At 27.5% G+C, this 110,417-nt stretch overlaps 1 protein-coding gene and 1 long non-coding RNA gene across 3 annotated transcripts; one reads left to right on the top strand and one right to left on the bottom strand.

The window, feature by feature from the left end:
• Positions 1-6,797: 6,797 nt before the first annotated feature.
• Positions 6,798-8,570, top strand: LOC136077658 (uncharacterized). Its single transcript, XR_010637158.1, has 5 exons — positions 6,798-6,875; positions 7,023-7,679; positions 7,853-7,896; positions 8,189-8,329; positions 8,473-8,570. It is a non-coding gene; the product is annotated as an uncharacterized LOC136077658 (long non-coding RNA).
• A 29,908-nt stretch (positions 8,571-38,478) lies between these two features.
• Positions 38,479-92,731, bottom strand: LOC136077659 (uncharacterized). 2 transcript variants are annotated; one of them, XM_065791903.1, is made up of 5 exons: positions 92,628-92,731; positions 87,751-87,794; positions 66,404-67,336; positions 66,190-66,263; positions 38,479-38,776 (listed from the first exon to the last, which is right to left on the bottom strand). In XM_065791903.1, exons 1-4 carry the CDS (start codon positions 92,719-92,721, stop codon positions 66,198-66,200), a joined length of 1,137 nt encoding a protein of 378 aa, XP_065647975.1. In that variant the 5' UTR covers positions 92,722-92,731; the 3' UTR covers positions 38,479-38,776; positions 66,190-66,197. The 2 variants fall into 2 exon arrangements, with proteins under 2 accessions (XP_065647975.1, XP_065647976.1); XM_065791904.1 differs by lacking the exon at positions 38,479-38,776 and adding an exon at positions 40,855-41,011.
• Between the last annotated feature and the right edge of the window lie 17,686 nt (positions 92,732-110,417).

Below are 110,417 nucleotides of genomic sequence, written 5' to 3' on the forward strand. Positions count from 1 at the left end.
TTATTTTTTAAATATTTATCATACAATTTTTGTTTTTTCCTTGATGATTTTAGTAGGTTTTTGGTCATCCATGGGGATACAACCGACTTTGAGTTTATTACTTTCACTTTTAAAGGAAATGCCTTATCATACATTTAAGAAAATTGGTTTAGAAATAAATCATAAGCATTATTTACATCGTGTGATTGCAGTACAAGATTCCAATCGACGTAATTATTTAATAAATTTTTTAAATTGGCATATGGAAATTTCATTGATTTGTCTCATGAATACTGTTGATTTGTGGGTAGCATTATTTAGAGTAACGCTCTCAGTAATAAGGAATAGGAAAAATGGAAAAATGGAATAGGAATAGGAAAATGATCGGTTAAATCAGTCTTGATTATACCAGTTTTAAAACGGCTATTATGAAAATTGTTAGTTATAACATTATCTAATAATGTCGATGATTTTTTAGTTACTCTTGTTGCTTTGTTTATAGTTGGGATAAGGTTGCATTCGAGAAGAATATCAATAAAAGTTTTTGCTTCACTATTTAAGGCATGGTTGAGTCAATGTTGATATCCCCAACTACGTAAACATGCTTTTGCAATATATTTTTTTTTAGGAATGTGCGCAGATAAGTTTTGAATGTTTTTAAACTACCAGCTGGTGTTCTATAAATAGCATTGATTATTAAACTATTAGCTAATTTATTTATTATCTTAACGCATAATGCCTCACAATCTGTATTGTTTACATTAAGAACTTTACGCTGAATAAAATCAATAGAATTGTAAACGTATATGCTTATACCACCACCAACGCAAATATCGCGCATTTGATGAACTGATGTATAGTTTCTTAACTCAAAATTAGAATTTGTTTCATCGCTTTTAAGCCAAGTTTCTGTGAAACAAATTATTTTAAAATCATGATTAAGTTCTCCCAATAAACACTTAAAGTTCTCGAAGTTTTTATTCATACTTCGAATATTAATATGCAATATTGAAAATTTATTCTTATTCTCACAGAGATATTGAGTAGATTCAGGTATAGAATAGTACTCACTTTCTAATAAGGTTTCAGTATGATTATCAGAGTTATTTTCGCTAAAAACAATATTTTTAGCAATAATATTAGAAGAGAGATTATTCTCCATTTCTAAAAGTTAAATTAAAATTTGAAAAACTAAAAAAAAAAAAAAAAAATAAAGTATCGTTAAAAGAAATATAAAATATTTACGTTGCTTTTCGAGACCATTCGCGAACCACCAACTTGTCGTATGAGATATACGCAAACATTCCAGCTTCTCGTGCTTTTTTCATGCCTGCCCGTAATTCTTTTCTAATTAGCATCGTCTCCGCGCAATAATCCTCATTGATATAAATATTTTCCCCTTTCCATTTCTGAGAGTTTTTTAGAATGTTTTCCTTGTATTTATAATTGAGCAATTTCAAAACTATGGATCTGACTTTTTTATTGTCTCTAGAACCAGTTCTATGTGCCCTTTCTATTTTTATATCTTTTAACCCAAGAGTTTCTTCAAATAATTTAACACTTTAGCCTCACTATCACTCCAACTTTCATTTTTGCTTTCCTTTAAACCATCGACTCTCAGATTGTTTCTTCTGGGTCTATCTTCTATTTCTCTAAGCTTACTTTTTTAGTTTTAATATCTCGCTGTTGTCTTTTATATATATATATATATATATATATATATATATATATATATATATATATATATATATATATATATATATATATATATATATATATATATATATACATATATATATATATATATATATATATATATATATATATATATATATATATATATATATATATATATATACATATATATATATATAAAATATCCGCGGTGCTCTGTGACAAGACCGTTAGGACTTCTTGGGGCACCTAAAATAATAACTAAAAAAAAAAAAAAATATGTATATATATATATATATATATATATATATATATATGATATATGATTTGTAAAAAAATTAATAAAATTTTTGAAGTCTACGCCACAATATTAGTTAATATGACATTTTACTTTGTTGTCATCAAATTTGATTTTATTTTTTTTTATTTACACTTTTGCCGATAAAAAAAAAATTTACAGTCGTAACTTATAAAAAAATAATTACATGACCGGGGCTAGAAGAAGACAAATTTAGTCTTATCATATATCGCATATTGTTTAAAATTTATAGTTTTTCAAAATATAAGATATAACAATTGCTTTGTAAAATAAAAGAAACAAAATTTATCAAAATATTAAATGACAAAAATAACATTTAAGAATTGGTTTGAAAAATAAGAAGATATGATTTTATATAAAAGCATTTTATTGGTAGAGCATTTTATAGTTTAACTTATTTTATTATATTTATAATAATTTTCATTGCCAATTAAGTAAAAGCAAATAAACAGTATAAAATAAAATTAAAAGAATAATAAATAACGCAAAAATAAAAAATAAATTTCTCAAAAAGAAGATTATCATTTAAAATGATAAAAATATATGTACAATTATTGATTAATTATGTATTAATAATCTAAAGTAATTAGTTAATTAACTATTAATTATTGATTTCTAATATAAAGAAGTTTTATTAGAAAAAATTTAATTCATTTTCAGTTAACAAAAGTAATTGCTTATGTTTTGTTTTGAATTGGTTTAGAGAATAATTAGTTTTCATTTCATTATTTAATATTATGTTCCACAACTTTGATCCTCGGTTTACAATAGAGAATTTAGTAGCGGAATAATAAGTTTTGGGTTGAATGTAGTTGTATTTTGAAAATCTAGTAGGGTATATGTGATTTATTTTTTCAAAAATTGAATAAAATAAGATTGGTAATATATTTTTATCAAGTTTGAACATGAAAAAAAGAACTTGATAGAGGTTTAGTTTATATATATTTAGGATATTGAGTTCATTAAATAGTGTTTGTGTGTGTGAGAAGCGATCTACGTTTGAAATTATCCTTATAGCCTGTTTTTGTTTGCTAAGCAAATTTTTTTATTTTCGTCGCGTTAGTGCTACACCAAGCAATGTTCGCATAACTTTAGTAGCAATGAATAAAAGAAAAGTAAATTTTTTTTAAACAAGATCGATGTAATAACTGCTTTGCTTTGTACATTATACCTAAATTTTTTGATATTTTATCCTCAACTACACCTATATGTTCCCTCCAGGTTACATTTTCGTCTAGAAACACGCCTAAAAACTTTATTGATTGCTCTCTCTTTATTAATTGATTGTCAATAAAAAGGTCCGGAAGTTCTAAGGGAATATCTGATTTTTTATGTAGGCGATGGAATAAAGTGTATTTTGTTTTAGTAATATTTAAAGATAACTTGTTTGATTTAATCCATTGGGTTAGTTTGTCTAGTTCTTTGTTTAATGTTTGGAATAATATATTGATATCTTTATTGGAATAAAACAAGCTGGTATCATCTGCAAATAAAATTGTATTTAAAATGTTAGAAAATTTATTTAAATTGTTTATATAAACAAGAAACAGAAGTGGCCCTAAAATTGATCCTTGAGGAACACCACATGTAATTGTCTCATAATTAGTTATTCCTTCATCATAAACTATATACTGCTTCCTATTAGTCAAATAACTCTCGAACCAGGACAAGTTAGTATTTTTTATACCATAACTTTTGAGTTTCGATAGAAGGATTTGATGATTGACTGTATCGAAAGCTTTACTTAAATCGATAAAAAGACCAAGGGTATACTTGCCTTCATCAAACGATTCAAATATGTCCTGAACAAGGTAAATGATTGCATGATCGGTGGAATGGCCAGATTTGAATCCAAATTGTTTATGGTAAAGAATATTATTTACATTTAAAAAAGAATAAAGCCTATTATACATAACTCGCTCTAATATTTTAGAAAAACAATTAAGAATTGAGATTGGACGATAATTTGCAACTTCAGAAGGATCGCCTGATTTTAAAATTGGAATGAGTTTTGCAATTTTTAGGTTTTCTGAAAAAACACCATGTTTTAAAGATAAATTAAAAATATGTAGTAATGGAATTTTTATGTATTTTATCGATTTAATAACGACATTACTACTTATAGAATCGAAACCTACACTTTTTTAGGGCTTTAACAAAGAGACTGCGTCTAATAATTCATTTTCCGTAAGTTTAGGATTAGACATAACACTAATGTTGTTTGAGGTTACGTAAGACTTAAAGTGTATTTTAGAAGTTGCTATATTTGATGATAAAATAGGACCTATATTTACAAAAAACTGATTAAGTGTTTCGGCCATTAAGGATTTATTTACAATACAATTGTTATTAACTTTAAGATTTTTCGGAAGTAAATTACCGTATAAACGTTTTTTACCGATTACCTCCTTTGTAATTTGCCATGTTTTTTTCGAATCATTTTTGTATTTAAATAATTTTTCCGAATAGTAATGTTTCTTTGAGCGTTTTAAAACTGATTCATATAGCCGTTTATAGGTTTTGTAATTAGTTTCATTTTTAAGAGTTTCTTTTTTAAGAAACTTGTTATATAAACGTTGTTTTTTTTTTGAGGATTTAAGAATGCCCCTCGTGATCGAGGGGTTTAAAAGTGTTTTTGTTTTGATAACTTTAGTAACTTCTGGGAATGCTTTATTATGAAGATTAAGAAATTCAGTTAAAAAGATATCATATGCTTTATCGGCATTTAGATTTAGTTGTAGGGTGTCCCAGTTGACGCCAGTAAGAAGTTTATGAAAATTTTTGATGGAAGCGTCGTTTACTAACCGTGTTGTAATTAATTTTTTTCTATCACTAAGAGCATCATAGTCGATGCAATTTTGCGATAGAATAAAAATTGTTGTTTTTTCTTTTTTTTTTCCTTTTTTTCTTTTTTCTTTCTGTAAGTATAGCCCGCCACATTCAATATAAACACTTTATTTAATTGGTTACTTATTAATTGAATAATTTATAACTCAAGTAATTTTTTTTAAACAAAAGATTAGAAATTAACTTATTGACTTTTATATATAATTTGCAAATGATTTTATCTTCTTTTTTATTGATAAGAAGACTTGAGAAAGCAAAAATCTTTTCCGAATGCAAGAAGTGAACTTGAAATTTCAAGTTATACTTCAAATCTGAAGTCTGACTAAAGTGTTATGCAAGAAACAAACTTGAAATGAATTCGCACTTGAAAAATCCGATTTCAAGTCGGAAAAAGTTAATAATTTTGCTTGGTAAGATAATATTGTTTAACAATATCAATTTATAATTATTAATAATTTGTTTATTATTTATTTATAAATAGTTATTTCAATCAAAATCTGTCATATCATTAAAGTCTTTAATGAATTTTTTTATATTTTAAAACAAATTACTGTTTACCTAGTATATTGATGTTATTATTTAATATTGTTTTTTTAACTTAAACCTTTAACCTAACTTGCAATTATAAAAATAATATCAATATACTGGGTAAACAGGGATTTGTTTTGATTACAATTAAACATTTAAATTGCGAGTTTGTGATTTTAGTTTGATTAAAAATGATTAAAAATAATAAATGTGTTATACTGTTTCTATCCCAATATTATATACATTGTATTCATATTTTTATTGATATATTAAATTTTTAATATTTTAATATACTTTTTTTAGACGCTGCACATAGTGAATTGTCAGTTCATAAAAAACGTTTGAAGTTCAACCTATCCAATTTATTTGATGATTTAAATGATTATGAATAATTTATGTAAAAAAAAGATATTATTTTATTTTATATTTACCTATGTTAAAGTCATTTTCAGGCCGAGCTCGGGCCAACATTGTTCTATCGGCTAGGTTATATTCAACGAGTATATATTGGTTGAACGCAGGCTAAATGTTGTTTGGCCGACAATAAATAATTTATTGGCAAATAGTCTATTTATTTACAAGTTAGCCCACATTCAGTTGATTCTCTATGTATATTTATGTAAATACATATATATATATATATATATATATATATATATATATATATATATATATATATATATATATATATATATATATATATATATATATATATATATATATATATATAATATTATTATAATAATGAGGGATATAAATATTGTAGACCATTTATTTACAAATTAGCCCACATTCAGCTGATTTCCTATATTTTATTATAGTATATAATAAGATATAGGAAATATATATATTATATATATATATATATATTTATATATTTCCTATATATAAATATATGTATATATATATATTTATATATAAATGTATGTATATATATTATATTATTTTATTATTATACTGAGTGATATAGATAAAAAATGCAATCTGTGCAAAATGCTGGTTGTGCAAAAAGTAGCTGATTAAGCTGATGCTGATTAATCACTACATCACTAATGTTAGCATATATAACTAACATAACTAGGAAACTACAGTTTGTGATTTGTATGCTGATTTGAATAAACTAACATAATTTTTATATATACAACAGCATACTAAGCGCAACAAAGCTTATATATTTATATATATATATATATATATATATATATATATATATATATATATACAAAAATTATATTTATATAATTTTTATAGGGTCTGTTGAATGCAGGGAGTTGAGCAATGCCAAGGATGCAAATGCTTTGTACAGTGCAAATTCTGATCCAAAATGCCAAAGTAACTTCATATATACTTAGTGATATATATATATATATATATATATATATATATATATATATATATATATATATATATATATATATATATATATATATATATATAATTTTTATAGGGGCTCTTGAATACAAGAAACTGAACAACGCCATAGATACAAATAATAGTGACAGTGCACATCCTGATCCAAAATGCCAGAGTAACTTTTTATTTAATTAGTAATAGTATAAAATGGTATACACTTGCCACTTGAAGTCTATATTGTCTTGAGCTTTATACGCTTCATTAATTCCACCATCAATAACAATTATTTCACCCTCAATAAAAATTGTATACTATTTTTTAGATGGTGCACAAAGTGAATTACAAAGACCAGTGCACAGAAAATATCGGATGTTTAGCCAATCCAATTTATTTGGTGATTCTACAGATTCAGATTAATTTATTTAAGAAATATATTTAGTTTTGATTTATATTTGTGTTTTATATATATTTTAGTTTTTTGTTTGCATTGATGTCGGCAACCAAGCTTGTAACATCGGCTACACTCTTATGATTAAAACAATCTTGGCTGAACGTCGGTTATATGTCTATTAACAGACATTTAAGTGACATTCATCCAATTTGGTTTGGTTTTTTATTTTAATGATGCATTGTAATAAAAAAAGGAATGTATTAGTTTTAATTAAAATACTAATTTTGATTTATCAACATTTTTTAATGCATAGGAAAGTTAATAATTTTGCTTGGTAAGATTCATTATGTTTCATTCATGTTTAGCAATATCAGTTTATATTTATTAATAATTTGTTTATTATTAATTTATATATATTTTTTCAGTTTAGTTTTCTCTGACATAAATGCCATTATGAAAGATTTGAAGCAATGTTTTACAACCAGATGCCTTTCCTGATGTTAACACAAAGCAGGTTGTACTGGATTACATGTTACCAGTAGCAGGATAACCTGACTTGACTTAAGGATAACCTGACCTGACTTTACAGTAATAATTTCTATTATGATAATAATGTTATGTTATAATATTTTTGCATGACTCTTTTTTTTTAAAATTATTATAATGAAGGTGTTATACTGTTTCTATGTCTATGTTATTATATATTTTATTCCTATTTTTTAATATTTTATACTATATTTTTATTGATATATAATTTTTAGGGCTGTTGATTTTGGTGATGCATATCTTGATTCTAAAAGCCTGGGTAAGTTTATTATTATGTGTGTGTGTGCGTGTGTTTATATATATATATATATATATATATATATATATATATATATATATATATATATATATATATGCATATATATATATTCGTTGCATTCAACAGCCCTAAAAAAATTATATAATTTTATATTAAAAATTATATTATGTATATATATATATATATATATATATATATATATATATATATATATATATATATATATATATATATATATATATATATATATACATAATATAATTTTTAATATAAAATTATATAATTTTTTTAGGGCTGTTGAATGCAACGAATTAAACAATTCTAAAGATACAAATGATTTCGACGGTGCACATTCTGATTTAAAAAGTTTATACACTTCCAGTCTGGTCAGCCAGTCAATTTTCAGTCTATAAATTTGTATACACCACATCAAGTAAGACAATGTATTTACATACTGCTTATAACATCAATTTCACCTTAAATAAAGTTATTAGTTTTCTTATTGCAATTATTCATTCATATCAGTTATATTGCTCTAATTCATATGTGAAAATTTAGTTTTATACTTTTTTTTAGATGCTGTACACAGTGAATTGTCAGTTAAAAAAAACGATGGAATTTCACCCGATCCAATTTATTTGATGTTTCAACTGATTCAGAAAAGTTTATTTAAAGAAATATATAACTTTATTTTATATTTGTGTTTTATATATACTTTAGTTGCTCAATCCTTTTTTTACGATTTAAATTTGTGTGTTAAGATTTGCATCGGCTAGCCGATGCAAATCTTAACACACAAAGTTAAATTTGTAAGTCATTTTAATCAGCGGGCCTATCTCGGCTGCCGATATTGGATCGCCATCGTTTTTGTCCATACGGAATCGCGTCGGGCCGAGATCGGCCAGCCGATGCATCGCGCTAGTTTGAGCGGCTTGCCGACGTTGGACCGACCTCGATCCGTACGGACAAAAACTCCGTCGGGCCGATATCGGCAGCCGAGCTCGGTCCCACATCGGCTTTAACACAGGGTATAATTGTATTATAATAACTATAACTATCTAAAATCAAATATATATATATATATATATATATATATATATATATATATATATATATATATATATATATATATATATATATATATATATATATATATATATATATACTGTTGTTAAAAATGTGCTTGTTTTTTGGACATCAAGTATATATCAAAGAAATGCTGGTTTTCTAGTATATTTCTCTCAACTTTAAAAACCTTTTTTCTTACTAACTGCCAAGTTTCATTGAAAAAAAAGCATACTCAGACACCTTAATACTATACTCCAATTAGGTAAAACTTTGTTGTTGTTTAGACATAAAGACACACACACACACCATGGCCTACTTTATTTATACGGCCGGATATTTTGCATTTTGAAGAAAAAAATAGAAGGCCAGTTTTCTCGAAAAGTGTTTTTAAAGAAGCAGCTTTGAAAGTTTAAAAAGATGGTTAACAAATGTTGCGTTGTAAATTGTCGTTCAAATTATCATAGTTATGGTGAAGTATCTACAGTAGTATTTTCGTTTCCAAAAAATGAAGAGTTAAAAAAAAGTTGGATTAAATTTGTAAATAGAAAAGATTGGACACCTACTAATTCTTCCGTTATATGCATTAAACACTTTGAAAAAAAATATTTTCAGAAAGGTAACACGAATCAACGATTTAGATTAATAAAAAAACTAAAGCTTATTCCAACTATTTTTGATTGCACAAATTTGACTGAAGAAGGTTCATCACAACTTATAAAATCTTCTAATTCGTTAAGAAAATCACCAACTAAAAGAATATTTCAGCCAGATCAATATAAACAGTTTTTATTGAATGATTTGATTAGTAGCTTTGACGATATTACTGAAAGTCTTGCTCCAGATGGTTTTTCATTCTTGAAGTAACATGATCATGTAATTTTTTATAAATTGAGTCATAGTACTTTATCTATTCCAGAAGTTACAGAGTGCATTCGTGTAAACAATGAGATGCATGTTAAATTATTTTACAAAGGTTCACCTCTACCATTGCCTCAGTGGTTTCGTCAAGGAAGAGATTGTCGTTTATCTTGTAAAAGTATGCTTCATAATTTTCCTACCTACATTAAATCACAAGCCGAACAATTTTCATCTGTATTGACTGAATTACAGCAAATTAAATATATGAAAAAACCTATTTATTCAGCCAATATTATAAAATATTCACTGATATTACGATATACTTCTATGCAGTCATACCAACTTTTGCGTGAAGGATTGCCTTTACCATCATTATCATTACTTAAAAAAATAACTAGTGGAAATATTGATGCTCTAAGTTGTGCAAAACGTTTAAAATTAGAAGGTAAGATATCTCAAGACATTTGCTTGATTTTTGATGAAATGTACTTGCAAAAATGTGAGGAGTATTTTGCTGGAGAGATGATTGGTAGTGATGAGTCTGGAGAAATGTATAAGGGAATAGTTTGTTTTATGATAGTTTGCCTGAAACAAAACATTCCATATGTGATTAAAATGTCTCCTGAAAAAAAAAGTCAATGCTGAATGGTTGAAAGAAGTAATTTTTGAATGTCTTCGTATTTTAACTGAATGTGAATTTAATGTTAGAGTTATTGTGTGTGACAACCAGACAACCATTCCTCTAATGTTTCTTGTTTTAAAAAAATTCTTTGTGCATCGAATCAACAAGCCGAAGATTTGTTTTTTATTTACAATCTAAAAAAAATTTACCTTTGTTTTGATGTTGTACATCTTATTAAAAACATCAGAAATAATTTGTTAAATTGCAAAAGATTTTTATTTCCAGATTTTAACTTTAATGGATTTAAAGATCCGATAATTGTATGTGGGGGAGAAATTAAATGGAGCACCTTCCATAATATTTATGAAAAAGACCTCGCTCTTGATGCTGGCTTGCGTAAAGCACCAAAAATAACAATGAAAGTATTACATCCTGGCAATTTTAAACAAAATGTTTCTTTAGCACTTGCAATTTTTGATGAAACTACATCTGCAGCGATTCACTCATATTTTCCTGATCTTAAAAGTAGTGCAGATTTTCTTACATTATTTAACAAGTGGTGGGTTTTATCAAATTCTAAATGTCAATATTCAACATGTAATATTTTAGGTAATGCAGTCGTTTCTGGTGATAAAAAACCTGAATTTCTTAGGGAAATGGCACATTGGATTGAAGCTTGGCAATCACAAAAGATACCAAACTGTGAGAAGTTTACTTTAAGTGTTCAGACAGCTGCAGCACTAATAAGAACACTTAATAGTCATGCCTTATTGATCGAGGACTTACTTAATGATGGATATCACTTTGTTTTAACTGCGAGATTTCAAAGTAACCCATTAGAAAGGAGATTTGGACAATATAGACAAATGAGCGGTGGAAGATTTTTGGTGGGTTTAAAAGATGTCACTATTTCTGAAAAAATATTAAAAATCAAAAGTATAGTTAAAGAAAGTATAAACTTTGATGATAGTTTGAAAATGCCTCTTGAGTCAGAAAATAATTTAACAGACTTGAAAAACCCAGAAAGTAGGGAAGTAGGTGCTCATATTGCTGGATATATAGCAAAGAAACTTAAAAAACGTTTTGGTACATGTTGTAAAGAATTTTTATGTTGTGTCAATATTGATGAAAGCAATCCTGATCATACTTATTTAACAATTATTTCTAGGGGTGGTCTCACTATTCCTTCACCATCACTTTTGGATTATGTTTGCACATCCTTTGCTATGATTGACTACTCTTATAACAAAATAAAGAAATTTAATTTACATGCACGACAAGCTTTAGAATATTTTTTAAACCACTTCTATGACTCTTTTCAGACTTTTTCTTGTCCCATGCATGAGAAAATTGGGATAAAACTTGCTGGAAGAATTGTTATCAACATTTTTCTTAATAATAAAAGAATTATCTCTACCAGCGAAGTAGCTGTTGATCATGTAAAATCTTTTAAAAAGAAAAAATTTGAGAATGTTTAATATATTATTTATAATATAATTATTTTATTTTTTAATGAAAAAAGAAAAATATTTTAATATTTTTATAACTGTTCTTGTTTCTTACATTGTTTTTACTAATTCTAAATTTTAAAATAAAGACTCTTTTTATTTATTTATTTCCTAATAAATGTTCGTTTAATATCAAAAATTATGAATATATACAACTTTAGTGGACTTTTTAAATTTAGAAAATAAAATAATTTTGAAAATGTTCAAAACGTATTAAGTTTTTGAAACATTACGATTTTAAAAACTGGCCTTCTATTTTTTTCTTCAAAATGCAAAATATCCGGCCGTATAAATAAAGTAGGCCATGCACACACACATAGGGTAGATTAGGGTAATATGAGCACCTTGGTAATATGAGCATACTTAAAGATTTCTTAGATGTAAGCAGTGAAGTTAAAGTTGCTATATTTTTTTTTTAATCGACTTTATGTGGTGATTACAGGAATCAGTACAATTAGCGTACATCTATATTCACTAATTAGCGGCTATCGTCTAATTAAAACTCTGTTAAATTTTTTGCGTTGTTAAAATAATATCATCACGCATGAATAAATATGTGGCGCAAAAATTTGGTGCTAAAATAATTAATTTTTTTATAAAGAAAGATGTGCTGGCTAAAAATCCGATCCATTTTTGTTTAAAAAGTAATGCATCGAACTATTTAGTTTTCACTTTATTGAAAGATGCCACTTTTGTGTAATATGAGCATGCTCAAATTACCCAGTGATTTAATATTTTAACAATAATAAACATTTTTCTGTAATTTAAATTCAAAAAAATTTATTTTTCATCGTTCCAAGGTTTGAGTTAATGAGATTGAAAAAATAAGGAAGTAATTTTTTTTTTTCTTGCGGAAAACATGGTAGTATTGTTTCGACAAAAAGTGGCTTAAAATTTGATCTTTTAATGATAAGTTTTGTTAATAACGAATCATAATATTTTAAAAATTAGTTCTAATTGTCAGGTTGGTATTTTTTTTCTAAAATAAATGTTTTTTTTTTGAGTTAGTTTAAAGTGCTCATATTACCAAGTGGTCTGGGTAATATGAGCGTTTTTGCTACTTTTTTAAAACCTCTGTTTTTATGAAAAAATTTTGATCATGAGTAGGGATCCCTAAATATTGTTTATTTGCAAAAATTTTGGATCCAGCTTAATTATTTTTGAAATTATTCCAATTTTTGCTTAAGGTGCTCATATTACCCTAATCTACCCTATATATTGTCAGTATATACAATATATATATACAAATATATTAGTGTGATTCAGATTGTAATAGAAAAAAAAAGTTCACAAAAAGCATTCTTCTCAAGGTTGCCTGTGTTCCTTTATCACCTAGGATCGTGTGTACCAAAAATTAGACTAAAAAAAGAAATTTTAGGGGTTGCCATGTTTTATAAGATGATATAACCAATGGTAAAATTTTGTGATTCTCCCAAATTTTGCAAATTTGTTTTTTTATTTAAGATATATCTATATATACATATAACAATATATTTTGAATAAAAATTAATATGGCAACCACTAGATCTTCTGCTGTGGTGTGGCTTGTTGGTAAAACTAAACAAACTCTGTCGACTGCCAGACTTCCTTCAAGAGGGAATGTTCTTCGGAGGTTGCTCTTTCATCATATAGAAGAGAAACAAGAAGTGAAAAAAATTATTCGGGCAAAAATCGAAGCAGTTCTTGTTAGAATTCTAACTCAAAGAATTGACAATGTAGAAAGGAAGTTAAAAAAAACTTTATGACGAATATCTGTTGCTGAAAAACACCGACGATCAATATTGGACAGCTGTCAAATGAAAGAAGGAATTTTCTATGCTGACCTTAAAGAACTTTTTGATATATCAACCAAAAATGCATCAGAAGTTATGAAAAACAATGAAGATAAAGCATTTTTACATCAGCAGCAAGAAGATCCATTAAGTTGTAGCATGGCAGGAATTGATCGGAATCTAACAGCTAGGGAGACACGGAAACGAGTCCAAGAAACTAAAATGGAATTGAGGCGTCAAAGCAGTAAAGCGGAACTGATGGAAAAAACAGAACTCATTTCTTTTTCATCAGCAGTTGACATTGTGAGTGAAAGTAGCTCAAGTTTCTCGGATGATGATGAATATCAGACTCCTTCCACTTCCAGCTCACTGAGCACAGGTGGTTCAACGAAAAAGAACATGAAAGTTCTAACAAATAATGTTGTATCGTCTCTTGATGGTGTTAATATTTCTGATCGCCGTGCACTCTTTGTGGTTGGAACAGTTGTTCAGGCTCTTGGTCACTCTCTAAAAGATTTATCATTGTCGTAGAGCACAATCCGCTGAGAAAGGCGATCTATTCGTGAAGTGCTGACTACAACTGACAAGGTTGATTTCTCTCCTGATGATCCACTTCTTCTGAATTATGATGGAAAGCTCTTAACTTATATCACTGGTGGTCAAAAAAAAGTGGATAGAATTGTCATCCTTGTGGTGGGGTGGAAAAATTGCTGGGCGTTCTAAAGATTAATCGAGGTACAGGTGAGCAACAGGCTAATGCTTGCATGAAGGCTCTTAAAGATTGGAAATTGGAAGAACTTGTTCAGGGACTGGTTTTTGACACTACTTCATCCAACACTGGGTTTAACATTGGTGCCTGCACAATAATAGAGCAGAATCTTGACCGTAATCTTATATGGATAGCATGCATACACCATGTCTTTGAAGTCATGCTTTCCACTATTTTCATGACTGCATTTGGAAGCAGTGGAGGACCTGAAGTTGGAATTTTTAACCGCTTCCAGAAGCAATGGCCAGCAATCAACAAGGAGGTGTTCACGATAGGGAATGAACATCGGAGTTGAATGTAAAGTTTCGGGCACCAGGTGCAACACACAATGCACGTTGGACGCTAAAAGCTATATATTGTATGAAGATATATTTGTTTCAGGATCAATTTGTTATTACTGCAAAGAGTAAGAAAGGAATAACAGACATAAGTCTTTTTGTGGCATTTATATACGGACAGTTTTGGAATGAAGCTCCATAAGCTAAACGAGCACCATTCAATGATGCCAAGCTTCTTCAACGAATTCAAGAGTATTCAAATCGTGCAATTGCAATTAATGCAGCAAAAAGCTTTTCATTGCGATCTGTCGCGATAAAACAACAGCCAAAACAGAAATCTCTCAAAAGACTTGATGCTGCCACATTCAATTGTCACAGTACATTGTCTTCCTTCGTTACACAACGCACCGCAGAACTTTTCGATTTAATTTTGAAAAATAGTAAAGAAAAAGCTGAATTATTTTTAATGAAAGAATCTTCAGAGTAAGAAATGGATTCAACATATCTTGAAATGAAGCACAAGGTTCGTCAAATGAAGGTCGTCGACGATTGCGCGGAACGAGGCATAACACTAATAACATCCTTCAACAAAAGCATTACGAAAGATGAAAACTAAAAGCAGTTTCTTCTTTGATTGGTTGATCTTCACCGGAAGGAATTTCCAGTTGCATCAAAGTCTACCCTGATGAAGATGACTGTTGAATGATGAAAATGATTGAATTACAACCCCCTCAAATTGAGGGGGTTTAAACTTTATATGGTCATAATTTTTGAACGCTTAGAGATAATACTATGAAACTTAAAAAATAACGATGAATTTAAGTCTAGTTGAGAATAAAATATTTTATTTACAAAAAATATTTTATTAACTTGTTGCTCTCAAGTTTGGGGCAGGTGTAGCAAAAATTTTGGGGCTTTTTTGTTCCCAGCCTCCAATCACCGCAATTTTTTGCAAAACCTCATTATTTGATATAAGTATAGACATAAAAATGTTTGGAGTTAGCTCCATGTCTGGAAATTATCTATCTCAAAAATAAAAAATGATGGATCCGCTACTGAAATATAAATATATATATATATATATACATAAATGTATATATATATATATATATATATATATATATATATATATATATATATATATATATATATATATATATATATATATATATATATATATATATATATATATATATATATATATATATAAAATATATATATATATATATATATATATATATATATATATATATATATATATATATATATATATATAAACCATTTTTTATGCCGTCTGCTTTTTTATGCGAAACTTCATTTGTGCGTTTTGTTTTATGCGATTTTTTTGTGCGATCTCAAATAATTTAATTTTTGAATGCGCAATAATTTCAATCTCAACGATTAAAATGTGTAATATGTATGTACATACTTCATTATATACACAGTTCATAAATACAGGTTTTAGGTATAAAATGATATGACCCCAGAAGTTTCAATGGATTTAGGTCTCTAATATCATACATTATGAGGATCTGACTTTAAAAAAATCCAATGTGTGGCCCTTTTTGAGAAACTTCAGTTTGAAAATTTGCAAAAATTTCATAATATTTTTATAAGATTTTTAATAGTTTAACTTCTTTAATTAATATTTAAATCAACAATATGGTTGAGGATACAATGTTTATTATTATTTGTCAAGTATAACAAGACAACGACATTTTAGTTAAAAACCCAAAAAATTAGATCTGATTCCCGTTCTATATCAATATTTGTAGCTATATTGCATAACTAGTCATATAAATATACTTATATATATATATATATATATATATATATATATATATATATATATATATATATATATATATATATATATATATATATATATATACATATATACATATATATATATATATATATATATATATATATATATATATATATATATATATATATATATATATATATACATATATACATATATATATATATATATATATATATATATATATATATATATATATATATATATATATATATATATATATATGTATATATATATATATATATATACATATATATATATATATACTTATATATATATAGATATATATTTATACATATATATATATATATACATATATATATACATATATATATATATATATATATATATATATATATACATATATATATACATATATATATATATATATATATATATATATATATATATATATATATATATATATATACATATATATATACATATATATATATATATATATATATATATATATATATATATTTATATATATATATATATATATATATATATATATAAATGTATATATGTTAACATAATGATTCTGCTATTGCAGTCGTAGTATTTTTTATGTATTCTCGTTTTTATTTTTTACATATATCTATATTTTAATGGATTACAATAAAATAGTATTTTTTATAAACACTTATTCAAGTTTTTACTGTCTTCTTATGCTCATTTTCGAAACTTAGATATGTAGCAAGATATATACTTATATGTCTTAAATAGATATTCTGCAAAAATAAAAAAACAAAATCTACAAAACTAGTTTAAAGAACCAAAAGGTTATTTTTTAAGATTTAAATTATATACCGATAAACCTTACACTGGAGAAATTGATCAAAGAACATATCAATCCCAACTATTCAAAACATGTGTTTGAGTATCCAACAGGTAAAACTTACATTAAAACTTTAAATATAATAGGTTAAGTACTGTAATCAATTTAATATTGTGCTTTGACAGTTTTTTTGACAATTTAATATGTATTGAACGAAATATTATTTTAAAAAAAAACTTGTCTTACAGCTCCCTCACAACAATGTTCTTTGTTAAAAACAGATGTTATTTTTGAATTCATAACTTTATTTTTGTTATAAGGAATTTGTTCATCATGCAAATCATACATGTACAAGCTGGCTTCCAATAATCCTATTCCAATAAATGTTACTGAAAACTGGACGCAAGCGGGCCTAATGCTTTTCAAATCTGGAAGAGACTGTGTCATACAGTGTACAGTCTGTTCTATGGATCATAGGGTACTAGAGAAAACTAAAGCTAGAATTGAAAAGTCAAAGTCAGAAAAACCTCTTATTTTATGTCCTAACTGCTTTTGTAACTTTGGTAAAGATTTACCCCACAAAAGTTCTCCTGGGCAGGAGAAGGTAAATATTTCAAGCCACCTAAGTAGCAGATCATCAAAGGTACAACAGCAAGTTACTTCAACTCTGCTTAAAAACATCTATAAATCTTCACTGACAAACCTTGGAGAAGAGATCATTATTTCAACAGGTTAGGTTTCCTATCTAATATACCATAAATAATATATGAAATAACAATTTTCATATTTTCAGCATCAGCTCTTTTTCAAATATGTAAGAGCAGTTATTAAATTTTATTACAGGAGGACCATTATTTCCTGTAAAAAAAAAGAAAGTAAAATTTGAAAAGATCCACCCTCTAATAAACAAACTAGGACTTAGTCAGTATATAAATAAGCAGATGTTGCAGGGGCTTCAAAAATGCGGTATTAAATTTGAATCATTCATGGAGGCAAAACTAGACGAGAGGAGCAAGATCCTTTCAGATTTTTATGCTGCTAAGACAATTCAATCTGAAGAGAAGATAAACGATAGACTTACAAAGGTAGTTTCAAGAGACCTTGCTTATATTAAAGACCTTACAGAGTTTCTCAGCTTTGTCATGGATTTCAGAGCGCAAAACTACTACTGTACCTTTGTCAGAGTTGGAATTAATTCAGGTAACCAAAGTTAAAAATTAGGGGTATGGAATAAAGTTTAGCATTTTTTTAATATAGTATTTAGTAAAATGTTCACTCAATTTCATGTTCAACTTAGGTGGAGGTTCATTGAAAGTAATCTGTAACATATTCGAGCCTGAAAAAGTGAGAGAGGACGACATGGGGGACAGAGGAACATTCTCTGGGATCAATGGTTCTGTCGCTCTTGCATATGCAGATAACTTACAAGAGACCCATGATAACTTATTGCAGATTGTCGAGAGCATAAATCTGCATGAATGCAAATATTCTCTGGCATCAGATATGAAACTCATCTGTATATTGTTGGGAATTTCGGTAATACATATATATTATAATTCAAATTTATATATTTTTTACATTACTTGAACACATATGTGTTCAAGTAGTTTACGGAACATTTGGAAACATTTTGGATCCCAATTACGAAGAAGACATTCACGTATTTACGCAATCTTACGTGGTTACCCAAGAATACCGTAAGGAGGTAGAATATAAAATATACTTTTTGCTTTTAATAATATTGCCTGCGCCAGTACATGGGTATTTCACTATAATTTATGTTATACTATAGTTTATACTTTTTTGATAAAGATATCATTACAATAAACAGCATTATTTTAAAAAAATTGATTGATGTTTTATTATAGTATCTTCAGAAAGATTTAACTGTTACTCGAAAAGTACATGTTACTACAGCACACTTAGAAGAATTTATCTCCAGATCCGGGCATTCTCTTGGAAGATATGCAGAGCAGGCTTCTGAATCAGCTCATGCTAAAATGAAGCCTGTCATCAACAGATTCAATGTTTCCCAAATGAACAAAAAACATCGGACAAGAAGCAAGAGAATTGCAGAGGTGTTTAGTAGTAATAACCTGTAATCAAAGAACCGGGTCAAATTTTTAATATATTATTAAAGGATATATTTTCATTGTTTTTTTAGCTAAAGTTTTTTAGTCTTGTTATATTTAACAAAAAATAATAATAAACATTGTATCATCAACCTAATTGTTGATTTAAATTCTAATTAAAGAAGTTAAACCATTAAAAATCTTATAAAAATATTATTAAATTTTTGCAAATTTTCAAACTGAATTTTCTCAAAAAGGGCCACACATTGGATTTTTTTAAAGTCAGATCCTCATAATGTATGATATTAGAAACCTAAATTCATTGAAACTTCTGGGGTCATATCATTTTATACCTAAAACCTATATTTGTGAACTGTGTATAGTTACTGTTATGAACATGCAACTACAAATTGCGTTACAACGTTAACTTTTAAATAGTTTTTATATAAGAGTTGAATTGAATTTTTGTGTAGCAATGCAAAGAGGTTTGAGTGTATCAGCTATTGCTTCTTTTTATGAATTTAAAGTTTTATTTGTATATAAACAGTATTCTTAAGTTTTTTAGATTTTACAAACTTTTAGGTTTTCCAGGATATCTTGGAACAATAGATGGAGCATATCCTATAACAAGTCCTGAGGGAAAAAATGCAGAATTGTATCAAAACAGAAAAGGATACTTTTCTTTGAACTGCCAAATACTTAAAGGTCCTTCAAAAGAAATTTTGTCTGCTGTATTAAATGGACTATATGTGTTCACGGATCACGAGATTATACCAACTCAGCCATTAAACAGGTTTTAGAAGTTCATCTGCACATCCATGTTATAGGGGACAACACCCCATATTATCAGCACTGGTGGTAAAGTGGAATCTTGCTTTACTCACAATATTGCCTTTTGACAAAATGATCTTAAGGTAAACATTTAAATGTAAAATTATAACGAGGAAAATGGTTCCAAAGCATCAACGAGAGGTTTTGTTGGAGAAATTAAAATAGTGACTCGATTTTTTTTATAAATACTTATCAAAGAATAAAAACAATAATTATCGAAAAGTATCAACAAAGAAAATCTTTTTTATTGATAAAGTAAATGAAGAACTCAATCTGAAAAAAAAGGTGTTATTTGGAAATAAAAATAACATTCAAAAACATAGCAATGCTCTAATAAAATAATCCTTATAATTGTGTTTATTAAAATTGGTGTGTTAATATGTAACATTGTCAATATTTTTTGTAAGTTTGTATTTTAATGTCATAATAGTTTTGTTATCCGTCTGGCTTTTCTGGTACCTAAAGTTTTCTGATAATACCAGAAGACCTTACTTCAAATATGAACTTCTGTGAATTGCTTGGTTGTTTTTTATATATTAATATTGATATTGTAAAATGCTATATGTAATAAGCGAGAAAGAAAATTTACCTATAACTTTTAAGTTTTTTGAAACTTAAATAATTTAAATTCTAAAATTGTATTATCCCCATTTTAACAACTTTAAAATAGAGTTAAATGAATTTGTGACAATATTTGCAAAGCGTTGTCTCTTGTTAGGATATTAGAGTTTATTTAGGCCAGTTTCACCAGTCTTCTTTTCATCTCTTTTACTAAAATTGAAAAAATAAATAGGTTTATTTAGCCGAAATTAATTGTTAATATAATAAACTTTATAAATGCAAAAACGTTTTTTCTAATTCATATATTGACTAAATGGCCACACTCTTCCTGTCACTTCAATGATTCAAGTCAGCTCAAAATAAACGGCAATTTTTTGCAAAGCATCCTTAAATGACATAATTTTAAGCATATAGTTGTTTGGAGCTTGCTCCGTGTCCAGAGGTTAGCTATCTCAAAGACCATAAAATGCTAGATCCGCTTTTGATCTATACAGATTTTGACGCTGTCGTTCTATTACCGTTGTAACAAAAATAGGTTCCGTCGTACATTAGATGAAATCTAACTTGTATTAACCATTTTCTTCTACTGATTTTGTTCTCTATCTCTATAAATATTATATTCGTCCTAACATTGAAAACTTTTGTCATATATTCAAAAACTAATTTTCTGTTAACTCCAAACGTAATTCGTGTTTGCTTGCAGCCTTGTAAGAGTTAAATTTTTCTTTTTTTAATTGTAGCAAGAAAATTGAATAATAAAAACCTTGTGTTCGACATATATGCTTTGCTGATAACCGCATAGCGTATATGCCAATAGAATGTTAATCAGCTGTGACGTCGTAGTTAGAGCCTCGGACTAAATAGATGGTAACACGAGCATGTTCATTTTAATCCAGTGTTTTTTAATAAATTACCAAGTTTTAATAAAAATACAAAAAATAATTTTATTATTTTTGTAACACTTTTTAATTTATTTTTGTGAGTTAATAATTTAAAGTTTAAAACTGAGAAATATTATTTAAAAATGTATAGTTAATTTTGCTTTTATTTAAATTTTTAAAATTGCACCTTCAAATCAACGCTTTTTAAGTTTTTCAAGTTTGACTTTCTTAAGCGCAATATTAAAATTTTCAAGTTTCGTTTACGCATTTGGTCAACTTTTTTTTTCGAAGTCTAACTTGACAAAGTCAGACTTCAAAGTTCAAGTCGAACTTCACTCAAGTTCGCTTCTTGCATTCTACCCTAAATCTTTTGACTTTGAAGTTCATAGTTTAAAATAGAGTATTTAAATTGGAGTGATTAAAAGACAAGTTAATATTATAAGCATTCATTATAAAAGATATTTTAAATAATGCTTTTATTTTAAATGATCATTGCTGTATCATGACATATCATTGGTGTATATTAATAATGATATGGCCTGGGTCCGCTGGGGAGTTTAAATTTAAATAACGAAAACGTTAACAAAATTCTTTTATTTTTTATTTAAATCAGATACATCGGAGTCCTTCAAAAAACTTAACATGCTAACATTTTTAGCGTCACTAAAGTATGAAAATCTTCTTTTTGTTTTTGAGTCCTTAAATAAAAACTTACCATTTTTATTCCTACATTACTAGAACTATTTAAAATGGAACACTAAATGTACCATTCTATAAAACCCAGAAGTATGGTAAACATTCTATTATCTATAAGTGCGTCTGTAAATGGAACAGAAGCCATGTATGTGCTTTAAAAGATTTCAATAGACTACATCTTGAAATACCTTTTCTTTAAAAATCAAACAAAAAAATTCTGAAAAATATTTTATTTTACCTTTTAGACATTCTTATGATCAAAATTCTCACTTAATTTTCTTTTGTCATTGCTGCATATCATCTGTACTTTATTGTTTGTTTATTTTTTCCTTATTTTCTTCTTCTATGTTTTAACTCTTTTTTTGCAGATAATTGTTTCTTCGTTAATATTTCTTTCTCTATTTTCGACTTTTATTGCTCTTTTGTCTTCTGGATCCCCTCAGTTAGCTTTAGCCCCCTCAGTTAGCTTTGGTCCCCTCAGTTAGCTTTAGCCCCCTCAGTTAGCTTTAGCCCCCTCAGTTAGCTTTGGTCCCCTCAGTTAGCTTTAGCCCCCTCAGTTAGCTTTGGTCCCCTCAGTTAGCTTTAGTCCCCTCAGTTAGCTTTAGTCCCCTCAGTTAGCTTTGGTCCCCTCAGTTAGCTTTGGTTGCGCCTCTATTTAAATATATTTTTAAACAGTTTTAAAAATTTATAAAAATTTCGTTTTGTAAATATCTATAGAAAAGTATTTCGTTTTTATAAATAAGTAGAACTCGCCGCATAGAAGTCATTAAATCATTGTATTGAACTAGTGTTTTGAAAGACTATTTTTTTTTTAAATTAATTTGTATTTTCTGTCATAGTTTCTTTGTTTTGTGGTTTATTTCGAGTTGCTTTAAAGCAACTCAGTTTACTTAAGAGAGCAATAGCGGGCTTGTTCTAAAAACGTTTGTATTCGCATTATCTGAAGCAACATAAATTTTATTTATGCATTACTTAGTTTCAAACTAGATTAAAAAGAAGTTTATTATATTCGTAGTAACATTACATATAATTTTTTTATGATTTACTTTGGTAATATGACTTCAAAACGGAAATTGTCTGGTGCGAATGGGAAGCGCCTTAAACCGCTAATAGAAAGATTGGAAAGAGAAGATAAAAATTGCAATTCTTTCAATGCAAGAATTGTTGTCTTAACAAATTCTTTTAGCACTGCTTCTACTGTTATGAATACATATCTTGTTAGTCATGCAACTACCGCTACTAATTCATTTTTATTAGATACTACTTCAACTTTAAGTGGTTTTGACTGTGCTTTTACTAGTGTACCTCTTGCTAATCTTGTCACTACCGCAAATAGTATATTTTCTGTTGGCTCTGAATATGCTGTTACTATGGAAATCTTGAGTATGTTATAATGTTTAACAAAAGTCTCATACAATACAAGACTTGTTTTTCAAAATAAACCTTGTTTGTCGTTCCTTATTTTCTTTAACTTTCCACATCACGTAGGCATTTGAAAACATTTGTACAACGTATCGATGCAGAGAGAAGATCTTTCATACAAACGTTTGAACCTCCGCATATTTAACTTTTTTTTAATTTGTTGTAGGTTGTAACTAGAGCAACACTACAAATATTTGACACTTAAAAGTTTACGAAACTTATAAAAACATGCTATATCGCTCTTTGCATGATGTAGGTATTAAAACAGAAAGTTAAAAAGTTTTATAGTTTAGAAACATATTGGTTGCGCCCCTCCTCTTTATTGCATACCCCTCCCCCTTCTTAATTTAAAAAAAGTTTGAAACATTTTCCATTTTCTTCTTATTTATGCAAACACATCTCTGCATGTAGGAAAATTTATAACTTATTTTTTTTTTAATTTATATATATGTCATATATAAACATTTTACAACGTTCTTATTTACAAGCTTCAAAATAAAATATAAAATAAAAGAATGACTGGAGCAAGTAGAAGGTAGTAGTCTTATTATCAAGCCCATATACTAAACTTAAAGTGTTTTTTTTTCTTTCAGAAGTTTACTTTATATAAATATATACTTTCTCATATTATAAAACAATGTAAATTCACTACAATAGAATAAATAGATTAAAAAAAAAAAAAGAACTTTAATAAAACAAGATTTTGTAGTATAATAAGAACTAATAAAAGAAAAGTTTTTTTTTTAATTTTTTTTTTTCTGTTAAAAATGCAAAAATATGTTTGTGTCTGGTAAGTCAAGCCAGAGCCTGATCTTCCACAAGGCACGTAAGGCCCGGGTCTAGGGCCCCCAAAATTTAGGGGTTCCCTATTTTTCAGCTTTTAATATTTTTTTTAGCCCATCAGAACTTTTCTGACGTAACAGTAGAATTTAAAAATATTTATTTCATTTAAAATTTTTTTAGGTAAAAAAGAACTAAAATGTTTTTAAATATACCTCTATGTTTTACTCAAAATCTCAAAAACCTTATGTTCTGTTGCATTTCGGAATTAAAATTATGAACACAAGTTCAAAATCATTTTTTTTAAAAAGTTATTTTGATAATTTTATACAACGTTTAAATTGTTTGACATTATAAGGAAAATAATATTAAATTATAATAAAAAAAATGTAATCAAGGTTGGTTTTTTATTCAACTTGCAACGTAAAAAATAAAAACTTACCAGGGTTAGCTTTTATATTTTACGTTGCAATTTGAAGAAAGCTAAACTTTCTTTATACTGAAACGTAATCAAAAAAAGATTATCTTACAATAATAAATATGTACCTCTTCTAAAATTAATGTTAAATCTAAGAATAAAATTGTTTACATTGTCACCATAATGAAAGCCAGCCAAAATAAAAATGTTCTAAAATCTCACTCATTTAAATGTATCATACCTAATATTCTCATTTTCAGCTGAAAATACACTGAGTATATTTTGGATAATTTAGAATTTGTGAATAACTTGGAAAATATTTATTTTATATTAAAGTATAAAATAGATATTATCCAAATTTTTTTTTAAAAACAATATTTTTAGAAACTAAATACAAGTGCTGTTGAACGGTATGAGCAAATGAATCAATGACTGATGTATTTATGAGGAAATATAATGAATAGTTAACTGGATAATATTCAAACCAGTTAAATCTAGTTATACGTTAACTCAATCATTATTTTGAAATAATGGATCTAAAGATGAAATATAAAATCAATTGAATAGATAGTTAGGCGTAACAAATCTATTTATTACATCGAATAAATGCAATATTATAATACATAATAATGAATTTCTATTTTTGTATTATTTAATTTCTTCGAATCAAAATGTAACGACGATAGTGGATTGACTGATATCGCAATTTGATCCAAAAAATTTTTAAATAAAACAAACTCTTTAATTTCAATAAAATTAAGTTATCTCTTTTCGGTATGTTATAAAGCTTACTAAAATCAGGTTTGGTTTTGCAATGTATTCTTTTCTTATAAGGAGGTAGGAAGACCATTATTTTAAAGGGATTGGCATAAATCTCTTAGTAATGATTGCAACAATAAAACTAATTTTATTATAATTATTGTTTTTTATTTTAGTAACATACGAATTACAAACTGATGAAGTAATAATTTAAAAAATGTAGATGAAAGTTAAAACATAGATAACGTTGGCTAATGGCAGTTGGTTGGTTGACAAAAATAATAATAAGATTGATTTTCTTTTAATTTGTTTGCTTCTACTTTTTTAAAAAGATACTGTTATTAATTTAAATGCGATTTCCTCGAGGATTTGTGTTTAGTCTTTGCATTGTTTGTTTTTTTTTATTTTAATTTTTAAAAATTACATGTGCATTGTAATTTAAAATGCATTTCGAAAAATGTATTTGAAGTGCTTAAAAATATTACATGTAGCTATATAAATATTAGACTGCAAAGTGTAAGTTTAAAGATGGGACCTTTGATGTGGCATTAAAGAGCGCATCAGCATCAGTTAAAACATATTGTCATTGACATTAGCCTTTGTCTAAATAAGGCATTTGTTCACACCTGATGTAAATATTATAATAATGTAATTTTACTTGTTTTAAAAAACTTAAGCACAAGTAAATTAAACGTTGAAGCACTTAAAAACAAATAAATTAATGTTATAAATTTAAAAAATTACTACTATTAAAAACAATATCCTATAGTAATTTACTGTAATAGTAAGATTAACACTAGGAACATAATAAATCTGTTTTTTGTTTTAGTAACATATTTAATGTTGTTTAATCAAATTTAGAAATGATTTAACTAATTCAAAAAGTAATTTTACTTGTTTTAAAAAACTTAAGCCCAATTTAATTAACGTTGAAGCACTTAAAAACAATTAAACTAATGTTATAAATTAATAAAAATACTAGGATTAAAAACAAAATAATTTAGTAGTTTACAGTAATAGTAAGATTAACTCAAGGAACATTTTCAATCTGTCTTTTATTATAAACAACAAATTTGATGTTTTTTAATCAAATTTTATAATGATTTAACTAATTAAAAATATAAAAACAAACCATGTGACTTGATAGAAAACAAATTATTAGAAATTTTCTAATATAATTTTTTTTAATAGTTAACCTGAAATTATAATTTTTTCAAAATTTTTTTTCTTTTTAATTTTATCTATACTATAATTTATCGATGTGTAAAACAAATGAGATAACTGACATATTCATTGATTTTACGCCAGAATCATAATCAAGAAAATGTATTTCTACCTTTACATTTATTTATTTTATACTTTTACATTTGATTTTTTTTATACTTTATATATTTTTAAAATATTATTGTTATTCAGTTTTTCAGTTTGATCAACTTTAATTTAACTATAACTTTGATCAACTTCAATTAAAAATAAGTCATTTTATAATTCATTGATTTTATAAGGTTGTTAATTCGCAAGGTCTTCGAAAATGGCAGACGCGGACATTAACTTTTTTTTTTTACCGTTAAAAAAAAGTTAGTGGTCTAAAACGGGCCCTGAAGGTGAGATGGGCCTCTATCAAATCTCTTGTTTGGACAATAATTGTTATAAATTTAACTGTAGAATATTGTGCAGCAGACTATAAACATTTAAGAAAACCATCCGTAAAATAGTTTTTTTCGTTGTTATCTTTTGGCAAAAGGAATATTTGAAAGCAGTACTTTTGAAATTTTTTTGAGCTAAATTTTTACTATAATCTTTTGAAATTTTTTTGAGCTAATTTTTTACTTAATCGTTAAATACACTTATGTTTATTGTGTTATTTTGATATTTTTTAAAGCTTTAACATGTTATCTTTTTATTGGCACAAGATTTTTATGAGAATAGTCTAACAATTTATGTTTTTCACTAAATATCAATAACACACTCCAAACCGGCTGAAATGGGCCCCGGGGCCCATTTCATTCGCGCAATTAGCAAGATTTTACGGCAAAATATTTCAACTTAGTGTCAGTTAAAAAAAGAATAAATTGGCAATATTATAAATGTAGTAACGGGTTTCATAAATATTTTTATTTGAAAAAGGTATTTGCAACAACTTCCTTTGCTATTTTTTATTGTAATTTAAAGCAACAGCTATGTGTTTGTATTTTTTAAAATTTTTCATTCATGTCATTTATTTACATATATATTTGAATATTGATTATAATTTGTAATTTTTGTGAAATATGTAAATCTTACTTAATTATAGATTTGGCAATATTTTGTATCAATCCTTATTAAATACAATGTATACATATTATTTAAATATATAATATTGAACTGAATCTAAATGTTATTTTATACTTTGTGTGTTTTTAATTATATTTTTAAAGAGTTTGTAATATATAATTACAAGATTATATATAGCTCTCTATATATTGTAATTATATTAAATATAATTACAATATATAGAGAGTTATATATAGTTACAAAAAAGTTTTAGTGTAAAATGTACATCCTAAGACGTTTTTTTTATAGTTTGATTGAATTGGACTGATTTTATAAGCTTTTTTTCTATCCATTCCTCTTGTTTTAGATATGGGGAAATATGTAAGAAAAACAAAAAAGCAGTGTTGGAGTGAGAGGTCTATGTCATCAGCTATTGAGGCTGTAAGAAAGAAAGAAATGGGATTAAAAAAAGCATGCAAGCGGTTCAATGTACCACGGAGTACTTTGCAAAGAAGGTGTAGACTTAATTTGAACTTTGTCCAAGCCTCGTTGAAACTTGGATCAGTAAAATGTGTGTTTTCTATTGAAATGGAAAATGAGCTGGTGACTCATATCAAGCAAATTGAAGCTATGCTTTTTGGTTTAACACCTCAAGTTTTGCGTAAAGTTGCCTACTAGTTTGCTAAACTTAACAATCTTCATAAAAGGTTCAGTTAAAAAAGTGAACAAGCTGGTGCTAATTGGTTTCATGGATTTTTGACTCGATACCCTCAATTATCTGTAAGAACACCAGAGCCAACTTCTGCAGCAAGAGCACAGGGCTTTAATCAAGCCAGTGTCGGAAAGTTTTTTGATTTATTGCAAGCATTGCAGGAAAAGCATCACTTTCTTCCAGATCGTGTTTATAATGTTGATGAAACAGGCATTACTACAGTTTCAAATAAGCCATCAAAAGTGGTTGCTATTCGTGGAAAGAAACAAGTTGGATGCCTAACTTCTGCTGAGCATGGGCAGTTGGTTACAGTGGAAATCTGCAGGAGTGCTTTAGGCAATTTTGTGCCACCTTTTTGTTTTTCCAAGAGTTCTCATGAAATCTGAACTAATGGATGCTACACCGCCCAGTTCAATTGCTGTTTGTCACCCATCAGGTTGGATGCAAAGTGATATATTTGTTTCTTGGTTCATGCACTTTGTAAAGCATGCTAACCCAACAGAGCATGAATCTGTTTTGCTAATATTAGACGGGCATTAAACTCATACTTCAAATCTAAAGGTAATTAATTTAGCTCGTCAAAATAACGTTATTTTATTGTGTCTTCCACCACATTGTAGTCATAAACTTCAACCTTTAGATGTAGCTTTTTTGAAGCCTTTAATGACTTATTATGCACAAGAGGTTGAAAATTGGCTGAGAAATAATCCTGGACGAGTTGAAACAACTTATCAAATAGCCGAACTGTTTGAAAATAGCTATTTTTAGCAGCATCTGCTATCACTGCTGTTAATGGTTTCATTAAGACTGGCATTTTCCCGATAAATCGAAATGTTTTTACAGACAATGATTTTGCCTCAGCACTTTCAACTGATGTTCCTCTGCAGTTGCTCAATAAAAAAAAAACGTTAGAAGATGTTCCTGGTCAAACATTAATCTCGCCACAGCAGATTCTAGACATTGCTCAAAATGAGGATCTTCTCATTGAGCTTCAGGCCTCAAAAGTTGTAACGCCAGTTGTTAATCAAGTTCTGACACAAAGTCTAAACTTTTCAGAGCCAGTTGTTCCACCAACAGTATCAAATAAAAACCAAAATTTTCCCTTGACAAAAGTTTCTCCTATTCCAAAGATTATTACTCTTCAAAAAAAATCATCACCACAAAGGGTTTACTGCTGTTTTGACAAGCAGTCCATACAAATATGATTTGGAAGAAAAGCAGAATATAAAGACAATAAAAATGTTATTAAAAGAAAACCGAAAGTTATTAACAGAAATCAAAAGAGCAAAAGAAAAAAAAAATTACGAAAGCCAAAAAAAGACCACACTTCATCAAAGAAACTGATAAAAATAAAAAACCCAATAAAAAAGCAGTGTTATGTGCTGAAGAATTGAACAATAAAAATAACTAATCTTTACCGCTATAAGTAATAAATAAAACTGAGGTTTCATTTTTTTAAATATATTTGAAAAGACCACTTTTAAATTTTGTTGAGCTAAATATTGTATTTATGTTTATTGTAATTATAAAAAGCACTTATATTTATTATGTTTTTTGATATTTTTTAAAATTAAACATATTATCTTTTAATTTGCACAAGATTAGTTCGAGAGTTGTCACTTCAATTTAGGCACATTGTACATTCTGCCTCAGTTGAGTTTACTCAGAGTCTCAAATTTTAATGTGAACAATGAACAGAAGATTATTTACCATCAATAAATTACAGTCAATTTTTGTTTAACAATTAGGTTTTATTCAGAAATTAAATAAGGGGCCCATTTTAGGCTACCTCAAGGGTGAAACGGGCCCCTAGCATCTCTTTGTTCAACGGTTATTTCCTAATGAAAGGCATAGCCACACCTTTCTTTTTTTGATGTTAAATTGTAGAGCATAGATTGAATTTCCTGAAAAATACTTTGTTTGTAATTTCCGGTTGGTTTCAGATAGCTGGTTCTATCCTTTTTTGAAAAGGACCCCGTTTTAGGTCACTCTCCCCTAATGAATTATGTAAAACACAAACTAAACGGTACATACCGTAAAATTGCTTCAATCAGGCTTTGGACATTTATATATTAAGTATAAATAGACGTTTCTTCATTTTTGTTATCTTAATTATACTGACAACTATACCGTTAAAGTATATTGTAAAAATAAAATAAGAACTAAGGTATATTGTTTTTGCATTTGCAGAGCTGGAAATAAAGGGGTGCGTGGTGCTGTGTTTCCCACTCTTTCCCTAAAAAATAAATGCTAGTCGGCAAAAAATGAGTTGAGTTGCCTTAGTGACCTTAATCGCCAATTCAAAATGAATACCCTTTTAGAAATGATATTTTATAGTATAAAAAAAACAACTATATAGAACAAAATGAAATTTTGTTGTATAAAATTGTTTTTATTGGTAGAGAAAACTAAAGTATCTCAAAATGATGTATGAATTATATATTTTATTTAGACTCTTAATAATAACAAATGGTTTGAAACCGTTTCAATAATAGAATGTTGGTACTAATCACTAATTATTCAAAGATTGAATAAAAGAACAGATAATTTAAATAAATTTCAATTTGCTTTTTGAAATAAAGTATAATCAGATATAAATGCGGCTACATTTTTTTTATTTATCGGTTCATACAGCTATTTTATCTGTTTTCTGATCAATTTTACTAAGGTGCAGACTTATTTTTTTTATTTAGATAGCAGAGAACATAAAAAAAAGAAAAAAGAAAGGGAACCAAATTGGTTATTTTTGTAAGTAATAGTATTCTTGACGATGGTTATAAAAGAAAACAAATATATGATATGTGTGTATGAATGTTATAAAATATATAATAGTATGTCTGGAAAAGTAAATGGTATAAAACAAAAATTATCTGATATTTTTATTCGCTTAATAGCATTTGTACCATGCCAAATCCAGAGGATTAATAGGTTTCTTGACAACCGCTGAGATGCTAGTAATATCATTAGATTAGATTTGTTTAAAAATAATTTTTTTTTAATCAGTACAAAAAGTTATAAACATTTACAAAAAAGTTTATCTTTAAGGTAATTATATATGTTTACTACAACTCTGTAATTTATTTAAAATAAGATAAACAGGTCGAGCTAAATCAATAAAATAAGTATAAGTAATAAAAACCGTTGTAGAAACGTCAACTGATCGATATTTAAATATAAAATATAAAGAACTCAAGCTTAGGGTTATCTAAAAATTTGCTATCATTTGAAGTTTTAGTATATTTGCATTTTTTGAAAAACTTCATCTACAAAATGAAAACGAACTTAAAGATCATAACATAATTGATGCTCTTATGTTGCTAAACAGTTCAAGTAAAATTTTTAACAGTAATAATGTCGACATCCTGGTCATGAATAATTTTGTGCAATAAGCTATCTGCTTTAATAAACCATTGATCTTAAATCTAACTTAAAAAAAAAAAACTTTGTAGGCGTTTTTTATCTACTCATATTCCATCTTCCCTCTCAAAAAAAATACGTGTGTGCGCAAGCCCTATTGCGTTCTCTTATTTTAATATATAATTACCAACTCTTGTTTTATTTGTTTAAGGATTTATTATAATAACATATATATATATATATATATATATATATATATATATATATATATATATATATATATATATATATATATATATATATATATATATATATATATATATTACAACGAATATTATATATACAATCATAACGCACGATATATTATTTCTTACTAACTCACGAGTTCTAATGCGGTCCCCATAAACGCGCTCTAACAAATCAAAATGCTATGTATTTCGTTACTATCTTTCAACAGTTTCCTCTGTTTGGGAAAACTTCTATTATTACTCGAATAGACAAATCAAGATGTTTAATAGTAAAATTTTATTGGTATAATAGTTCGCTTGGGATACGATTTTCTTTCAACTATTTTTCTTTCGTTGTCATTTATTGGTGTTTCACGTTGCACACTTTCAGCTTCAGGTTTTAGGAGTTTTTTTATAAATTTTTAATAAATGTTACGCGCCACCTCGTTTCCTTTTTTGATCAAATAAAATAATAATATTTTGTTTCCTTTCTTTAACTATATATTTCATGTTTAAATATTTTGAATCTAATTTTCCTCCGGGTTTATGGCGTTTTACAAGAACCTGATCTCCTACCCTAAGTCATCTCTCTTCTTTACATGATGTTTTATATCAAAATATTTTTTTACTTTTTTATACTTATTATCTTTATATATATATATATATATATATATATATATATATATATATATATATATATGTATATATATATATATATATATATATATATATATATATATATATATATATATATATATATATATATAATAAATAAATATATATATATATATATATATTTTGCCGTTTGACAATAATTACAATAACTAAGTAAATGAATAAAAATTTACATGACAGGAGCAAAAAGAAGACGATAGTTTTCTTATCACTAAGCCCCGTAATATATACCATACATAGCATAGCTTTTAAAAACCGTGTAAGATTAATAAAATTCCTTTAAATATAATTAAATTTCTTATTAATTTTCTTTGAATAAATAAATAAAGAAAGAAAAAAAATGAATAAATAAATAAAAAAAATAAAAAAATAAAAAATGTTTCGTTTTTGTATTTTATCCTACTATTTCTTTTTTTTTTTTTTTTTTATTTCTTTTGTTAGTTTGAGAATAATTAAAAAAGAAAAAAAAAAACAAAAAAAAATTATAGATAAACAAAAACAAAAAGATAAAAAGTGAATGTACACACTCACATATAAATACATGGCAAACAATTAGGGGTACTTTTTACATAAGATTTCAAGAATAAAGTATATAAAATTATAGTATAAACTTTTTTTACATCCTCGGTAATAAACATATGATAAAATTAAATCGTGTAAAAATTTACAATATATTTTTTATTTATATTTTTTTATAAGTGTATATATAAAATTAATAAATATATTCACAATTATATAAATCAAATCATGAGAGTACTCTTATCTAACGCCTTAGAAGAAATTTAATTCATTGTCGTTTAGTAGAAGAGTTTGCCTAAGTTTTATTTTAAATTGGTTAAGCGAAGAAAATGATCATCATTTAAAGGAATATTCCATAGAGATTAAGATCATCATTTAAAAGTGTATTCGATAATTTAGGTCTTCGATTTGTAATTGAGTATTCAGTGGCTGAATTATAGGTTTTGGATTGACTAAAGTTAATTTTGAGAATCTTGTGCTGTATATATGATTTATTTTTTTAAATATTGAGTAAAATAAAGGCGGTGCCGTTTTTTTATCAAGTTTAAACATAAATATAAGAATTTTATAAAGATTTATTTTGAAAACATTTAATAGAATTTATTAAAAAGCTTTTTGGTATGGGAGAGTTGAGCTTTATTTGTAAAAACTATAAAAAGATTCGGTAGTTCCATGATTTAACGCCAACCATTATCAAATTAATAGGCTAAAAACATAAATATTATTTTAATATAGACAAAATTAAGCTTTAAATAAAAGATAATTGCAGATCACCCGACGTAACACACTCTTCCATTACTCTATTTCTTTTTAAAACTGTATAACAAAATTGCAATCAATCTCAAAACTGCATTCACTTTAATTAACAATGAGAGAGATTACACTACTACGTTCAGCAGATTGCTTATGCTTACTGATTGCTTTATGAGCAACTTTTCAGTAGTAAAACAACCTTTTTTCCGAAAAAGAAGCAAGGTAAGCAGTAATCACTACCACTTTTAGCAGAATATGCTATTCGACCGTGTTTTTTTCTTTTTTTACTTTATAGTTTTCGAAAAGACACCTTTTTTAGGCGCATCGCAAAGTTACAGTATTGTTACTAGTCTGTCAAGGTCTGAAATCTTGAAAAATTGTGTTAATATTTCCTTTTTGTTGATTTACTTCGGCGTGCTAAGCTAATTCATAGTCGCTGCCTCTATCGCTTACCAATATATCCGGAGGATTGCTGCTACATGGTCGGGAATCAACCACCATTCATGATAAAGCATCACGTTGATTTTTGTAAAAAATGATGTCAAGTTTGGTATAATGAAACAATTTGTTTTGCAGTTCGTTTCAAAAAATTTCCTTATTATGTTTTCTCCGAACTTTCTCTTGCCATGCTCAATTATATTTAATCTTACAGTAAGAAGAATTTTTATTTTAAAAAGAATAGTTATTTTAATGTTGATAGAAACTTTTTATTAAGCTTACTTTTTAAGACGCAGTATAACTTTATTAATAACAAAATATACACGCTTATAACAAAGGTTTCGTCATTCCTTGTATAAACAATACAGCATACGAGTTTTCTTTTTCTAACATTCATAAAAAAAATTATTGTTTTAAGTATCTTGAATAGATTCGAGATTAAAAAAAGGAGAGTAAAAATATAATTTTTATTTAATTTTTATAGTTCATTTAAATATCATTACGCTGTAACATTGAACTATCAAACTTAACAACATTATGTGAAAAACATGCTACAAATTATTTGAAAATCCTATATGGCAGAAAGCATGCATCCATTCAAAAGATAAGCTATATACAACTATACATACAATTATACTATATACAAAATACATAAAGCTATATGCAATTATATATACAATTCAATTACTTTAAAAAAATCTTAGAGTAGTTACGATAAATGAGTCACAAGACATGATGAGAAGTAGCTTAAATATTGCTCCTGGGAAGAAACTTTGCAAACCCTTTAAGCAAAAGATTGCGAAAAAAGCAGATCTTAAAGAAGAGAAGCAAAGTCATGGTGAACAAGATGAAGATTTTCTAATATCATCATTCAAATCAAAAAGACAGGAGATCAATAAAGAACTTGAAAATTTTAATATATCTCCTCTAAAATCTCATTCAAAGTCATCAAAACATATACTCTCAGAAGGAAAGCGAAAAGTTGCGCGCATCAACGAAATGGTAAGTAACCTTACTAGAAAAACTGAAAGCCAATTCAATGTTCCCTCAAAACTGTGTTATGAACCAAATGACATTAAAAAGAAGGTTGAAAACTTTAATGAAATTATGAGCTTGATAAAAGAAAAAATTCTATGTTCTGACAAAAGAACTATTGTTTAACTTCTAACACTGGCACCCCCAAGTTGGTCAATATTAGAAGTACAAAATAACTTTGCAGTTACAGAATACCAAGCAAAAAAGGCTAGACAACTTTTTAATAAAAAAGGATTGTTGGCTATCTCACCTTTGTATAAAGGGAAAGTCTTACAAAAAGAAATAGAAGATTCTGTTAAACTTTTTTATGATTCAAGTGATTTATGTAGAACTATGCCTGGAAAAAAAGATTATGTTAGCATTCAAAAGAACGTCCATAAACAAAAAAAACTGCTTTTGTGTAATTTAAAGGAACTATATTTATTATACAAAGAAAACAATCCAGAAATACAAATAAGTTACTCAAAATTTGCTTCACTTAGACCAAAGTGGTGCATTTTGCCAGGTGCAAGTGATACACATTCTGTTTGTGTTTGTTCTTATCACCAAAATGCCATATTGCTATTAGATGCTTTAAATGTTGGACTAAAGTATAAGGACTTACTTTCAAAAACCGTTTGCTCAGTAGAAAACAAAGAATGCATGCTTGCACAGTGTGATGATTGTCCTGGTAAACAACCCCTCACCAAATATTTGTATGAGATTTTTGGAGAATACGAAGATGATTTTGAGATACACTACAAGCAATGGCAAACTACTGACCGTGCAACACTATTAAATTTAACAGCTGATGTTCCAACGTTTGTTGAACTATTAGCATCTTGTTTTGAAAAGATACAAGCTCATTCTTTTATTGCTCACTCTCAATCACAGTACCTTAACCAACTGAAACAATATATGGATCAATCAAACATTATCATTATTGGCGACTTTGCTGAAAATTATGCTTTTGTTGTCCAAGATGAAATACAGAGCTATCATTGGAACACCCGACAATGTTCTTTACATCCATTAGTCATATACTATAAAGATGATAAAGGTGAACTGAAACATATTTCTTACTGTTTTATATCAGATGACATTATACATGATGTAACTTATGTGTACAAAATATTCCAACTAATCATACCAATATTAAAAATGAAATTTTCCAATCTGTCCAAATTACATTTATTCACTGATGGTTGCGCAGGACAGTACAAAAATTGTAAAAGCTTTTACAATCTATGTCAACTAGAGAGCGAATTTTGCCTTAAAATTGAATGGAACTTTTTGCCACGTCCCACGGAAAGTCACCATGCGATGGGATTGGTGGTACTGTAAAAAGATTAACAGCACAAGAAAGTTTAAAACGACCGTACAGAAACCAAATTCTCACATCAGAAGCTATGTATGAATTTTGTATTGATAAAATCGAAGTTGTTAACTTCATTTACATAAAGGGATTGGACTTACAATTGCAACGTGAAGAGCAAAAAGAAAGGTACACTGGTGTAACAACTCTACCTGGTACTTGTAGCTTTCATCAATTTATACATCTTGGAGATAACAAGGTTGGGGCCAAGAGGTGTAGTACAGACACTAATTATACAATAATCCACAATCTTAAAAAGAAACAAGACATATCTCAACTTGATACTGTCACTTTAGGTTGTTATGTCGCTTTAGTCTGTGATGATAAGTGGTGGATCGGCATTTTAACTACCACCAACTTAAAAGAAATTGATGTTAAAGTTAAGTTTCTTCATCCAAATGGTCCATCAATCTGTTTTAACTGGCCTGAAAGAGACGACTACTGTTTTATTCCAAACACCAACATATTGAAAAAACTATCTGTTCCACAAGCTTGCTCTAGTTCTGGTAGAAACTATGTGTTTGAAAATGCTGAAATAGAGGAAGTACAAGTAAAATGGGAGCAATATTGTAAACTAGCAATATTGTAAACAGTCAAAATAACTTTCATCTTTGATACCTTTACAAATCTTGTATATTTAAGTAACTTATTAAATTACGATTAACTTTATTTTATTTACAAATATTTTTTGGGAATTTCTTGAAAAAGAAATACATCTTTGAAATTAAAGTTCCGTATGTTTTAGTTGTTTTTCCAGTTAGATTTTTTTGTGCCTAGTAAGATTATAAAATGAAAATATTAGCAGCAAAAAAAAAATTTTTTTGATGGGGGTGTTTTGAGATATTGGGTCCCAAAGTTGGTTTATAGAAACTAGTTGTTTTATTAATTTTTATGCATGTTCTTTTTATATTTGAGCATTTTAAGTACATTTATTGAATTCAGCATCAAAAAAACATTATATATGTTCATTTTCATATTTTTGCCATTTTTATTTCTTATTATTTTGAGGAAAATGTTTTTTCAGAGTGTTATGAAAACCGGGTCATTTTGGGAAACCAGGTCAGTATTAAAATTGCAATATCTTGTCAACCGCTAAACTTTTTTAGCTGAAATTTTGCATGCAATATTTTTTATAATTAGGAATAATGTGTCAAAATATAACACAAAAGGAAGACACATGGTTCAATGGACTGGGTGATTTGATGTGGAATTGCCCAATTATATTGTATATATAAAAAAACCTTCGGCAATTAATGAATAATATTTTACAGGAAATAATATTTTAATATTTTTAAATATAATATTGCTGAAGTGATCAATACTTCCATTAAGTTTTGAACTTTCTAATAGGTGCTGGTCTTTTTTAAAAGATAAAAAATATATTAAAAATGTCAACAATTAAACAAATATACTATACATTTTTATGTTATATCATTATAATAAAGTTCACGAAATTTAAAATATAAAATTGTATCAGTTAATGCGTCATCCGAAAAAAAAGTTTGCTAAAAAGTATTCATGTTTACGAAATTCACATTTTGCATCGTCGACAATTGTTTGAAAGTTGTAATTTTTAAAAAAAACTGAACTTTTGTGCGGTTTATATTTAAGACTTTTTATGCTTTCCAAAGTATGCAGAATGTATGTGTTTTTCACCTAAAAAAATAAAAAGTATTATATTTTAATCTTAAAACCCTTTTTTGACAAGCTGTTCAAATAAATATGAACGAAATTTAATTTATTAGACACTTGCAACGGGGAGGTCTGGTTATTTATTGCAAAAATGATTGCACATACATATTTTATATTATATACGTACCAGTTCTAATAATAAATTTTTTTTTTGAAAAATAAGTTAAAGGATTATACGACAATTAGAAGTAAATTACTTTGCATAAGTGACAATTCGCAGCGGCCAGCGGGCAAAGAACGATTGTTGGATATTTTTAGAATGTCGTACTGACTTGTGACGTCTATAAGACGTTGCAGACACGTATTACAGACGTCTGTGTTAGCTGGGTTTCTTATTTAAATTAGACCTAATTTTACTAATATACTAATAGTATAACAAAATATTTTTATACCATATGCGGGTAATATTTACCTAAATTTTATATATTTTATATATAACTTATTATATATTGTATCGTATTAATTTTTTTTCTTGTAGTAACAGTACGTCTATTTAAAACTAGAATAACTCAATACAAGTTATAAAGAAAATATGTTAACTAATTAGAACAAGAATATAAACTATCTACATAGCGTGAGATAATTTTACTCAATAAGTGAAAAATAATCTGAAACCTAAACTTTAGTATTAACTATTTTAGGATTAATAAGAAGTGTTGTCGAAATAATTAATTACTTTTTGTCACTGCTACTAAAGTTTAGCGAATATTTTAGCATAAATTAGAGAACAAGTCAACGAATATTTAAATATAATTAGGAGAACAAGGCAGCGAATATTTAGGCATATTTAGGGCAACAAGTCAGCGAATATTTAAGCAAAATTAGGAAAACAAGTCAGCGAATATTTAAGCATAATTAGGAGAAGAAGTCAGCGAATATTTAAGCATAATTAGGAGAACAAGTTAGGGTATATGTTAAAACTTGTAAGTAGATCATGTTTGAGAATTTTGAGAATCATTGTTTGACATTATTTATAAAATTGTCTACAAACAAAAAATGAAGGAATGGATAAAGTACAAAACTGGTTTTATTTTTTATCCAATAATCTCTTAGAATTAGAAAGATATGACTCTTAAAAGGTTGATGCTCTAACCCAGTGAAAAATAAATCCGCGTCCCACATGGGTCCCACATGGGTTCCGTGTGGGATTGATGGGATTTACGTGGGACGGATTTTCCCATGTGGTATCCGTGTGGAAATTTGTCACTGAAAACTCATGTGGGTAGTCCCACATGGGTTACATGTGGGAACTATACGGTATTTAGTCACATGGGAAATCCCACGTGGGTTTCTTGTGGGATTTACATGGGAATTTATTAGAAGGCTGGAAACTAATAAAAAACCTTAAATTTTAAAATCGACATTGAATTGCGGCGAGGCTAATATATAACAGAAGTCAAAAGTACGCATCGTTTTCAAATTTAAACGGTTGCCGTAATTATAGTCAGCGTAGCAGCGGAACGCTATATGAAATCGAAGTGGTAGGAGGATATTTTGTGGAAATGTTACAATATTGCTGTAATATCTATGTTATTATTGTACCATTACTATGAATATGAATTGTAGAATTTTGTTTCATAAACTGTGTTATTATCTATTCTTATTTGTATATATTATAAATTACAATGTGATTATTAATATGGGGAACCATGGAACCAATTTAACGTCTAGTTTATAAGTTTATAAACGGAATTATAAAAGAGGCTTATAAACTCCTATAAAAAATTGTAGTTGTATTATTTATTGTATATTATTTTTAGTAATTCATATTTTTTGATAATGCCGCTTTTTAAACTGCATTGAGTTTAGAAGAGGCACACAGTTTTATTAAAAACCATGAACTTGAGTATACAGTTCGGTTTAGTACATCTTTCTCTACCAAAGGCTTCTACGAAATACTGGTATATTACTTTTGTTTATACATATATATGTATATATATATATAAATATATATATATTTTAATTAATTACAAAATCAATTATAATTATAAAGAATTAAATAAAGTATTAAAAAAATAATTGTAAAATCAACTATTATTTAAAAGTATTAATAGCATATTGTTTATTTCTTAAGATCTAAAGGAAAAAAATCACAAAGTATATTGGTCAACCGATTCCATTGCATTGTCTGGTTTACCGTTTATGTTGATTGGCACCAAAATTCTTGATTGTCATCATGGACATGACAGAAACATAAATCTGAAAGAATTTAACAAGCAAAAGAAAAAAGCAATAGTAAGATTTACAATATATATCTGACAAATATATATATATATAAATATATATATATAAATATATATATATATATATATCTATATATATATATATATATATATATATATATATATATATATATATATATATATATATACATATATATGTGTATGTATATATATATATATATTTATATATATATATATATATATATATATATTTATATATATATATATATATATATATATATATATATATATATGTATGTATTAGAAACAATATTTTATAATTTTTTTACCAATATTATTTGTTTATAATATGTCGCCAAATAATTATTGATAAAATAGAACATTGATCATGACTACAAAAGAAAATATACTCGCATACAAGATTGCATAAAGTTTGATTGTCGAGCACAAATTAGTATTACAGAATACTTAGAATTTCAAGAATATAAAGTAGGATATTTTTATGTGTATAAGTGTTTATTGTAAACCATAATAAAAAAGTCCTTCTTATATATTTTGGCTCTTATCAAATGTAAAGTCAAATGCAATTAAAGAAGTACAAAGTTGGATTATATATATATATATATATATATATATATATATATATATATATATATATATATATATATATATATATATATATATATATATATATATATATATATATATATATATATATATATATCAGGGATGCGGAGTCCCAAAAAGCACTCCGGATTTGAAAGTCGCAAAAAGATTATTTTATCCTAGTTTTTGGTATCCAGGTGCTCAAAAAGTATAAATAAGTTTATGGACTACTTATAGAAAAAAAAATTAAGACTTATAGGTTAGAGGAACAATCGTTTTTTGAGCCCAGAGTCCTTAGGTATAATGGCGGCAAGGACTCCAGGACTTTAGGGCTCCAAGCTTACAAACAATAAGTTTCAAGTCATTAAATCTCATGAATTTTTTTATTATAGCACATAATAAGTCAACAAACATGTTTAGAGCTTCTGGACACTACAGACTTGGAAAAAGTAGAGATATAAAGCCGGAGTCCTTTTGGGACTCCGCATCCCTGATATATAAATATATATATATATATATATATATATATATATATATATATATATATATATATATATATATTATATATATATATATATTATATATATATAATATATATATATATATATTATACATAAATTTATGTGTTAACCTGTAATATTCAGCTCAAAGTGGATACTGTCAGAAATAGGAAAGTAAAATCAAAGGAACTTCGGCATGCATTATCGTTAGCCAACAAGGAAATCAATCAAATAAGAAAGTTTTGTATTGTTTTACCAGACATTTTGTCACACAACGGTCACATAATTGCCAAGGTATTTGTAATTTATTATTTTTTTATTCTGTTTTTCACATTTACATTACACCTTCTACTTATGTGTAAATCTTTTTTTGAATTAAATGATAATACATTTATACCTACAAATGTCTATCTATAAGGATTCTGGCATTTCACAGAGCATTGACCCTGAACTAGTAACTGCTATTGACTTTGATGTCAAAGAAGGTGTATTAAGCACAAAAGAAATGAAGCGTCTATTGAATATTCAAGTGAAAAACAATTTCAATAAAACTGGTTCCGTTCTCCCAGAAATCTCAAATAAAAGGTTTTCCATCGTAATTCAACCATTCACAATCACATTGCAATTTCAAGAAGAAAGTTATGTCAATCTCTTATTGATCAAGAAAGTCTCCAGTTGAAGATTAATGAATGGAGAGAAGCAGATCCTGCTATACATATATACTTTAGACCTAAAGGTTTATAATTAACTTTTTATGAAAAATCTTTAAACAAATCACTTTCTCTGTTGCTTTAACCAAAATTTTTGAATTTCAGGGCATTCCACGGAAAACATTAATATAGACAGTGACTATGAAGACAACACTGTTAGACTAACTGGAACAAAAGAAACTTCATTACTGTTTGTTTATCAAAATGCATGGCAGAAAAGGTTGTTAGCCAAATATGGGAATGAACTTGTGTTGTTGGATGCAACATATCGTACCACTTGTTATGCATTGCCACTTTTCTTTTTTGTGGTAAAAACAAATATAGATTATCAAGTGGTTGGCTTATTTGTATGTGAGAATGAAACTGAGGAATCAATAAGTGAGGCTCTATCATTTTTAAAGTCTTGGAATAATGATCTTAATCCTATATATGGAATGTCTGACTATTGTGTTGAAGAAATTAACAGTTTGGAGAAGGTTTTCAAAGGTCAAAATTTACTAATAAATTTTTCAAAATAATAAGAAAAAAATATAATTAAAAATTCATTCTTATTAAATATATTGTGTTTATGTTAACAGGAACAAGAAATGAGCAAGAAATTATTTTATTTTTACCCATATCCATTTCAGGCTGTGTTGTATTTATATGCGATTTTTATCGTGAGCAGGCGTGGGATCGATGGCTAAAAACTAAATGTAATGGCTTAATGGAAGATAGGCTAAAGATTATGGGCTTACTCAGAATAATAGCACATGCAAACGCATATGAGATATGTGAGTCTGCAATAGAAAATTTAAAAATTTCTTCATATTGGACAAACCATGAAGCTCTAAGAAATTATATATCAAGATATTGGTTAGCAATAAAACATGTAAGTTTGATTTCTTGGTAGTTTAAGATTTAAACATAACTTCCATTTTTTTAAACTATTTTACTTCTACAAGACTGATCATGTAAATGCAGTTAAGAAAACTACAATTTTTTAAAATTCTTTTTATAATCAACGTTATGCGTTATGCTGCTGATATTGATTTTTGGATGGTAGACCGCCCTCGACCTATGGTGAAACCTTGTCTTATTAAGAAATCACTAGCTGAGAGTATTGACATAACAGAAATTCAAGTTGAAGGGTGTGGAAAATTTTCTTTGTGATATTACAAAGACAACTCAGAGCGAAATTATTTTATAGATTTTAGTGATGAAAGCAAAATGCCTAGCTGCACTTGCATTGATTGGAAAAGGTCATGTTATCCCTGCAAGCATTTTTTTGTTGTTTTTAAAAAATATACGTGTTGGAACTGGGAATCAATCTCTCCTTTATATAGAATGTCTCCATATCTAAATTTGGATATTGATTTTGAATTTGATAAAGCAAACACCAAAGGACCTAATGATAAACTATGTACAACTACTTATGCAAGTGACATTTCCAACAATGAGCATAAAGAATCCAGTACTGACAGAAATGAAAATAGTGAAGTGTTAGTGAAAGCAGATGCTCAAAATGGAAGAAATACAGGAAAGCAATCAATTACTAGTAAATCAATAAGAAGCCTTTTGAGTGAATTACAAAGTCTCAGTTTTCTAATTGAACATGACGAAAATTTGCTTGGAAACACATATATGGAGTTAAGTAATGGATGGCTATCTGATAATGTTTTAAATATGTTTCAAAACATGATGAAAATCCAATTTAAAGATATTAATGGTCTGCAAGACACTATTCTTGGACAAACTCTTGCTTTCAAGACTTACAATAATATACCATTTGTTCAGGTTTTACACAATGGTCATAGTCACTGGGTTGCCATTTCATCATATAGATGTAAACCTGGTGAGGTTTTTTTGATGGACAGTCTGTTTCATGGTAAAGTTGCACATCATACAAAGCGACAGATATGTGCCATCTTAAAATGTATGCATAACAAGTTAACTATTCGTGTATTACCGGTTCAACAGCAGTCAAATGGGGCAGATTGTGGTGTCTTTGCTATTTCTTTTATTTATCATGTTATTAGCGCAAAAACAAACCCTGACAATATAACATTCTTTATACCAGAAATGAGAGCACATATGTTGCAATGCATTCAGGTCAACAAAGTTTCTTCTTTCCCTCAATTGTTAGCAGATTGCAAAAGATGCATTTAAAAGGATATCTGTATAGAACTTTTTTGCAATTGTAGAATGCCATGGAATCCTGCGGAAAATAAACTAAAAGAGAAACAAATGGCTCAGTGTAATCGCTGCCAACAGTGGTTCCACAGAATGTGTGAAAACATTCCAGATTTTGTCTTTTCTAAAAAGAATCGTAGAACACCATGGTATTGTTATTGCTGTGGACAAGCAGTTTGATAAATAATTAATTATATATTATAGTAAATATCTTAACAATGATAATTTAAAATCATAGCGTTTTTTCATATGGTTTTACATATCAGGCTAATATAAAGTGGGGTATGTTTTTCTTTTAATAATAATCATTCCCCATCCTGCATTTCGACTGAAATTTTGAGGTGTTTTTCTTTTTTATGTTTAAGAATAGAGTTTTGTAACATTTAATTTTTAACTAATTGTTTCAAAAGGTAAGATATTTTAATTTCAGTCAACAATAATAGTATTTCTAAGTATTGGTAATTAAATATTTATTAGCAATAAATTTGCTTTACTTTATTAACCATGCAGATAATCAGCTTTAAGTTTTTTATTTGTGTATGTTATATGCATAAATAATTCATTTTCTATTTGCATCAGTGAAAATATTTGGATATGTTAATTTTATAGGTATGTTAATTTTATAAGTATGTTATCATGCTCTTTAGCCTTCATCTTCAGTCTTGTTTAAAACAAACAAAAAAATCATTATTTATTACTATTATAGAAACTTTGATTAAAAACCTTTTAAATATTTATTAACCTAATTAAATATTTATAAATATTATAAATTATATAAAAAATTATAATATTTATAAATATTATAATATTAATCTAATTAAATATTTATTACTATTATAGTTAGAAACTTTGGTTAAAAAACCTTGGAAGATTTAGAGATGTTTATTGTTTTTACTGTTTGTTTTTTATAATTTTTCTATTAATTTATTTAGTTCTTCCATTCCACTGATTTGTTAAAGTTTTCTTACTGTGGAAACATGATTTTAATTTAGTAAATTTTGATGATTTCAAACTTACTTTGTTAATCATAAGCCAACAGTTTAGGAAAAGAACTTAAATTCGACACAAGGTAATACTTTTGTTTTTTTCAAACATTAAAAAACTAGTTAATGCTATTCGTCACATAATATGAATAGCTGATTCATATTAGGCTGGGTGAATAAAATCAGCAATTGCTCCTTTTACTCAGTAAAAAGAGCAATTGTACTCAGTACTCAGTTTTACTCAGCTTTACTAATAAAAACTTCAGCAGTTTTCTTTATATTTTTATTCACATAAAGTTAAGCAATTTATTTTAATAGCTGTACTTTTGTCTTCTATTATACGATTTGTACTTTTGATGACTGTACTTATGGCTTCCATTATATGATAGAAGCCATAGATTTAACTCACACTATACGTTTGATTGAACTGTTGATATACAAGAATTTCTGAATTTTTTCATTATTCTTCAACAATTTTGCTTTAGTTTTTATTCACGTAAAGCTGAGCAATAACTGAGTAAAACCAATTGCTCATTTTTATTCACCCAGCCTATTGAATATAAAAATTTTTGTTATACTCATAGTAAATGATTTGGTTTTTATGGCCTAATTTCCAGAGTAAGGTTACTAGTTTTTTTTTAACAAAGATTGAAAAAAAAATTCTCTCGTATATCAACAGTACAATCAAACGTATAAGTGTGAGTTAAATCTCTAACATGTTCTATTTTTCTAATGAAAGCTTTTTGCTATTTTATATGTTGCAATATAAAGCAGATATCTAAAGTACAAATCATGTAATAGATGTCAAAAGTACATCTATTAAAGTACAGCTACTGAAAATACAAATAATGTAATAAAAGCCAAAAGTACAGCCATCAAAAGTACAAATATTGTAATAGAAGTCAAAAGTACACCGATTAAAAATACAAACAATATAATAGAAGCCAAAAGTTCAGCTATTAAAGTAGAGATATCAAAGGAGCAAATCATACAATAGAAGTCAAAAATACAAGGCGAGTTGTATATCTGATATCTGTTATATCGTTATTGAAAGAAATAACTTGTCGCTATTTTTTATATTAGATAACTAACATATCAAAAGAACTAATCGTGCAATAGAAGTCAAAAGTACAGCGCGAGTTCATATGTAAGTTATATGGAAAAGAGTGGATCTTTTACATATGACTTGTCGCTGTTTTATATATAGTGATATCTAACAGATATCAACAATAAAAATCATGCGATAGAAATCGAGAATACAACACGAGTTATATCCATGTCATCTATTTTATATCTCTAATCATCTATTTTATCTCCAGAAAAAAATATCTATTTTAGAAGTCAAAAGTACACAACCTATAATTACGGCAACCGTTTATAATTAGAAATCGAGGCGTACTTTTGACTTCTATTATATATTGCTTACCACATTTATATTGTTTAAAAATATTATATATTATTTTAGAGAGTTGCAAGCAAGTTTGTAAGTACCACGAATAATGTTTATCTTTCTTTATAGAAATAAGATTAAGATTTGTGTAAATAGACATATTATGATAATATAATAGTACTTTAAATATATTGAGTATATTATCTGCAAACAATTAACTGATGCAAGGTCAAATTGTCAAAAACCAAGCATGCATACATGGGATACTACAGTGTCCCACAAAGAAATGCAGGTTTGAAAGTCAAAGAATTCCCAATTTTCTTTATTAAAAAAGAAAAAATAGGGGGGTCGGTGGTGGGGGAGATAAGTTTCTGAAACTTTTTTTAGGCTCCAAAACTTTTAACTTTAGATATAATAAGGTCCTTAAGACTTAAGGAAATTATGAACTACATTAAGGAACAAAAACAGGATATTTATAGAAACTTTTCAATGTTTAATCTGGAGTACCACAGTGATATTGGGAATAAGCCTCTGGGTCCAGTTTTCAAAGTAATACGATCTAAAGCAATGTTTAAATAAAATAATATGCTTTAAAATGCATATAGTTATATATATATATAACTCCTGATAGTTAACTATATGTATAACTAGTTATACATATAATTTATTATAAAAACTTATTTTTTAAGGTTATGCTTGAACAAATTAGTGCCAATTAATTCAAATTCAAGATTTAGTTAAAGTTCAAATTAAAGTTCTTATTTGTTCATTGTTATTGTTAGTTTTATATTTATTTGTTCAAATTTGTTAAGTAGTACTATTTCTTACTACAGTAAGAATGTTTATCATTGTTGAATCTGATTTTATTAGTAACTTAATTTTATTTTCAACATATTTTGACAACACACTTTACATTTTAAATGATGACAGCTTTACTTTTCTATTGGTGTTAAATTTATTACGTTTCAATAACTCAGATCGAATCTTAACTGAATTATTGTAAGTTTTGTTAGGTTTTGTTGCATATCAAATGGTGTTGTAAATAAAATAAAAATAATATATATATATATATATATATATATATATATATATATTATATATATATATATATATATATATATATATATATATATATATATATATATATATATATATATATATACAGTGCTTCCAGAAGCACTGTATATATCAGCGCACTCATATTTTTTTACCTAAGGGAACTTTAAATGAGTGTAATTCGAAAACAATAAAAGGCTGAGTGATCATTTTTTTTTAACTTATTCATAAAATAAAGCAGAAATACTAATTGTCAAATATATAAAGTATATTTCTTTATTATTAATTGAACTTAATTAGAATACAACAAGAGTGTTAAAAACAATATTAAAAAAGTGTGCAAAAGTATTAGCGCACTTACAGTTTTTCAAAGATGGTAAGAAAGTTTAATATTTTATGTGACCACCTTTGTTTTTAAGGCATGCTAAGACTCTGCGCGGCATAGAATCTATAAGTTTTCTGATTTATTCTTGTGGCACGTTATTCCACAATTCTCACATCTGCGTTTTGAGCTACACCAAGTTAGTGGGCTTGCTTTTTTGTAATTTGCAGTCCATCCAACTCCAAAGATTCTCAATAGGATTTAAACCTGGTGAGCGAGCGGCCCAAGGCATTAGATTAAACCATTTTTTTCCATGTATTGCTTTATTGAGCGTGCTGTTTGGCAAAGAGCGTTATCTTGTTGAAATTGCCAGGTAGAGTTTGCCTTGAATACGTCCATTGATGGCTTTAAATAACCTTCTCATATCTCTCTATATCGATGTTGATTAAGGCTATCAGTGTAAAGATGCGCCAGTCCATTGCTAGATCCAGCAATGCTGCCCCAAATGCTAATTGAACCTCCTCCTCTTTGAACTCTTGACATGATAAAACGAAGATTATATTTTTCGTTTTTGTATCTCCTCACGACAACCCTTTTCTTGCGATTAATAAGTTCAAAATTTGACTTGTTCGAGAAAATTATCTTTCTCCATTGCTCTACAGTCCATGCAGCTCTCTCTTTGCACCATTTTCTTCGCTTGAGACGGTCTTTGATACTTAATAGTGGCTTCTTTGTTGCAAGGTATGAATTGAGATGTTTTTTCTTCATAAGCTTGCTAATTGTTGATCGGCTTACTTGATGTGCACCCAACGCTGTATTCAGGTCTGAGGCAATTTCGGCTATGCTTTTGTTTGGGTTGCGTCTAGCGAGCATAATTGCTTTATTTTCGTCCCTTTCTGACTTTTTTTGGGACGACCAGAGCGACTTTTGTCTTTGACTGTTCCAAACTCATTATAGTTTTTGAGCGTTGTTCTAACGCTGCATGCGCTGATTTCAAGGAGACGTCCGATTTCTTGATTGCTAAAACCACTTTTGTTTAGGCCAACAACTTGCCACTTTGTTTCAATTGTTATGCTCCTTAAACCTATACTTTTGTTGTTGCAATTTTAAAGTACTAACTAATTTATGTATTTCAAATGATATTTCCACCACTTCAATTTATTCTTCTTACGTTTTTTATTGACTATTATTAATCAGCAGAGAGTTTTTAACAAAAATTAACCAAGAAAGTTTTTCTCAAAGGAATTAAACGAGTGTGCTAATACATTTTTAACGAGTGCGCTAATACTTTTGCACACTTAATTTCAGACATTTTTCCGAGTAATCATTAAACTTCTAATTAACTCATAAAAAAAACAAGCAGGTTGACAATATTTGACATTATAATTAATTTTAATTGGTTTTACCTTACATTTAAAAAAAAAACTAGTTCAAAATTAAAATTACTCTGCAATTTATACTGATTTGAAGTTGTCTATAATAAAAAAATTACGATTGCGCGAAAGTGCACGAAATTACATATATATATATATATATATATATATATATATATATATATATATATATATATATATATATATATATATATATATATATATATATATATATATATATATATATATATATATACATATTTTGTTGTAAAATTGATACAAAATTTCACTTTTAAATGAATACCATTAACATTGTGATGATAATAGCATTAGGAAACTATTATTTATGTATTATTTTTATACTATAAATAAATAGTTTTTTAATTCATTTTATAAAATAAAGACTGATAACTGATAATTAATGGAAATAAATACAAATTATAAAAATCATGTAAACTTTATTTATTAATTCTAAATACTATATTAATGTTAGTCTACAAAGTTAAAATCTATTTAAAGCATTGTTATTAGTTCTTTTGCGATTCGCACGTCCACTTTTGTCTCTCAAAGTTAAAAAATAGGCGGTCAAAGCTTGCTCAATAGGTAGGTTCTCAGCATAACAATGCTTTTTTCTTACACTTTTTAAAGAGAAATATGGCAAATTAATTACTTATTTTACCTAAATCATAGGGTCATCTATGCATAATGATGTCAGATGATGACCCGGTTTATTGAACACTATCACCCTTTATCAAACTAAGTCAATTTTTTTCCATCTCCCATTGAAAATGATGTTAGTTTTTGTTATTATATTATGATGGTATATCTGAATTGTTAATATAATATAAAAAATTATAATATATATATATTTAATATATATATATATATATATATATATATATATATATATATATATATATATATATATATATATATATATATATATATATACATATATATATATATATATATATATATATATATATATATATATATATATATATATATATATATATATATATATATATATATATATATATATATATATATATATATATATATATATATATTAAAATCACGTTCAACAATGATAAATATTCTTACTGTAGTAAGAAATAGTACCAATTAACAAATTTGAACAAATAAATATAAAATTAGCAAAAACAATGAACAAATAAGAACTTTAATTTGAACTTTAACTAAATCTTGAATTTGAATTAATTGGTACTAATTTGTTCAAGCATAACCTTAAAAAATAAGTTTTTATGATAAATTATATGTATAACTAGTTATACATATAGTTAACTATCAGGAGTTATATGTATAACTATATGCATTTTAAAGCATATTATTTTATTTAAACATTACTTTAGTTCATATTACTTTGAAAACTGGACCCAGAGGCTTGTTCCCAATAACACTGTGGTACTCCAGATTAAACATTGAAAAGTTTCTATAAATATCCTGTTTTTGTTCCTCAATGTTGTTCATAATTCCCTTAAGTCTTAAGGACCTTATTATATTTAAAGTTAAAAGTTTTGGAGCCTAAAAAAAGTTACAGAAACCTATTTTTCCTCCCCCCACCCCCAACCACCACTACCCCTATTTTTTCTTTTTTAATAAAGAAAATTAGAAATTCTTTGACTTTCAAGCCTGCATTTCTTTGTGGGACACTGTAGTGTACCATGTATGCATGCTTGGTTTTTGACAACACTTGAACTTGCATCAGTTAATTGTTTGCAGATAATATACTCAAGAACTGTATTCAAACATCATGAACATGTTAGAGAATATTCGTATGATATTTGAACATCATAAATTTAATAATAGCTAGTATTGTGATGTGTTATATAAATAATACCATAATAGATTATGATATAAAAATAAGATAGTATATGAAGACAATGATCAAAGAATAACTTTACTTATAGAAATTTAGATGTTTGTTTATTAGTTTCAGAATATTATATTATGTGTGACGAAAAAGTAAAGATACTTTTGCATCCTGTGTCTATTGCACCCAATGTCTGCATCATTGTAAAGTAAGTTTTTACATTTTTTTGTTTTTGTTTTTTTGTTTAACTACTTACCCTAATTGATCACTTTTTTTCAGGATTCTCTTCATGGGTTCAAGCTCATTACCCATAATATGGCTTCAGTTACCCATTATACATTAGTAATTGTAAGTTATAAATTAGGAAAAAATTATTTGTGAAATACTGTAATCATTAATGACTTCAACCTGGCTAATAATTAATATTGCTCGACTTTTGTTCCTCTCTCTAATAATTAAAATTGCTCGACTTTTGTTCCTTATTAAAGTTGCTCTCTTTCTCTTTTCTCTCTCTTTTCTCTCTCTCTCTCTCTCTCTCTCTCTCTCTCTCTCTCTCTCTCTCTCTCTCTCTCTCTCTCTCTCTCTCTATATATATATATATATATATATATATATATATATATATATATATATATATATATATATATATATATATATATATATATATATATATATATATGTATATATATATTTTTTTTAGAAAATGTTTGAAGAAAGTTAGAAGATACTAAAAACCTTGGTATTATGCAAGCCGAAGCGATTTAATTAAATCAATCGACAAAAAACGGCGTGTAAATCGCAAAAGAAAAAATAATATTTTTAATATTCATTTTGGATGTATTTATTAATAGCATTTATTTTAAAATAAATTCATTTTGCAGCACTTTTTTGAATTTTATAAAATTTCGTCATAATAGTTTATGGTAAATCCCACATAGGTTAAGTGGAAAACATCACATGTAAAAGATCAAAAATGCTACATTTTTTTAATACCAAATGGGATAAAGTAGCAAATACCAGATTAAGTTAAGCCTCTGATAGCTTTAATGATTAATTATAAATTACTATTTAAGTAATTTTTAATTTAAAAGAATTTTAAAAATTATCATAGAAGCATTCGGACTTTCGTTTGTCTAGTATTGGCTACCTTTATACCATTTGGATTAAAATATGTGGCATTTAATATCTATAACATTTAGTATTTTCCACCTATATCCCATGTAGGATTTAACATATAAAACCCATGTGGGATTTAACATACAAAACCCACATAGGACAAAACAATAATCCCCATATGGGTTACATATGGTAAAAACCCACACGTATCCCATATGGGATTTACCATATGGAATCCATGTGGGATTTACCATGTGAAACCCATATGCGACAAAATAATAATCCCCACATGGGTTACATATGGAAAAAATCCACACGTATCCCATGTGCGCTTTTTCACTGGGAAAGTACTAAAACATACAAAGTATTAAAACATAAAAAGTACTCTTTTTTTCTATTATGTTTACGTATGTAAAAAGATGACAAAAAGTAAAAAAAGTCTTATGGTTAAATGTTCGTTATCAATTTAATAAACATAAAAAAATAAAATGCAAAAACTAGTGAGATTTTTTTTTATTAGTTATGCTATATTACAATACTTAAAAGTTATATTATAATGTCATAATATAGTATAAGATATTGAAACTATAATATGATATTATATATTATACAATATTGTAGCAACGGGACAGCAGGGCCCGCAGCCGCGGGAGGGCCCAGAGTTATAAGGAGCCCAAGCCAAAATTTTCAAACTTTTTTTTTTAATTTTTCATTCTTAAAAATAATATGTATGTATATAAACATAGCAACATTTGCAATTTTCGCTACTATTATATACCTAAGAACTAAAAACTCTTCAGACAATTTTTTTTAGCTTTAATAAAAATTTTGACTAATACGTCGGATAGTGAGCTTTTTATTTTTTTATATCTAAAAAATTAAAACCAGCTAATCATAAATACACAATTTAGTTAAGCGGTAAGTATAATGTTGTTAGGCTTAAAGACATAGTACAATAGTGAAGCTATTGTATTAAAACAATAAGTTGCTATAAAAAAAAGAGACGGACGTCGAGGTGGCACTGTAGTTATCTTTATTTCTGATATATTTATCTCTCATAAAGTTAATTAGTTCAATAAAATTTTTCTCAAACAAGTTTTGGTATCTGCAAAAGTTAACAATAAACACATACTTATCTAGATTATAAATTGACCAAATGATGCTAAGTTAATATAAAAAACGCTGAATCCTTCAAATTAGCTTATAGCTTAATTAGAAAGCCCTATCATGCTGCTTCATTGTCGGTAGTTTTAACATATCACATTTCCTACGTCCAGACACCCTATGGTTGCTCAAACATATATTGGACGTTACAGCAATGATGATTACGATTCAATATCACACTTTATTGCATCACTATTATTATATACCTAAGAACTACACTAAACTGAAATGTTTTATTTCTCCATAAAACCACGGATCAAATGTTAAATTTATTAATTTCTAACAACTGTACTGATTGCAAATATTTTATCCCCAAAGTTAATAAAACAAAGAAATATGTGGAGTAACCCAAGGATCATACTGTGTATGATCCTTGGGTTACTCCACTTATTAAAAAACCTAATCCAAGCAAAAAAAACTACTTTGTATTTCAACTGCTCAACTAAATGAAGGAATAATAAACTTAAAATAAACTGCTATCTTCTTAATTGTTCGGTAAAATGTTCAAAGCAAAAAGAGCACATAAAAATAAAGTAATATTAATATCCCTGTGAATAATTACTATCGTTAAAAAAGATGTACTAACCTGAATCAACTTGTAATGACAACTTGGGTTTTTCTGTTTCAGTCATTATTAACTTACTAATCTAAACCCCTATAGATATATTTTCTATTTATAAAAATCTTTCATAAACTCTTTAATTCTGGAATACTATTCATTCTCTACAAATTATCAAATTTAAGTTCGGTCTATTAAAAACGGAAGATAAGTTACATGCTGAAAATTATCAACCTATTTCACTTAACTTTGTTGCCTGCAAAATAGTCCGAATACTTGTTAAGGACAAAATCTTTGAGCACATTAACGATAATAAAATACCCTCTGAAAATTAACATGGCTTTCTTCACCATTAGTTATGCGTGACTAATCTAATAGAGACTTTTGATATTATTTCATTTTCTATAGTATTTAACCAGTTTATTGATGCAATATCAATTTCGCCAAAGCCTTGAATCTCAAAACAGATTTAGGTTAAAATTAGGATATTTCGGAATAAATGGGAAACAAAATAAAAAGGTATAATAAATCAATTCCTAAAATGCTCTACAAAAATGCGTAGTTTAGGAATCATTATTTAATGTAACGCCAAGTGGAGCATACATTTTCGAACGGTTGTCTCAAAGTCCTTACAAGTTCTTGGTATGCAAAAAGTCATTCGCTTTCATTGATGTAAAAATAGTTCTCAAGCCATAAAAATTGTTTAATAGACCACACCATAAAAATACAGTGCCAATTCAGGCTTCCCATTTAAAAACTGATAAAACCTTAGTTAAATCTATTCAACGCAAAGCAAAAAAATGGACTTTCAGCTTAAGACATCTTTAATACTGCTAAAGACTTAGAAGATTGGATCCAGGCCCGTAGCAACCGGAAGGGAGGGGGGCAGCAGGGGTATTTGCCTCCCGCCCCTCCCCTCCCCTACAATAATTTTTCTAATAAATAATTTTGAAAAAGTTGACTAAAAAAATGACCAAGAAAAAAAGGTACTTAAAACTATTTCGGGGCTCCTTAATCCAGCACTGCCTCTCCAATATAATTTTTGTTGTTACGGCCCTAGGATTTACCATCATTGACTAAGTGATTTGGTTGGGGCGATAAGCATAGGGTTGCGAGAAATTGTTTGCACTTTTTTACCGCATTTTAGGCATTGCAAGTTACCGCATATTTGCATTTTATCTGTGTCCACAATAACATATCATGATATACATATATTTGACATTACCCATTAGCGTAGTAACTGAAAAAAAATCCTTAAGCACATTAAAACATATTTAAGGACAACAATGGCATAAATCATTTTGTCTGCTTTAGACGTAAAGCTACTAAAGAAGAAATAGCAGCTCAATTAAATTTAAAAGGTCTTAGAGACCAATTTGCAGCCATAAAGACAAGAAAAAAACCTTAATTAGATTTTTTACTTACTAGGCTTGCATAGTGTACCATACTAGTTTTTATCTTATTAATCAAAGTTGTATTTAAAAATAAGGTTTTTGTTTTCATGAATTAATTTTGTTAAAAAAAGGGAAAAGAGGGCGAGAATAAAATTTTGCGGGAGGACTGTTTTTGTCGCTACTGATATTACACCTTTTATTATATTTTTATTTAAAACTATATTTTTTACAAATTATAAATAAAACAGAAAACAGCATACATGTTGATCAAAACTCAAATTGGATATCATTGTTTTAAATACATATGCAGGAGACAAATGCCCTTAAAACAATTTTTTTTGTGTGTGAAAAATGTTATGCAGCAAGCAAAATTATTTTTAATAAACATATTCTCAGCAGGTGTCAACAAGCTCGTTAGTCTAGCCGGATTTGCTCTCACTAGTCCGGCCGGATTGGTCTCACTGATCAAGCCGGATTAAGTTAAGTACTAGTAGTCATGATACAGGCGAACATTTGCTCACCGAGAAAAAATGAGGCTAAAACAAAGCTCAAAAAAGTAAAGTAAAAAAGCAAGTAAAGAAAAAAAAACAAGATAAAAGAACAATTAGATGATGTTGCAGGGGGATCAATCTTGTGCATTATGTCAAATGCGTCGTGAAGCGGAAATAGGATTTTACTTACTTTTCTAAAAAAAAAGTTTAATTTTAATATTTTTTAACCGAAACAAGTTATCATTAGTTAATAAAGAAATATTTATTTCAAATTTTTGTTAATTTGCCTTTTAAGTGCGGGATTTTCAGGGGTAAAAAACCCGGGTTTTTACTAAATCTCGATATTATAACATACGATAATTTCCGAATTTCCTTAACTTCTTTGCATGCTATCAACTTTTATTTAATGGTTTTTCTCCAAGACATATTTTCACAAGTAAAAATGTATTTGCACGTGCTTTATTTTATTTTATAGTCCACGTTTTATCACTTTATGCTGGTCACACTGTGAGTTTTAAAAGTTTGCCTTTTTTTTAATAAAAATTTGTGGAAAAAAAAAAAAATTGTTTCTAACTAAATATATAACATCATAAACCATCAAAGTAAATATCTCTTGTGAGTATAATATGTTTTATATATTAAGTTGCTATTATTATTTTTAAATAAAATATGAATATTCATATCGTATATCTGTGTGTGTGTGTGTGTGCGTGTTTGTGTGTGTGTGTGTGTGTGTGTGTGTGTGTGTGTGTGTGTGTGTGTGTGTGTGTGTGTGTGTGTGTGTGAGTGTGTATTCGAAAACACTCACACATACATGCGCACACATACAACAATAACAACTAATATTTAAAAGATTGGAAAAAGATCCTAAAATATAGATTAGGAAATATAAGGAGGAACAGCAATTAATAAAAATATCTGTTTAAAAAGGGTAATCAACTTATCAAGCAGAGTGAGCGTAAACTAAAAGAAGGGACTACTTTACACTTATGGATCCAATATAAGCCAGTATGCATAGATTTATATATCTCCCTATATATATATATATATATATATATATATATATATATACATATATATATATATATATATATATATATATATATATATATATATATATATATATATACATATATATATATATATATATATATATATATATATATATATATATATATATATATTTAAACAACTTTAAAAAGAATTCTACACAATAGAGTGCTTAATGTTCTTAAAAGAACAGAGCAATTATATATTAGTAGAAAATCACTTAACAAAAATTTTTTCCATTTAACACTGTGTTTCATCAACAAAGATTCATCAGAAATGGATGATCAAATTAATAAAACTTCAATTTATACCATTTTTGGTATAAATTGAAACACAGTGTTAAATGGAAAAAATTTTTGTTAAGTGATTTTCTACTAATATATATATATATATATATATATATATATATATATATATATATATATATATATATATATATATATATATATATATATATATATATATATATATGTATATATATATATATATATATATATATATATATATATACTCAAAATTCATGGGAAATGCAATAAGTCTAAAAACATCATTTTGAGATAATTAACAGTTTAATATAGACACACACACACAAGTTATTTTTACTATGTTTCACAAAAACAACTCTAATTTTGAAATTTTTGTTAGTGTTGTTTATGCTTTAATGTATTTTTTTGTTATTTATAGTGTACCACAAAGAGCACCTAAATCAGAATAAATAAGTTATTTCGAGACTTACTCATTAACATGAACAGCACGACTACAAAAGCGTATACAGATTTTCAATCAGAAATCTGAACATCTATTTGCAATCATCACTAATAACATTTAAAAAAACCATACCTATTTCACCACCTATGTCATAACCTTACCTATGTCACAATCTGTACAATCTGTATTTTAAGTATCATCCAATAGGTTCTTTTTCTGAGAGTGCAATTAAAGCCAGAAACAAAGAAAGCAAAACTGCACGAGTTAGTCATGCACCCTTAACTTTTTTGGCAGAAAACGCTAGGAATATAGTTAATTATTTGTTTGTAACTTTTGATATGTACCTTTATTGATTGTTTTTTTTGAATGTTATGCTATTTTTAGTAGTTTAGATTATTTTTGTTAGACTATTTTTGTTAATTTTTTTTTTATTTTGGTAAGAAAATCTCAATATAGTTATATAATATCATTAGTTTGTAATAATAATTCAAAGTTTTGTTGTTTTTTTTTTTTTAAAAATGTTTAAGAAATAATTTATTAAACTTTAACTAATCTAGAATCTAATTAACTAATCTAGAAAGATCTATATCATGAACTAAAATGTTATACTGATAAGCTGTTCTGCGTTGAATTTTTAAAAGATTAAAATTAAAAATTACAAATTTACAAACTTACAAACAAAATTAAAAACATCTATTAGAACATTGAGAAACTTTGAAAGAAACTGAAAAACAAAAAATCAGATGATAGCAGATTTGTTTATAACTTTAATAAGTTTATATTTGATATAGTTGAAAAATTTTTCAAACTTTTTTTTAAATTCTATAAAAAATCGGCGCCTTCTGTTTTTTGAATAAAAATATCCGGACATATGTAATTTTCCGGGTTAGTCAGAAAATAGTCCGGATGAACCGAAAAAATACAGCAAGCTGTTTTTTTATAAAAAACGGACATTTTTCTTTTAAACATAGAAATATAAACAAAAGTTCGATGTCTTGTGAAAAACCACCTCAATAAGTTGAATGCTTCCTTATTTATAAGCCTATTTCCTCATTTTGTATTAGAGCGACGCTAGTGCAGGTATGAGGTCAATGTCGATGACCCTAAAGACCTGTGACCTTGGCACGAGGCAAATAAATCTAACTTTTAGATATTTGTAATAAAAATCCAATGTAAAAGTTTTTTTAACCAGATCGAGACGGTATTGCCCAAATTTAGTACATAAGTTAAATTTTTAAAACATTTTTTTTTTCTTTCATTTTTTTTTAAATTTGTTGTTAAAAATTATATTTACATTAAAAGTTTGTTTAAATTTTTGTAAATAAAAAAAATTGTAGTATTTAATTGTTTTTACTTAGCTATCAAGGTTTTATAAATTTTTTTAAGCTTTTATCATAATTACAAGGTTATTTCTAACTCGAATTTTTCTGACAATCGATTCATTCGTTTCTATTCTTCTAAAACTCACTAACTGAAGAGCCGTGGTAGCGGTATATGATGCTCTTTAGTAAGTTTAGCCAGTCATCAGCGGATTTTGGTATGTGGCCTCCATAGATTTATCCAGAAGAATATAAACCACAATTTCAAATAATTCGTTACGCGCTGAACTTAAGTTAAAAAAACTTAAATACCAGTTCAATATTTTTGTTTTTATTTTAATTGTTTAGCATCATTTTAACGTTTGGCAATAAAAAATATGACTTTTGGTACTCTACAAGTTATAAAAATAATGTTAAACTGAATTTTAATTTGGTGTTACTTATTTACCTAAGTGGTAAATTGAACTGATGTGGTAAATTAAAGTGTCTGGTGTTATGACTTCGTTACTCATGATCGCTACATTTTAAACGACTTCAGCGGTTATATTTTTTCTGGGTTAACAAACTTTATGTACTTTTTTGATATTTAAATGGATAAATGCTGGTGTCTGCAAAACCGTATATGCAAGTTTACTTTTTTAAATATGTTTAGCTTTCTAATGGTTACCCCAAAAGTTTTTGTCAGTTTTTAGTTTTTATAATTTTGTTTTGAAAGTTATGCTTTACAAAGTTGTTGGTAAAAATTTAGCGTAAAGTTACCGTTTTTTACCACTTTTCCATTTGTTTTTATTTTGGGTTGCCTTATTAAACCGGTTTTAATCGCTGTCTGTCGATTTTGCTTAATTGTCATAAAAAAACGATTAATTTTTTTATTCATTTATTTATTTATTTATTTATTCGTCCTTTGAGATAAGCTTTACAATGTTTTACAACATAACAATATAAAGTTTTGAAAAATTCCGACTGGTGCTGGCAGAAGACATGGTCTTATCATCCAGCCCCGTTTTTACAAATTTAGATGTAATTTTGTATATAATACACTCGCATAAACCTTTTGTTTTTTTTTTGTTTATATTTTTTTTATTTTTTATTACTTTTTTTTTTTTTATTATTAATTTAAGTTATAAAAAATGCAATGTTTTGAGTGGCGCAGTGTTTAGAGCATTTTCTTTAGAATCAAGAGACCCGAGTTGCTTTATTTTCAACGTCGCACTATGGTTTCTGTGACCCAATTTTTAGCAAAAAATATAATTTTTTCTAAGATTAAAAATTGTTTTTTTTTTTTTTTTTTTTTAGTTTACAATTATTAATCGTAATATAACAATATAACAATACATAAACTTGGTATCTGAAAGAAGATCCTAAAGATCTTGTCGCCAGAACCATATAAAATATATCAAACGTGTATATATAATATAATAAAAATACAATTGATTTAATAACTATTAACAATGTAGAATATTTTTTATGTGACATTTTGAAGTAAATTCTTCAAAGTATAAATAAATATAGCCAATTACAAAATTATTATTTTTTTTTATACTATGCATTCAAAATAAGAGTTTTTTATCTCAGGTCAAGACAGGGTCGACGACAGCAGGGTGCAGGGGACTCTGGGCTCTCCTCACTTTTCTTCTTAAGCTCTTTTTTTTTAATTTTAATATATAGAGGATTTTTTTTAGAAATTGACAATTGCATCCCTTTACTTTGAAACTCGTGTTGTTGGCTCTGGTTTAGTAAGCGTATGGTGACCAGTCAGATACGTTACTTTTTTATTAAAAATTACTTTTATTTGCTGTAAAGTGAATTATTTTTATACAAGTATGAACTTTTTTAAAATGTGTAGTTAAATTGAAATATGACACTTTTATATTATTTATATAAAAGCAAATTTATAACATCTTCATCCATAGATTTATATTTCTTATTAAAATTAAGTCTACATAATTCTACAAAATATTTTTTGCAGGATTAAATTTAGTTGTTTAGAAATATTTTCCAACTTTTTAAACCTGCCCATAGTTACCCCCATATATGCATTTATTTATTTCCCCCATCTATTTATATATTTATTTTCGTTGTTTCGTTTTAAACACGAGGATTTATTTAATGTGTGGCTAGATGAGAAAGATAAAAAAAAAACAAGATAAAGTTAAATGTATATGCTCACGTCATTCAAATAGTTAGAAATAATTGAACTGAAGTTAGCAACGAATTTGCCATTTGCGCAGTTTTTTTGATTGAAAAACGGCAAAGTATCAGAAAGATTTAAAAGTAACAGCTCAGATTGAGGGGAGAAATTACATTTTTTAACAGTGCGATTCTATCAACCTCTTTTATTCAGTCAGTTTCATCAAGAATTTCTTGACAATCAGGTTTATTACCAAACAAACTAAACGAGAATAAATGATAAAGCATCAACAATATGTAACGATAAATTGCACAAAACATTTCTGATATTGCTAGCAGCAGGTATGGCTGTACGTTAGCAAAAAAAAAACGCGATTTGGCGTTGTTTATTAAAGCATCGAACGGTAGTTCACCTTATTCCACCTAAATTTTAAAAAAAAACTTTATTTTTGAAAAAAAACAACCCGTTCTCTAAACAGCCAAAGAAAAATTAAAATTAATTCTTGGATTCTAGTTTAAGTAAACAACAATATCAAATTAATAGACAAAAAATTATTATCAGAAATTTTAAATATGTACCCACGTTACAAAGATATTGGGTAATTTATATTGGCTAGGAGACCAAATGGTATCTCGATTTTCAATATCGTTACGCTAGTAACATTCAAAAGTTTGTTAGAAAATACAATTCAGACGTATTGTACTATAAAAAGAAGAAAAAATTTTCCCTAAATACAATCACTGTATACTAATGACAATAGTGCAGAGATAATATTTAGCTTAAGTTTTTGATGGCAGTTTCTGTTGTTAACCAAAAATTTAATACTGCTGAAAGTGATTCTAATTCAAATTTATTTGCGACAACTGTTATCCCTCCATTTCAACTCGTAAGATGATACAATCTTATTGATAGTAATATAAATTTTGCATTTTTTTGTAGGAAACTTCCAAATCGACGTGTGTTTCTTAATAATGTTTGTCAAAAAGTTTATAAAATCTTCTGAAATAACCAATTTTATTCAAAAAAAGGTGAAAAAAATATATATATATATATATATATATATATATATATATATATATAAATTAGTAAAAAACACTTATCTAACTTTTATCTTTGACTTGAAGTTTCACCATTGCTGGATCATCAGGAAGAGTAATTTATTATTGCTCTGTTCTTTAAGAACATTGAGCACTCTATTTGTAAAATACACTAACATAATTTACATATATATATATATATATATATATATATATATATATATATATATATATATATATATATATATATATATTATATATATATATATATGGCATTGCAAATGGAGAAAGTATTTTTTTAACGGCAAAAACCTAAAAAATAGAAAAAAAGAAATAAAGAAAAATTATATAAAATGGTTTAGAATAGAAGATTTGCAAAAAACTTATGAAGTGAAAACAATGAAAATTTTAAAGAATATGAATTGAAGAACAATATTAAATTAACAGAACAACTAAAAGTAAAGTTAAAAGAAAAAATGTTCTTAAGATTTTTAAAAATAAAAAACATTATTAAGTTATTAAAAGAAAGCAAAGAAAGTTATTAAAAGAAAGCAAAGAGTTTTAATATTTTATGTTGTTTGAATTGTTTATATTGTCGTGTAATTTTGTGTATTGTTTATATTGTTGCGTATTTCTATTTTTGTTTATACTGTCATGTAATCTTGTGCATCGTTTAGTTGTGCTTTTTTTTTTTTTTTTTTTTTTTTTTTGTGGTTTTGTTGCTAATTATTTTTATTATTGTTGCGTTTTACATTTGCTGCTATTATTCAAATGATTTCATTTTTTTTTCTCTCTCGTCATAATATTTAAATATATCCTTTTGTTTTCTTCTTTATTTTCTATTACCCTTCTAATCGTTAAACGTTGTGTTATCTCATTCATTCATTATCTCTCAACTCAGCTCATTTACTTTTTTCTTTTTTGTTATTAGTCGGGCTTTTTTTAATAGTTATTATTCTCCTTTTTATTATTATTATTTTTTGGTCACTATCTATATTATTACTGTTTGTTGCTTTTTTATTTTTTTGCTTTATTTGTTTATTTTATTAAGGTGTCTCTCCAATGACTAGTTTTAAACTATACGAGTGACACCGAACCTAATTTTGTAAATTATAAATAAATCTGTAATTTTGTTCAATATTTTCGTTAAATAAATAGATATAAAAAAAAAAATCTTACGTAAATTGTGTAAAACTTTATACACAACAAGGGTTCCTATCAAGTGAACTTGATATTGAATATAAGTTGCACATTCTAACACCGTTATCTTTACGCCAATTTTCTAACTCGACTTCTAACTTTCTCTCTTGTGTCCTTCATCTTTTTAAAATCACTTACCCTTGGTCTGCAAATAGGTTATGATGCTATTTAGTAAGCTGAACTCGTCTTCGTGGGTCTTGGTATGTAGTCTCTATATGGCAGTTATTCGGAAGAGGATAAACCACATGGAGGTTAAGCGCAAGGAAATAAAGTATATATTAAATAAAATAGTATGTTAGATGTATTTTTTTTTTTTATGTAGTGCCCAGTCTTTTTAAAAAAGCTCTCTTAATTATTATTCTTGTTATCTGATCTATATTTAAATTATTTAAAATGTTTTGACAAAGTTATCTGTAAACTAGAAATTTTGAGGTTAAATTGTTAAACTATTGTTTAGTTATTTATTTGAATTTATATATATTGATTAATTTTGATTGTAACTTTTAAAATGAAATACTACTATTGAAAGTTTTTCTCAGATTCATGCCTTGGTTTCGGTTTCAACCTAGCCTTGAATTTTTAATGTACCTACATCTGAATCTCCAAGTGCTATGCTGAACAATTGGACAGATGTTTTCAAAATTCCCTGGAAAAGCTGCAAACTGAATACATGGGTTTACTCCACAAAAATGCTCCTCTTTTGCCACAAAAAACACGAAAGTAAATTCATAAGTGTCATTTGTGATGATATACTTTTATACTTGATTATAAAAAATCTATAAAAATCCATAGCTTTTTCATATTACCTGCAATGTATTCTTTAACTTTATCTACTTCTAACCTACACTTTTTTCAATATCACTACATCCTGATTATCTGCAACTGCATGGTCTACATGCTCGGTCTACATACAATTTTTCAACATTACTTTCTTTTCTTTTTTTTACTGTAAATAATGATTTATTAATCTGATCTAACTATTATTTAGATGTATTGCAAAAATGAATCCTGAAAAAGGAAATTAAATTGTAAAAAAGCAGTATGTCGGACCTCACCCATAAGTTTTGAGTTTTGTAAACGAACTAGCGCTATTTGAGTGGACAGAGCATCAATAGACATCAATAGATCAAAAGACGTTTTGTTTATGTTTATTATAACTATTATAATATAATATATATAATAACTTTTATAATATAGTATAATTTGTCATAATAAAATATTATTTGTTGTTATAAATATTATATAACATATAAAATATATTATATATAGTAGCTACTATAATTTAATATAGTTTTGTTTATATTTATTGTGACTATTATTGCCTGATGTGTATTATATTATAATTTTTAATCATTTTAAATACGAGTAGTTTCTTAATAGTCGAAATACATTTTTATAAAAACATATAAATTCTATTCATTTATTTTTGACTTTCGCATAAATTCTGTAAAATGAGTTAAGTAACTGAATTAACGGAGTTTTTCCATTAATTTGAATGGAAAAAATGAGATACGGATAACGTAAATTTTACGGAGAAAGTGCTGTCTTTTTGCTGGCTGACATTCTCCGTTAATTTGTACGGAAAAAATGAAACACGGAAATCGTGAATTTTACGGAGAAAGTTCTGTATCATTTTTACGGACTTTTTTTCCGTTGATTTTTAGGGAAAATAGAAATTACGGAAACTGATAATTTTTACGGAGAAAGTCACTTTGCTGCTAGACATTCTCCGTTGAATCTACGGCAAATTTTTTAACAGTGTAGTGGGCTAGAGGCCTCCCCCAAAAATCTGTCATTAGGGCCCTACTTTCTTGAAAATTTTCCACTAAGTATTACTTAAGAAAAAAAAACTCCTTAGATTTCAAAAAGTGTCCTAAATTTGAAAATAAGACCCCTAAAATTGCTGCCCAACCCTCCCTCTTATCGGGGGAGGAGGTTTAGGAGGCTCTAGGCACGACACTGTAGTTACTATATACTTTTACTTTATTGGTTTATTTTTATTTTACTTAATCTTTCAGATTAAATTTTTATAATAAAAAATAGTATTTTTAAACAATTAAATCTAAAAAAAATATTTACTTGGTGAGTTATTTATTTTCCTTTGGCTCGATTGTAGTTGCACTATCACAAGGGGATACTGATCGTTTCTTAAGCTAGAAAATTATTGTTGCTTTTACTTTTTTTTACTATAAATCAAAGCTAAAAAGATTGTCATATTCATATAGTTCATACTCTCTAAGGTAGTTATTATTTTTTTTTTTTTTTAGTTGACAATGTTTATTAAAAAAAATACCTTATCCTTATGTCCAATGTATGTCAAAACTCCTATATTAATAATACCAAGAGCCCCAATAAGTACACACACAACAATAATCACAATATCTGCGTCTGACAAGCCATCATTGCTATCTTCTTCATTTAGTGGTGTTGGTTCCTTATTTAGTAACGTTGGTTCTAAGTATAAAGCGTAAGAAAATGAACTGATATTAGCTACATATTCACTTGATTTAATAATTATTTTCATGTTTCCACTCTTTACCCTATTTTCTATGTTATTCAACACAGAATCTACATTACTTGAGGAAACAACTAGATCGAAATTAACGATAGTACTTCCTTTTAATGTTTTACATGATTGAAATTGATTATTTGTAAAGTTTAACTCGTTTTGGCAAGCTTTACAAACCATATAGTTATCATTGGGATCATATACTTTTGGAAAACTAAAGTTACAATGAACAATTAAAGAATTGGAATTTAAATTTGATTCAGCCGAATTTACAAATGAAGTTGCTGTTGGATTTATAGTACGTTTATCATACGATGTAACAGAAACAATTGTAAGATCAGGAATTTTTGTTTTACGAATTTGGGTTGCTGTAAATTTATCATTTACCGAAAATTCATTGAGTGTTTCACCAAATTTTGAAGCTTCTTTAAATGTTAAAGATTTAGTTTTATACGTCATTGTTGTTGCGTTAGAAGTAACAAATAGCATTTCCAGTAGAGATTTTTCAATTGTTGTATATTCATCGGTAGCTGAAGATTCATCCAGTAGAGATTTTGCAATTATTGTATATTTATCGGTAGCTGAAGATTCATCCAGTAGAGATTTTTCAATTGTTGTATATTCATCGGTAGCTGAAGATTCATCCAGTAGAGATTTTTCAATTGATGTATGTTCATCGGTAGCTGAAGATTTATCAGGTATTACAATTGACATGTTCTAAAAATTGTTAGACAAAACTAAATTTAAATGTTTGATTACATATTATTTTAAACACTAACTAGGGAGTTTAGTCACGTGATATTTTGTTGCGGAAAAAAATATAACGCTTGTTTTTGAAAAACTTCGTCTCAAAAATACAAAAAAAGATTTTAGGTAAGTGCCGAAGAAGTAAAACCCACCCATCAAAATCAATAATACATATATATATATATATATATTGTTTTTTTTTTTCAGAAAAGAATGCAGAACATTTATTTATGTGAAGACGACATTTTTCTTTTGATTTAAAAAAGTTGTTCATTTATTAATGATTCAATTTTGTGTAAATACCAGTAAATTTAGATAATTCATCGGTCTTCACATGAAAATAGGTTTTGCAACTATTTATTATGTAGGTTATATATAAGTTTTTTTGTGAGTAAATAGGGTGGCTTTTTTGTTTTTTGTTATATATATATATATATATATATATATATATATATATATATATATATATATATATATATATATATATATAAATACATACATTATGTATATGTATATATATATATATATATATAAATATATATATATATATATATATATTATATATATATATATATATATACATGCATACATTATATATATATACATACTTTATATATATATATATATATATATATATATATATATATATATATATATATATATATATATATATATATATATATATATATATATACATACATTATATATATACAGTATAGTTTCCACATCTGAAAAAAAAGTTGTATATTTGTTTAGATAAAATGCTTAATAAAGAAATTTATGATTGGTATTTAGCGTTAAAAGATACCTCCTGCAATGGTGTTTATTGTAAGTTTTGTTTAGATTTTAGTACAGCGGAGAAAATAGAATTAGCCTCACCTTTATTTTTTGTTTTAATTTAACAAAAATGGCAGTGAAGCAATTATCAAATCTACTTTATTTCTTATTATCCTCTGCTACAACTAAAAAGTTTATAAATTGGTATGTTTGATAAATTACAAACGGAAAAAAAATTAAAAGTATTCAATTTGTGGAAAAAATAGAATTAGTCTCATTTACGTTATATACAAGAAAATACAAAAAATGTTTTGTTTTTTTGCTCATTTAACATTTAGTATTGCTTCCTGATTTTTCAATGACTTCAAATATGCGACTTGACAAATATTAGTCACAAGATTTTGAATAGTTTCTATAGGTATTTCATTCCAAGCTTGTTTGATACGAGTTTTCAGCTCCAAGGTGGATTCGAATTGCTTACCATTTTCATAAACTTTTCTAGAAAGTATTCCCCATAGATTTTCAATTAGATTAAGATCTGGACTAGATGCGGGCCATTCCATTACGTGAAAATTTTTTTCTCTAAACCAAGCTTTTGTATGTTTTGAATAATATATAGCAGCATTATCTTGTTGAAAAGTGAAATTTTCACCCATCAATTCCTTACCATGTTCAAGCAAACTTATTTCTAATAAGTCAATGTAGTCATGTGAATTGATATTTGTTGAAATTCTTGCAAGTGGGAGTTTTCCAGCAAAGGTAAAAGCCCCCCAAACCATAACAGTTTCCCCACCAAAGTTACAACCTATCCGAGTTTCTTTCTCTTTTCGAAGGTCGTGCCAGTAATATTGATAGCCATCAGGACCATCTAGATTGAACTTTTTTTCATCACTGAAGAGAACTTGATGCCACTCGTCCTGCCAAGACATGTGTTCTTTTGCAAATTGTAATCTACCTTCTTTATAACGAGCAGTAAGTTTTGTTTTGGTTTACGCTCTTTCCAAACTGTGATTGGATCTTCATGAAAGTTGGTTAAGACACGTTAAACAGATACAGGTAATTGTAAATCAGCACGAATTTGAAATGCAGTCATGTGCTGAGCAGCGGCACGACATACAATAACTGATTTGGTACGATTTTCAATTTTACGTTTGCCACCACTTCCCTTATAAGTTCCATAATTAACGCCAATTTTGAAGTAATTATTAACCACTTTTGATGATCTTCTAATTTTCTTTGCAATTTCCCAATTAGATAAGCTTGTATCTTTGTATGCTTTAATTACTGCTAATTCTTCATTCGTTAAACGCTAACCACGTTCCATTTCAAATTAAGGTATTCAAAACTAAATGCTAAAAAGCTTTATGAGCACTGATTTCACAGTTTTTGTTTAATTTGCAAATAATAATACAAAATTAAGTCACAAATACGTATTACTAGATCAAAATATACGAGTAAACTGAAAATAACTATTGATGAGGCTAATTCTATTTTTTACATTTTATGGTTTTATCAAATGCAATTTAATTATGCTATATCATAATCTAAAATGTCGTTGTTTATAACTATAATTATATGTGTGTGGATACAAAAGATGCACCGCACAAACTTCCTTACTAATTTACAAACCATTGGATCAGTACATGGTGAGGCTAATTCTATTTTCTCCACTGTATTAATCTGATCTGCTGCGAAAAATCATTATCCATAAAGATAACTAGAATACTAACCATGAGCAAGATCTCGTCTCGTTCTCGTTTCTCGTGAGAAATGGGACTTCTCGTGAGAAACGAGAAATTGAAAATTCTCGCGAGAAGTAAAACGAGACTTAAATATTATATTATTTCCCAAATTAAAAATTATTATAATTTACAAAATGCTTAATAGTTTTTTTTTTAATTAGTTAATATTTTAACTCCGTGATTTTAATTAATTTGTTTTTGACAAAAACAAATTAAATTTTTGATTAGATTTATAATTAGATTTTTTAATTAGACTTTTTAATTAGATTTTTTTTAAAAATCTAATTAAAAATTTAAATAGATTTTAAATACAAAAACTTTTTGTATAAAATGGTGCACTTTTGACTTAATTTCATTAGTTTACCATTGGAATTCAACTTGACACATATTGTTAATATTGAAAAGAAATATTCTTGCCTCATTTCAACGATCAAAAATGTCACCAAGATAAAACAAAATCTGGAGATATTTTCAAAAAATAAGTGACGGTGCTGAATGCAAGGCGTGCAAAAAGTCTTTGAAAACAAAAGATGGAAACACAAGCGGACTTTATTGTCATCTCGAAAAAAAACACAGCCAAGATTACGTTGATTATTCTGAAAAAACTAACGACTCTCTTCTTCCTCCTCCTAAGAAGAAACAACGAACCATGGTCGAAATGCTTGAAACAAAGTCCAAATATGACAAAGACAATTCCATTCAAAAATAGTTTGATTCTGCAATGCTGGATTACTTTTGCACTGATCTGGCATCCTTTTCAGCAGTCGAAGGAAGAGGTTTCAAGAAATTGTTTGACATTGCAAACCCTAAACTGAGCCTTCATCACAGAACAACATATTCAAGAAAGCTTTCAATTCGGTCAAGAGAAGTTTAAGCTGGAATGAAGAGCATAATAACGGAGATTACGCCTAATCTAAAAAGTACTGCATTTACTTCTAACCTTTGGACTTCTAGAGCTCAGAACAGCTACATCTCTTGGACTTTTCATGCTATTGACGAAAATTGGAGACTACATCACTGGACACCCAATGTCCAACAGTTCCCAGGCAGACACACTGGTATCTTAATTGAAGGAAAGCTGGATTCTTTCTTAGAAGAACTAAATTTGCCTGCTGTTTTGCCAATGTACTGCGTGAACGACCAGGCAAGAAACATGAAACTTGCAGTCAAATTGTCAAAGCGCCTTGACCAATACTTGTGCAACAATCATATTTTGCAATGTGCAGTTCGAGACTCATTGGGAATGACTGCTGGAATGGATGATGCGTTGCAAACATGCAAAGATTTGGCTTCTTTAACTCACCAGTCAACAGTTGCAGCTGAGTTGCTTGAATCAGAATCAGACGCTTAAGGAATCAATTTTAGACAGTTACGCCAATCTGTTGACACAAGATGGAATAGTGAACTGGATTGCATGGCTTCTGTCGTTTATCTAAAGAGTGCAATTATCAGCTTATGTGCAAATGAAGATATTTTTTCTTTAAAGACCATAAGTGCATCACAGTGGAAATCAATCAAGGGAGCAGTAGAAATTTTGGCACCACTTAAAGAAGCTACAGAAACGTGGTCGGCTGAGTCTATTCCAACAATTAACACTGTCGCCAATTCTCTTTATTTAATCCATGACAAAATTAATCAATTTATTGAGACGGATGGAAAAAATGGCTACGGTGTCTTGTATGCAAAAAACTTGAAAAGCTGCATTGAGAAAAGATTTCCTCTTTGTCACACTGGAAACTTATTGAGTGCTGCAGCAAAGTACTTAAATCCTGCTATAAAGGGACTTCACTTGAAGCTCTTCAAAAAATTTCAAACAACAAAAGAATGGTTAGCCTCACAGGTTAAGGATAATGTTGAGTGCCAACCTGTTGCCAGAGTCCTTTCAGCAGATTTGTCCCCTAATTCAAAACTGAAGCGCAAGTTAAAAGTCAGACTTAAAACACAAGAGTCAACATCTGAAATGAATCCTATTTTGAGCGAAATGTGCCAGTATGAATATATCCATGATGCCAAAAAAGACTTTCCGATTCTTGATTGGTGGAAACTGTATTCAAATACATTGCCAGAACTCTTTTCATTAGCTAGACAAATTTTAGCTATTCCAGCAAGTTCAACTAAATCAGAGAGAGTTTTTAGCTCAGGTGGAAATGTCGTCCGATCATCCAGACACAACTTACACCCAGAAAAAGTAGAACAAATCATTTTAATCAGAGAAAACATTGTCTTGTTGGAAAAGTTTGGCAAAAAAATTCTGAATTAATATTTGAAAAAGTTGTTTATATTTGAAAAATGTCATTTGTGTCTATTTGTCAAAACCATGTTTACATTTTTTTTTTTTACTTGGATTTTAATAACTTTGTTTTCAAAAATTGTTAAATTTCTCTCGTCTCATTCTCGGTCTCACGAGAAGTACTAACTTCTCGTCTCGGTTTGAAAAAACCTAGTCTCGCTCATGGTTATAGATTACTTAATAACATCAGAAAGTTAAAGAAACTTTGCAAAAATAGTAGGTTGGTATTGCTATTAGGTGAAATCTTTACTCCACCCGTGGCAAATAATAATGCATTAAATAGTTCTAATATTCCTGAAAAAATAACTTTAACCAGCGAAAACAAAATGCTCAAAAAAGAAAAGAAAACTTTAAAAAGAAAAATTGAATCAATGATGGATTTAAATTTAGATTATTTTAAACATCTAAAATATTTTGAAAATATGTCTAACAATCTACAAATGCTTATTTCAAAAAACTTATTAATGGAAAGTGAGCTAAACCATATTAAAAATCTTTATTGTGAAAAGGAATAAAACATTATTGAAAACAAGTTAGAGTTAGTTTAGGTACACAAAAAATCATTTAGTGCTAGAAACTTAAATAAAAAAGTTAAATACCGTGATGCTTAGCTGGAAATAAAAAAGAATGAAATCAATTCCTTAAAAAAAGAAACAAAATGTAAAATATCACAATTAAAAAAAGAAACAATAGTTATCAGTTCGATATAGATATTTCAGAAAAATAATTCTCCTTTATTCTAATGAACTGGATATATATTTATACATATCTAGTAATACATATATTACAAAGTAGATTTTTATATAGATTTGTGTAGTGATTAAGTAATAATTAGTGTTATTCAGATATAAATATTTCAGAATTAAAAAGAGAAAAACTGAAGTTGCAAAAAAAAGAAAGTAATTTAAAAATTGCTTTACGAAATAAAAACATTTATATTAATGAAAACAATATGAAAAATCTTATAAGTTTAGAAAAAGAAGTTGCAACATTATATAGAAAGGTTTTAAAAGAAGAGAATCAAGAACTTCATAAGTTGGTTTCTTTGTTGGATGATGAGGAAATAATAACTTTTGAAGATGGTAGATATTGTAATAACATTAGAAAAACCATTACGAAATTGCTTTCAATGAATGTAAGTATGAATGGTGTCAACGATGTCATTAAAGTAGTACTTAACAAACTAGCAAAAAATAATGTAAATAATCTAAACTGCCATCAGCTGCTGTTAAATGCAGGTTAATTCAGGAAGCTGCAATTTTAGGTCAATTTCAAGTTGCTGAAGCAATGGTTGAGAATAATTTGGCTAATAAAAACTCTAATGTTGGCAATTGTTTGCATGGTGATGGTACGCAGAAATACCATAAACATTATCAAAATTTTCAAATAACAACAAAAAGTAGGAAATCATTATCTTTTCGGTTTGTCTGAAGTGGTTGGTGGTGATGCAGCTACTTTTTTTTTTGTTGTTAGCAACTCTGCCATGGAAAAAGAAATCAATTTTGCTAAATTAATAACATCAATTAAAGCAACAATGTCTGACCTCGGTCCAGTTAATCCTCTATTTAACTCGCATTTAAAAATATTAAGGGAAAAATATTTGCCAATTGCAATCAGTAATTGGGATTTACTTTCTACAAATGTCAAAGATAAAATGAAGGATATGAGTAATTTTTTCTGCAAACTCCATTTGCTTGCTAATTTTGCTTTTGAAACTGATAAAGCTTTAAATTCTTTTGAAAAAGTTTTGTTGGAAGATAATTATGAAAATATTTTTGCTTTTGTAAAGAAAGTGGCGCCACTAGGTTCGTACTGCATGTAAGGCATTTCATTCAAGGGGTAGTGAGGAAGCTGGTGTTGCCTCATATTTTAATTCTCTTCTTTCCTCTACTACTTACAGGTCCTTTGTGGCGAATTATCGAATCACTTGATAGCATTTTGCTATTGAACCCCTACCTACTTCTTTTGAAAATTAGACTTTCAACTCTTTGTAAGGATGTTTCTTCTTTATTGTTTGCAAATGGAAAAATTTTGGAGGATACTAAGGATCTTCTTCATCAAGATATGGTTTACTGCAAACTGTTTAAAAGCACACAAAATGATGAGTTAGATTCTTTGACTGTACAATCACTTGAAGTTATTTTTCATGCTATTCTTATTATTTTGGAACGTCAGTGTGCTGATCAGTTACCTGGTGGTAAATATTGGAATCCATCTGATTCAGTTGCTGATGCAACTTCTAATGTCTCTGTTACTAACAAAGCATCAGAAAGTGACTTTGCCATTTTGGATTTAATGATACGTATAAAACCAAATACAAATGTTCAAACTATCCAGGCTTTGACGATGTGGTCTCAGAATCAAACATTAGAATGGCTAAATAGTAAAACAGATAAAAAGAGAAAAAAATTACTTGATTATTCAAGAACCAAAGTATCAATGATGAAATACAAGTATGATGAAAGAAAAGAAGCATTTAAAAAAGATAAAGCTATCTGCCTTCTAGCGTATGTGTAATTGATTCGTAGAATTTTTTTAAAATTTTCTTATTCTTAAAAAATTTTGAAAAACTCGTAAAAGAAAGACAAAGTATTCATTCCAATAAAAGATTTATATTCATTATACAAGTTTACAAGTTACTTTTGAATAGATAATAATCCATTGCGATAAGCTTTGTCAACAAGAGCACAGACCCGAGATGAAAAGTTAGTACACATTTTTGGAGCATGCTTTACAAGTTCATTCATGATTTGACATACTCTTGATTTTAATTGATCAACATTTTCTGGTTGAAAGGAACCAGCAAACACTTGTCTTTTGATTTCAGCATGAAGGAGCTCGATAAGCCGACATTGAGGGACATTGGTGGGTTATTTTGTTTCAAAACAAATGGAATTTGTTTGTTGTTTAAATACTTAACTACTTTTGAAGAATAATGTGATGATGCTTTGTCTGGCCAAAAGATGCAAGCTTTATCAGGGCAGTGCTTCTCAATGTAGGGGATTAGTCTTTGTTGAAGGCATTCAAATTTGTACATCTAGGCATCAATGGCCATTCCCTGGTTCCAGATAAAGTAATCAGAAACACCATGATCACACAATGCATAGCAAACACCTATTTTAAAGGGAAACTTGGTGTGACCTGAAAAGCGAATCTATTCTGGAGTTGTTGAGGCATCTTTGGCATAAAAAGTTATACTTGAAAACTTGGTCCCATCATTCTGTGTTATATATGTTTTATCATCCATTATGATGATCGGAAGTTCATCTGCTCCCTTTGTTAAATGCTGTCGATAAAGTCGTCCAAAGGCTTTTCTTATTTTGCTTTTTTTAGCTGGATGGTAAAATAGTGCTAGTTCTTGCTTGTGACAATAAACACCATGTCTGTTCAAAGTATTTAAAACAGTTTTGTGGCAAAAATTGTATTTTGGGGCAGCTCTTCTTAAAATTTTGTTTGTTGTGTTGTTAAATTCACATATAAGACCTCCAAGTGCAGCACCAGTGATCTTTCTAGCAGCTCCATTGTTTCTTCAACCATCTTTAACACCCACCATCTTCTCTGCTTGTCCGAGAATCTTGTATGCACCAGATTTGCTATAACCTGCATTTTGCAAAGCCTGTAAGCAATCTTTTTTACTCAAGTGTTCAGTACTTTTCAAGATATTGTTTGCGATTTCACGAGATGCCATAATAAAACTGTGTTATAAAACAATGTACCTAAATGATACTAAAACAGAAAAACGACAATTACAAGCATGAGTCACCTGTATATCATGTAATACAGTTTTTATTTTTAGACATGATTTATTCTAAACATATTTGCCAGTTAACATAATTCTACGAAAAGTAGAAAAAGTTAGACTCCCCTTAAAGTATAACGCCACAAGAAATTTCCCCCCTTCCTCCTCTATATGGATAAATATCGAATTTAAATATTTAATTTAAATTTATTATGTTGAATAAAATGTATTGAAAGTCCAACAAAAGAACTCATTATTAATGCATTATTTCAAATTGAATTTGTTTAGAAATTCGTTTTTAAAAAGTTTTATATTTATGTCAACATTTTATTTTTTGTGATGTCACATTTCTATACCCGCACCCTCTCCCCCCCTTCCCACTTGTCACCGGTTGTCACAAAGGCTAGACCCCCCGCAGAAGCGTGACGTCGTTTATGGACAGCCCCTTCTGATGTAATTTTATTTAATATAAATCATTTCTAATTTTGAATTATTTTTTGTTTATTGGTAAAATCAATTAAAAATATGTTCCACTAATCTGTTTATTGCATTTGAGTACAATTTTATCTTTTTTGAATCATATTTGAAGTGTTTATATTTACCAATTTTATTTTATGTTAAGATATTTTTACATTATATATCAATATTTTTTTGTGTTACGTTTAACTGTTAATTATAAATAATTGAAAAAAAAATCACAAAAAAAAAAAGCTTTGGCAAAATTACATTTACTTTTATATGAACTGCCTATTAAGTAAAGGAAAGAATCCAGAAATGGAGGGCTAACGTTAGGCAAAATTACATTTACTTTTACCTGAACTGCATACCAAGTAAAGGAAAGAATCCAGTAATTGGGGGCTAACCTTAGGCAACATGACAAATTACTGATGAAGTGCAAAGTCCTATGGTAGTAAGTTAAACAATTTTTTCTATTTTATGAATGAAATAGCCAAGTTAAACATTGTATATAATGTTTTAATGATTACTTAACTCTCCATAACTTAATAGCCAATAATTAAAATGGTTACCTCAAAAAACGCTCCACATGCACTAACCTCTTAGAATCAGTAAATGATTGGAGTGTTGCACTAGACAAACATCTAATAACAGATGTTGTATATATTGACAAAAGGCATTTGATTCTGTATCTCATCATAAATTATTAGCCAAACTTGCTCTATTTAACATTAGAGGTAATTTAAAAAATTGAATTGCAGCATTTCTTAACAATAGATGTCAGCAAGTTAAGGTTGTAATGTCGTTATCAAACCCAACTCACATCGTTAGCGGAGTTCCTCAGGGTAGCATGTTAGGCCCAACATTTTTTCTAATATATATCAACGATATAACCGCTATTATTAACAATCTTGACTGCTCTTTAAAGCTTTATGCCGATGACGTCAAGTTATACAGTTCATTTTGCAATATGGACCATAGCAATCACCTAGTTAATGCTCTTGATAACATAATACTTTAATCAGAACATGGCAACTAGCCATTTCTATCAGTAAGTGTTTCGTTTATAGGATTGCGCGTGCTTCATCGAGAAAATGCATTAACTTTAACTATAAGTTAGGAGATCATATTTTAGCTTGGTCTTCTATTCCAAAAGATCTCAGTTAATGAAAAAAAAGACTCTTGATTCTCAACTTAACTATAAAAAGCATATTTCAACCGTTGTACATGCAGCTAATACTAGAGCATACCTTCTTTTAAAATGTTTCAAGTCCCGCGATGCTAGTATCTTAGTAAGAGCCTTCAATACATGTATTAGGCCTGTATTAGAATATTGCTCCCCAGTTTGGTCGCCATTTCATGCTGTACTGATAAAGGTAGTTGAGAACGTGCAAAAACGTTTCACAAAGAAAATCCAGCAATTAAGCAATTTGACGTACTATAACCGACTTCAGTTGCTCGATTTGGAGTCGCTTGAAATAAGGCGAGTAAAACATGATTTATCAACTTGCTTTAAAATTCTGCATAACTTGGTCTTAATTAATAAATCTATGTTCTTTTTTATTGAAAACAAAAACAACACGCGAGGACATAAATATATAATGCGCATACAACAATGTCGACTAGATATTCGCAAATATAGTTTCTCTTACCGAATTGTTAACATTTAGAATCAGTTGCCTTTCGATGTTTTGAATGCCGATAATATCAACATCTTTAATTTAATTTAAGAGTAAAATTAACTCAATCAATTTTGAAAAATTATGTCGGCGTTGGCTGCAAATCTCATTTGTTATTTGTATATAAATTATTTATTCAATGTTGTACGCTGTTACATAATTTATTTTGGGGCACGTTGTTAGTGATCATCAACATGGACCTGCGTTTCCTTTAGAACATGTATTATTTGTTTTAATGAATACAATCTAATCTTGTATATAAAATAATATACTTAGTATATAAAAATAGTCGACGAAAATATCGAAACAGTCGATGATTTCTTAATAATTTAATAAATATCAATTTTGACAATTAATATCAAAACATAATAATAATAATATTATATATATGTATATATATATATATATATATATATATATATATATATATATATATATAATTATTAAGAAATCGTCGACTATTTCAACATTTTCGTCGACGATTTTTATTTTTGAAAAGACTAATCTTTATTTTCCGCATATTTTGACGTTTTCGGTATGTGTTATTTGGATCCACTTGATGATTTGATATATTAAAGAAAGTTACTAAAAGTTAATTTAAATCAATATTTATTCTCAAAGTTTTGTTACGCCTAAAATAGTAAAAATTAAAACCTTAAAAAACTTTCTTAAACTTATTTTAAAATATATTATACTGCTGACCATTTAATGGTCCGTGTTTGTTAACCCCGGAAAAATTTTTATTTATACAAATATTCCTATTTACGATTTAATTTCTAATATAATTTTATTACAGATTTGTTAATGCAACATTTTGCGCAAGAAAATTAAATGTTTTTTTTTTTAATATTCTGTGCCCAAAGTTGAATGACATACTTCAACAAAATATTTCATAAAAAGTCTGTGCATTGAAAATATTAAAATACGTATATCTTTGGAACTAAATAAGTGACAGAAGTGGTTAAAACCATTTTGAAAAAAGATATCTTTAGGAATTTAATGCAATTTTAAATTTAAAAAAATTACATTCGCTCAAAAAATTGACTAAACTCTCTCCACTAACAATAAAATGGTTGTAGCTTTTTTTTGCAGAATATAGCCAAACAAATGTCTTTTATTAGTCTGAGTATTCATGGATCAGGTATTGATCCTGTATTGATCTTATTGATTTTGTATTGATGTAATCACCGCGCATTATTGAATTAAAATCAAAAATACAAATACCCCTTCCCCCTCCCCTCCAAACCACCTCCTCCCTCGTCACAACATCGTAACTTTTTAGTAACAAGTTCCGTATGAGTTGTCACAAAAATACTAACCCATCCTCCCCTAAACCGTGGTTTAATTTATGAACAACCCCTTATGAACCATTTACAATTGATTATATGACCAGTACAATTGGTCATGAGAGCAGTACATTTCATTATATGACAACCAAGTTGTCGGCTCGAAATGCATTTGTTGATTGAGAAATCACGTTTAAACTAATTATTTTTAATAAAACAAATGTGGACATACGTCGTCAAAAAAGTTCTATAGAGTTTCTATAAACTTTTGAAACATATGGCCTATAGAAATTCTATAGAAATTTAGTAGAATTTCTATAGAATGTACATTAATTTTTATTGAAATTGCTATAAAACTTTTTTTCTATATAAATATGTGTAGAAAAAATGTTCTATATGGTCTATATGTTAATATATGTTAATATATGTTTCAAAAGTTTATAGAAATTCTATGGAACTTTTATTTTAGGTGGAGGAGGGGGGGAAGATGTCGGTTGAAAGTTTTACGGACGTCCCTTGGACGACACGTGCCCACTGGGTCTTAGAATATAAACGTTATCACCAATCTAGAGTTTGCAGTCTCTTTATTTACTGATATTAGTCCTTCTGAAAATTGCAATACAAAATAGTTATAAACTGTAATAAAAATAATAAATAAAGGTTGTTTTTTTTTTAATTTTTTATATTTGTTTTCGTTTAAAATATCTTGCATTAACAATTAAGTTTTTTTGTTAGCTATGTATTTCATTGCAGTATATTATTAAAAACTTTGAACGGTTTTTATAAGGAACTCTTTTTGTTACACAGAGATGCGGTAGTGGTGTAGCGGTAGAGCGCTCGCCTCATAAGCAAGAAGTTTCAATTCCCACCACGTCCCTGATAGTATCACGCTCAACTTGTTTCTCTGCGCAGCGGCCTTTTTCGTCAAGATTTTGGAGTAATAAAGTTAAGAGAAGTTCGTAAACACAACTAAAGTAGCCTTCTCGACTGTAGTGGCCTACTCGGCCTTGGGAAGGTGAATTATCATTAAAAAAAAAAAAAAAAAAGATTCTTTGCCCTTATAGAAACAAATTAATACCTTAAAAAAATAAAAAGTTTATTTCTAACCATGGCAGGGTTAGTTTCTTAGATCAGTTTTTGCAAAGTTCATCAAAAGTGAAAAAAAAAAAAATTCATTTTAAAGTCTAATTACACTGATAGTTTTTATTCTTATTAGTGGCTGATAAATATTTTTGCTGATTTTTTTTTAGTTTTGAGTTGTTAATTTTTGTTCATAACTAGTAAAAGTTAATAAACGACAGATCTTAATAAGCTTGAAATTTGAAAGAAGAAAACAATGTTTTTTTGACAACAATTTTTCTGTGACAACAATGTTTCTGTGACAATCTTCATTGAAAACTATGATTCCTAAATCGTTAATTAGTATTATTTAAGAAGAAAATAGTAGCCCAACATAGATTACATATAAATTAGTGTGTATTAGAGTGTCCCAAAAACACTTTTTTTCTCTACAGCATATCGCCTAATTTTTTTCCCATTCTCTGAAGTCCATTAAGGCTAAAATTTGACAGAAAAAAAATTTTCGTAGTCAGGGAGCGATAGCTGTTTAATTAGAAAAAAGTGATTTTTTCGAAAATAAATGTCCATTACATCAATGTTGGATTATGTTTTTAAATATGTAATTAAATTTATTTTTATTTTTAATAAAAATAAATTTCATTACATATTTTCTTTTTAATAAAGTAAAAATATTTTAAAAAATTTTGTTTTTAATAAAGTTAATAATGATGCCTAAGTATAGATTATTGTTATTATGACTTTTAAAAGCATATTTTGGTTTTTAGAATTGGGTTCAGGTATGTTTAGGCAAAAAGTATCGAGAGGCTCGAAAATATGATTAAGCATACAAAAATGCGCGCTTTCTCGAAAGTCTTGTAGAAAAGACTAACACACTTTCTTCAACAGACTAACACACTTTCTTCAACAGACTAACACACTTTCTTTGAATTTGATACATAAATATTTTTTTTTGCATTAATAAAACAAACTTCATCAAACAACTTCAATGGTTTTCATGCATCAAGTAAACACCTTTATGAATTCCGGTATTATTTGATTTGTGCTCAAAAACATGCCTTATTTAGAGCTTTATCAAAAGCTCTAAATTACTCTCACCAAAAGGGTATACCAGAAATAGGTTTTATTTTTCCTTTTTGAGGACATTTCTCAAGTTTTTGCCATTTTTGAAGTCCACTGAGGCTACTAATAATCAAAGAAACAATATCAGTTGTCAAAAAATGATTTTTTTAAAATTTAAAAAAATTAAATCTTTAGAAAATGAATGTTGTTTTGTTGTCAATGTTATTTAATTTCTTAGGACATTTTTCTCTTTTTTTTTTTAACATTTATTGATGAATAGTAAGGTGAATAATATTATTATTATTAGTGTAATGCATGCTTTTATTTTATATAAATATTTGAGTTTTTGAAACAGGCTTGGGTACGCTTATTTAAAATATTTTAAGAGGCTCATAACGATACTTTAACTTACAAAACCGTGTGCATTCTCGTAAGCTTTGTGGTCAAGAAAAAAATCATCTAAACTTATATATAATGTTATACGTGTAATTCTCTTATTAAAAAAACATGTCACTTGCCAATTTAAGTCATCTTTGGTCAACTAAAAAGTTCAGTTTTGTGGCTAACATTAGTTGTCCTGTTAGAATAGACGCAAATAAATAAAAAAAAGAGGAAGACACTAATACCAGAAAGCTACTGCTTCCTGTAAAGTATCCAATCAACCAGCTGCCATGGGAAGCTGATTAATAGAATATTTTAACCAGCTTCTCAGCATTGGAAAACCTCAGATACACAACTTTATAAATAAATATTGATGATTATTTAAAAATTCTTTACATCACTGCTTCCAACACTCCAACACAAAAGTTTTTTTATGGAGTTTTTACCATCTTCACAACCTTCCCTGTCCTGATTTACCTGTAGGCAACACCTGTTGGAGGTACACATTTCTCATTTTTTGGAGGATCTTATTGATGAGAAAATAAAATGGCACAGGAAAGCACTATATGTAAGATTATATAAAGGCTGGTCACTAAGAACGAGGTGAATAAGACGGAGTACATAAGGTTTGATTAAAATGGATAACAGGTCAGTTTGTTTTTAAAAAGCATTAAAAGGGAGGCCCTAAAGTTCCTCAAGAGGCCATTGACCACAGAGATATTTAACACGGGGACTACATGAAGCTTTTTAAACTAGTTGTCTTTTAATTATTAGGAGATGTACCACTATTTTATTTTCATCAATCTGGGGCCCCATTAACAGTTAAATTATATTATCAATCGCTTTTTTTTTTGGGGGGGGGGGGGTGGGGAGTACATTTAGAGTTTTTTTTTTTAATATTGTTGATAATAATAATAATTCATTCCTAAGGTGTTTGGTAAATAATTCATACCTGCTTGCTTATTGGATGACTGAGAATGCATCCTAGGTGATGAATCAGGAAAGGAAAAAGATGATAAAAATGACACATTTAAATTTGTCTAAGCAGTTTCATTTGGGGAAACCGAAGCTACCAGTTGTTACCAGGTCAACGGAGCTTACTAAGCGGGGTTTCAATAGGTTGTGATTCATGCTTATAGGAGCTTACTGAGTTGGTAGGAGCTTGATGAGCTGGTAGGATAGCTGAGATTCATGTTGGAGAGCTGAAATGGCGGATAAAGCGAAATGACTATTAGACATTTTACATATTTAAAAGGTTTTTGAAGCTAATTGAATGTGTCAATGGCTGCGCAGAAAAGATTATCTAATTGGCCCAGAACTTTGTTAGAGACAACTTATTGGGCAACACATTAAAGAACTTCATACTGGTCGCCAGAGAATAACTTCTTAAACTAGAAATAAATATTTTTATAAGACTTTCATTTTTTACAAAAAAAATGCACTTTTATTTTGAAAAATGAAATTTGACAGTTATCACTTTTACTGGAACAAAAAGTATTTTTCTGGTAATTTTAGTCCATTTGGACCTTAGAGAATGGGAAAAATGTGAGAGGATTTTTAATTAAAGGACTAGCATGCTCATAGATTTGAGCATGCTAGTCCTTTAATTTTTTTTTAGGACACCCTAGTGTGCATGCTAAATCGGTAACTTAAAATAGATTTTATAATTGCTTGTAGGTTTTTCATAAAGTTTTCACCAAACTTCAAACGATGTTTTTTGTGCAAAATTATGCTAGAATAATGGTATATGGAAATAGATTTGAGCATGCTAGTCCTTTAATAAGGAAAGTAAAAATAAAAAATATGAAATTGATGTATTTCAATACATAGTCTTCGTATATAATTAAATTTTTTATAACTTACATATGCAGCTTGTGAATTAACTAAAAGTAAAGAATATAGATTAACATGTCATATCTTAAGTAGCCCAGGTAAAAAACCTCTATAGAATTTCTATAAACTTTTGAAACAATGGCATATAGAAATTCTATAGAAGTTCTATAGAATTTCTATAGAATATCTATTAATTTCTATAGAAATTGCTATAAAACTTTTTTTTCTATAGAAAAAAATAGTAGAAAAAAAGTTCTATAAAAATTAACAAAGGTTCTATAGAAGTTCTATAGAATTCTATAAAATTTCTATTTGCCATATGTTTCAAAAGTTTATAGAAATTCTATAGAGCTTTTTTCCTGGGAGGGCTAAGATGGGACACTTTAAAAAATAGCTATTTTAATACGGTGAAATAAATTTACTTAATTTTCTTATAAAAAGAAAAGTTTAAAAATTAGGTGACCGCTTTGAAAAATTAACATAAGTACTGTTTTATTAACTTTATTTCTTTCTTTATTAAAGAGAGTCCCAGGAAAAAAAGCTCTATAGAATTTCTATAAACTTTTGAAACATATGGCCTATAGAAATTCTATAGAATTCTATAGAATTCTATAGAATTTCTATAGAATGTCTATTAATTTCTTTAGAAATTGCTATAAAATTTTTTTTCTATAGAAAAAAATAGTAGAAAAAAAGTTCTATAGAAATTTCTATAGAAATTGACAGAGATTCTATAGAAGTTCTATAGAATTCTATAGAATTTCTATCGGTCATATGTTTCAGAAGTTTATAGAAGTTCTATAGAGTTTTTTTTCCTGGGGTTTGCTTAATTTGTTGTCTTGTATACTTACGAACGGCTATTTTTATATCTAATCAATGTTTAATTCTTCTTAGAATATTTCTAAAAGTTTTATTTTCTCAAAATATCCAATCTGATTGAACTGTACTTAACAGCTATGGATTTTAATTTCGTACTAAGATTGTCTTAACAGTTATGGATTTTAATTTCTTACTGAGATTGACATGTTGCAATAAAACAAACATGCTTTAGATATTTGTTCTACTGAACACCAAACGAGATATTTTGCTCATTAAGTTATTATTTGATCTAAGCATGTGAAACTTCTATTTAAATGAAAATATTTTGCAAATACATAATTAACATTTAGTTTCAAACATGGACGCTACAGATTTCCTTTTTTACTTCCTTGAAGTTTTCTTTTTTAAATAAAAAGCAAGTTAAAAAACGAAAATCAATAGATTTTTTGATCATGTCTACCTTATTACTTTTCAATTTCTTTTGTAACATTTTTCAAAATAAAGAATCCGCGTGTTTCACATAAGGAATCAGCGTGTTTCAAATAATTAACCTGCGTATTTCAAATAATGAATCTGCATGTTTCAAATAAGGAGTCTGCGTATTCAATTATGGAACAAAATAATATCTTTATCTGATTCTGAAGATGCGTAAACAATACCTCGTCTTGTTCCTCCTCCAGTATATTCAATTAAACGGCATACTTTTTCAGCTTCAACATCTTCTGAGTTCATCGGAATCATCTCTTCAGAAGCATTTGATGAATATGTCGTTTTTAATTCTATGGATTATTCTGTTGATGTAGAATTTGATTGTTCTCATCGAGTGTAAATTTTTTGATGGATTTTGATCAATTATGTGATTTCTCTATTCAATATTTCTGCATTTAACAGTTGATGACCCTATGTAAAGCAAAATCTTGGATTTTGCTTTACATAGGATAAAAAAATTTGTTGTTGTGTACTGATTGCATTTGTCATTAATAATTTTAATTCCAAATTACCTGCTGGGACGTCCTAAATTTCTATTTTCATTTGAATCCATCAAACGTAGAATTCACTCATTGATAATTTTGGTGATTGAACCAAATCATCATGGCCGAATGTATTGGTAAAAATTCGTTGAAATATTTATCTATTAAGCTCCATGATGCATCATTTAATTTTAATTTGTTGTGTCGCCCATCATTAATCTAATTATTTCTCTAACTAATTGATTTACATCAACTTCTAGCTTGATTTGTTTAGTTAATTGAACCTCATCGTCGTTTCGATGCCTTGTAGCTGGAGTAGCTTCAACTAATTTAATTTCGTCGGCTTTCCCTTTTTGTTTTCAAAGAAGGTGATCTTTTATATAACTTAATTCTTCTGAAAATTTTTTTTGCATATTTCACATTTTCCTCCTTCTTAATTAATTTCAAGTTGACTTTTCACTTATTCATTCAATAAATTATTCTCCATTTTTGACTTCAAACCATAATGCAAGTTTATTGCAGTTTATTATGCAGTCATTAAGCAATTGTCGATTATTTTTTTGCTAAATGATTATCATAATTATTATTACTGTAAGTATATTATTCGTAATAAGTTATAAATTATTTCCTCTTGGTCTACTAAATATGAATTTAATGAGCGGAATATAACTTAAGCAAAATATTTCAAATTCTATGAACCGTTTTTATCATTTAGAACCTTTTGAGATAAAAATTCTCATTATGGAAACTTTCGAAGATTAACTATTAATTAAAAAAACTGAAAATGTTATTTTTCTTATTTTTTTAATCAGAAGAATAATTTTAAGTTTAGTCTTACTAGTAAAAAACACTTTCAGTAATAAAAATTAAGTTTTGAGTTTTTACATTCTAATAAGGGAAATCGCCAATACTTATCAAAACTAGTTAATACTATCAAATACTAGCAAATAAACATCAATACTAGTCAATACTATAAAATGACACAACGCTGGAAAGACTAGAAAAAGTTCTTTATGAAACAACTGTTTGTTTGTAAGATCTTTATGAAACAACTAATTTATGTTTGTTAATAAAAGTTTTATGAAGCATAATGATTGCTTCATTATGAAAACAAAATTGATTGCAAAAAAGCAACAAATTTGTTAAACTATTTTCATTTCACTCTTTAAATTAGGCGCAAAAAATGCGCAATAAATTTCATAGATTGTTTTTTCTTCAAGAATATGAAACAGCAAATATGTCAGACATAAAATTATGGCCAAATATATTAATAGAATATATCTGAAATTTTATGTCTGCAGAAATAGTTCAGACATAAAACAATGTCAAAATATGTCGAAAGAAAATATGAGACATTTTATGACAGCAGAAATTATGTCTGAAAATATAATCGACAGATCAGCCAGACATATTATGCTGAAACAACCCGTCTGCAACATTTTTCCATAAAATTTTTAATCTTTCAATAAACTCCCAGGAAAAAAAGTTCTAAAGAAATTCTATAAACTTTTAAAACTTATAGCCTATAGAAATTATTTAGAATTTGTATAGAATGTCTATTAATTCTTATAGATATTGCAATACAACTTTTTTTTCTATAGAATAAAAAGTTGAAAAAAATGTTCCATAGAAATTAACAAAGATTCTATAGAAATTCTATAGAATTCTATAGAATTTCAATAGGCTAAATATTTCAAAAGTTTATAGAAATTCTAAAGAGCTTTTTATCCTGTGCTTTGATTATTTTTAAGCCAAAGAAAATTTTAAAATGCTTTTAGAAACCTTTATTTTGCGGAGATATAATTTAACTTTACAAATTAAATGTTTTGAAAATATTTTTAGAAAACAGTAGCGGTTTTTATTTACGACTCCTTGTTTTCGTTAGAGGCCAAACGATTAACATAAACATGATAAACATAGATAAACATGTTTAAGAACAAGTCAATACCCAGGAAAAAAAGTTCAATAGAATTTCTATAAACTTTTGAAACATATGGCCTATAGAAAATCTATAGAATTACTATAGAATGTTTGCTTATTTCTATAAAAATTGCTATAAAACTTTTTTTTCTATAGAAAAAAATAGTAGAAAAAAAATTCTATAGAAATTTCTATAGAAATTAACAGAGATTTTATAGAAGTTCTAAAGAATTCTATAGAATTTCTATAGGCCATATATTTCAAAAGTTTATAGAAATTCTATAGAGCTTTTTTACTATTTTATATATATAAAAAATATAAGAAAATATCTTTATTTTACTTGACTAATTACCTGACTTGAATAAGCTTGAATGGGATTGAAGCAGGCTGCAAAAGCTAAACGAAAAAACCTTTGGATTTAAATAAAAATTTTAGCTTGACAAAAAAACCTTAGATTTTGATTTTAACTTTAATATAATTACTTATAAGTTATTTGTTTGAAGAATTAAAAAAAATTTTATCTTAAAGAAACCAAGACTTAAAGACTTAAAGGTCCATAATATATATATATATATATATATATATATATATATATATATATATATATATATATATATATATATATATATATATATATATATATATAAATATGTGTATATATATATATATATATATATATATATATATATATATATATATATATATATATATATAAATATAACTTTACATGTGCAGTGAAGAGTGATTAATTTTTATTTTTAGATCTTGAAACACATAAGAAAAAAAACTAGTTTTTTAAGTAAATAAAACATAGTCCGCTTACCCCCATGCAGGGGCAAAAAAAAAAGAAAAAAAAATGGAACTTTTAATTATATTCTAATTTTTAATTTTGTTGAGAAAAAAAGAATTAGCATTTGTTCATAAAAGACATAATAATTAACATAGCTTATGAGTTATGAAATCAAAGTATGAAATTTTTTTTAATTGTAAGGTTGCTACAGGCCTTCAGTTGTGGTAATTTTTGTTTATATTATTATTTTAAAACGAGATGCTTCGGTTTCTATATTTTACTTTAATTGCATGAAAATTTTTGTAAAAATTTTATAATAAAATCTCTTTATAAAATTTTATCAAGAAATGCACCGACAGAAGTTTTATAAAAACTAAGCAAGTTTTATAAAAACTGCTTAGTTTTTCTAAAACTTCTGTCTGTGATTATATCTGGTAAAAGTTTGGCGTCACCAAGATCAGATCCAGGTCTATACGGACGCACCCGCTTGCCCAATCTATAGATGTTAGTTGACTTAACATTGGTTTTTTATATTTTCAAAAACTTGATAAAACCACATCTTGTTCTATGTTTAGAGATGATTTCCGAAATAAAAAATATTTAAAAATATTAAATACAAAATACACTTTATCATATATAGTAGTTTTAAGACTGGAGAACCTGAAGAAGATAAATTCTTATCATCAGTAACCTTTGATAATAAAAAAGACAGTAAAGGTTTGTAGTTAGAAAAAATCAATTGAGGAATCTTGATTGACAATTAGTTCAATTATGTTCTATTTTAATTTTTGAGAGGTATTGGCTTCTCTTAGTTTACAACTCATGCTTGTAAAATGGTTTCATAGCATTGGACCACAATAGAAAATGGCAAAGCTCTTAAGTTTTGATATAGGGAAAGGTTTTTTATAATTTCTGGTTGATCGAGTGTTGTATCGGTTTGATATTTTAAGAAAAATATTTTTGAAAACCTTCGGAGTTTTTTTAAACTGATGTTGGAACATAAATTGTGTGATTTTGAATATATTTATTTCATAAATATCAAGTGCCCTCATACTTCTTAGAAGAGGTTTAGCGTTTGTGAAGCGATTTTGAAAATAAGTAATGCGTTCTGCATGATTTTGTTGTTTGTGGAGACATTTGAGTTTAGATTTGTTTGTACTACCCCAAACAATATTGCCATACGATAAATAACTATGTACGAATGCAAAATATCGCTGAGTTAGGGTAGATTTGTCTAAGATTTGACGGGTTTTATATAAAATACCAATATTTCTTGAGATTTTATTGCTAATATATTTAATATGATCTCTCCAGGATAAGTTTTCATCTATTATGACACCAAGTAATTTATTTGTGAAAAAGCGCTCAATTTCCATGTTATTTATATATAGCATTGGTAAGGATTTAGGAATATAATGAAACTTTCGTTTAGAATGAAATAAGGAAAACTTAGTTTTAACAGTGTTTAAAGATAGGCTGTTTGCGTTAAGCCAGATTGATACTTGTTCTAGTTCATTGTTTGCAACTTGAAATTGAGAAATAATGTTATTGTGAGAATGAAATAAAGTGGTGTCATCTTCAAACATGATGGTAGACATAGTATTTGATGCTTTATATAGATCGTTGACGTATATTAGAAATAGTAGAGGACCTAAAATGGAGCCCTGTGGAACCCCACATAATATTTGAAGTTTGTTTGTCTGAAAACCGTCATTTAGAGGTATAAACTGTTTTCTATCAGTTAAGTAACTGGTAAACCATTTATGGTATGTATGACATATTTCATAATATTTTATTTTTTCTAGTAAAGTTTGATGGTTAACGGTATCGAACGCTTTTGACAAATCTAGAAATATACCTAAAGTGAAATTGTTATGAGAAGATGCTCCACTGATAACTTCAACTAGTTGCATAAGTGCATGCTCCGTAGAGTAATATGATCGAAAACCATATTGGTTACAATAAAGAAGATTGTTTTCGTCCAAAAAGGAAAATAGCCTATTATACATGATACGCTCGAGGATTTTAGAAAAAACTGGTAACACTGAAATAGGTCGATAATTTGAAACCAGACTTTCATCTCCTGTTTTAAAAATGGGTGTAATAATTGCAATGTTAAGTTTATCTGGAAAAACACCTGTATTGAGCAATTTGTTAAAAACATCTAATAAAACATCTTTAATAAATCTATAGCAATCTTTGATTATGCTTGCTGAAATAAAATCATAACCTGTTGCTTCATTAGTATTTAGTTTTTTCATCGAATCCTCAAGTTCTTTACGAGTGAGTTTTTTAAATTCTAAGTTTTTATCAGACTTCGATAGATAGTTCGAGAAATGAACAGGAGTGTGTTTGATTTTACTGGCTAAGTTTGGACCTATGTTTACGAAAAACTTATTAAACTTTGTTGCTACCGATTTACCATCAGAGATCTGAGTGTCGTCAACGGTAATCACGCTTGGTAAGACTTTATTGTGAATTTTTTGTTTACCAAAAATCTCTTTAATTGCATCCCATGTTTTTTTCCCGTTACCTTTTAGGCTCAATAGCTTGTTTTTGAAATATGTAGTTCGGGCTATTTTTTTGGTTCTTTCATATTGACGTTTGTGGTTTAAGTAATTATGCTTGTCGCGATCTTTCTTTAATTTAATAAAACGTATATATAGCTTTTGTTTTCGCTTCGAACACTTTAAAAGGTTTTTTGAGAACCAAGGGTTGAGAAGTCTTTTAGTTTTAATTCGGTTAGTTTTGTTTAGGAAAATGCTTGTCGTACAAATTAAGAAATTTATTTAGAAATAGGTTGTAGCTTTTGTTAGCGCATGTCTCAAGAAATACAAAGTTTCAATTTATAGAAGACAACTCTATTTAAACTTTTGGTAAAGATTCTTTTTTTTAAGAATGAATTTTTCTTTAGTATATTTTTTGGTTTTTTGAAAATTGCAAAGACTGGAAAATGGTCACTTATGTCACTACGAATAATGCCTGATTTAAATGTGGAATGGAAAAGAGTGTTTGTGAAAATATCGTCGATTGCAGAATAACAGTTTTGCGTGATTCTTGTTGGTTTCTTTATTATAGGCACCATTCCAAACTCATTAAAGCGATTGTAAATTTGTTGTATTTTAATATTTTCACCATATTTGAGATAGTCCACGTTAAAATCTCCAACAAATAAAAACGAGCTATCTTTCTTTTTTTTTTGTATGCGATTTCAAAATACTCATTTAAGTGATTTTTAAAGTTGTTTAAATTTCCGTTTGGTGGTCGGTATGAAGTTGTTACGATAATATTTTTTGATGGTTTGTTATAAATTTCTAAAGTGAAAGATTCGAAATCCGGCTCACAAAACAACAGCTCATATCACACATGAAGATTTATCACATGAAGTGAAGATTTTTTTTTTAAATCTTTTTTAAGCATGCTTTTTAATTTTGTTACTATCTTCTTTAAGCATTCTAATTAAACTCTTTGCATCTTTTTGATGAAACGCCAATGAATTTTTCAGATCAAATTTGATATTTAGGAATTTAAAAACTCAGTTATATTTATCATTATAAGTACAGAACTAGAAAACAATTCAAACAAAAATCTTGTTACAATAATAATTTTAGGACATCGATATCATATTATATTGTAAAGTCGATCATTATAGTTTTCCCCATTATTGTGTCTTCATGTCTAACTCGTTCGTGTCTCTCCATGTTTCATATACTTTTTTAATAAGAAAAAGAAGCCCCCTGCAAATAAGATGGAATAATAAACCTTAAAGTATTTTAAAATGTGAGTTTGTGATTAGAAAAAGCAATAATAGGCCATAAAATATGACTTAACAAGAATAATGATGTTGTTGTTAGGACCGTTGCTAATGACACTTTTTTATACTAACCTATCTTATTATACGACCTTTTACACTATCCAACCTTTTTATATTACAAAACTTTTCATACTACCTTTATACTATCCAAAACATGTTAATTATAAAAATGAGTTCGATGAAACCAAATTTAGTATAGTTAAAAGGAATCATTGTAATATTATACATCCTGATTATTAAATATTTTCGTTTTTGGAAAGTTCTTTTGAACATCCCGGGTTCAGAAATTGCTTAAAGAGTCTTGACTAACTGTTCCGATTTTAATTTATCGTTTATTAGGATACACAATGTTGATTAGGATACACAAATATATTTACAAACGGAATGCTGTTGCTATTTTTCTCCAACATTTTTAAAAGAAGATTGATGTACGAGGTACTACTGTGAACCTTGTATTTGTCGTATACACATTCTCAACCATTATTTGCAAAATTAAATATGCTGAAAATTACCAATAAATATATATCTTCTAACTTTTTTGTTTAAAATTAATAAAAATAATAAAGTATTCAATAAGCATTTAATTTACTTATACGTTTAAATTTAAAAACTTCATATAACTTACCAAAAATAATAAAATAAATTTTCTTCATTTTTATTTTAAAAGTATTTTCATAATTTAACTTCTTAACTTTAGATTTAGAATTAGAGAAACGCATTATTATTTTAGCTTTGTGTTTTACTTTTTATAAGTTTATTCAATCGCTTGTGGTTGTATCTTTTCATTAATAGTTAAACTTTTCGTGCATTTAAAAAATTTAAAGTATTTACAATATCACAAGCATTCATAAAATTCACATTATTCACAATGTACCTTTCTTTATTTTTGGAAGCGGATCAGTAAGCCCTTTATAGAGTTAAGTCTGTTTTTTCCAGATCTTGGTGTATGGCGTCAGCGTGACAAAAGCTGGAGAAGGATATACCACAATATATTTAAAGAGCGAAAAAAGTTGAACAAAAAAATGAGTAGTGTAGCAACTTGGGCTTGGGATTGAGGCAGTTGTAAAGGTTGCAGTTTCTGAGGGTGCAGTTGCTGAGGGTGCAGTTGCTTAGGGTGCCGCTATATCTAAATTTTTTATTTAAATAATTACTTTACTTTAGTTATCCAAACGATTCAAAAACGTTTCTTTATTTTATTTTAATAAAATTAATTACCAACTATTTTGGTATTGACAGTACAACTGCTTGACTTAGGATGGTTATGAGGCATAAAGTCGAGGCAATATAGGAAAATTTCAGCAAACATTTACATACGGGTACCCTAATGGGGCAACGTTTAGTTAATATTGAATCAATATTGGTTGAATGTCGGTTAAATATCTGTTTGTTAATAAATAATAGAAACCTATTTACTTTTTGTTCAACATACATTTATCCAACGATCAGTCGCTTTTGATCGCTTTGTTACTAATTACTTATAAATTAATTCTATAATTTATTAATGGCATCCATTATCTTCCGAATTTAATTTCAAACCGTTCTGGAAAGAAAAAAAGCAAATTCTGAATTGTCGACGTTTTTTTACAATATTACATGGTAAGTTAATATTTATGAATTAATGATATCATCTGGTATCTATAATTACTGAAGTTCTTACGGCATAAACTTGTTTAATCATTTTTTATCAGTTTGAGTTTTTACATTTTTTATCACAATTTGACAAGTCAAGCTCATAGCATATTATGAATTAACAAAATTTTGTTTAACAATATCTTGGTAAAGCACTTCGGTTTATTTAAACAGAACAAAAAAAAATATTTTTTGGTGACAATTACATAAATTTCAAAATCGCAGAAACAAAAAATGAAGTAGCATGTTTTTTTCACATCCATTGTAATAGGAATAATAATATTTTCTTCGGTAACAATTACAATATTTCTTAATATAATAAAATATTTAAAAATAAGTTGTGGAACACAATGCAAGCACCGTGTTATAGACAGTTCACACAATTCAAAACACAAGTTTCAAAAGTATTTATTTACTTTGGAAACATTTAACAATCTTACATCTACAGTATCGGACAAAACATGGTGGACAAACTCAAGTTTAGAAGAAAAGTTGATCAAAAACTAAAAGGAACAAGAAAAATAATTGTAAGTATTAATTTTTAAATAGTTTATTATGCTCTTAACAAAATTTAAAACGTTTGAATCATACAAAGAATCACAAAAAAAATTAAAACACGTTTTTCTCAACAAACTACATTTTTCCTTGGACAAAATAAGGTGGACAAATCAAAACGAAGCTTTTTTTATAAGATTTCATTGTCTTTATTCAATTTGCCGTATTCTTTTGTTTTCACTTTTATCATAACATTACTCTAAAATAATAAAATAGATTTTCGAACGTCTGGCCAATTATTTTTTCAATTAAACTAAAAATAGATTTTACTTGTGATATATGGCGTAAATTGCAACTTAAAATGCCTTTCGACAAATTAGGAAGTGTTTTACGTGAAAATGTTATTAAAGATTTTAAAAGCGGAAATCGCCAAGCTGAAATTTGTAGAAAATATAATATAGCTAAATCGACTGTAAGCAAAACTGTCAAATCATTTGGATCTCGTGACTGCTATAAAACAAACCATCGGGGCAGACGTCCAAGAAAAACATCACAAAGACTAGATCAAATAATTGTTAAAGAGCTTAAAAAAGATCCATTTTTGTCATCCACAAAATTAACCGAAAAACTTGAACTACAAATCTCTAATCGCACTGTGCGACGAAGAGCTAACGAAGCAAAATTGTTTTCTCGAATGCCTGCCAAGAAACCACTAAGTTCTTTTAAAAATAGAAAGCTAAGACTTGCGTTTGCCAAAGCACACCAAAATTGGACTGTAGACCAGTGGAAAAACATACTTTTTAGTGATGAATTAAAATGTAATCTTTTTGGAAGCGACGGCAAGAAGCGAGTCTGGAGACCAAAGAACACCAGATTCAATACTAAATATACCAAGAAAAGTGTTAAGCATGGAACGTCTGCTATGATTTGGGAATGTTTCTCTGCACTAGGAACTGGTCCTATTCACAAAAAATTAATGGAATTATCGACCGCTTTGTTTACAAAGATATAATGGAAGATGTTATGTTACCACATGCTAAATGGGAGATGTTCCTAAAATAGATTTTTCAACAGGACTATGATCCCAAACATAAATCAAAAGTTGTAAAACAATGGTTCAAGGACAAGAATATTACCTTAATGGAGTGGCCTGCACAAACAGTGGCGGATCCAGCATTAAATAAGACTTATATTCATCGAAAACTTTTAAGTTTCATTGTATTATCTCTAAGCGTTCAAAAATTATGACCAAGTTTAAACCCCCTCAATTTGAGGGGGTTGTAATTTTTAAATGGTCGTAATTTTTGAACGCTGAGAGATAATACTTTGAAACTTAAAAATTATCGTTGAATATAAGTCTAATTGAAGTAAGAATTGTTGTAAGTAGAATTGTTGACTCATTAATTGAGTCTATGCCTCGAAGAATGAAAGCAGTAATTAAAGTAAAAGAGGTCCTACCAAATATTAAGTTAAGTTTTGAAGTTTTTTGAAAAATAATAAGGTAGTTTTTGAATTTTTTTGAATTTTCAGTCAATTTTTTGAATGTCCAACTTGTTTTGTCCAAAGAAAAATGTAGTTTGTTAGGGAAAATATGTTTTAAAACTTTTTTAGTGATTTTTAGTATGATTTAAAAGTTTAAAGTTTTGTTAACAACATAATAAACTACATAAAAAATAATATATTTAATTGTTTTACCAGTTTTTTTTAGTTTTTGATCAACTTTGTTCTAAATTTGAGTTTGTCCACCATATTTTGTCCGATACTGTATGATTTTATTTGGTAACAAATTCTAATTATAAACTGGGTTGGAGAAGAAATTATATCTCGGTAGACGTCATGGCACGAATTCTCTTTCTAACCTGTATTTGTTGCCCTGTACCGAAAAAGCCGGGCCTGAATGACTCAAGGATGTTGTCGATTGTGGATTTTTGTAGCAGCTTATTTGGTCTATATTTTGCTTAAATCTGTATTGTTGTATAAGATTTCTTTTCGCTCTTCTTTACTCCAATGTTGTTAAACCCTTTGCTTTTAGTCTTTTTTCATATGAAATTTATGTAAGTTAAGGGACTAACTTCGTTGCTTTTCTTTCCACTTTCTCTAACTCATCAATATCCCGTTGTAAGTAAGATTTCCATCAAGGTAAAGCGAACTCAAGAAGTGGTATCACAAATGTAGTATATAATGATTTCACCGTCTCCATATCAAAATATATAAACTTGCGTTTAATTAAACCTAAAGTTCTTTGCGCTTTTGCTGTTGCTGAAGTCACTTGATCATTCCATTTAAAGTCGGATGAAATAACCGCGCCTAAATCTCCTAATGTTGTATCTTATGTATGCTCTTCGTCCTGAATCATACTACAACTCATTTGTGGATTCTTTTATCTACATAAATTCCAAAATTATTTCTGAGTAGGAAACTATCCTATTGAGAAATGGCTATTCATTTTTTGAAAAATCATTCAACTCTTTTCTTTAACCTTTCATTTTCATTATTAAGTTTTACCAGATTTACAAAGTTATGCTAGATTTAAATGAGTTTGTTAAGAGCTTCGGGTTAATGTTTTGTTCTTTTAGTTGTAACAATTTTCTGAAAACCTGCTGATAAAAACTCTTTTAGAGTTTCTTGAGGAAATGGGTTTGCAAAACGTAGCTAGTAATAGAAATATATCCTTAATGTCCACCGTCTAACTCTTGCACTCAATATTGATTAGACGTTTAGCTGCAACTGCAATAAGATTGGAGAAAAATATCATGGCCTCATTGCCATCAACTTCATCAGCAATAGTTTGCGTTTGAACTTTGTTTTGCCAGTCGATGCAGTTTTTGTATCTGTATACATTTATTTTTTGACATACTCAAACTCTATTTTGATATCAACCTGGTTAAAGCATGATCCAATTTATTGCACGCAATAATAAACGTATTTCATGCACGCAAAAAACCTTTATACTTGTTTGAAAGAGGATTTAATAATCTATTAAAATTTAATTTAATTAAGTTGAAAATATTATTTAAATATTGAAAATAAAATGGTCAAAGTAAAGACCTTGAAAAAATTATGGAAATTTTTTTCCAAAAAAATCGAGAAAAAGGTAAAGCGTTTGTTGCTAAGCAGTATATGGAATGGGGTTTACCCAGATCAACTGCTTACGATAAAATCGTTAAATTGGAGAATGGATCTCTAAAAAGAAAAGTTGGAAGTGGTCGAATTGCTAAGGTAGCTACTAAAGAAAATATTCCAAAGATTGCTGCAATTTTTGAAAATAAGTCAGGGTGCTACAAAAGAAAGTAGCTCAAGTTTTTAACTGTAGTCAAACTCAAATTTCCCAAGTATTAAAAACAATGACTAACATTCGAACTTTCAAAAAAACAAATCGTTCAGATTGTAGCCATCAGCAGAAGAAAGCTATGCGTCCTAAATGTTGTAAATTGTACAAAAATCATAAAAACTTGGATTTTATTATGGATGATCAAAGCTATATTGCCTTAAACAATAGCACATTAGCTGATAATGATAGGTTTTATGCCGCTGATCCTTCTCAATGTTCTGACCAAGTAAGATACAATTTGCGTAAAAAGTAAAAGAACAAGCTCTTAGTTTCTTGTTGCATCAGCCCCCGTGGAATAAGCCCTCTTTATATTCATCACAGTAAGCAGGCAATCAACCAGTACACTTATAAAGAGATACTAGAAAAAACTTTACTGCCTCTAGTATCAGAATATTATAAAAAAGACAGCGAGTTTATCTTCTGGCCTGATCTAGCTCGATCACATTATGCAAAGTCGGTCATCGACTTTTTAAAATCGAAAAAAATCAAAGTTGTACCCAAAGATATAAACCCAGCTAACGTTCCAAAAACAAGACGAATTGAAAACTTTTGGGGTAATTTAAAACGGCTAGTGTACGAGAATAATTGGATAGCTGAGCTTAAAGCAAGAATTAGATATTGTTATTTAAAGATGAATAAAGAAATTTTTCTTACTCAAATAAAAAATCTTTCAAAAAAACTTTATAATATTGCTAAATATGGTATTTGAAATAATTATTTTAATATATTTATAAACTACGTATACTAACATATTAACAGTTGAAATAGTAAAAAATTAAAACTTATTAGTTCTTAAAATATTAATTTTTAAATTTTGTCCAAAATTTTATTTATGAGGTGTTAGTCTTTTAAGTATATACTAAATTTTTCAAGTAAATTGCATGTGTTGTTGGTTTTCTTTAACCATATCATAAAGGAATCATATATGCACTCTGCTGGTTTAGAGTAAATAATAGACGGTAATTATTTTAAATTGAAGATATTATGGCTAACTAAACCGATGATGACATTTCAATAACTAATGGTACTGATGAGTCATTGATTAGCATTAATGAGAATGAAAATCTAAAAGTACATGAGAATCAATAGATAGATGTCTTCTTATCAATGTGAATGATGTAATAATTCCAACTCCGTCACAATGCTTAGAAATAATGAAAAATGGTTAAAAAATAAAACAGCCCAGGGAAATTTACATTGTGTTCAATTTGACAAAAATATTGTAAAAGAGTAATTTTATGGTGAAACCATATTTATTTATATTATCGTATTATTAGAATTAAAAAATCAAAACGTATTACTGCTAAACGTATTACTGTTAAAAACTTGAGTACAACTTGTATAATTATTTTTAAAACATATTTTATAGCGTTTTTCAATTTTTGACTTATTAATGTATAGCAGAATTAAATAGTTAATTATATAATAAACTTTTATTTTCCAAACAATTGATTAGTAATAGCTGTCGCTGTGGAATGGTAAATGTATTGATTTCGAAATTTTAACAAAAGTTGTAAGTTGCGTTCTATATGGGAGTTAAAAAAATACACACATCATAAAGAATATAACGAGTTTCATTCCTTACATTATTAAAAGTGCAAAATCAGTCATACCGGTTCATACCGGTTCATACCGGTTCATACCGGTTCATACCGGTTCATACCGGTTCATACCGGTTCAGCTTCTTCTATGGAATCAAGTGGTGTAATAAAATTTTTTTGCGTTCTGAAAAAAAAACAATTTAAGATATACAACATTTCTAGGAGATGGAGATAGCAGTTGATATGTTAATGTTTATTCTGTAAAACCTTATGGAGATAATGAAATAAAAAAAGCAGAGGGCATTGAACATATTCAATAACGTACTCGTACTCACGCACATATGAAGCATGCTTTTTTGTAACATCCAAACAAACCTGAACCCAAGAACAAGTTTAATCATTATTGTAATCATTGGTTTGAATAACTGTGATTTATTAATCTGATACGTTTAATAAAACTCACAAAAAGTATTTTTATTTGTCTTGTAGAAAAGATTTATAATATAATATATATTATAATATAATATATCTTACAATATTTAGGATCTTATTATATAAAAGAACTACAACATTAAACACTTTAAAGCTCTGGCTGGTCACATACTAATAATATAATCACAACCTCCCATTATTCACACTCATCCATAAAGTACTATTTTAAATCAGTACTAACTTTATCAAGTATTTTGCATGTGTTGTTGGTTTTCTTTAACCATACCATAAAGGAATCGTATATGCACTTTGCTGGTTTACAGTAAATAAGCGATGGTAAATAAGATATTTTTGACTATTATAAATTTGAATGCCATTAAAAACTAGAATAAGAGTAAACTCTCGCTTTCAAAAAAGTTTTACAAATTTTTTAAGTTTTTTTTTTAAGTTATTTAAACTTAGTGTTAATAGCACTAGCCTCTTCCTCAACAGCATAGAGTAATTTTTAAAAATTAGATAATATCACATGTAGTTTTTCATAAATTAATAGGAATTAATTTTTTAGTATAGTTCATTCCAACAATAAATCAAAGTATTTTTCAATTAAAAGCCCTTTTTTTATCAAATCTGGAACCTATATAGAAAAAAAATATTAAACTTTGCCCTCAAACTACCTCCAAGTATGAGAGGTGTAATTTTAAGCTACAGTGGATGTTAATGTAAGTTTAATATAGCCTGTCATCAAAAACAACTCAATCTGATAAATATTTTTAGCTTTATTAAAATGATTAAATCTCGTAATAAAAAAAATAATTTATTTGACTAGTTTACAAAGTATACTAGTGTTATACGTATATTAACATTGACCTCCAACCTTAAAACACTTCTAACCTTTAAAAAAAAAAAAGTTTTAAAATAAGATTTTAAAAAGGTTTAAAACTAAGATCATTTAAAATAAGTGAAAATGGTTTTAAAAATTTATTAATTACATTACAAGATGTACCAAAGCATTTTCTTATTGAAAGAAGTTTGGAGCTCCTTCTTTTTTTAACCTAAAAGTCACACCACTTGCAGTTTAATATTTACATGCCAAATCATCCATTACAAATCACTATATATATTTAATTTTGTCAATTTCCGCATAACATTCTTTTCGTCACTTAAAAAAAATATGTATCAGAACAATACTAAGGTATAAAAACCAGATAATCTTTTATCTGATTGACATTTATTTATCGCTTTTCAATAATTTTTATAACTAATTAAAAAAAAAATAACGTTTACAAACTCAAAAATTGATTCCATTCATTATTTACTCATTCAATTTTTATAATCAAATCACTAGCTGTGCCTATTTTGCCTGTTATTAGGAATCTTAAATTAGAATTGAAATTTAAGAAATATAAATCTGCGAATTTGTTAATGAAATATAAGGGTTATAATTCTGATCACTTTTCCTTTTATAAGTTATTACTCTTTCCTTGTCTCGTTGTGGACTGCAATTTACTGTAAATACTTAACAGTAAATTGCAGCTTATGGCGAATCTAATTACAAAATTTAGCGCCATCTTACGCTAAGTCGAATTGTCGCTAGCGTCCGATGAAAACGTATTTATAACTACGATTCTAAAATTTATATGTGCATAGTTGTAACTTGCAAATTGTAAGTATGCAGCTATAATGCAAGGTAAAGAGCTAAAAAGGAGAGGCAAACTAGCTGTATTAAATAAAATTTGATTTGATGAGATTTTTTTGATGTATTTCAATATTAAATAGTATTTTAACAAATTTACTGAAATTCAAATGCAAATTATCAAGTTAAGAGTACTAATAAACCATATATTGCATTAACAAATATAAGTATTGCCAATAGAAACATTACTAACAACATAAAAAAGCGCGAAATAAAGAAACAAGCAAAAAATAATTATTCCAATGGTTGAATTATTTGTTTCTCGTTTGAATTGGTGTTTCCAGCCTACTGTCTAAAATATCTAATAAAGTAAACGTGTAAACATGATTCTGTTTATTTATTATTATTATTTAATATTTTAGTTTTTATGCTACAATTTGGTATACAATACTTTTTATATAGAAAATATATATTTTTGGCTCAGCAAAAGAACGCCTGGGCTAGTAGCAAAGATTACGCTGTTAAAGTCTTCCGAATAACACAGGTAACCTGCGTTTTTGACCAACTATTTGCGTACGGAGTGTTACTCATGCGCTACTCAATACCAGATTTTCTAAATCCTAATATAGTTGTTCAGTACTTTGACCAGCTGATCTATCCGTCAGCAAACTACCTGAATAAAAATTTAAAAAATGCCGTTCAAGATTTTATACAACCAATGCTTGGGCAAAGAACATTTCTATTGAGCTTTAAATCAATGGTTTAATATAATGGTTTAGTATGTAAAGCAATTAAGAAATTTAATATAACTTATAATTCTATTAAATGTCTTCCGTAGCTTAATAAATGCATAAGCACTTAATTATGTTAGTAAGGAAACAGGAAAGTAAGTTTAATTTTGCTGTGAGCATACATTCAGCAAGAGTGCTCGATGAATGATATCAGAGCTATGTAGTTGATTTTTTGACGAGATTAAATAAAATAAACTACATGATTTTTGCTACTAAAAGTTTCATGCGTTTAGCATTCATCAGGTAAAAAATACATTGTTTTTTTCGTTAAAAAATGTACTCAATAAACATCGTGGCGTTCAAAAACAATTATAAAACTATAACTATTTGCGAGCGTGGTTTCGTTTTTTAATCTTTGGGCTCGTGGTTGTCAAGGAAGAACTTGTTTTCGAACATTGTTTTCGTGACGGCACTTAGATATATTACAACTCCCTCAAATTGAGGGGGGTTTAAACTTTATATGGTCATAATTCTTGAACGCTGAAAGATAATACTATGAAACTTGAAAATTTTCGATGAATATACGTCTAGTTGAGAATAGTACAAAAAATATTTCATCAACTTGTTGCTCTCACGTATATATATATATATATATATATATATATATATATATATATATATATATATATATATATATATATATATATATATATATATATATATATATGTATATATATATATATATATATATATATATATATATATATATATATATATATATATATATATTTATAATATCAATTGAATACGTCAATAGCAATAAAGTATTTAAAATATGCAACACATGAGTACATCGAGATATAAATAAAAACTAGAATTTAAAGTTAGCAATGAGTTCTATTATCATTATTTAATAGTAGTATATTCAGGGGGTTTATTGTTATTATTATAACTAATTTTGTTATTTTTAACCGCTAAGTGAAAATTATATGTTAGATAGTTAAAAAATCTTCTAAGCTTTATGGATGAATTGAAATTTTGCAGTTATTTTTTCATCTTCTTGATTATTGAATTTACAGATAAATATATTGCAGTACGAAATCTGAAAAATGAACAAAATCTAAAAAAAGAAAAAAGATGTGGTTTTCATCATAAAAGTTTCACAAACGTAATTTTAATAAGTTTTCTTTTTTTTTTTTAACAATCATACTATTTTTCCAGAAATAAAGAATAACAGCACTCGAACATACAGAGTAAGTTATTTAAATTTCAAAACTAATTAATTGTTGATATGTTAATGAGTTGGCGCTCATCAGGATTCATTTTTGTATCAATTTTTATTTGACATAACTTTGGTTCAAAAGTAATAGTTAAGAACTTAGGAATGGGTAATATAATGTGGATTGAACGTATTAAAAAAATACAGTATGCATGGTTACGCGGTGTATATGATCTTTTTTTTCAAAAAGTAAACTAAATAAAAAAGGTTTTTATTGAATTTTAATTCTAAGATTTTTTTATTTATTTATTAAGAAGCTAACTTATTTGTTACATTTGTGTAAAACCAAGTTTGCCGTAGTAAAGAATAGTTTAATTTAAACCAAGTTTGCCGTAGTAAAGAATAGTTTAATTTAAACCAAGTTTGCCGTAGTAAAGAATAGTTTAATTTAAACCAAGTTTTGCCGTAGTAAAGAATAATTTAATTTAAATAAACTAATTTTTTTTATTTCTCAAAACTCATGATATGATCAAATTTAAGCGCTTTTTCAGTGATCTGAGACTAAGAGTTTAATAAATTTTGTTTTCTTTTCTAAGAGTTTAATAAATTTAACTTATTAGTGTGAAACATTTATTGATATTTACAATGTAAAACATGACTAACAAATAATATAATTTAAAAAAAATTCATGTAAGTTTTACAAACGGTTTAGATTATTAAAATTCTAAACCTTTGCTATGCGTGGTGTATAACGATATCAAATTTTTTATCGTTATTCTTGTCATAAATGTTTTGCACATGTATTTATTACTCTGAAAATTCTATAGATTATGTAAAAATGTCAGTGAAATTTCATTGGCATTTTTATATAATCTATAATTTTTTAATTAATGAAAACAAAAACATCAAAGCGCTGTCATTGTTACTCCATTGAGATATTTTTTATCTAATTTTGGTATGTATACATTACATATAAATACTGTAATTTTTTATCTAATTTAGGTATGTATACATTATATATAAATACTTTAATTATTTATTAATTTGGGCTGCTTAAATATATTATTTGCTATGCATTAATCATTTAAAAGTTTAGCGTAGTGTGGTTACAAATACCGTAAACTTCAAAATAAACGCACATATGTGAAAAAAAATCTGCTAAATATGGTAGTAATTAATAAACTGCAAAGGGATCTACAAATTTTGAAACGATAGTGTGTGGTACTTCCAACCCATCTAGGTACTGGCAGAGGAACAGTATTGACAAGAGAAAAAGTAAAATACATAGCAGATGCCTTGATTTTCACAGCAAATATCTAGTGGATATCCACTAGACAGTAATGATTTTACAATATACGGCGCGCAGTATGTATAGTCATCGGGTCGGAAAACACCATTTTAAAATGACACACCCTGTAGAAAGAAGATGGAAAGTAGAAATTTAGAGGCTAAAGCCTAAATTATTCATTAAAGCAAGGGCGGAAAGGGTATCTAGATATTTGGTGGATGAATTTTTTATATTTATCAAAACATTCTGGATAAAAACAGTTTAAATGACCACTCAAAAAAAATAATGATTTTATACAAAACTGGCTCAGGTAATGACTTTACTAAGGGTAAAGTATTTATTCCTAATAATGCCAGGAAAACTTACTCACGTGTAGGAAGTGAAATTATTTGATAGACATGGAAGTAACTTGATTTATAACGTTATCCCGTACAGCTGAAATTGGAATTTTTAAAGCTCATGAAATTAATTAATCAAATAATATACGCCATGAAAACCTCTATTAACTCAGGTTGTTTAAACTTACCAGACTTATCAACTAGAACTTAACTAATTAAAAAAGCTAAGTGATGTAATTATAACCATACTATCACCTGACCAACTAGAATATGTGCGTACAGCTTATTGAATATGTACGTACTTTGAAAAATTCCTAGACAAAAAGACAAGGTGCAAGGAAATTCTAGAGAAGTTTTTACAACTGATGACGCACTTAAAAGGTTAAAGGAAGAACAGTTTGAAAAAAATAAAAAAATAAAACGAAATACTAAATAAAAATACTACAGCTCTAGATATTAAAATTAAACAGAAGAGAAATTTGACTTAGAAAAAATCCTGTTCTTGATTTTAATGGGGTATTTTTAAATTGTTTTAATCTTTAATAATATTATAAAAAAAAAGTTTTAATAAAACTTTTCATCAAATGTAATATTTTATAACTACTATACCTACAATTAATCTAAGTTGGGTAAATTGTGTATAACAGCGGTTGAAAGCTTGTTTTACATGAAAAACGTGCATTCTACCTTAATTATGTCAGTCATGGGGTAATTTGAGTATACTACAACTAACGGTTTGAAAGTTTTTACTAATAAGCTTATGCCTTAAAATCTTAGACTAAACAATTCTAGAAGACCACAAAGGAAATTACATAGTGTGTTACTTAAAAGTTGCAAATAATTACTTTTTATGCCCAAACTACCCCAACAAACCCTAAACCTAAAAATTTTTTCATTTATTGATTATATATAATATTTTTTTGTGCGAAATGACGTTGTTGTTTTTTAAATATTAGAAATTTTTCAAATTTTTTCTTGCTTATTTGTCACTTCTACAATTTCTCCATGGTTTGAAATTTTTTTTTTCTACTTTTAGGTTGATTGACAACTTTGATGAATGTTCTCAATCTAAACGTTTTATAATATCAACACCATTTATTTCCTGATTCTTGTGATGAATTATGAGGAAATGGTTTATCGAAAAGTTATCTACTCACGGGCACCATGAAGTCTCTGTGCGCCCCAGTAAACCTGTGTCAGCAACCTTTTCTTATTTTGAAGGTCAGGGATACTGTGATAACCACAAAATAATTTTGTATTAAACTTAGTTTTAATAAAGTTTATGTATTCTTTTTTATTACTTAGAAAAAATGAGTCCCTTAAAAAAAACGAGTCCCTTCAGCAGTACTTATTAACCTAAAGTTCTTCACTTTTTTGAATTAGTAAATGTATAACAAAATCAACATATACCTTCCAATATTTGGAACTATTTATTGGAGTTACTGGAAATGATTGCCACAAACACAACGTATGATATGCATTGTTAAAATTTACTGCTGTATTTGTTTTATCTGTATTTATATTATTTATTTAGATAACGCCTTAAAACACGTTATTACATCATCTGTCACATGAAGAAGCTTGTGAGGAGTTATAATGGCTATAATGAACAATTAGCAACAGCTTTTTCTTCGTTTTTAACTTAATAATAAAAAAACGAACAAATAAGTAAAAGGTAAGCGAACAAGCAAGCAAATAATAAATCTAATAGTTTCAGGTATTAGACGTATCTTTTTATCAAATTCATCAAGTTCAAAAAATTTGTTTAAAGTTTTTTGATATGATAAAACTTTTTAATATAGTTAAAATAAAAAACTTAAAACCTTAGTTTCATAAGTTCTAAAACTCTAAATACAGGAAGTCAAGATATTGTTGACAAAGATTTTTCTCTACCCATAGGGTAAATTTAAATCATACCAAATTTCATTACAAACAAATTGTCGTTCAAAAGTTATGATGATTTATAGTTATTTTAAATTAAGGCAATTTTAAGTTTTATATAACCATCAATCTTAAAAAATATAAAATTTTTGTAAATTTTAAAGGTTGTCATTGAATTTTGATTTAGTTTTAATAATGAAAAAAAAAAAAAAAAAAACTTTTGGCGATGTTTTTTTAAGAAAGGAAGTTGTTAGGAAAATGGAGAGCAAGTTATAAGTTTAGGTTTGTTTACATAAGCAAAATATTTCTGCACCTGGTTATCATGAACAATGCCAACCTAGAATACCCATAAACGCTACTTAAATTTAAAATTAAAAAACACATTAGCCCATCCCATTTCGACCCTCGTAAACAAATTTTCACACACGGTTTTAAAATGTTTATAAAGTATTGTCTTCTTCATAAAATTTTATAATATTTTATTTTGGATGACTGTTTATACACACTCCACTCTTTTAAAGTTTAACTTCTTTTTACATTTTTTGAGTTTTTAAGGGCATTTTCGAACAATCGACGCGATTATAAACTTACAAATCATTAACTATATACTTTTGTCATTGTATTCAGAAAGTTCACGCACTTCAAGGCCTGGCTATTTAAAAGGTTAGCTAAGTTTCATGGCCAATCATTATTCTTGTTAACTTTCCGCTTTCATGTAAGAGAGCTTCCTATAGCCGCCGCCGTTAGTAAAACTGTTAAGTCGGAGAATAAACTATTTAAATCTCCTATTTAGAGCTGGAATGATGTTGATGCAAAAGTTAGACAATGTTGTTGCAACTTAATGACCAGAATGTTACGGGCATCTGCTTGGAGAAGCTGGTTCTATTGGTTTTCAAAACTCGCAGGAGCCTGATAGACCATAAAATGTTAAGAATTTGTGAGGTGAGGATAAAAATATATCACTTTAAAATCAGCTTTATTCAAAAACTCAGAGGCGTAGAAAGAATCTTTTGGTGTTCGAAATAGGTAACTTCCAGACATGGAGCAAACTCCAAACATTTATATGTTTATACTTATGTCAAATAATGAGGGTTTGCAAAAAATTGCGATGATTGCAGGCTGGGAACAATAAAGCCCCAAAATTCCCCCCCCCCCCTGCCCCAAACGTGAGAGCAACAAGTTGATGAAGTATTTTTGTACTATTCTTAACTATACTTATATTCATCGATAAATTTTAGATTTCATTTTAAAATATTTTAGCGTTCAAAAATTATGACCATATAAAGTTTAAACCCCCCTCAATTTGAGGGGGTTGCAAGTTTTATATAGTAATAATTTTTAAACGCTAATAGATAATACTATGAAACTTAAAATTTATCGATGAATATAAGTCTAGTTAAGAATAATACAAAAAATACTTCATCAACTTGTTGCTCTCACGTTTAGAGCCGGGGGGGGGCAAAATTTTTGGGGCTTTTTTGTTCCCAGCCTCCAATCAGCGCAACTTTTTGCAAGCCCTCATTATTTGACATAAGTATAAACATATAAATGTTTGGAGTTTGCTCCATGTCTGGAAGTTACCTATTTCGAACACCAAAAAATTCTTTCTACGCCTCTGCAAAAACTAAATAAAAAGTTAAAACTACATTTAGATATTTTGAGAAGTGTAGAGATTGTTGCAAACTTGCGAAAAAAAATCAAACCATTATATAATAATTAACAAAATAAAAAGCAATTTTACGCACCAAGTCTTTATCGAAAACATTTTGCTACATGAAATTTATCTTGTACTTTTCCAAAATCAGGAAGGTGTATCATTCTGCGTGATAAATAGTTAGAGACTAATAAAATAGCTGACTACATTTTTCTCTCATTTGCATCGTAGTTTTTGACTTTTAAAGTAAAACTTAGTTTCATAACATTTTATTTATTATTATTCATAATATTTTATTTAAGAATAATATATGTCAAAAAAGTAAAAAAATTTTTAAAACAATAGTTAACAAAAATGTTTAAATTCAGATGTAAAAAACAAAGAAAATAACTCTTAACTAATTTTTTTTCCACTGACAGACTTTTTTTTAAATCAGTAGAAATATAATAGAAATAAAATCAGAAATAGCACTTTGATCTTATCTTATTAAAATCAAATTTAATAATTGTTTATCATTGTCATTTTAATTCTTATTTTATCTGCATTGCGTTATTTTTAATATACACTTTTAAGATCAACGAAAATATTGGCAGATGTGTCATTATAATGAATATGATGCATAGGTGGTATTAGAATCGCGGTATAACCATACGAGATGTTTAAATCCGTTAACCGTGGTGCTGGCGTTAGCATTTTCTGACAGAGATTAATACAAAGAAATAGTACAAGTCTTTTATTCAACACAAAGGGAGGTCAAAAATATGTAAAAACAATAGAATCAAACCTAAAATACTACTTAAAGGAGTTCTTGTTGATAAAGGCCTGCCACAAGGTCTTGAGTTGTTTATTCCACTAGACCCCTGGTTAATTTTTGGTATTTTATGTCATAGTTTGAAAAAAAAACTACGAGACTACTGGGGGCTTTTTGAATACAATGAGTTTAATAGATTTTAAAACCTTTTAAAGTTGCTTACAACTCATCAGAACTCACAGCTAAATTGTAAATCGATTAATACTGTAAATCCATAGTTTAAGAAATTTATTTTTTTTAAACAAGAAACGTATTTCTTGTTTTAAGTAAAATATTTCGTAATAAGAAATTTAAATTTGCTGTGTTTACAGTAAAAAAAATATTAAAGATAATCTAGAGCGTGTGATAAACTTGGAGAAACCTCAGAAGCTACTCTAAATAAATTGTTCTTGTTAAAAACCATTAAAAAAGAAGAAGAGGTGATACAAAGAGCTTTTGGCTATGAGTCAATAACTCAAAAATCTTTAAATGATTCTGAATTTTCGGCCTAACTTTAAACTCTAAACTTTAAAAATACATTTCAAAACTATTTTGTTACATACTTTTTTGAAATGACTTAAACTGAAAATTTATTTTCAGCTTAAAATATAGTAAAAGTCTTCGCAAAAAAATTTAAGATGTCTTAAGTCATCTCAAATTTTTTTAAAATTTTTTTTTTGCGTTTGATTAATCTGATCTGTGGTTCGATACCGGTTTAAGCTGCTTTAGTCTTTGTAAAATCAAAAATTGCAAGTTGATAGTTTTTAAACTAATAGTATTGCTATGCTAAAAATGTTCACTTTAAACCTTAAGCTATGAGTTTTTGCTGCCTAATCTCTAATGACTCAAATTATTTTGGCTGCTCTTTAAAGATGCTAACTGCTCAGATCAATTATGCAGCGCAACAATCTTTCTTTGTACTCTGGATAATTATTGTTTTGCTTACACCCTGACCTATGTTGATAAAAATCTTGATGAGCAGTTTCGTCAGTTTGTTCACTTTAGGGCCTAACTTCATCTAAATACTAAATCTAACTTCACAAATTCGAACACTGTCTTTTACAAAATTTGACCAAAATTTTTTTTGGATAAAATCTACTTTTACATACTATTTTTACAGAAATAAAGAAATAAGTTACATACTTACATAATTACATACTTACAAATACTATGAAATAAAAACAGTCACGTAAATATTTACTTAAATTACAAGGAAATAATTTTTAAATAATTCTTTCCTTACAAGGAAATTATTATTTAAAATAATCATACTTTTTACGACAGTTAGACGAGATCTAATTTGATGACACAGTTCAAAAAACGATATTTACTGTTCTTCAAAGAACTATTCTTTCCTTCATAACATCTTTCTTAGTTGAGAGAAATTTTCTCTTTTTTTGCCTCTGCAATTAATTTTACCAATTTTTTTTTTATTTTGTATTAAAACAACCCT

Source organism: Hydra vulgaris, chromosome 03 (assembly GCF_038396675.1).
Source record: "Hydra vulgaris chromosome 03, alternate assembly HydraT2T_AEP".
Lineage (NCBI taxonomy): Eukaryota > Metazoa > Cnidaria > Hydrozoa > Anthoathecata > Hydridae > Hydra > Hydra vulgaris.

Coding starts and splice junctions, on each gene's coding strand:
- LOC136077659 (XM_065791903.1), bottom strand. CDS start 92,721: ATGCGTTTCTCTAATTCTAAATCTAAAGTTAAGAAGTTAAATTATGAA. Junction 87,795..92,627: donor AATTTATTTTATTATTTTTG/GTAAGTTATATG, acceptor TTTTTCGTTTAG/CTTTTGCAGCCTGCTTCAAT. Junction 67,337..87,750: donor TTCAAGCTTATTCAAGTCAG/GTAATTAGTCAA, acceptor AACAATTTTTAG/AACATGTCAATTGTAATACC.